We start from the raw sequence: 144,179 nt of genomic DNA, 5'->3' as shown, positions 1-144,179 counted from the left end.
GTGGTCAACAACAACATGCAATATACATTATTGTTACTAGGGGTGTGTCATATTGTATTGTGTCGTTATACAGCTATACTGTATTTAGTATTTTTTTTTGTAGTTCTGTGGTTTAAGGTTCAAGCGCTAAAAAGTAGAAGTAAACACTGTTTTCAAAGGTATTTGGATTTGATTTATGAACATTTTGCACCTAGTTTTCCATAATTTGAAGTTTACAATATAAGATAAGAGATAAGATAAGATAATCCTTTATTAATCCCGCAATGGGGAAATTTACAATGTTACAGCAGTACAGAGGAAAGGACAGAGAAACAGGCCAGGAAAAAAAGATATATAAAAACAAATAATGATAAATCTATATATACAAAAACAATTACAGGAAATATATAAAAGCTACTTTAAAAAAATTATATATAGTAAAGGAAATATATATATATATATACATCTAGTGCATAGAGATATAATTATGGTAGGGTGTGACCAGTATTATTGCACAAAGAGTAGCAGTAAATAAATATCAAATAAATAGTAGATAAAAAGGTGAGAGAAATATTGCACGTTAAACATATTGCACAGATGGTGAAGGTAGATAAGGTGACATGTAGTGAGGTAGATATTGCACACGGTAAGCATTACAGCTATACTGAGTAGTATGTAAGTTTGTATGAAGTACTGAGATAAAAAACTAGTGTTTAGTTTGAGTGTGGTGTGTTGTAAAGTCTGATGGCGTGTGAAAGTGTTTACCAATAAAGTTATTTTTTTCTAATCTAAAATGTCTTTAAACATACATACCACACATTAAGGATTTACAGTTAACAGTGTGGTTTTGTTTTTGTCCACAGGGCTGCCTGCTTAATTAATTAATTTATTAAATAAAAGTATCATATTTAATGATTAATATTAAAGGTATATTTATATCTTAAATGTTTAAATATGTATTTAAATCATTTCCACATTTAAAAATGTACTAATTGTGTTATTTTCTTTAAAAATATTTACATTTTATTAAATAAAAGTATAATATTTTATTATTATTAAAGGTCTATTTATATCTTAAAAGTTTGAATATGTATTTAAATCATTTCCACACTTAAAAATTATTAATTTTATTATTTTCTTTAAAAGCTAATAAGGAAATGAGATTATCCCATAAGTTAATCATCTCAGGTGAGAGTTCACACTTACAGGTAGTGTGATCTGGTCTGAACTGAATTATTATGATGTGTATTTTAGTGTGTTTTAGAGTGTTTAGTGTGTTTAACTGAAGCAATAGAGCGATGTGTGTATATTTCTATATTAGTATAGACGTCTCCAAACACCTGCGAGATGCAGGAGTGACCTTTCCTCCACTCTTCTATCACTCTTTCCCCTTTATTCTGTCTATCTTTACCTCTTCACTGCTATCTCCCCCCCCCCCCTCTCTCTGAAGTGCCCGGTTTCCTCTGAGGCCCATTTGTAAAGTCGTAAACCTGCACTTCCTCTGCAGTAAATCACCACACTAACCCAGCTCTCATCCCTCCATCCCTTCTTCTCTTCTCTTTTCTTTCCATATCATCTTCTATTCTCTTCTCTTTCCATATCATCTTCTCTTCTCTTTACTTATCTTCTCTTCTCTTTCCTTATCCTCTTCTTTTCTCTTCTCTTCTCTTCTCTGCTCTTCATCTTTTCTCATCTCAACTGTTCCATCATCTATTCTCATCCGTTCTCATGCCTTAATCTCTTCTCTTCTCTTTCCTTATCATCTTCTCTTCTCTTTACTTATCTTCTCTTCTCTTCTCTTTCCTTATCCTCTTCTTTTCTCTTATCTTCTCTTCTCTTTACTTCTCTTCTCTTCTCTTTCCTTATCCTCTTCTTTTCTCTTCTCTTCTCTTCTCTTTACTTCTCTTCTCTTCTCTTTCCTTATCCTCTTCTTTTCTCTTCTCTTCTCTTCTCTTCTCTTTACTTCTCTTCTCTTCTCTTTCCTTATCCTCTTCTTTTCTCTTCTCTTCTCTTTACTTCTCTTCTCTTCTCTTTCCTTATCCTCTTCTTTTCTCTTCTCTTCTCTTCTCTGCTCTTCATCTTTTCTCATCTCAACTGTTCCATCATCTATTCTCATCCGTTCTCATGCCTTAATCTCTTCTCTTCTCTTTCCTTATCATCTTCTCTTCTCTTCTCTTCTCTCTTATTTTATCTTATCTCATCTTCTACTCCCTTCTTTTCTGTTCTATTCTCTTCTCTCTTCCTCTCTTTTAATCTCTTCTCTCATCTTATTTTCTCTTTTCTCATCTTCTTTTTCTTCATTTTTCTCATTTTCTCTTCTCATCTCTTCTTCTTCATCTTCTATTGTCTTCTCTAAGCTTCTTTTCTTTTATCTTCTCATATCATCCTTCATCTCTTCTTTTCCCCTCTCATCTTCTCTTGCTCATCTCTCTCTCGCCTCTTCTCCTTTCTACTCTTCTCTATTCTCTTCCATTATCGTCATCTCGTCTCTTCTCTTTATCACTCGTCTCTTCATCTCTTCTCTCTTCATCTCTTATCTTCTTTTCCCTTGTCTTCTGTTCTTTACTCTTCCGTTCCATTCTCCTCCATTCAGTAGATGGTGGAGTGGGAGGATTCTGGTGTTTCAGGGAGCTTCTGTGTCTATGTTACCTTCTGGCTCTCTCCCTTTAGTTAAGCTGTTTTATATTCAGATCTGCTGCAGTCATTAGATAGATAATCACACTCTGATAATTTGATTATAATATCTATTTTTCATGAATCCAATCAAAATTAATTCTAAATTACCACTACTACTGCTACCTACCTCGGACTGGTTTCTCCCCCTCCACTACTCACTATTTTAAAGCTTACATCCCAGTTTTATATGTTGATCTGCTACCAGATTTGTGTAAACCTGATGGATTTGAATCTACTCTCTTTTTTTTTTTTATCAAGTATTGATTTATTCTCTTCTCTTCTCTTCTAAAACCAACATTACATTTGGCTAAAATCCCAGGATTCTCTGGTTTCTTGTATACAACATGCACTGAGAAATTTTAGTTAGAGAGTTGGACCTTGTAACAAGACAATGACCCAAACCTAAAGCTTTCTTTATCAAATGCAATAATCAGATTTTTATACATTAGTCTACTATAAGAAAATAATGTCTACAGTAATAATATAAGATAACTGCAGTGATCTGTTAAAGTTTTGAGTCCTGATTCTTCTCCTCTGTTTCTTCAGGAGGAGAAATTCCCGCTGGTGTATTTAGCCTACTGTAAGTCATTTTCACTTCCATCCTGTTGTTCTTCTTTTCGGGGATCCCCTGTTCCCCCTCTCCGTCCGCTGGGGGGGGGGGTGGATGTTCAGCGCGTGTCACTCTTGTTGACAGAGCGGTGGGGTTGGGGGTTATTAATAGCAGGCTGAGCGAATGGAAAGAGGAAGAGAGAGAGAAGCATGATCACACCATCTGGATAAAACAATACCTGCACGGCTTCAGGATGGAGCTACACAATGGAGGAGAGGGGGATGATCAGAGCGGAGGAGAAGGAGGAGGAAGGGGGAGAGGAAGATACAGAGAGAGAAGATGTGTTCGCTGTCAATCAACAAATGTTTATAAAATATATTTACTCACCATCACAGGAAAACTGTGACTTATCGTTTTTCCAACTCTCCAAGCTCTTTCATCAGGTATCAGAGGAAAAGCTCATCTGGAGAAACATCAGTTCTGCAGAACAATACATACTCTGATTTTTGCTATTTATAGGTTTATGTTTGAGTAAAATGAACATTGTTGTTTTATTCTATAAACTACAGACAACATTTCTCCCAAATTCCAAATAAAAATATTGTCATTTAGAGCATTTATTTACAGAAAATGAGAAATGGCTGAAACAACAAAAAAGATGCAGAGCTTTCAGACCTCAAATAATGCAAAGAAAACAACAAGTTCATATTCATAAAGTTTTAGAAGTTCAGAAATCAACATTTGGTGGAAAAACCCTTGTTTTTAATCACAGTTTTAATTTCATGCATCTTGGCATCATGTTCTCCTCCACCAGTCTTACACACTGCTTTTGGATAACTTTATGCTGCTTTACTCCTGGTGCAAAAATTCAAGCAGTTCAGTTTGGTGGTTTGATGGTTTGTGATCATCCATCTTCCTCTTGATTATATTCCAGAGGTTTTTAATTTGATAAAATCAAAGAAACTCATCATTTTTAAGAGCTCTCTTATTTTTTCCAGAGCTTTATATTAATATACAGTACAAGTTTAAAAATTTAAAGTGTTCAACCAGAATATGTTTTATAGTTTACATTGTTCAAATCTCTGCTGGATTTTCTCAGTCAGCTTTATGAGGTAGAGTCTCCTGGAATTCAGGCTTTCAGTTAACAGCTGTGCTGAACTCATCAAGAGTTAATTACTTGAATTTCTTGTCTCTTAATAAAGTGTTTGAGAGCATCAGTTAAAGTAAAGTAGTGAAGAGGTAGAGTTACAGGTATACAGTGAATAGTGAGTATTTGAGTAATGTTCGAATCCAGATTATGAGAAGCAACAACTACTCAACTAAATAAAGGAAAAGTAAATTCAAGAAATTCGAAAGTGTCCTCAAATGCAGTCACCGCAAAGACCATTAAAAACATTATGATGATAAAACTGGCTCTTTTCAGGACTGACCCAGGAAAGGAAGAGCAAGAGTTTCCTCTGTTGTACAGGATAAGTTCATCAGAGTTTCCACTTTAGAAACTGCAAGTTAACAGCTCCCCACATATGGCTACGGGTTCTGATCAGTCTTTAGTAGAGAATGTGTGGAAAATTTTACATACAGTAAGGCGCGTTTGCAGGATAAATGGGACTAAATAACACCTGAAACACTTTATTACCTGGTATCTTCAGTGCCTAAATGTATTTTAATTGTTGAATGTGAGGAGGAATGGCAGCATTATAAAGCGATAAATGCTTTATTTGTATGTGTTTTGGGTCTAAAATGCAGGAATGGATGTTTATTAATAAATGCAATGACGTTATGCAGATAAAACATGAAATATTTGTGGGTTTATACTGTCTGTAATCAAATAAAATCCAAAATGAATGGAACAAACCCTGTGTTTATCCCTGGTAAAACTCTGTTAATAGTCTCTAATAGTAATTCTGTATGTATTTCAGGCTGGACTCTGCTGTGTTTGTCTCTGTGCTCAAACCACATCCATTCATTTCACACCATCCACACACACACACACACTCACACACACACACACACTGGGACAGTGCCTGTTACTCATAAACAGGCCGTAAATGTGTGTGTGTGTGTGTGAGTGTGTGTGTGTGTGTGTGTGTGAAATTTAAGTTTTCAGCTGCAGAGTTTGTGTGAGTATAAAGTATAAACCTTTTTTTTGTTTTTAGAATGTTACACTTTACATTCTTAGAACGTTCAATCAAGTTTTCTTCATGTTCTAAGAATGTTTTTATTTAATGTTTTGAAACATTCTGGCAACATCGCTGCAACATCAATGTTTTAATTTTTAGCTGTGGGAATGTTACTTTTACAGTTTCCATATGTAAAAGTGTTAGTATGTGTCTAGCTGTGTTTGTCTGATGTGAGAAACATTCAGATAATGTTGTAATACAAAATCCTGAAACATTATTTCTTTCATTTTATAGGTTAACCTTCCTGGTACCTTTTCAAGATGTTGTTAAAGGTACTTACACTCTAAAAAACAGAGGTACGAAAGGAGTCAATTTTGGAACTCAAAGGTACACTCTTCATAATTGTACCCTCAAAGGTACAGTATTGGTCTTTACAGGGTCAGATTTGTTCCCTCTGAAGTACAAAGTCATTTCTAACAGCAATAAGTACAGATTTATACCATTTAACCTGCAGCCAAAGGGTACATTCAGTATTCTGCATCACTGTACTAATAAACTATATATATTTTTTATTTGCACATTTTTTTATCTGAAAGCCAGACAATTTTGCATCATCAAGTTCTCGACACATATTTAGTTGATGATAATGTTTATAATCTTTATAATCTTTACTGGCACAAAAACATGGGTACAAAAAAGGACTTTCACTGAAAGGTACTTTTTTGTACCTCAGTATAAGATACAGCCCCAGCGACAAGCTTTATACCCTTTTAGGTACAAATCTGTACTTACTTTTCGAAGTGTGTATAACGTTTACTGTTAGCTGGGAAATGTGTGTGTATGTGAATATTTATGCATTAAGGTTAAAATTTTCAGCTTTCAGAGTTTGTATTTTTCTTGATGTTAATTTTTATGATTTTAAACGTTCTGTTAACGTCGCTGCAACATCAGTTGTGTCAATGTTTTAAATTTTAGTTAGTGGGAATGCTACTTTTAATGTTAGCTGGGAAATAGGTGTGTGGTCATGTAAGAGTAGCAGGAAGTGTGTGTGTGTGTGTGTATGTGTGAGTGTGAATATTTCTGTGTAAAGGTAAGTTTTCAGCTGCAGAATTTGGGTGAGTGTAAAATAGGTGTGTGGCCGTGTGAGAGTAGCAGGAAGTGTGTGTGTGTGTGTGTGTGTGTGTGTGTGTGTGTGTGTGTGTGTGTGTGCATGCACATTCTGGTGTGGGTCCCTGAGGTTGTTAGTAGGCTCAGCTGTACCTGTGTGTGTGTGTGTGTGTGTGTGTGTGTGTGTGTGTGTGTGTGTGTGTGTGTGTGTGTCGGGGGTGTCTATGTTTCTGTCAGTGAGCTTGTTCAGAGTGCACTCTGTGGCCCTTGATTGAGGATATCCTCTAGATGATGAGTCCCTAAACACACACACACACACACACACACACACACACACACTCATTCAGAGGAACGCCCTGAACAGTTCCTTTAACACACACACACACACACACACACACACACACACACACACAGCCTCTGCACAGCTGGGAGACTTTCCCATGTGAAAACATAGTAACTAGAGTCAACACACACACACACACACACACACACACACACACTGCGCACACACACAATACATGTGATGTAACGCAGGAATAGCTGGTCCAGATTCATTCCACGTTTTAGTGAATATTAGCCTAATAAAAAAAGTGTGCGAATACTTCATAATTTTCTATATTTCTGCAAAAGTTTGTCCAAAAACCTCCTAAAAACCTCCTAAAAGTAGATAAAATATATCTGAAAACCAAATATATTTTATTTAAAGAACAGATATCTATCAAAGTCTGATCTTCACAAAAGAAGAAGCTTAGAAGAAGAGCGTTTGATGATCATCAGGCTGGAAAAAAATATAAAATCATTATAAAACTATCTCTACACAGTTTAAATTCCACCAATCCACAGTTAATACACAAATTGTGTAGAAATTAATAACATTCAGGACCCTCATTACCTAGCTCACAAGAGCCCACTAACAAAGATCACTACAAGAGCAATAATAATAGTGATAAGAGTCCATGAGCTCACAATTTGCAAAAGGTAACTTCTAAGCAACTGAAGGCCCCATTTCTCCAAATGGATAATGCTAATTTTCATGTGTCTGCAGTTTACAGTTTACTAAAGATCACATGGATAAACCTTAAGACTAATGGGACCATATTTAATCCAGAAAAAAGACTTTCTATGAACCCTGTATTCATAATGTATTATAAATGCATTAATAATACATAATATGACATGCGTAATACCTTATAATGACTGTAATAAGGCTGTATATTAACTCATAAGTACTTACAGCATAACTCAATAAAGTACATATAAACTACAAGTATAAGGGTTTATAAAGAAATGGCTTATAATGCCTTATAATATCTGTTCATAAGAACATTGTACAATGTAGTGTTGTAATGCACTATAACACATATTTGGTATATGTTGGTATAATGCATTATAATATGCAGCTATGATTTCTTAAATTAAGCTTTTATGTAAGTGCGTAACACATTATAAAGCCTTATATACAGTCATTACTGTCAAGACATTATAGTGAGGCATAATAAAATTTACTTCATGTTTAAAAAGCATATGGAAATTAACGTAATTTAAAGTCAGTAATGACTGTATATAAGGCTTTATAATGTGTTACGCACTTTTATAAAAGCTTAATATGTGTTATAGTGCATTGCAACACTACATTGTGTAATGTTCTTATGAACAGATATTATAAGGCATTACAAGCCCTTTATAAGCTCTTTATAAACCATTATACTTAGTATAGTTTTTTATGTGTTATGAATGTCGCTTTAAATACTTATGAGTTATTATACAAACATATTGCAGTCATTATATGGTATTATACATGTCATATAATGCATTATAAATGCATTTATAATACATTATGAATACTGGGGTGGTAGTATCAAGGTTTGGGTCTGATTTGCTGCATCTGGTTCAGGACAACTTATCATCACTGATGATGCAACAATGACTTCTTAAGGATATTTTGATGAAAATTGCAGGATCTGTGTGTGAGCTGAATCTCATAGAACATGGGTCATGCAACAAGACAATGACCCTAAGCACACAAGTAGTTCTATTCAAGAACAAAGTGTATAAACTTATCGTTTGGGCTGGACCTTATATTGAGGTACAATAGAGTACCTTTCAGTAAAGATTATAAACATTATAAACATTATCATCATTTACTGCATATGTGTCAAAACATGATGAACCAAAATTGTCTACCTTTCAAATGAAAAACGTGCAATTAAAATATGAATTTTGTACCTTTTGGATGGTTAAATAGTATAAATCTGTACTTCCTGCTTTAGGGAAAGACTTTGCTCTTCAGAGGGAACAACTGACCCTATAAATACCAATATTCAACCTTTAAGGGTACAATTATGAAAAGTCTACCTTTGAGTACTTCTATCGTACCATTTTTTAGTTTTTTTTGTGTGTATTGCTGCAATAGACATTGAAAACAAAAGTTCACATACCGTTTACAGATCTGTAATGTTGGATCATTTTCCTCGATAAATAAATGAGTAAGTCTAATATTTGTGTCTCATTTGTTTGATCTGGTTCTGTTGAAAGTTTAGGTCGAATTTAAGCAGAAATATTAAAAATACTTAAAGAATTACAAACATTCACACAGCTATACTCTTTAGGGAGAAAAAGTATGTGAACCCTTTGGGATTACTTGGAATTAATCATTAAATGTGTTCTGATCTTCATCTACGTCACAACAATAGACAAACACAGTCTGTTTAAACAAAAACCAGACAAAAAAAAAACAGACAAAAATATATATTTGCATGGATTTATTGAACACAACGTTAACATCCACAGAGAGGGTGGAAAAAGTACATGAACCCCTAGGCTTATGACTTTTCTAAGAGCTAATTGGAGGCAGGATGTGATGAGGTCGTAGAACCCATGTTCAAGAGTTGTTGACTTGCATGAAGCTGGAAAGGGTTAGAAAAGTATCTCTAAAAGCTTTGATGTTTATGTGTCCACGGTAAGACAGACGATCTACAAATGGAGAAAGTTCAGCACTGTTACTGTTGCTACTCTCCCTAGGCGTGGTAAAGTCCTGTAAAGGTGACTGCAAAAGCACAGCTCTAAATGATCAATGAGGTGAGGAAGAATCCTAGAGTGTCAGCTGAAGACTGAATACAGAAATCTCTGGCACATGCTAACATTTTTGTTGAGGAATCTACAATAAGGAAATTATTAAAGAAGAATGGAACTCATGGGAGGACTGTAAGTCTAATATTTGTGTCTTATATGTTTGATTTGCTTCTGATGAAATTTTAGGTCGAATTTTAAGCTTAAATACAGAAATTTCTAAAGGATTTACAAACTTTTACACAATATTCTATATGGTACTGTTGTTGTTGTTTGTATGTACTGTATGTGTGTGTGTGTTACTGCAGACCACTCCCAGTGACCTGGTTTGTGTGTATGTGTGTGTGTGTGTGTGTGTGTGTGTGTAGATGTACACTTTGAAGGAAGGCTCTCGCTGACTGTAGAAAGTTGATGATGATGATGAGGATGATGATGATGGCCGCTCGTCTTCCTCCCGCTGCGTGTCTCAATTGTTCGATTGTTTTGTTTCGGAAGCTTCGTCCGCACGATACTGTAAGTGACCCTTGACCCCGGGGATCGGACCGTGTGTGGTTAATGTGTGGGCGGGGCTCGTCTCCACGCCGACGGCTTTCTGAGCCGATCACATTGTCCCGCAATTCCCAACTCAGGGAATTCCTCTCCAGCATTCCCCACCCTCAACATACAGCCCAAAACAATGTGTGTGTGTGTGTGTGTATGTGTGTGTGTGTGTGTGAGAGAGAGCACAACTGCAGTAAAAGACTATCAGGGGTCCTTCCTTCAAATCAACCCCCCCTACTTCTCTCCACGTCTCAGAAGGGAAAAAAAGAAAAATGGATCCTGAAAAATCGGAAGCAGAATAACATCCAACCCCCAGACTATGGAGGAACACATAAGGAATTATGTAGTAACTTAAAAGTGTTAAACAAACCTAAATGGTGAGTGCCAGTTTCATCATCCTAACATTTTTAATGGTCTTTGCAGTGACCGCACTTTAGGATACTGTCAAAGTTCTTAAAATCCTTCTTTTTGAATTAATTGACCTTTATTTCATAAAGAAATAAATTCAGGACCCTTATTAACCTTTCCACCAACAAAGATCACTCCAAGAGCAATAATAATAGTGATAATAAATGAGCTCACAAACTGCCTAAAGTAACTTATAAGCAACTGAAGGCCCAATTTCTCCAATTGGCTAATGCTAATCAAATATTCACTATTCACTGTATACCTGTAACTCTACCTCTTCACTACTTTACTTTAACTGATGCTCTCAAACACTTTATTAAGAGACAAGAAATTCAAGTAATTAACTCTTGATGAGTTCAGCACAGCTGTTAACTGAAAGCCTGAATTCCAGGTGACTCTACCTCATAAAACTGACTGAGAAAATCCAGCAGAGATGTTCAAAACTGATCATCTAAACAAAAGGAGATACATAAAAACAATCTAAAATATAAAACATATTCTAAATAAGTCCATATGTTTTTCTTAATAGTTTGGATGAGTTTAGTATTAATCTACAATACGGAACATTTTAATATAATGAATAACAGTAAAATGAACAATACAACAAATGAGAGACCAGCAGAAGAGACATCATAGAACATTTTGTGACATCGCAGAAAATGTCATACACAACATTCCGTGACATCACAGAACATTTTCTGACATCACAGAACATGTCATACAGAACATACCATGACATCACAGAAGATTCTGTTATCCTGATGAGAGCCAGTTTCATCATCATAATGTTTTTGATGGTCGTTACTTAGTTGAGTAGTTGTTGCTTCTCATAATCTGGATTAGAACATTACTCAAATATTCACTATTCACTGTATACCTGTTACTCTACCTCTTCAATACTTTACTTTAACTGATGCTCTCAAACACTTTATTAAGAGACAAGAAATTTAAGTAATGTCTTGTAAAGTCTAGTAAAGTCTATGTTATTATCAGTACAGTGATGGTGGCGCTCGGAGCTGAAGCTAGTAGCATTGTAGGATGTAAGCAGTGGTTTTAAATAAGATTCTTCTGCACTTTTTTAAGTTATTAATGCCTCGTTTTAAATGTCAGGGCTCTCCAGATTCTAGTAAGGAGGTGTGTAGCTACTTTGAGCTGGATAACGGTGTAAAAAGTGATTTATCAGGGTAAATTATGTCCCGTGTCACCCAGTCTGAAGGGTATTTGGAGAAACTGTTCAAATTTCTGGATCTCTGAACGCTATGGGAGAACGGAGGTGTGCTATTTATCAAAGGTAAGAACTTTTTATCATGTTTTACTACAACAAAAGTACATTTTACACCAGAGTTCTCCTTTAAGGCAGTATGGAGAGGGAACATGTTCTGTAACTGGGATGAACAACAGTTTCCAGACACAGATCACGTTCAATCCCAGACTAACTAATGATCTTCTACAGGGAATCAACACACACTGATTCACTGAGTCACTGAGTTACTGATTCACTGACAAATGATTCAGTCTGAGAATCACCCATCAGTCTCCTAATGATAAACACCTCCATACACCTCTACACAATGCTATGATGAATTTAAAACAATAATAAAAGCTGAATGAATGTTTTGGTGTGGAGAATCAGCTCAACTAAAGAGCATTCTGTACGAATCAGAGCACGGGGAATAACACACCCCCCCACACACACACACACACACATGCATATTTCAGACGCCCATTGACTAGGGAGATGGCCGTTCAGTCAACCTGCTCGCCAAAGCCACTAATGACTTACAGACCTGCACTATACTCTACTGTACTCTCTCTCTCTCTCTCTCTCTCTCTCTCTCTCTCTCACACTTCCTTTTTTAGTACTTTTCTCTTTTTTTTGCATTTCCTCATATCACTCCTGCTGTTCTCTTATTCCTATTACTTTTCTCCAAAGGTGTAAAAGCAACTCAAGCTTTTTACTCTTTAAGTAAAACTATAAAATTACTGGTTTCAAAACTACTTAAAATAAAAAAAGTAAAAGTAACGTAAGGGGAAAATAGTCCTATAGTACCCCCTATGACTATTATAATGACTATAATGTTAAAATATTAAAATTTTAATGTTGATAATATAATTTGGGATGCACTAGGCTGTTTTTTAGTGTTTCAGCTGCATATATGCTTATTAAAAATTAATGTATAGAAGAATGTAAATATATTAAAGACGTTTAGTTGGACTGGAGTTTATCTGGAGTTCTCTTGAGTTTCTGCACGGATCATCTTCATACTAGACTACATACATCTGCTATGTTCTTGCTGGAGTGTGTGTGTGTGTGTGTGTGTGTTTGTGTGTGTGTGTGGGGGGGGGCGTGTGCAGGTGTGATGGATCACAGTATAAACCAATAGGGAGTCGGAATGGTATATGTTTATACTTCTCTACATCCAATCACAATCAGATTCACTCTATCTGGATGGAGAGATTTATCTGGATAGGGGTTTTATTGAACGATGAGAAGCTGGAATGAAAACCAGCTGAAATGAAATAGGAGTAACAAGGCTATTTTTATTAAAATGTAAGGAGTAGAAAGTTCAGATAACAATAATTACTCCAGTAAAGTAGATATAACCAACATTTCTACTTAAATAAGGTATTTGACACCTTTGTTTGACACTCTCAGAGGGAATTCTGGTGCTACAGAGGCACGTATGACAAATTTCCTGTCTTATCACAATAAAAGGACAGGAAGTAACCTACTGTAATGATATTTTAAAGACATCCCCAAACCCCCACTTCTGGTTACCATGGAGCGTTTAGTCCCAGCAAAACATTAAAGGTCTTTATCCATCGGTTTTTCATTCATTTTAAAATGTCTAGTTGTGTCTCTAGTATGAATGAATGACATGTGAGCTGTTTGGTTTTTGTAAAAAAAAAAAAAAAAAAAAAGGTGCTCTGTTGATCCAGTATAACCCTGCTTTAGTCTTGTGGAAGAGTGGTGCAGGGAGAAACAATAGGATTTCAGCTCTTGCTCATGAATATTTATGCATGCAAACATATCGCTTCTGATTGGCTAACAGGACTGTGAAGAAGAGAGACTAACAACGGTTAAAAATATTTGAAAATAAAGACATTTTTGCACTAATAACAGTCTTTGCAATGTCATATGTTACTTTACAACATGTGTAATAATGCCCTGCTAAGTGCAGTTCAGACACTGATCTAGTCTTAGAGTCTCTCAGAGTAAAACACCAAATTCACCGGAGATCCTATTTAAACCAACAGTTCCTCACACACACTGTTCTAAACATACACCTACCTATCTCAATTGCACTTGGCTGGTGGTGTTTTTCCTCCATAGACTAATTCTGACCATTTGTTTCTTAGCTCTGAATTACTGGGTAAAGCATATAAACACTGATGTGTTATTCACACAAATAACACAGGAATGAACTGCATGCTGTTCCTAGTGCTGTTAGTTTTCTCCTATCTGACGAGACGGCGTCGCCGCCCAGCTTCAGCTCTGCCAGTGGGCAGTCCTGAGCCGAGGTGGGCGGGGCCATGAATACTAATTCACGGGTTGATGTAGACACGGTGCTTTTCCTGATCGACTGTTTTTTTCTGAATATTTTCTTTTACTAGTTACTGCAGACAATGAGGAAGAGTTTCATCATGTGCAGCATCATAAACAACTCAGAGAGACCTACTGTATTTCACACACAACAAGAAAAAGAGGATTTTATCTGGACCTTTAAACAGTTTTCCCAATAAATGTTCAGTCTTATTATTTATTTAGATATTTTGGGCAGTGCATGTAGATGCACTTTTATTTAAAGGGTAAAACACACTTGTAGCTCCCCTGGCCATCAACCTGCCTGCTGAATTTGTTATTTAAAAAAAAGAAAGAAGTAAAAGCGGATGCTTGTCTTCCTTTTTTCCTCTTCTCGTTCAGCCCGGTTTGGCTTCTGGGAGCTATCCATCTGCCAGGTCCGCCGGATGATGTCAAGACTGGAGCTGACCCACAGCAAGGTGTGTGTGTGTGTGTGTGTGTGTAGTGCGAGGAGACGTCCGTGGTGGGGTCGGACATGCATGTTTTGCTTTCCTGTGTGTCTCAGACGTTTTCCTGCAGAACAGAAGCCTCAGGGAGCCATCTCAGATTGGATGCCTGGGCTAGCGGTACACACACACCCACGCACACACACACACACACACACACACACACACACACACACTTACCTACACACACCCACACACACAAGCGAGACAGCGAGAAGACCCTCGGTGTTCGTCTCCATTGAATAGTAATGGAGTTTCCATGCACACTTGAGCACCAGGGAGTCTTCCTCAGTTCTTCCTCAACCATTTACTGTAACGTCTGGTTAGAGTCCGACAGACGCAAAACAGGTCCAAACACTGTGTGTGTGTGTGTGTGTGTGTGTGTGTGTGTGTGTGTGTGGAAGGTGATGTGGGGATGTACCTGTTTTTTATACAAACCTGTCCTGACTTAGAGCTAATATACAGCTCTAAAAAAAATAAAACCACTTAAAAATGATGAGTTTCCTTGATTTTAACAAACTAAAAAACTTCTGGAATATAATCAAGAGGAAGATGGATGTAAAGCATAAAGTTGTCCAAAAGCAGTGTGTAAGACTGGTGGAAGAGAACATGCCAGCATGCATGAAAACTGTGCATCTTTTTTATTTCAGACATTTCTCATTTTCTGTAAATAAATGCTGTAAATGAGAATATTTTTGTTTGTAATTTGGGAGAAATGTTGTCTGTAGTTTATAGAATAAAACAACAATGTTCATTTTACTCAAACATAAACCTATAAATAGCAAAATCAGAGAAACTGATTCAAAACCTAAATCAGACTTTTTTTTTCACATGTTTATAGTATGTAGGCCCAACATCGATGGTTAGGATTTTATTAGATACTTTATTAACGTATTTTGAGCTTTTAGACTTTTTAAGATTTATAGGTTCTCTGATTCCTTCAAACCCTATACTAACACACATCCATTCGTAAGTTGTCAAAAGATCTCCAAAAAAAGGTAAAGAAGAAGCAGCTCAGGGGAAATGACCTCCTATTGACTTTTCACAACCGTTGTCCTGGAGTTCAAATGTCCTGTAGAAGAAAGTCATCACTGGTGTACTAAGTAACAGATGTTGATCAAGAACAGGTCAGTAAAGGAAAATATAGTACAAACCTCGATTGTATTACTGCTTAATAATATTACAGTTTCATTATCTTTGTTTATGGAAAGATTTTAATAGTTATAAAGGAGGAGAAAATAGGATCTGTTTGGTTATAAAAACTCCACCAGTAAAATAGTAAAATAGTAGAACTAAAATAGTTCCATTTCTGCTCTGTTTGTAGCTGCGCTGTTTGGTTTGTAAGCGCTGCATCGTTGCTAGGTTACCTGTATGTGGCGGAGTAATACATGGAGAGCTTCACACAGGGCATTACCGGCTGATAACGGTACTCATAGAACGCCTCTCAGCCAATCACATTGCAGGGTCAGAACTACAGTAACTGTGGTATAATCTGGATTAGAACATTACTTAAATATTTACTATTCACTGTATACCTGTAACTCTACCTCTTCACTACTTTACTTTAACTGATGCTCTCAAACACTTTATTAAGAGACAAGAAACTCAAGTAATGTCTTGTAAAGTCTAGTAAAGTCTATGTCGTTATCAGTACAGTGATACAGTACAGTACTCTGAAAAACTTAGCAAGAGGTGCTCATTTGAAAAATGTATGGTTTGGTTGGTACTGTAGCTGCTTACAAATATATATAAATGCATGTCCTTACAATTTGTAAGTGTGTGTGTGTGTGTGTTCAACCTGGCTGAACCCGTTTTCCTGTCCGAGCTCACACACACACACACTGTAGTTCTCCTCGGAGACGGGCGTAACTAGGCAACAGTTCGGTAGTTAATAAACAAATGGGAGTGTGTGAGAGCAGATAGTGCACTTCTAATAACATCACGGATACAATAAAATCAGTGAGGACATGGTGTGTTTTCACTGCGACTGTCAGAAACCGTGATTTAGCTTTTATTCAGAACAGACTGCTCTGTTTCTCGGGACATCATTCATAAAACTTTGGCCTCGCCATGTTACATATTTCTAAATGCAGCTATAAATCTGTAGTGAATCAGAGGAAGCAGGAGCCTCGCTCAAAAATATGAGGTTAAATTAGTGATCGCATCTGCAGGAGGAGCTGAACTCAGCTTTAATAAAACCGTTTCAGGCCAAGTTAAAGACGACTATAGGAAAAAATTAATGTTTTTATGTAAATAATCGTTGATTGGCCTTTTATTTCATGATTAATTCATTTTATTTCTTATGATTTTACTTATTATTATTATTATTATTATTTATTTTAGTTGCATCATTTACTTTTTTATAATTGTGGTTGTTTCATAATTGTCTTTATTTCTTAAATTGTGTTATATTATATTATATTATTCTATGTATTAATCACTTTGTTTTATTGCTCTACATTTTAGCCTGTCTGCAAATCCTTTTATTCTGAAATAGTTTTTTTTCTAATTAAATCTTACATTGTTTGCTTATTTTTTTATAATTTAAACTTTAATTACATAAACATAATTTTCAATCCCTTTAATTTTGTAAAAGCTCACCTGCATTGAAAATGAGGGTTACCCTCAATGTATTTACGAGTGGAAATAAAGGTTAATTGATTGATATATTTTTATTAATACAGAGTATTTGGTAGTGGGAACTATTGTCCCTGTCTCCTCTGTGCTTATCTGTTTATTTGTAGCTCCGCCCCCTTGTTACTTGATCCCAGGTGTTTCCTGTCAGTGTGTATTTATAGTCGTCCTTATTCCAGTGTTCCCTATCCATGATCCTACGTCCTACCATCAGTCAGGTTATACGTTTATTTGTTTCCATGTTATCCGTGTTTCTTTTTGTCTCAGTTTTTTGTTTTTTTGCTTGTTTATTTGTTGTTTAATAAATCACTTAAGAAGTGCGTCCGACCACCTGACAACAGTACTTATTCAAGACTTTACAAGGTAACCGCCCGTAATAATAAAAAAAATGGTTAAAGTGATAAACCCAAGATTTTAAGAATTTATATGCAGCAAACTGTTGAATTATATGTAAGATATAGTAAAGTAAAGGCATTTTGATCAGAGAAAAATTGTATTTATGTTAATATCCAGGTCTCCACAAGAAACACGGCAGTGATTGTCCACCACCTACACTGCACTGCACATGCAAGATGGCAGAGTGCAGAAAGAAACATTTATGTGAAACCGACCGTCTAAATACCACTGCATCAAAAAACTCCAATATTTTAAGCAGGTGAGCCACAATGCTAACAGTCAGGCTTTGCAGGGTTGGAGCTGAGGTGTTACCAGGAACAGAAGCCAGAAACTGCAGGATTGGAGTTGTTTTGTCCCTATGTTAAGAGCTAAAATGAACAGGATTGGAGCAGATTTGCTAAAATGCTAACAGACAGGTTTAGCAGGGTTGGACCAGGTTAGCCATGATGCCAAGAGCTGGGCTCAGCAGAGGAGGAGCTGAGATGCTACCAGAGACAGCAGCCAGGAATGTTTGGAGCCACAGTGTTGAGTTCACAGCTGGGCTCAGCAGTGTTTGAGAGGGTTAGCCACGATGCTAACAGACAGATTCTGCAGGGTTGGAGCCAAAATGCTAACAGACACAGCAGCTGGACTTGGCAAGGATGAAGGTGTTTAGCCTGTTATGCTAACAGCTGGACTTTAGCAGGATTTGAGTGATGTTGCATGGTGCCTGGTGTTCCTTTTAACATGAATAAACCTTATCTCGTACTGTAGATTCTTTATTTCAGGCTGTAATTTATTTTAATCAAAGTTAATTAGGATGAGCAGATGTTTTATTGAGTTTTATTTGAGCAGATAAAGAAACGATGGAGTTGTTCTTCACCAGCTGAGGTCATCTTGTTGATGAATGCATGGTGACGTCGTGTTTATTCTATAGAAAATCTGAAATTAAGGACACGGTAACTCCGGCCAATAAAATCTCATTAGTCTTCAACATCCTTTCATTACATCAAAGTCCCGCACTTAAGCCGATTCCGGCTCGCACGTCCTTCCTCTCATTCTGAAGCCTGTGGAATAAAACGCAGACAATGGACAAAGCGCCAAACACACATCACCTTCAATTGAGTTGAACTGAACTGACCCTTACGGCCAATCAGGAATCGCTGAAACCGTGCCATGAGTTCTGCAGGACATGTTTAATATGTAAGAGCAGAGAAAGTATTGGAACAGTGAGGCAAGTCCTTTTATTTCTGCTGTAGACGGAAAACACTTGGATTTAACGTTAAAACATGAATATTAGACAAAAAAATAGCATTTTAGCTTTTATTTCTTGATCTGATACACAATTCAGAGGATAGCACCTTCTGTCTAAAATCATCCATTTTTCTTATGATCAAAAGTATTGAAACATGTGACTGTCAGGTGTGTTTTGTTGCCGAGGTTTGGGGGGTGGGGGGGGTGTGTGCGTCCCACACAATATCAGGTGAATTCGTCCCTCCAAAAATTATACTGCAAAAAAATCAGAATTTTTTTTTGTTTGTTTTTAAAATAAACTTTTATTTTGAAAGCGTGCTGAAATCTGCACCCCCGCCAGGAAAAGCACCCCCTCTCAGGATAGGCTGCAAGTGACGTGGAGACGCCGAGAAGACGTGGGTGCGTGCTCTCTCGAGAGAGGGTGCTTTTCCTGACAGGGGTGCTGATTCTCAGCACAACACCAGTTTTACGCATCTTTATATAGAAATGAATCGCAACAATAACAATATACTACAGTAAAAACTCATTCTGGACAGTGTCTTGTTCTGTTAACAGACTAGGAGGGTTTGGGATATCTAACATTTATATTAACTGCTGCCAAAAGTCTGTATGAAACAAAAAAAAAATATTTTTTTTAAAATAAAAGAACATAATCATGAGAAGTGTGTTCAGTAGCTTAAATTAAAAATACAGGACAAAATGTGAGTATACAAGAGAATTGACATGCAAATACTAAATAATAATAATAATAATAATAATAATAATAATAATAATAATAATAATAATAATAATAATAATAATACCCAAATCTGTTGTTATATTATTTTAAATATTAGGTGATAACTGGTCAGTTTTTGTCACATGTGTTTTTGTCATATCTATATAATTTAGACATTGCATGCATAATTTTGTCTAATTACAGTAAGTGTAATGTGGAGTAACATGTTTAGGTTGTAAACTCACCTTTATTTGAATTTAACTAATAATAAACAGAAGTACAGAAAAAAAAAATATATATATATATATCCCCCAGGTCAAACCAGCTTTTTTGGACATATTAATTATTCAATCAATAAACAGCACTGAATATCTGAACGCTCAGTTTCAGATTTGGGTTTTATCTGTGCAGACTGTTTATGAGAGTCTATGGGTGAAACACAAGCAACTGTGAAGCTGAGAGAAGAAGGAAAATCAATCAGAGCCATTAGAGCTCAAAGCCAGCACAACAGTTTGGAATGTCTTGAAGAAGAAAGTCGTCACTGGTGTACTAAGTAACAGAAGTGGAACAGGTATACCAAGGAAAACCACAGCAGTTGATGACAAAAACATTGTGAACAAAACAACTGTTAGTGACATCAGCAACACTTTCCAGAGGGCGGGAGTGAAAATATCACAATCTACTCTTCACAGAAGATGTTATAAAGAAAAGTAAAGAGGCTTAACCAGAAGATGAAAACCTCTATTACTAAGGTAAACAGGAGGACCAGGCTGGATTTTAACAAGAAGACTAAAGAGACTAAAGCCTGTGCACTGATTCTAGTAATCTATCTGTTACTTACTTATGAGAAAAATGGGTGGGTTTAGACAAAAGGTGCTATTTTCTGAACTGTGTAAATACATGGAAATAAAAGCTGAAATGTCGACCATTTGTTTTATATTCATTTTTAATGTCAAACCCAAATGTTTTCTGTCTACAGCTAAAATAATGGGATTAATAGGGGACTCAATATTTATATCAGCTTATCCATCTTCCATCCATCACATGGACTACCCATCTGTGTGTGAGTAACTATAGGTTTAAATAGGATCTCCGGTGGATTTGGTGTTTTACTCTGAGAGACTCTAAGACTAGGTCAGTGGCTGAACTGCACTTAGCAGGGCATTATTACGCATACTGTAAAGTAAAATATGACATTGAAAAAAGACTGTTATTAGTGTAAAAATGTCTTTATTTTAAAATCGTCGCTGTCCAATGAAAAACACTTATCTTCAAAACAGCAACTTTACAAGAGAGAAAAAAACTTAGAATGGAAGTCAATGTAAAAAGAGGTTTTTCAGGTCATTTTGAAGAGTTTCTATTAGTCCTTTCTTTAAGAAATTTTGGCACAGTGTAAAGGACAGTTTGTCTGTTCAAATTATGTAGTAAACTAAAAATCGACAAAAATGAAGATGTGAATGAAGTGTTTTTAATAGGACAGCAGAGAAATGTTTCCAACTATTGTCCATCTCGCTGTGTTGCAGTGCTGTTAGCCAATCAGAGGCGATATGTTTGCATGTATGAATATTTATGAACAAGAGTCGAAATCCAATCATTCTTCCCCTCCCTCTCCACTCCTCCACTGGACTAAAGCAGTTTTATACCGGATCACCGGAGCACTTTTAGTTTTTTTACAAAAACCAAACAGCTCACATGTCATTTATTTATACTAGAGACACAACTAGACATTTTAAAATAAATAAAAAAATGATGGAATGAGATCTTTAAAGATTGGGAAGGTTATTCTAAAGCTTTTTAATTCTGGGAACTTTAGGAAGAATCATGGCGTGCAAAAAATAATAAAAGCTACTTCTTGTTTTGAACGGAAAGTGACAGTGCATAATGTGGTATAATAGTGACAAACACTGCAGGGAAATCCAGCCTGGCATTTTATACAGTAACTGTTATCCACACTGACCCTGTAACTCTACTGACGCAGAGAAAGCACTTTCAGTATCCTGTGACTCATAACACACTCATTCACCACAATACCCCAACAATATCACCACTGCCGAATACGCACACCAACAAATATTCCAGTATTTCAGTACATCACACAGCTGTACACTCTCAGTCCCACTGTCAGTACTACTACTTATCATTTAATGTTTTTTATTATTATTTCCTACATAATAAATGAATAGTGAAGTGATCTATCAGATTATGAAGGAACTCATAAGGAATCATGTAGTAACTTAAAAACAGTGTTAAACAAACCAAAATACTCTGTAAAGAAGCATTTAGTTGCTCTTACTATCTGGCTATCTGGTCCTGATGAGTGCCAGTTTCATCATCATTACACTTTTGATGTTCTTTATTTAGTTGAGTAGTTGTTGCTTCTCATAATCTGGATTCGAACATTACTCAAATATTCACTATTCACTGTATACCTGTAACTCTACCTCTTCACTACTTTACTTTAACTGATGCTCTCAAACACTTTATTAAGAGACAAGAAATTAAACTAATTAACTCTTGATGAGTTCAGCACAGCTGTTAACTGAAAGCCTGAATTCCAGGTGACTCTACCTCATAAAACTGACTGAGAAAATCCAGCAGAGATGTTCAAAACTTTTTGAAGAATGTAAAATATAAAACATATTCTGGTTTGTTTTTCTTAATAGTTTGGATAAATTTAGTAATAATTTACCATGAACAACATTTTGATAATGGTGGTAACTGTCGCATCCTGGTCCTGTCTCTTGTCAGATTTCATGTTTTTCCCCTCCTTTGTTTGTTGTCCGTGTCTCTCCATGTCTCCAGTGTTCCCACCTGTGTTCATTTGTAGCTCCGCCCACTCATTACCTGTCCCCAAGTGTTTCCTGTTTCCCGTTCCCTCCGTGTGTATTTAAAGCCCCTGTGTTTTCAGTATTAGGTTGTCTGGTCGTGTGCGTGCGCTACATCAGTCAGGTTACGGTTTCTTTGTTTTCTGTTTTAATAGTTTATTCTAGTTAATTCTAGTACTCCTGTCTGTTCTTGTATTTTGTTTTGAGTTTAGTTTTGGTTTATTGTTTGTTGTCTTGTAAATAAATGACCCTTCATTTACGTCCACCTTGCGTCCTTCCTGCTGCAATCCCTGAAAATAACTGATGGTGCCTGGCTAGAATTGTCCATGCACACAGACATTATTAGACATACAGACATATTAGTTTAGTTTTCATCTGGTCACAAAATTGTATTATAAAATGTGATGCAAAAAAATCAATAAAAACAAGCAAATAAAAAATAATCCTAAAAGTGAATATGAGTTCACTAGTCCCTGAAGTTTTGAATATGGGCTCAATCTATTTTTGATGGCACTATTTTTAAAAAGCCATCAAACCCTCTGGTTCACTGACCTTGTCATTCATCCAAAATCTTCCAGCCTCAGTCTGCTCTTATAGAACTCTTCCCCTTTAACTGCATAGAAAACTCACACACTATAAACCTACAATTAGTTTAAACTCAATACAATATACAATAAATTGAATCAGTTTTATGTAAAATTCAATACTTCCAAGCATTACTCAATTAATTTGTGGCCACTTAAACATCGACTACTTCTCTGTTCGCTCTTTTTGCACACTTTTATTGCACATTTGATGTGTCCCCCAGTTTCTGGCATTCACCGTCAGTGTGTAGTCATCCCCCCCAGGGTACTTTAGATTGGTGGTTACAATTTAAAAGCATGTTTAAAAGCTTTAAGTCCTCGTATTCCTTTGATCAAGAAAGTCTTTATTTTACAGAAATAATGATTGGTTGTATGTGCAAATAATGGATATATATGCCAAAAAAAATCTGTTACTGGAACTCACTCCTGTTACTTTTTATGTGTTGAGTAACAGGACTAAAAGTAACAGGAATACGCTTTTAGAATAGAATTAGCCAAAACATGAAAACTAGCTAAATGGTGGCTATGCTAATAGCATGAGGACACTGAGCACATTCTATAGATTTTCCCAAAATTTGTATTTTAAAAATAAACAAATAAGATGTAAGAATTAATGTAGGTAACAGGACTGAGTGTTGAGATTAAGCTCCTCAGTTACAGTTCCAATAAGATCAAATATACAGAAAAACTAATGAGGGAACTTCAAATTTTGCTCTTTCCATGATATTCAGAAGAATTAGCTGATGACATTGGCGTAGGAACCGGGGGGGATGGGTGGGACATGTCCCACCCAATATTAGAAACAGGTGGATTTGTCCCCCCCAAAAATGAAATAGTTTCGCTCAGCTCAGTCGTACTGTTAATGAAGAGACCGACCGCTAAGCGCTGGGAAACCAATCACGGTGCCGGTTCAGGGAGAAAGTCCCGCCTTTCAGGAGAAACAGCCAATCAGCTCGCTGGTCTTGCGAGAAGAGTTAGCGTGCTGGTGGAGGAGAAGCCCCTCCCCCTCGCTGTGAGATATAGAAGCGGTGTCCAGCATCAGCTGGTGTTGAAGTAAATCTGGATATACGGCGATTTTTCTAAGAGGTAACGGAGTTTACCATGTGGCCTGTGTTGAGATTATTTCTGATAGCTGGTTAAAAAGACTCTCCAAATCAAAACACACAGATTAAACCCACCGTGTGATAATAAACTGCAGCTGTGTTAGTCAGTTAGCTTAACTTTGGAATTAGCTAGACAGGGAGTCAAGGCTTAAAAAAAAACATATATGTTATGTTCAGCTTGCCCTGATATGCCTGATCAGCTAATCACTATTTCATTTTCAAATTGTGTTTATTAATTTAGGATTGCAGGACTTACTGTAAGCTATAGTAAACGAAAAAAAATAGTTAGCTAGAAGTCAGATGTAGTGGATAGTCAGAATTTAGTACAGTACTTTATGTTGGTAGTTTAAAGCAGTTTATTAACCCTGATCTCTGCCCTAAAATTGTGTGTTTTCTACCAGATCCAACTGATTAGCTAATAAACAGTCCTTTACTGAGTTTACCTGTTAACATCCTTTTCATTATGTATGTCAGCAGTGTATTAGACACATCATACCTCCACTTACTTTATTAAGTGACTTTAAAGCAGAGAAGGCAGTGGGGATATGCAGTAGAATGTGTAGGAACAGGGTTGAGAAACACTGCTCTAACCTGACTTCTGTTTATTTGTAGTTCACAGTAAGACTAAATCCTGAGTAAATAGAGGGATTCCAGGTGAATCCAAATGTTTTTTTCTTTAGTCTAATGTTTATATTAACTTCTGTCAAAAATCTCTATGAAACGTAAAGTTACATTCTTTTTTCAAAAAAGGACACCATCATAAGAAGTGCTTTCAGTAGAAACAATTAAAAGCGCAGATGATAACTGATCAGTTTTTGTCATATATGTATATAATTCAGACATTTCACGCATATTTGTTTAAATGTAATTTGGAGTAACATGGTGGTTGTAAAGTCACCTTTACTTGGATGTAACTAATAATAAACAGAGTACAGAAAAAAGGGATTATTTGTGATTAAAAGTAATTCCTTAAATGTTGTTCTAGGAAACTATATGGGCTTTGGTGCATTAGCAAAAGTGTCCCCCCCAATATCAAACCCGCTCCTACGCCCTTGGCTGATGATGTCACTTCCTGTTGTAGATGTGACTTAGATAGTTCTAGAATGTTCCAGATGTTCAGGGTAATGTGTTACGGTAACAGGACTGAGTTAAACTAAGGGACACAACTAAAATGTGTATTTTGACTTATATATTATGGATTTATTAAGAGAAATATATATTTTTAAAGCATACATGGGATTTGGAGTCACAACAATTTAAAATACATACATCTCTGAAGGATTTTAATAATTATGTTTCATGGTAAAGGTTATAGTTCTAAGTAGTTTTTATTAATGTTTTAACTACATATCTTACTTTTGCAATTAGGTCAATGTAGAAGACACTATGCTTACTAATAAAATGTATTTTAAAGTTGTTTTGTGTGTAAATTTATACATCTAATTTCCTGAGGACAAAAATTACACAGATTTGGCGCAATATGCAAAATCTGTTTTATTACTTGGCAATAAAATTCATAGTACAATACTTGTGCAAAGCAATTGATATAACAATTAAAATAAAATTTAAGTCTAATTAAATCAGGGTTTTTTTTCAGTTTTTTTATATAGCCTTTCAGTGCACTTTATCTCTCTCTCTCTCTTTCTGTAGGTGAAGGCACACACACACACATTTCTTCATCCCTCCATTTTTTACCCTCCTCCCTCCCTCCATCCCTCCCTCCTGCCGACCCGCTGGTGATTTATACAGCCCACAGACACACAGCTGTGTCAGGGTCCCCACACTGACCAAGGGGTACTATTTACCATGACTAATCCATCCCAGACTTCAAAAACCAGAGAGAGAGAGAGAGAGAGAGAGAGAGAGAGAGAGAAGAGAGAGAGAGAGAGAGAGAGAGAGAGAGAGAGAGAGAGAGAGAGAGAGAGAGAGAAAGAGAGAGGGGGTGGAATAAGAGTCAAAGCGTGAGATTTGCAAAAATACACCAGTCATTGACACTGGAGCTCTTGACCCCCCACTGCCTCAAATATACCCCAAAACAAGCTAAATGCAGTTTAAATTTGGTAAATTTTGGAAATGCACTTGGAATTTGGGAATAAAAATGAAGAATATCAGTGCAGAATATGAATATTATAAAGTCAGGGTGATTAAATGTAACGTTATCATGCAGCAGGAAGAGTCTCTCACACTGTCCACTGTTAAACGCCTTAGGGAATTTTCTCATATAACTCTTATTACAGTTTAATCTATCTCAATTTAGTTTTCATTTAATTCATTTTTATATGTGATTTATTCAGGCAGGTGTAAATACAGTAATCACACTCTACTTCAGATAGCTCTGACCAATAAGCTGTGTGTAGAATCAAGCCAAACTAAAGCAAACCAGACCAAACTAAACCAAATTAGGCCAAGTTAAAGTGAACAAGACCAGTTTAAACCAAATAAGACTAAGTTAAAGCAAACCAGACCAAACTGAAACCAAATTAGACCACGTTAAAGTGAACCAGACCAATTTAAACCAAATTAGGCAACATTAAAGCGAACCAGACCAATCTAAACTAAATAAGACAAAGCCAAACTAAACCAATCTAAACTAAACCAGATTAGACCAAGTTAAAGCAACCCAGATCAGTCTAAACCAAATTAGACCATGATAAAGTGAACCAGACCAAACTAAACCAAATTAGACCAAGTTAGGATGAACAAGACCCAAAATTAACCAAACCAACCTCAGACCAGACCAAATTAGACCTAGTTAAAGTGAACCAGACCAAACCAAACCAACCAAACTCAGACCAAACCAAACTAAATTTAACTAAACCATAATAAAAGCAACCCAAACTCAGACAAAACCAAACTAAATTCAGATCAGACCAAAGCAAACCAAACCAAACCAAACCAAATGTAACCAAACTAGTAAAGCAAACCAAACTCAGACCAAACCAGTTTAAACTAAACCAAATCAAACCAAAAAGAGCTAACAAAACCAAAATAGACCAAACTGAACAAAACCAACCAAAGTTTACCAACTCATTACCTGATTCCAACCAGAATTAGCAAAGTAATAGGTGTGAAAACACCATAAATGAACCAAACCCAGTGCTAAGAGTAGAATAGAGCCTGAAAGGAAACAGCTGTTAATGTGGTGAATTATGGGAGTTGGAGTGAGACCCCATAGTGAGGGCAAGACGGATGGGACGTCCCATTTCCGAAGTTGTGCAGGTATTTAACACCAGTGCAGTGGGTGGTAGTGATTGTGACTGGTGGCGTCTGGCTAGAAAAATGTCAAATATTAAAACTCACCAACTTAAAAATTCACTTTATGCTTTTAGTTTGACTCATTTCATTTCTATGAAGTGTGTATTATAAGTCCTGCTGACTGTTCCTAAGGATCAACTAAAAAATAAGTTCAAGTATCAATCACATGTTTTACATTCATCAAATTTATGTAGTGGACGAAACACTGTATTGTTTGCTAATTTAAGTTAATAACTGGGAATTTATGATTATTACATATCTGCCTTATTATCAATCATATAAGCAGCTTGTAGTAATGCAAATGTTACTTGCTGGACCCACCCAGCATATAGTCTTTATATACACTCAGCAACAGCCAAAAAAAAAAAAATATATATATATATATATATATAGCGACTTGCTCTTATAGCCTACAACACTGAGGCCAGGCAGTTATTAACTATTATATAATTTTATTATACTCTATATAGATCCCAGGAGGACAAAAAACAGCATCCTGTGGAGAATCAACTAAAATTTGTAGTTTATTTTCTTTAGTTAATCCAACTTTTAACAAGAAATTTTATAAAGTTAGTTTAATAAATTAAGTTAAACATAGTTATGTTTTTCTAAGCTTATTTAAAAATCACATTGAGAAGAACTATTTTAAGTCCTGTGTTTTACAGTGAACAGTCCCGCTGTATTATGCTGGAGCAGGGGGGCATTTTTAGAGCTGCCTGTCTTCGTGCCCCAATACACAGGAAGTCTAACTGTTCCTTTCCTGTTTTTCACCTTTGTACCCGCTACCACTCAGGAGATAAAAGTAGCGCCGGGTCTTCAGACTGAACCCACGCCGCTAAACACTCAGTTCCTGATCAGAACATCAGCATCAGTGCAGGAACGAGACGATTACAAAAATCCTGTAGATAAAATAATAGTATAAATATTTAATAACATATATAATATATATATATATTATAAACATCATGCACTGGATAATATCGTCTATTAATGCACATATCTCTAGGAAGATACTCGTTACTGTAATCAATATTGCATCAATATTACATTATCCCTCCAGCTTTTATAAATATCCACCATAATCTCAAACTGTTAATCAGAAACAATCAGTTCCCTATTCACTATCTAATGTATAATTATTAAAATCTTTAAATATTTTCTGTTTATTGGTCTGTATTCCTGTCTGTCCATATATTGGTCTGTTTTTCTTTGTTCGGAGTTATATTACCTACTGATACATACACACAAAAACACACGACACACATTATTAGTTGATTTAGTATTTTCCTCCTAAATTTCAAGGTATTTTTCTGTATTTTCAAAGTTATTGTTATTATTATTATTATTTGTTTTTTTTTGTAAAAAATATTTATTTGTCCTCTGAAGAGGGGGGATGGTGTTTGGACATAAAAAAAGAAAAATTATATATATATAAAATATATATATATATATATATATATCATTTTGGGTAAATATAGCTTGAGTAAAAATGGTTGTTTCAAACACAAGTAAAACACATTTAAAAAAAATACAAATAAAATGATTATCAAATATATATATATATATATATATATATATATATATATATATATATATATATATATATATATATATATATAGAAACAACACAAATTTATATGATCTAAATATTGCAAATGAGCAAAATGTGCAACATTAAAACATTTGTGAACAGCAAACAGTTGTAACATGTAAAATATCATATAGTTGCAAAGTAATATATTATGACTCTAATAAGTATTAGATTAGTATTTATTTGTATATATATATGTGTGTATATATATATATATATATATATATATATATATATATATATATATATATATATATATATATATATATATATGTACATATTTATAAGTGAATATACATAAGTGTATTAAAAGTATTTATTAAATAAATTATTTCCCATTTTGTGTGTGCAGCTTTATTATTTTGATGAAAAGTGGAATATTGACAACAGGAAAGTGTTCATCACTGTCATGCAAAAACCTTGTGTCTCACTTTTTTTTGATATAATGTAAATCTAACACCTGCAAACACTGCACAAAAACTTGCATAGCTTAAGGACTAATAGAAATACATTTTTCACATATTATTTTTAAAACGCAAATGCATTTAAAAGCTTTTAATTACGTTATGTTAAAAATAGGTTTTTAACATTTTTAATACTTTTAAATTGTATATCCTGTTACATTCTACCCATTCCTATATCTACCACTGTTATATTATTAATATTGTGTACATTTTGAATTTTTGCTTTAGCTCATATTTTATATAATCTTACATTTTATTCAATCTTATATCTTCCTAATCTTTTATTGTATTATTATCTTAGCATAATATATTACTGTATTGCATACATTGCAAATTTTAAGTACATAAGTCAGGAAACAATACAGATTAATAATATTTTATTAATCATATTTTCTTAGTTGATCAGTGGAAACTATATTCAGTGTTTATTAATAACAGTGAGAAATATAAGCTTATAATACAGTAGTAGATATCTTCACTTATCCTGGCATTGCATTGTGATGTAACTGACAGTTTTGTACATTATTTAGGTCCATACATATATATATATATATATATATATATATATATATATATATATATATATATATATATATATATATATTATATATATATTTGAATTATATATCATATATATTATCCATATAAATAACACAGTAACCTAACAACTAGCATGATTTTATCTATATTAATATATACATATATATCCCACAGATTGGGATCTGATCCTATAAAGGTGTTTAAGTTTGCATATTAATTTCTGCTTAAAACTGTAAATTAGATTTATGCTTTTAGAATATTTTATATTTAATATTTTTCATATTCCAATCTATAACCACTTTTATTTTTTGTGATCAACCTTTTATTAAATACTTTTATTTTAAAATGTAAAATTTGACTATACTATGGTACATAATAGTATATTTTTGGCACAATATATCGTCCAAAAAATAATCATAACAGGCCTAAATTTAGCATTAGACATTTTATGTAGTTATATAAATAGCATTATATATCTATTAACACTTTATTTAAAAGGCATTTAAATAGTGTGTTATTACACATTTGTAAGCATTGGATAATGTTTATAAAACGTTTATAAAACATGCGTAATTAATTAATATCAAGTTTCAAACTTCATCTATATGGTTTAAACTTTGTTATAATGCATGAACAAGTCTTAAAAATACATAACGTGCTGAATTTTGCTTAATAAAGGTGTTATTAATGAAATGTGTGTTACCAATTTAGTTTAAAGGCTTCAAAATCATTCATAGATCTGTTATCTATTATTTACTAATGAAGATCCTTTATACGGCCTTATAAACACTTTAATACAACATTATAAATGAAGCAAAGGTCCAACGCTTTAGTTTAAAAAGCATTAAATTCCTTCTTTAAGCTAGAAAAACACAGCATTTATAGTGTTAAAATGTAGATACATATGTTTAAATGATAATATAACATAATATAATATAATATAAATACAATGTTATGACATTACGGCGATTTATGTTGTTATGAGTACTGGCATAAGCTGCTCCTATATAAATAATATATAATAAACACTAATTATTAATGATTAAATGAAAAAATAAAGTGTCACCAAAAGTCTAACAAGGGCTAATAAGGCTATTAAACTATCAGAAGCAGAACTGATTATGTGATCTGTTCAGGTAAAATATAATAAAAACTATAATAAAAATAATCTGACAGGAAGTGAACTGGACAGATTAAAAGTCTTCCAGGCCAGCTGCTCTGGCTTCCCACAGTCACTCATATATAACAGCTGCAGCTAATTTCATATATATATAAATATATAAATATTAAATATTTTTTTAATGATTTTGAAGGTGTGAAAAAACTTTTGAATGGTACTGTATAGACATTATTCAATGGTTATAAATATGTTATAATAAGGCTATTAAAGAGCCAGAAGCAGAACCAATCAATCATGTTATTTTTCTGAAGCACTGTTCAGGTGAAATATAATAAAAACAGTAAATAATGTGACAGGAAGTGAACTGGACAGATTACAAGGTTATTATAAGGTTTACAGGCCAGTTGCCCTGGTTTCCCACAGTCACTCATCTAACAGCTGCGGCTCATTATATATATATATATATATATATATATATATATATATATATATATATATATATATATATATATATATATATTAAAAATACAAGTGAAAAAATATAGAAATTAAAAATAAAAAAACGGGGGTAAAACATCTGATAAAAATATACTTTATTTTATCACAGTGGGATACAAACCTCGTGATCACACACACTTTTGTACAAAAATTCATAAATTCTCTTTAGTAAAAAAAAAACTTTATGCACTGCATGTTTAAAAAGCAAAAACAAACAAACAAATAAACAAAAATGAAAAATCAACAGTCAGAGAGAATCCCCCTATAGAGGAGCAGTCCCATCACTCACGGTCTGTAAGTGTCAGTCTGTAATCAGTCTATTCTCTGCGCTCCTGCGCGCGCGCGCTCCCGCCCCTGCGCTCTCCCGCCTCGCGCGCGCATTCCCTGAGTTCGGCACGTTGCGGCTCGCGGGCGGCTACCGGCGGCTCACGCGCACTGAGGATAATCCGCGCATCCGGAGACAGTCTTTACCGTCCTTCACCTGCAACACACGGCATATATTAAATATATATCAATATATATATCATACACTATTGCACATAAAATTCTTAATTTTTATTTTTGAGCATATAAAAATATAATTAAATGAAGTAAATATTATAATATATCATAGTATCATCATTGAGAACATTTTATATATTGTTACGTATACTATTTTTATATGCTCAAAAAATAAATGTGCTGATTAAAATCATTAAGAACTTTTTTCTCAAATTGTTATTTTTGTTATTATTAAGGAATAGTGTTCCTCAAATATTATTAATAATCTCCAGGCTTCCTTAAATGCTAAGAGAGGATATATATTTATGCACAAGTCCTTCTTATAATACTGCATTTTTAGCTAATTTTTCCACCAAAAGTAGCAAGAAAACAATTTCGTTGTTTGATTTAGTGAAAAGTGAAAAGGCTCAGTTCAGTGTTCCAAAAACGCAATTCTCCTTCTTTAAAAAGGCTGAAATATATAGGCTTTTAATTATTTTTATGTGTGCAATGGTGGAAAAAAAAGTACAACATAATAAATCATTTAACTTACAATAATTCTTAGTTTTGGTGAACATTTACTATTTAAATACATTAGTCTATAGCATCCACATTAACTACACAACTCAATAAACAGACCTTTTGATTCTGACTCTTCTGGGTTTATAAATATTACAAAACTGGTTCTAGTCATTATTAACCACTGCAATAAAAAATCACCACCCGTAGTATATATAGTATGTAATGGAAATACAGTAAACACTAGAAAGTGTAATCTGTAAGTGGGGATAATTTCAGATTTGACCATTCTTAGAAAAGTTAAGTGTGTCACGCTGATCCAGCCATGTTTAGGCCTGTGCGGTAAGGTAGAGCACAGCGTTACACCAGAGGTTGCACTAGACGTTAGGTAGAAGTATAGATACTAGTGTTTAAAATACTTGTGTAGAAGTTGTAAAAGTATCACCTCAAGCTTTTTACTCTCTTTAGGTAAAAGTGTTTTAAAAAAGTACTGGTACTAAAAAGTACAAAAAATTACTTAAAAAAGTATAAAAGTAAAAGTAATGTAAGGCGAAAAAATAAAGCTATTAAGAACAAAAGCCATTTAGAGTCCTATTGTGCACTACCCCCCCTCCCCACCTTCCCAAAACACATTTTTCTAAAATAATATAACATAATCACTATAATGTTAAAATATTAAAATGTTATGGTTAAAATGTAATTTGTGATTTACTAGGCTCTCTACTGTTTTAGCTGCATATATGCTTATTAAAAATGAATGTATTTTACATACAGAACAATGTAAATATATTAAGGAAGCTTATAGTCTAGTCTACTAGGCTACTTACATCTGCTATGTTCTTGCTGGAGTGTGGGGGGGCGTAACGTCATGTGCAGGTATGATGGATCACAGTATAAACCAATAGGGAGTCGGAATGGTATATGTTTATACTTCTCTACATCCAATCACAATCAGATTCACTCTATCTGGTTGCAGAGATTTATCTGGATAGGGGTTTTATTTTGAACGATAAGAAGCCGGAATAAAAACGAGCTGAAATTAGTAAATATGAGTAACAAGGCTATTTTTATTCAAATTTAAGGAGTAGAAATTATAGAAATTTTAAAAATATATAAAAATATCGCGCGCGTGCTCACCCCTTTGCGCTGGTTGCTGAGGCAGAAGGTGCAGATGGTGCGCGGCTGTTTGCCGCCTCCGTCCCCGCGGCAGTGCGCGCTCAGGCAGGGCTGCGCGTGCTCGCCGGCGTCCCCGGTTAGCAGCACGTTCGCCAGGTGGGAGATGTAGCTGGACGCGAGCCGCAGCGTCTCGATCTTGGATAGTTTTCGGTCCACGGGCTCCGTGGGGATGAGCGTGCGCAGCGCCGTGAAGGCGGTGTTGACGCTCTGCGTCCGGTCCCGCTCGCGCGCGTTGGCTGCATTGCGCTGCTTCACGATGAGCACGCCGCCCGTGGTGGGTCTGTTGCGCCTCCGCTTTTCCGCGCTCGCGCAGCAGCCGTAGCTCTGGTCCGAGCTGCCGTCGCTCTCGCTGCGGTTCTCCTCGTCGTCGGAGAGCGCGCGGGGCTCCGGGTACAGCAGGTGCGGGGCCACGGGCCGCAGCATGGCGAAGGCCATCATCACCGGATCAACGCCTCAGGATTTCCAGCGCGCGGGATTTTACCGAGCATGCACCGGGAGAACGGAGCGCTGCTCCTCGCTGTAATGATGATGATGATGCTGCTGCTGCGCGCGCGCTCGGTAAAGTACGACTTATAACTAATAACGCATGCTCCTGCAGATCCCGCACACCGCGCGCCACTTCAGCTCCGCTTTAACATCATCAACAAGAATCACGGAACATCGCAGGCAAACACGCGCGCGCAGCTGCAGCCTCGCACGCTCTTATAGGCTGGGGGGCGGGGCAGAAAGTGTTCTATTGGGTTCAGTCCCAATAAATGTACTATAGAAAACAATGAAATTCTATTATTAATATTACTAATAATAGCCACTGATTGGCCTATTTGTTTTTTTTAAACAATAGTATATTTTATTGCTTAAATAAAAAAAAAATAAAAAAAAAAATATATATATATATATATATATATATATATTTTTTTTTTTTTTTTTATTTAAGCAATAAAATATACTATTGTTTAATATATATATATATATATATATATATATATATATATATATATATATATATATATATATATATATTCTGTTTACATTCCAAAGCCACTAACTTATATTGAGCATTTCAATACAATAACTTTTAAATATATAAACAACAAGAACTTATAAAACCTTTTCTCTACAGTTTAAAGAAATAAAAAAACAACACATATATTAACATTGTCTATATAGTTACATGTATACATACACTCATGCACATATACACACATGCACATTATATATATATATATATATATATATATATATATATATATATATATATATATATATATATATATATATATATGTATAGGCTATAATATCAGTTTCATATTAGTTTTTTTTAATAATTATATAATACTAATAAACAACAATAATAATAAGAATAGTAATTAGATATTAGTATATTTCCTACATGTGTCTAAAAACTATTGGATAAATGGTGCAAACCCAATATGATTGCACGGTCCATTATAGATAATAAGCATGTATAATAATAATAATAATAATAATACATTATTAACTATCATTCAAATAACATTAAACTAAATGTTTATTCGATTCAACTGAACTCTTGAATGTACTGAATGTAAATGATTTTCTGTAGATTCACTAAGTCTAATCTCAACCGTATATCAACTCTAAAACCTAAACCTAAACCTAAAATGTAAAAATTAGAGTTTATTAAAGTGTTCAATTCAATAGAGAATAATTTCAGTTGCATTTATTAGACACACATTTGCATCTTAGTTGAGTATCTATGAGGCATCTAGAATGAACTATTTTTGTACTGCAACTTCCACTATCCACAAAAAATAAAAACACCTACTTAAAATAAAAATGTTTTATTAAAAACAAGTAAATAGCTGCCACTCAAACGACAATTAAAATATAAAAAAAAAATAAAAAAAGATAAATAAATTCATTACTAATAAAGAACTACATATGATTGGGTTATTTTTATTAATAATTATAAGGCATTCTTGTTGTAGCCTAATGAAAATGAACACGAGGCTCAGGTGCACTTTAATGTGGGAGAATGAGTAGCACGTGCACCATAAGCTCGTGTTATTTACCCGTTTGGTGTCCGTTTGTAAACATACACCGGCCTGCCTCCGTTTGGTGTCGCGAGACCGTTTGAGGGGGGGTATAGGGTGTTGAACTACACACCTCCAAATGGGCTTTAAACCCCGCCCACTCCACATGTCCCAATCACACCAACACATCCGGGTACACTGATCACTTCTATCAATCAGACTGACTCAAAGCAATATAAACTAATTAGCTAATGAATAATTAATGAAACATGAGATTTTATATACAATACAAGGAATATATTTTATAATAGCCCTAAGCTGTGTCCCAATTGCATAATAAATTCTAATACTAGCAATTAGCAATGCATTATGAGGAATATAGTATATACTGATATAAGGCTGTGTCCCAATTGCATACTACATTCTAATATTAGCAGCAATGCCTATTGAGGAATATAGTATATACTAATATAAGGCTGTGTCCCAATTGCATGTAACACACCAATACTTGCTATAGGGAATATACTATAAATATAATAGCCCTAGGCTGTGTCTCAATAGAATACTACACCCTAATACTAGCAATTAATAATACATAATAGGGAATACACTAAATACTGATCTTAGGTTGTGTTCCAATAACCTACTACACCCTAATACTAGCAATAAGTAACACATGATAAAAAATAGACTATATACTGATATTAGGCTGTGTCCCAACAGCATACTACACCCTAATAATTGCAAGTAGCAAAAAATAATGAAGAATATATACATTGATGTTAGACTGTGTCCCAATTGCGTACTACACAACACCCAAATACTTACAGTTATTAATATATAATAAAGAATTTATTAAGATCTGAGGCTGTGTCCCAATATAATACTACACCCTAATACTATTACTTTGTAATACATATAAATACATAGTATATACTGATCTTAGGCTGTGTCCCAACAACATACTACATGCTAATATTTGCACCTCACAATAAATAGTAAGGAATATACTATATACTGATCTTAGGTTGTGTCCCAATAGCATACTACACACTAACAACTGTTATCAGGAATACACTATATATAATAACCTTAAGCTTAGTCACAGTATCAAACTACACCCTAATACTAACAGTTAGTATTATATAATAAGGAATTTGATTAGTAATGATCTAGGCTGCGTTCCAATAACCTACTACACCCCAATACTAGAAATAAGTAACACATGATAAAAAAATAGACTATATACTGATTGCATTTTAAATTGTAATATAAACCTTTCTTAGGCTGTGTCTCAAATGCATACTACACCCTGATGCCAGCAAGTAGTAATACATAATAATTAATGTATTATATATAATAGCCCTAGGCTGTGTCCCAATAGCATACTACATCATAATAAGGAATATACAACACAGATCTTAGGCTGTGTCTCATTTGCATACTGCACACCAATACTTGCTATAAGGAATACATTATATATAATAGCTCTAGGCTGTGTCCCAATAGAATACTACACCCTAACACTAGCAATTAGTAACACGTGATAAGAAATACACTACATACTGGTTTTGGGCTGTCCCAATTGCATACTACACACTAATACATGTTATAAGGAATACACTATAATTGCTATATATATATATATATATATATATATATATATATATATATATATATATATATATATATATTACATATACACCCTAACACCAGCTATTAATAATACATAATAAATAGTATACTATATATAATAGCCCTAGGCTGTGTCCCAATAGCAGACCTAATAAATTAGCAAAACCTAATAAGAACTGTACTATATACGGATCTTAGGCTGAGTTCTAATAGAATACTAATACTACTGTCTCTACTGTTCAGTAAAGACTTTCTACGAGATTTTGGAGCATTGCTGTGATTATTTGATTGTAGCCAGCGGCAAAAGTTTTAGTAAGATCAGGATGTTGGATGATGAACACCATCCCACCTCATCCCCAACTGATCCAAAAGTATTGGATGGAGATCCATCATTACAGATGTTTATCTATCTGCTCCAGAGACTCTTATTCTATTGGCAGTATTTTAGGGGAGTAGGCTATCTGTGGTGAGCTGAATCCTCAGTAAGGAATGGGAGCGTGGTTCAGGTCTGTAGGTCAGTTTCATGCTGACTGTAGACTCATGTAGAAAGGAATCCCTGACCTCTGCCTTTTCAACTCTAACCTCTCCCAGCTCTCAGTGTTCCTGAGCCATGAGGTCACTCATCCTGGTCCCGAGACCCACCACTCCTACACTTTAAACCTTAAATAAAGGAATTTAGAGGACTTTTATTATGTTATATAAAATACAGTACTAGTCAAATGTTAAAACACACTCTCCTATTCAATGTGTTTATTTGTTTATTTTTATTTTTTTTATTTATTTGTATTACATAGTAAATGAATAGTAATCATGTAGTCACTTAAAAGTGCTGTTAACTTGCAGTTTCTGAAGCTGGTAACTCTGATGAACCTATCCTGTACAACAGATATAACTCTTGCTCTTCCTTCCTGGGGTGGTCCTGATGAGTGCCAGTTTAATCAAACATTAAATGTTCTTGAAATGTTTCAGATTAACTTTCAAATTCTTTATTTAGTTGAGTAGTTTTTGCTTCTCATAATCTGGATTCGAACATTACTCAAATATTCACTATTCACTGTATACCTGTAACTCTACCTCTTCACTACTTTACTTTAACTGATGCTCTCAAACACATTAACCCCTTAACAGGCCAGGACCTTTGTCCATTTTCTGCCTGATGTTATAAAACTAAATCTTAAGGATTTCTATTCAAGCTTTACATAAAAAGTTTAATGTTTGATAAGGAACATTACTAAAAAATATTTGTAAAGTAAACAATTGTAATAGAATGTATAAATCTGCTAATTTCAAAATATAATAAATAAAATTATTAAATCATTAAATCATAAATCGTCTAATTCCTGAACTTCATTTTAAAATCAATATTTTTCTGAAAACACATCAAACATTTTATGTCCTCCAAACCTTTAGTTTCATTATGTTTGTCTATTTTTTACGTCTTTATTTTCAAACCTGCAGATTTTGGGTTTGATTTCTGATTGATTGTTACTGATCTGGAATTATTAAGTGGAGTTTTTACTGCAGAGAAGAAGGGTCTTGTATCACCTACACCTGTAGCCTGTATAGAAATTCACATGATTAACTCTTGGTGAGTTTAGCACAGCTGTTAACTGAAAGCCTGAATTCTAGGAGACTCTACATCATAAAACTGACTGAGAAAATCCAGCAGAAAAAAAAATTAAGGTCTGTCCATACAGTATATGGTGCTGTAGATAAAATTGTTATATACCAGGACTTAATAGTGTCATTCAAACAGTATAGAAACCCAAATTATAGATTTATTCACATTCACACTCTATAAACCAATTATTACACATTGGTAGATCAATAAAGAACAGCAGACATCAGTTCAGACACATGAATAATTAGATTTTTTTATAGTTTAACTGTAAAATATAATATAAACTCATAGTTAAGTGAATGCATCGCTGGTTCTGTTTATTAGCAGGTGTTAGCTGCTAAGTACACTGCAGGAGCAGGTAATGAACTTTTATGATTCCTTCAGGTTCATTTTTATTAATCTTAAATCTCCTGCATGCTGAAGCAGAGCTTCCTGAGTCTGCCAGCATCTATCAGAACTGTCCGAGTGTGAAATCCATCAGACGCTGGTTCTGTGCACTGGGGTCCGGCTGGGGACCGCCACAGCGCTACTGCAAATATCATTCACATCCTCCTCAGAAACATCAAGGGCCCGGTTCTGCAGAGCTAAAACACACACTCGTACCCTCACACTCGCTCCAGAACCTCCAGAACCGCCGCTCCGGGCCTTCAGCTCCCAGAACAGCCGTACTGTAGAGCCGTGAGCTCGTCTGGACTGCTGCGGAGAGACTGTTCAGAACCAGACTCTGCTGCTGCTGCTGGTCTTCTGGAATGATGGCTGTGGTCATTTCTGCTGGAAAACTTCAGACGTTCTGCATTCATCCGTTTTATGACTTTTTCCCTTCGTTTTAATGCATTTTCTTTATTTTTTTCAGTCCTGAGAAAAACTCTTCTAGACAGAGATGGTGATCTGTATTAAACTCTGTTCTTTAAACATTTAAAAAAAAAGTGAATAACATTCTTATAAATACATAAAATATTCTTAATTATAGATTAAGAATAAAAACTACTCCACCATACCATACCTTATTCTTGCATTACATGATATTCAAAATGATCAGTTTCTCTGATTTTGCTATTTATAGGTTTATGTTTGAGTAAAATGAACATTGTTGTTTTATTCTATAAACTACAGACAACATTTCTCCCAAATTCCAAGCAAAAATATCGTCATTTGGACAGATCAGTTAATTTTCATCAAGTTTAAAGCGATCACAGCTTGGTACCACTTTAAAATAAGACTACCTTTATAAAGGGTATATAAATGGTTTACAATTAGTTTATTAATGGTTACTAATTAGGTTGTAAATGCCGTAAATATCATTAATACAAAGTTATAATACATACATAGAAAGGGCAACAATGACCTGTTGTTTGCCAAATAGTGAACCAACAGCCATCTATGTTGTTGCCCTTTCTACGTATGTGTTATAACTGATAATTAATTATTTTTAAGTCATTTACAACCTAATTAGTAACCATTAATAAACTAATTGTAAACCATTTAAAAACCTTTTATAAAGGTAGTCTAATTTTAAAGTGGTACCCACAGCTTTTATCAGTGTTGGCTTCATGTTCTCCTCCACCAGTCTTACACACTGCTTTTGGATAACGTTATGCTGCTTTACTCCTGGTGCAAAAATTCAAGCAGTTCAGTTTGGTGGTTTGATGGATTGTGATCATCCATCTTCCTCTTGATTATATTCCAGAGGTTTTCAGTTGGGTTTATGCCCTGAAAATAAGCCTCCATGAGCTAAAAACTGTAAATAGCTCTGATACATAGCTTAGCCATATAACCAGCCATCAGAAGAAAAAGTTTTATGATTAAATGGGCGTTAATTTGTTATGTAGGTAGCTAAGCTAAGAAAACACCCACAAAACAAGCTGTTTTAATAAAAGTTCTCTATGTAATTTCTTTCTTTAGTGTGGGTGTTAATCTGTAAGCTAGGTAGATAGATAGTTCGGTCATTGACTCTATTTATTCTATATTTCACCAGAGAAAATATGAATCATCATTAAAAACACATTAAACTATTATTATTTTACTGCACTACTCGTGTAGTTCTTATTTTAAAGTAACAGTACTTTTACTTGAGTTGTTTTTTGGTTGGTTTTAGTGGAGGCTCTGCAGTAGCCAGACCAGGCCAACCACATGCAGGCCCCCTGTGGCGCGGGTTTGTTTGCGGTTCTGGGGAAAGTTAAGTGTTGGGTAAATAAACGCATGGCAGATGTTCAGCCCTGTGTGTGTGTGTGTGTCTGTGTGTGTGGATTCATTTAGAAACAGCAATACTAATGTTTTAAGATGTCATTAATCAATATTTGGTGGAATAAACCTGATTTTTCATCATAGCTTTCATGAGTGTTGGCACCATGCTCTCCTCCACCAGTCTTTCACACTGCTTTTGGGTGACCTTATGTCACTCCTGGAGCAGAATCTCAAGCAGTTCAGCTTGGTTTGATGGCTTGTGACTATCAATCTTCCTCTTGATCACATTCCAAAGGTATTTAATGGGGTTTATTATTTTAATTATAACCATTTGACCATTTGATTCAGTAAGAAACAGACAGAAAAAGAGAAAATTGGAGGAAAAATGAAAGAATTAATTGAAATTATCATCTATGCTGAATATAAGATGATATAAGATTGAGAGGGTTGGGTTTGGAGGTTCTACAGGTTCTGTATGGATCCTGCAGCACATTTACCCGCAGATGTTGCTACAGCTGGGCCTGTAGATCCTGTAGCTCTACACTCGTAGGTTGAAGCTGAAGCTGCAGAGTCTCAGCTGCTCCATAAATGCTGGATTGGTGATAAATCAATAATCTGGAGATCTGCAGGACGAGGAAGTGCTGTAATCTGGTGGAGACTGTGTTCCTGGGAAACCCTTGCTGTGTGTGGGTGAACATTATCCTGCTGAAAAATGAAAGTTCTGCATGAGAGGCAGCAACACATGTATCTGCAGGATGTTCTGCACACAGATCACTGAAAACACTAATAGTGTTCCTCCTATCACTACTAGGGGTGGCCGACTGTCACTGTATGAAATGGTTGGACATTCTTGGAATTGGGGCAGTGTTTCTCTTAACAGCAAAGGCACTCTTCCAGTGTTTAGCAGTCCATGTGCAGTTCAATGAAATTCCCCTTCTTAAACTCTGTCAACTTGGCAAAATGTCTTAAAATACGTCATAGAGGCATGTCTGGTAGTAACCAATCTCTCACCAGGAGGTACACTACCTAAAAGTAGCCTCAGAGTGCATTTTTATGTAAATGCATGCTATTTTTCCTTTTGTAAACCAGTTCAAATCAAATCTATCTATTTATTTAGCTTTTTAAATAACTGATATCCCAAAACTGTCCATGCTGTGATGAGAGGAAATTATTTTTCATTGTTTTTTGAAGTGTTGCTGGCTGACCCCACTATTTCATCTTTAAGAGTTTGTTTTTAACTGTTTCAGTGCTGTTTTACCTAAAACCAGTTTTTATCTTGGGTTTTAAAGGAGAACTCCCGTGTAAAGTTATGCCCCGAAGTGGCCGTTGTACAGAGTCTGGGCAAAAAGCACAAAAAAAGCTGTGGGAGAGTGGATGTAGGCAAAGATAAGTACTTTTTATCATGTTTTACTACACCAAAAGTCAATTTTACACTGGGGTTCTCCGTTAAATACTCTCAATCTCAAAAAACACAATGCCAACAGCTCGATTTTATTCTGAGGACTGGAAAAATGGCTGTGTGGGTGAGCAGGAAGGGCATTATTAAAGGGCTGTTTTAAAAAGACTGGTTTTAATTGATTTTAAGTACTACTCCACCAGTAGTTCATGAGAAACTTGGACAGTGTTTTGAATTTGTGGTGTTTTGTGGATATTTTATGCTCAGTGGATGATGGGGAACTGCAGTTTGCAGAATTTCTAACATGAGCAGTGTCTGTATTTTAATTTTCTCTTTTAACCCTTTCAGAACCTGCATCCATTACAATGGACGTCATGTATTTTTTTATAATTAAATGTTTCGTTGCACATAAAACACTATTTGAGAGCTGTTTGTTGTCAATCAGAATGGACCAGAATGAACCAGCCAATGAACCAGTTTATAAACCAATCAAACAGTAGCCTGGCCCCACCCACTGCAAAAACACTGTAAAAACAGTAGTACTACTAGAGCCACTGAGGCAAAATAAAAGCTAATTTTACTAATTTATTATGATTTAGTATCAAAAAAAATTTAATCATGTTTTTTTTACTGTTTTGAGACAGAAAATCAATATGATATATAAAACATTGGAAATAATAAACAATTAAATATTTTAGTTAATTGGATTTATTTGCTATATACAGTAGATTTTATATAGTAGAATATTAGAGTATAATATTGTACTATAAAATCTATATGGCAAATAAATGTGGAGATATCTCTGGAGATAATTCAGGTCTGAAAGGGTTAAGCCACATCCTGTCCTAGTTTCTTTGAGAGCCAGAAGGTAACATAGACATATAGGCACCCAGAAACACTGGGAGAAACCAAGGCTCACATGTAGCTTGTTCTATTAATATGTACTATCACAGCCAATATATAAGGGGGTCCCATCCTCCTTTGGTCAGACAACTTATAAACGAGTGTTTAAAGTCATTACACATTCACATATGTCTAATATTTTCAGGTGGAAGCAGTTTATATAAACTTTTATTGTTGTATAACCATTGTTGACCATAGTTGACGATAGTTATTATTACTTGTAAAGAAATTAGAAAGGCATGAGCTCAGTTGGAGCCATTGGGATTTACAGCCCTTGGGATTTAAGAGGTTAATACATACTTTAAGCTGGTGGTGGTGAAGATTATACTGATGATTTACAACCGTGATTCCTGAGAAATTTCACACCCATTACGAGAGGGAGCTTTCGTAAACAAATGGGAGGGATTAGCAACATGGGGGGCAAATGGCTTCCAGGCCTCTCTCTCTCTCGCTTTCTCACTTTCTCGCTCTCGCTCTCTCTCTCTCCATTTCTTGCTCTCTCGCTCCCTCTTTCTCTCTATCTTTCTCTCCGTTTCAGTCTTTTTTTTAGTTAAACAGAGCTTTATTAGGAAGATTGTAATATAAAACACTATTGCCAAAGCATTACTACAGAGCCCCTAAGCTGACATAGTGTAAAAAAACATTTTAAGGCGTGGGAACAAGATCCTAAGGTGTGGAAACGAGAATGAGTTAATTTGAGTTAATGGGAATGAGTTAATTCAATTGTAGCCATTAAATTGTGGCCACAAGGTGCTTTTGTTTCACAGCGAACAAAGCTCTCAGCTCTCAGAGGTTGTGCAGAATATGACTGTATAAGGAAGGTAAATGGATCTGCATAATGTCTGTGTCTGAGCCAATCAGCTTTTAGTATGAGAATTAAGAGTCTTTTAATTAAAATTATTCCATGTCTCACTGCAAGACTCTCCAAAATATCACCATAATTCATTCAGAGATTAAAATAAATATAAACCAGTTCAGTCTTCATTGTTTTACTAAAGATTATCTTGGAATAAAGGAGCTCTGTTGTAATGTTCAGTTTCTTCATAAAAGCAAGCTTTATTATTCTCCAGCTAGATTTAATTAACTCCTTCCCACGCCTTAATAAGTCGAGGCCACGCTTTAATTATTTCATTCCTTCACCTTAATTATCTAATTTCCATGCATTAGGATCTCGTTCCCACCCATTAGGATCTCATTCCCACAACTTAATAAGGCATGACCATGCTTTTTTTTCTTTTACATGATTTACATGATGTCACCTTAGGGGCTCCGTACATAACATAAAACATAAAACAATAAAAGAAAAATGACATAAAAAGGATTAACAATTACGTTTAATGATAATTCACAATAAAAGTAAAATAAGTCTGTGGAGACTTTAAAAATGTTTAATTATAAGAAATAAATCAGTAATTTCCCTGTACTTTCTCTGTCTTTCTCTCTCTCTCTCTCTCTCTCTCTCTCTCTCTCTCTCTCTTTTATCCTCCTTTTTTACTTGTTTTAATGAATGTTTTACACTGCCCCAGTTTTTATTTTGGGTTTTCTGTACCGTCAAAAGAGAAAAAAAGAAATGTCACCTGCTGAATTTTATTCTGGGGCAGGACAAGAGTGAAATTTATTTTAGCAGGAAGAAGAAAAAAAATTTAAATTTTACTTTTTTAAACTGTTATTGGAGGCTAGAGTTGGGGGACTATGGAGGGATTTTAGGTAAAATATTGAGTTGTGAACTAATTTTTAGTTCATAAAGCAACCTGCCTTTTTATGTAACTGATGTTCTGATTTCACTAATATTGTTAATAAAGTTTTGTTACAAATAAAACAAATAAAAGGTTTTATGTTTAGGTTTTCTATACTGTCAAAAGAGAAAAAGAAAAAAAATCATTTGCTAAATTTTATTCTGTGACAGGTCAAGAGTGCAGTTTATTTTAGGGTTGATTTTATGTTTAATGATGATACGAACAATCATGTTTGGGTTAAAAATGTGTGGCACTATGGAGGAATTTTCTGTATTTTTATGTAACTGATGTTCTGAACTAATATTGTTAATAAAGTTTGGTTAAAACAAACAAACAAAAAAAACTAGATCCTGTAGCACATTTACCAACAGATGTTGCTACAGCTGGGTCTGTAGATCCTGTAGCTCTACACTCGTAGGTTGAAGCTGAAGCTGCAGAGTCCCAGCTGCTCCATAAATGCTGGATTGGTGATAAATCAATAATCTGGAGATCTGCAGGACGAGGAAGTGCTGTAATCTGGTGGAGACTGTGTTCCTGGGAAACCCTTGCTGTGTGTGGGTGAACATTATCCTGCTGAAAAATGAAAGTTCTGCAGGAGAAGCAGCAACACATGTATCTGCAGGATGTTCTGCACACACTACTGATATACTTGCACTGTCAATACGCACTTTAATTCCCCAAAAACTGTGAACTTTAAGAACTTTACGCACTCATTCACTTTACCAGCCTTAAGCTATATAACATATACCATATTTGCACTACTGTTATACGGGTTCTATTTATACTGTCATTCCATCTCAATCACCATCAATATTGCACTATTGTCTTACGTATGTTTATTGTGTCTTGTTGTTTTGTACATATAGTGTCTCCCACTCTTTTAGATTATATATCTATTTCTTTTTACTTATATTCATATATCTATTTCTCCCCCACACTACTGCACCTTGTTTTTGTCTCATGGATGTCTATTTGTGTCCCTGCTGTATTGTACACATAGTGTCTCCCATTCTCTTTTATTATATCTATTATCTGTACTTGCTGTAAAATTGGGAAGGAGAGTAACGTAATTTCAGTTCTCTGTATGTCCTGTACATATGCAGTACTGACAATAAAACTACTTGACTTGAGATCACTGAAATCACTGTTAGTAATGTTCCTCCTATCACTACCAGGGGTTACTGACTGTCGTATGAGATGGCTAAACATGTTAATAAATATTGTTATTTGTGTATTGCTGAATGTTGTTAGTAAAGTTTGGTTAAAACAAAAAAAAAAATACTCTCGCTCTCTCTCTCTCTCTCTCTCTCTCTCTACCTCTCTCTCTCTCTCTCTCTCTCTCTCTCTCTCTCTCGTTTGTAAGACGTCACAGAGACCCTGCTTTTATAAACATGCCACAGTGTCACTTCAGACCGCGGCCTGTGGTCTCCTCAGCTGCACCAACACTACCCCCCTGTAAACACACCCTCCTCTACAGCGGGGTTTAGATGATCCTCAGGGGTGGCTTCCCTGCCGGGGGAACAGTGATCCCAGCAAACGTCAGCGCTGATCGTAAATACCTCACTGATCACAGAGCAACATCCAGGAGCTCTGCTCTGCTGTTCTGCTATTCTGCGCTGTGATTGGCTAACGGGTAACGAGAGCTGGAGATAAGCTTCTTGTAGCTACTGTATCTGTAATCATCTGCTCTGATCAGGACTGAGAGTATCAGGGGTGACCTGCCAATCATCAAAACGAAAATAAGGAAAGTAACTGAATTAATATTAATAATATAAATTTACTTATGTTTACTATATTTACAACAATTTACAATAATGTAACATTAATTAACAGTGCATACTACAAACTGTCTCAACTAGTTATTAACTGAAATTATTACAATTTACTCATGTTTAATGATGTGTCAACTAGTGTCAATTAATATTTAGTTAAGATATTACTACTATACCACTTAGCAATGTTTATTACTGGTAAGTGCTGTTAATTAATATAAAGGGCTTATAACCTATTTTAATTTCTTTTTTTTATTTATGTATGGCAAATAAAAATATTGTCATTTAGAGCATTTATTTGCAGAAAATAAGAAATGGCTGCAATAACAAAAAAAGATGCAAAGCTTTCAGACCTCCACCAGTCTTACACACTGCTTTTGGATAACTTTATGCTGCTTTACTCCTGGTGCTAAAATTCAAGCAGTTCAGTTTGGTGGTTTGATGGTTTGGGATCATCCATCTTCCTCTTGATTATTATATTCCAGAGGTTTTCAATTTGTTAAAATCAAATAAACGCACCATTTTTAAGTGCTCTCTTATTTTAATTAAATTTCTATTTTATATACATTGACTTGTTTTCACTGATTTATATGATCATCCTTTTATATTTTACTATTATTTATTAATATTATATTTTATATTTATACTATTGTTACCCTTTTTATCTGTTTTATTATGAAGTGGACTGTGCATTTTTGCGACAGTAGTAAGGCTCAAGTAAAATTCATTAGTGAGTGTGTGTGTGTGTGTGTGTGTGTGTGAGGTTAATAATGTGAGTAATGTTATTTATTGCTGCAGTGTGGAGGGAAAGGCAGGAAGAGAGTAAAGCTGTTTATTGGGAGTAAAAGGTGCTGCGTCTGAAAGTGTGAAGCTGAATAAACTGACTATCACTCAGACGCGTCACTGCAGCCGTCCTGCTGTTTACTGACCTCAACAAGAGACAAACTGACCACAGAGAGAGAGAGAGAGAGAGAGAGAGTGAGAGAGAGAGAGAGAGAGAGTGAGAAAGGGAGAAAGGGAGACTTGCACTGAAAAAAATGATGAGTAAAATTTACTTTAAAAAAGTTTTACAACTTTCTGCATTTGCTTTTTTTAAGTAAATTTAATTTCAGATAAATTTAAGTAACTTCCACTTATTTTTACTGAATCAATCCTTTCTTTTAGTAACCTTTACCTAAATCCTGCATACAATATTACCTAATTACAATTAATTAATTTATACCATATTACCATATTTATACCATATAATTTATGATACATAATATATTATAATTCCTGAAATATTTGCAGTTTTAAAAGCATAAATCGGATTCATAATCATCATAAAATTATTATAATAATAATGATTCCCTGGATTGTGATTGGAATGAAGCCTTCATAACTGCCATAAACACATAAACAAAGGACAAATTGATTATATATGATTTAAGTAGGAGAAGGACCGTATAAGTATTTTGTATTGGGAAAGTATAAGGTAAGTTTCAGTAAGTTACCTAGTTTTTTTATACTCTTATTCCTGGTTGTACTTTTTTTATATGTACAGTAAAAGTACCTGTAGGATCCGGTAAGTATTTTGAATGTACTGTATTGGTTCATCCAGAGAAGTTACACCATAAGTAAAGGGAACTTACCCTCTAAAACACGAGCTGCACTATAAAGCGTTAACAAATAGTCGTTGCTCACATTGTGCTTGGGGGGCAAAAACTAAATTTGGGGGGGCAATGGCCCCCCTATGTCATGATTATATTCACACAGATACAGATTGATCTTGGTGTTCTTGCATGCTATTGGTTAATGAGTGTGTTTAGTAGCTACTCTATATAAGTATGTAAGTTATGTGCACTATGCACGCTGTAATGAGTGTGAACCCCCTCGTAAAGTTTAACAGAAGTGTGAGGAATGTCAGCAACTGGCCAGCGTCCCTCAGCTTCCCGCAGCCGAAGCAGTGTGTGAGCAGTGTATGAGCAGTGTATGAGCAGTGTATGAGCAGTGTATGAGCAGTGTATAAGCAGTGTGTGAGCAGTGTGTGAGCAGTGTATGATCAGTGTGTGAGCAGTGTATGAGCAGTGTGTGAGCAGTGTGTGAGCAGTGTGTGAGCAGTTTATGAGCAGTGTGTGAGCAGTGTATAAGCAGTGTATAAGCAGTGTATGAGCAGTGTGTGAGCAGTGTATAAGCTGTGTGTGAGCAGTGTGTGAGCAGTGTGTGATCAGTGTATGAGCAGTGTGTGATCAGTGTATGATCAGTGTGTGAGCTGTGTATGAGCAGTGTGTGAGCAGTGTGTGAGCAGTATGTGATTAGTGTGTGATCAGTGTATGATCAGTGTGTGAGCAGTGTGTGAGCAGTGTATGAGCAGTGTATGAGCAGTGTATGAGCAGTGTATAAGCAGTGTGTGAGCAGTGTGTGAGCAGTGTATGATCAGTGTGTGAGCAGTGTATGAGCAGTGTGTGAGCAGTGTGTGAGCAGTGTGTGAGCAGTTTATGAGCAGTGTGTGAGCAGTGTATAAGCAGTGTATGAGCAGTGTATGAGCAGTGTATAAGCAGTGTATGAGCAGTGTGTGAGCAGTGTGTGAGCAGTGTATAAGCAGTGTATAAGCAGTGTATGAGCAGTGTGTGAGCAGTGTATAAGCAGTGTATAAGCAGGGTATGAGCAGTGTGTGAGCAGTGTATAAGCAGTGTATAAGCAGTGTATAAGCAGTGTATGAGCAGTGTGTGAGCAGTGTATAAGCAGTGTGTGAGCAGTGTATAAGCAGTGTATGAGCAGTGTGTGAGCAGTGTATAAGCAGTGTATAAGCAGTGTATAAGCAGTGTGTGAGCAGTGTGTGAGCAGTGTATAAGCAGTGTGTGAGCAGTGTATAAGCAGTGTGTGAGCAGTGTGTGAGCAGTGTATAAGCAGTGTATAAGCAGTGTATAATCAGTGTATGAGCAGTGTGTGAGCAGTGTATAAGCAGTGTGTGAGCAGTGTATAAGCAGTGTGTGAGCAGTGTGTGAGCAGTGTGTGAGCAGTGTATAAGCAGTGTATAAGCAGTGTATGAGCAGTGTGTGAGCAGTGTATAAGCAGTGTATAAGCAGTGTATGAGCAGTGTGTGAGCAGTGTATAAGCAGTGTATAAGCAGTGTATAAGCAGTGTATGAGCAGTGTGTGAGCAGTGTATAAGCAGTGTGTGAGCAGTGTATAAGCAGTGTATGAGCAGTGTGTGAGCAGTGTATAAGCAGTGTATAAGCAGTGTATAAGCAGTGTGTGAGCAGTGTGTGAGCAGTGTATAAGCAGTGTGTGAGCAGTGTATAAGCAGTGTATAAGCAGTGTATAATCAGTGTATGAGCAGTGTGTGAGCAGTGTGTGAGCAGTGTATAAGCAGTGTGTGAGCAGTGTATAAGCAGTGTATAAGCAGTGTGTGAGCAGTGAATAAGCAGTGTATAAGCAGTGTGTGAGCAGTGTATAAGCAGTGTATAAGCAGTGTGTGAGCAGTGTATAAGCAGTGTATAATCAGTGTATGAGCAGTGTGTGAGCAGTGTGTGAGCAGTGTGTGAGCAGTGTGTGAGCAGTGTATAAGCAGTGTATAAGCAGTGTATGAGCAGTGTGTGAGCAGTGTATAAGCAGTGTGTGAGCAGTGTATAAGCAGTGTGTGAGCAGTGTATAAGCAGTGTATAAGCAGTGTATAAGCAGTGTGTGAGCAGTGAATAAGCAGTGTGTGAGCAGTGTGTGAGCAGTGTATAAGCAGTGTATAAGCAGTGTATAAGCAGTGTATAAGCAGTGTATGAGCAGTGTGTGAGCAGTGTATAAGCAGTGTGTGAGCAGTGTATAAGCAGTGTGTGAGCAGTGTGTGAGGTGTCGGCTTTATGAGTCCAGACTGAGCTGGGTGTGTTTAGCGAGGTGTGTTAAAAGGTTGTGAATAAGGGGGTTTCCCGTACTCACACACACACTCACACACACACACACACACACACACACCTGCTCCCCTCACTCACACACATTGCACATACTTTATGCCTTCTAACATGATACCAGCATCTGGTCTATTCTTCCCTCACCTCTCTCTCTCTCTCTCTCTCTCCCTATCTCTCTTTCTCTCATTCTCTTGTTAAACAAACCAGAATATGATTTATATTTTAGATTCTTGAAAGTAGCTCCTCTTGTTTAGAGGATCAGTTTTATGAGGTAGAGTCACCTGGAATTCAGGCTTTCAGTTAACAGCTGTGCTGAACTCATCAAGAGTTAATTACTTGAGTTTCTTGTCTCTTAATAAAGTTAGTTTGAGAGCATCAGTTAAAGTAAAGTAGTGAAGAGGTAGAGTTACAGGTATACAGTGAATAGTGAATATTTGAGTAATGTTCTAATCCAGATTATGAGAATCAACAACTACTCAACTAAATAAAGAAGAACCCTCCCTGATGCCCTGAACAACTTTTATGCACGGTTTGAGGCACAAAACAACACGATGGCGAGAAAGACCATGCCCAAGCCGGACGAGCAGGTGTTGTGCCTGACTGCAGTGGATGTGAGGAACACTCTGCGCAGAGTCAACCCACGAAAAGCTGCAGGACCAGACAACATCCCCGGCAGAGTGCTCAGGGAGCGCGCAGACCAGCTGACAGATGTTCTCACGGACATCTTCAACATCTCCCTGTGCAGCGCCACTGTCCCAACGTGCCTCAAGTCCACCACCATCGTTCCCGTGCCGAAGAAGTCCACAGTGTCCTGCCTCAATGACTACCGTCCCGTTGCACTTACACCCATCATCATGAAGTGCTTAGAGAGGCTAGTCATGAGGAACATCAAGACATGACTGCCCTCTTCACTGGACCCCCTGCAGTTTGCGTATCGTCCCAATCGCTCCACGGACGATGCCATCACCACCACCCTTCATCTCTCCCTCACCCACCTGGAGAAGAAGGACACTTACGTCAGAATGCTGTTTATAGACTTCAGTTCAGCATTCAACACCATCATCCCACAGAACCTCATCAGGAAGCTAAGCTCGCTCGGCCTCAACACCCCCCTCTGCAACTGGATCCTGGACTTTCTGACGGGGAGACCCCAGTCAGTCCGGTTCGGGGGCAGCACCTCCAGCACCATCACACTGAACACTGGGGCCCCCCAGGGCAGTGTCCTGAGTCCTCTGCTGTTCACCCTGCTGACTCATGACTCTGCTGCAAAACACAGTTCTAACAGCTTTATCAAGTTCGCCGATGATACAACCGTGCTGGGTCTCATCACCAAAGGCGACGAGTTAGCATACAGAGAGGAGGTGCAGCGGCTGACAGACTGGTGTACAGTCAACAACCTTCACCTGAATGTGGACAAGACAAAGGAAATGGTTGTTGACTTCAGGAGAGCACAACACACCCACTCTCCACTCAACATCGACGGGTCCTCGGTGGAGATTGTTAAGAGCACCAAGTTCCTTGGTGTCCACTTAGCAGATAACCTCACCTGGACTGTGAACACCAGCTCTACAGCCAAGAAAGCCCAGCAGCGTCTCTACTTCCTCCGGAAGCTGAGAAAGGCCCGTCTCCCTCCACCCATCCTCACACTCTTCTATAGAGGGACCATTGAGAGCATCCTGAGCAGCTGCATCACTGCCTGTTTTGGGACCTGCACCGTCTCTGACCGCAAGACCCTCCAGCGTATTGTGAGGACAGCTGAGAGGATCATTGGCGTCTCTCTCCCCTCCATCACGGACATCTACACCACCCGCAGCATCCGCAAAGCAACCAGCATTGTGAATGACCCCACTCATCCCTCACACGAACTGTTCTCCCTCCTGCCTTCGGGAAGAAGGTACCGCAGCATCCGGTCCAGCACGACCAGATTCTGCAACAGCTTCTACCCCCAAGCCATCAGACTCCTCAACTGCAGAGACTGAACTGATGGTTTTTCTGTACATGCACACACACTCTTACCCCACTTTCCCCAGAAAATGGAAAGCACTAAAAACCCTACTACCTCACTGGACTCTATTGCACACTGTGTAATAGAGGTAATTATTACCTCACTGGTCTTTTTTGCACACTTTTTGCACACTCCATAAATTGCACACTGTCTTGTTATTTATTAGTCTTTGTCTGTATTGTGTTGTATTGTCTGTCTGCACTTTTGTACTGTTGCACTATTGTTCTGTCTACACTGTGTTTATGTGCACCATGGTCCCTGGAGGAACGTTGTTTCGTTTCACTGTGTACTCTGTATATAGCTGAAATGACAATAAAAACCACTTTGACTTTGACTTTGAAGTAGACGCTCCCGAGTCCAGCTCGTCTCAGCCTCCTGAGGAAGTAGAGCCGCTGATGTGCCTTCCTGACCAGAGTGGAAGTGTTGTTGCACCTGACCAGCAACCTCACCTGGAGCAACAACACTTCCACTCTGGTCAGGAAGGCACATCAGCGGCTCTACTTCCTCAGGAGGCTGAGACGAGCTGGACTCGGGAGCGTAGTCCTCACCTCCTTCTACAGATGTGTGGTGGAGAGCGTTGTGTGCTCCAGCATCAATGTGTGGCATGGAAGCTGCTCTGCTGCAGACAGGAAACTGCAGAGGGTGGTGAAGGCTGCACAGAGGATTGTTGGAGTTAGCTTCCCCAGCACCACAGACATTTACACCTCCAGGTGCAGGAAAAGGGCCACCTGCATCAGGAAGGATCCCACCCACCCAGCACACGCACTTTTTGTCCCACTCCCCTCAGGCCGGAGGCTGCGGAGCATCAAGTGCAAAACAACAAGACTCAGAAACAGCTTCATTCCGGAAGCTGTAAGACTCTTAAACTCCACTTAACAACACACTGCACTGACACCAAGGACAAATTACTGTTTACTGTTTACCAACATGGTCACTTTACTTGCACTGAGACACTTTATCTCCACTGCTCTAATTCACATTATCATGCTGCTATAGCACACTTGCACTCTGGACTTCATGTTGCTGAACCTTCTACTCTCTATTTGTTTTTTTTATTCTTGGGATATTTATCTATCTATTTTGTATATTCTATTTCTTTTATTGTATTCTTTTTTTTATCTATATATCTATTAATAACAGCTTTTTGGGTGTAAAACTGGATCGTGAGATCACAATTTCGTTCCACCTCATGTACCACATGTGATGCGAATGACAATAAAATCTCCTTGAATCCTTGGGTGAGTGCCATTTTGTTTTGCTATCTTTTTCTCCTGTTTTGGTGACAGGGATTCAGGGTAGTTTATGTATTTAGTTTTCTTTATTTTGCAGGTTCAGTTAGTTTTCTTTGTTTGTTAGTTGGTTTTATTTGTTATTTTGGCCTATGCTCACTCCTGAAGTCATATTCCCTTATTTTTATCAATAAATTCATCCTGTTTTAATTCATTTTTAGTGTCTGGTGTTTGGTCTGGCAGAGGGTCTGGGGAGAGAGCCCACTCTCATTTTCTGTTATGGCCTGACCCTAGACCGGGTCGTAACAATCAATAACAGTGATTGTATTTACAGCAGAATGAATGAAAGAAAAGGTGAATTGGAATAAATTGAAATTGAAATGTCGTTATGTGTGAATCGATGCCTTTATTAATGAAGTCGTATCTAATATCTGTGTATGAATGGGTGGTTTTGGGTTCAGACCTGCTTTAAGTCAGAACACGCTGTAGATGACCCGGGTCGAACACACTGTGATTAATCACCGGTGCGCTGCATGTTGAGGCCATGTGTGTGTGAGCACAGGCATAATGTGTTTTCAGGACAACTCATTTTTCACAGCGCTGAGGCCCTGCTTTACATTACTTTACTTTCTGAGCATCTTGAGAGGAAGTATAGCCAGTTAATCGCGTGTGTGTGTGTGTGTGTGTGTGTGTGTGGTTAGTGTCCTGTCTTCTGGACGGTACCACCAGCGCTGGGTCTGGTCAGTGTAGGAGTGTAAACAGAGCAGGTCTTCAGGACGCAGGTCAGCGACTCCCTCAGGTAGGGGTCAGTAGCAGGATCCGCCCGGAAGCGAGTCGGAAAAAGGAAGCCCATTCAGTTTCTGCTGCTCCGTAACTGTCTGACCCCATAACTGTCTGACCCCATAACTGTCTGTCCCCAGCGGAGGATGTCATAGATTCTACACAATTAGACTGGCATAAGCTGTGAGTTTTAACTCCCCACGTGGGGCCAATACTTCTTTCTCACCTAACACTGCATTTCAGTGCTGTCAGAAACGAGGAAATACTGGGAAATAACATATACTAGTGCATCTAGTGATTTCGTCAATTTTCTACCTGACATTACACCCCTAAATCTAAATCTTGAGAATTTCTACTTAAGCTTTACAGAAAAAGCTTTCGTGTTTGATAAGGAACATTACTGAAAATCATAATTGTAAATGTAATATGAAGTATAGAAATATAGTTAAGTAAATCTGCTACTGTCAAAATATAATGAATAAAAATAATAAAAATGGCTCTTTCCTGAACCTAATTTTAAAATCAATATTTAACCTTTAGTTTCATCATGTTTGTCTAGTTTTACATCTATTTTGTGTCTATTTTACGAGAAAACAGGCAGCTTTTCTGGTCCAGTGTCCTGAATGAATCTTTAAAGCCTTCAAAGAATGTAAAAAAGTTATTTTACTGCGTAGAAAAAGGGTTTTGTATGTAGGTCAAAGCATTTTAATAGGTTATTTATTTTATTGTTGATGATTATGAAGCTTACAGACAATGAAACCCCAAAAATCAGTGTCTCAGAAAATTTTAATATTATATAAGATCAATTGGTACTTTTGGCAGTGTGCCAAGTCCTGCTGGAAAATGAAATCCCAAATAATCTCCATAAAAGTTGTCAGTAGCAGGGGGAAGCTGTAAGATATGAAGTGCTGTAAGATTTTGTGGGAAAACAAAACTGCACTGACTTTAGACTTGATAATAAAACACAGTGGATCAACACCAGCAGATGATATACATTTTTTTCCGACCTATATATATATATATATATATAGGAAAACGTATTGATACATCCCTAGTCTTTAGCCAGTAGTATGCTGGTTAATTCTGTAACTAAAAAAATGTCTTAGAATTAGTTCTAATTTTATCCTAAATTTAAAAATAAGCTTTATGGGGTTAAATACATGCTACATCATGTTTCATCATGTTTTATCTTAACTCTTCTCTCTATCTCTCTCTTTCTGTATATGTAATGTATCATAAGTTTGCAAGGACATTAATTTAATCAGGTTTTCTCTAAACGCAGTGGAGATACAGGGTGAAGGGAAGTCTGGCACACATTACACGCCTACAGTAGGGGGCGGGGCTTAAACAGAGTTTTGGGAAAACAGCTCCCGAATAAAGCATTACTAAAGGGAACCAATGGATGAGCAGCAGAGGAGGAGGTCAGTCTTACTGTACAAGCTGTCTGAGTTTTATAGAGGAAATCCACAGCACTGTAAAACCACTGAGAGAGAGAGAGAGAGAGAGAGAGAGAGAGGGAGGAATAGAGAGAGAGAGGGATTTGTATGGTTATTAGTATTGCATTTACAGGTCTGACCCGGTCACTCTGCTGTGTAATCGTGTAAAGTAGTGAATCTGCTGGATCCTCTGATGCGTCGTTACAGTCCTTTACTCACACTGAACCCTGAACTGGGCTATAACTGGACCAGTGGGTTACAGACTGGCCTCTTATGTTTACCAGCCAATCAGGAGTGAGAACACAGGGAGAGCGAGAGGCAAACAGTGTAGATGTTCACAGATCTAGCATAACATTAGGACCACTACCTTCCTGTTTCTACACCCATTATCCATTGTAGATTAATACTAAAGTCGTCGAAACTATAAAGAAAAACACATATAATTATTTAATGAACAATAAAGTGTTAAACAAACCAGAATATGTTTTATATTTGCTTAGATGATCAGTTTTGAACATCTCTGCTGGATTTTCTCAGTCAGTTTTATGAGGTAGAGTCTCCTGGAATTCAGGCTTTCAGTTAACAGCTGTGCTGAACTCATCAAGAGTTAATTACTTGAATTTCTTGTCTCTTAATAAAGTGTTTGAGAGCATCAGTTAAAGTAAAGTAGTGAAGAGGTAGAGTTACAGGTATACAGTGAATAGTGAATATTTGAGTAATGTTCAAATCCAGGTTATGAGAAGCAACAACTACTCAACTAAGTACTAGGCACTCATCAGTGTACTGTCGACTGTGCTGAGTGATATACTCTTGAGAGCGCTATCTGGTTAGTATTCTGATATTCACAGTATTCTATGTACTGTGCTGAGTGATGGACTCTTAAGAGGTTTATCTGGTTAGTGTCCTGATACTCACTATACTATGCTAAATTATGTACTTGGCCTCCAGATTAGAGCATCTAAAAGCTTCTTCACAAAGTATTTTTGTTTGTTTAACACTGTTTTAAGTTACTACATGATTCCTTATGTGTTCCTTCATAATCTGATAGATCACTTCACTATTCATTTAATATGTAGATGCAGAAACGCATGAGGCTCTATGTATAGTGAACAGAAAGCACAGCAGCATGACGCTGGTGCATTTCTATAAAGATCAAAGTGGTAGAGTTACTCTGTTCACAGCCATGTTCACAGACAACGACAGGTGCTTCAGGGGCCCAGACACTAAATAACACACTCAGACCAGCATGCACTCACTGATTTCACCAGCAGAACATTTACAACCACAACCCAGACACTGTTAGGACTTTACTTTACTGTACACAACACAAGCCTTATGTTCACCATGACCAGAAGAAGCTCCGCCCACTTCTCTACTACAATACAGAGTTACTATATTCACTAATACCACTTTACTACAACTTTACTACTGTACACAACACAAGCCTTATGTTCACCATGACCAGAAGAAGCTCCGCCCACTTCTCTACTACAATACAGAGTTACTATATTCACTAACACATGACCAGAAGCTCCGCCCACTTCTCTACTACAATACCGAGTTACTATATTCACTAATACCACTTTACTACAACTTTACTACTGTACACAACACAAGCCTTATGTTCACCATGACCAGAAGAAGCGCCGCCCACTTCTCTACTACAATACAGAGTTACTATATTCACTAATACCACTTTACTACAGCTTTACTACTGTACACAACACAAGCCTTATGTTTACCATGTCCAGAAGCTCCGCCCACTTCTCTACTACAATACAATACTACTACTAAGACCAATTACAACTTTACTACTGTATACAACACAAGCCTTATGTTCACCATGATCAGAAGAAGCTCCACCCACTTCTCTAATACAGAGTTACTATATTCACTAATACCACTTTACTACAACTTTACTACTGTACACAACACAAGCCTTATATTCACTATGACCAGAAGAAGCTCCGCCCACTTCTGTACTACAATACAGAGCTACTATATTCACTAATACCACTTTACTACAACTTTACTACTGTACACAACACAAGCCTTATGTTCACCATGACCAGAAGAAGCTCCGCCCACTTCTGTACTACAATACAGAGCTACTATATTCACTAATACCACTTTACTACAACTTTACTACTGTACACAACACAAGCCTTATGTTCACCATGACCAGAAGAAGCTCCGCCCACTTCTCTACTACAATACACCCTTGATTAATTAGGAGAATTACTAAATGCCTTTTACGTGTTTTAAGTCAAACAAGGTGTACTTTTCCCATCATTACAATAGCAAAGACACACCGACACGCCCTAAATGAAGCTGCACTTGATGAACTGTAATACCTGCCTGCCTTTTCTTTCTTTGTTTCTTCTTTCTTTCTCTCTCTCTCTCTCTCTCTCTCTTTCTCTTCTTTCTCTTTGCCTGCACAGGAGAGGAATCGCCATAGATGAATGAACCAGACGCTTCCATTGAAGTTCATTTAATTTCTCCCAAAGTAGCAGGTGCAACTCAAAGCATGTCTGTCTCCATCTCTCTCTCTCTTTCTTTCTGTCTGGTTAGAAAAGGGGATTCGCGTGTCAAGAGTCCTTTGAGGATACTGTTACTTCCAGACAGTCAGGGAGCCACAGGAAGTCTTCTTACACGCGACGATTCTTTCGCCAGAAATTTACAGTCCAGCAGGGCCGGCCCACCGGGGGCCCCGGCCCCCCTCTCCACTTCCTGAAGGCCCCCACGGGGAGGCGGACAGCCAGGTCTGGACCCCAGGGGCTCGTCCATCCAGTGGAAATGCTTCGTTATCTTCCTGAGCCGACCTGCGAGGTAGCAATCACCCAGCAGCAGCTCCGCACCTTCCTTACCTTCCTGCAGAGCTGAGGCACTCGTGTGAGAACCTTATATATATATTGAATTTTTGCACCAGAAATGTAAAGCATAGTTGTCCAAAAGCAGTGTGTAAGACTGGTGAAGCAGAACATGATGCCAAAATGCATGTTTAAAACTGTGAATAGAAAAACAGGGCTATATCACCAAATATTGATTTCTGAACTCTTAAAACTTTATGAATATGAACTTGTTTTCTTTGCATTATTTGAGGTCTGAAAGCTCTGCTTCTTTTTTTGTTATTTCAGCCATTTCTCATTTTCTGTAAATAAATACTCTAAATGAGAATATTTTTATTTGGAATTTGGGAGAAATGTTGTCTGTAGTTTATAGAATAAAACAACAATGTTCATTTTACTCAAACATAAACCTAAAAATAGCAAAATCAGAGAAACTGATTCAGAAACTGAAGTGCTCTCTTAATTTTTTTTCAGAGCTGTACAGTTTTGCACATCTCAGCATTTTCTCAGTCAGCTTTATGAGGTAGATGTTGGTTGGTGTGGTACAGTGGATAACACCACCACCTGCCAGTGAGTTACCATGTGGGAGACTGGGGTTCAATTCCAGGTCTGGGTAAATGAATGCTGCGCTACACCACCTTGGGAAAGACTCCTAACACTACCCCAAACTCTTACTGTAAATGTACTGTAATGTAAGCGTCACCTGGAATTCAGGCTTTCAGTTAACAGCTGTGCTGAACTCATCAAGAGTTAATTACTTGAATTTCTTGTCTCTTAATAAAGTGTTTGAGAGCATCAGTTAAAGTAAAGTAGTGAAGAGGTAGAGTTACAGGTATACAGTGAATAGTGAATATTTGAGTAATGTTCTAATCCAGATTATGAGAAGCAACAAAAACTCAAATAAATAAAGAAGAAAAAATACTTTAAGAAAAAAGAAGAATTTCAGGAACTTTGAATGCTTAAGTGCAGTCATAAAAAAGACCATCACAAACATGATAATGATGAAACTGGCACTCATCAGGATAAGTTCATCAGAGTTCAGAGTCTCATAAACCACAAGTTAACAAACAGCTCCCCTGATAAGAGAATCTAAAAGCTTCTTCACAGAGTATTTATGTTTGTTTAACACTGTTTTTAAGTTACTACATGATTCATTATGTGTTCCTTCATAATCTGATAGAACTATTCACTATTCATTCGTGTAGGAAAATAAAAATAAAATAATTGAATTAGAAGGTGCATCCAAACTTTTTTTTCTAGTACTTTTGTTGTAATAACTACATCTATTAATATTGTTTACATGTCCATATCTTTACATACATAAAATGGAAAGGTTTTCATGAAGTCTCTTATTTTATCCACTCTACTTTGGTTTTTGGTCAATAATAATAATAATAATAATAATAATAATAATAATAATAAATAATAATAACTTTATTTATACACTATTTATACACTATTATTATTATATCTCTCCTGCTCTGATTTGGGGTCGGGTGTTTTGACTTTTGATTTGAAAAATGTCATGAAGTTAAATATTCCATAACTCTGCCAGAAACAACAGAGTGAAAGGCCAACATAAATCTGCCTGTACAAACACTCACAGTTATTTATTACCGCTGTGATGGTTCTGATGTGATTTATTCATATTCTTATACTACTGTCTAATCAACCAGCAGGGAATTTAGTGGAAAAAAGATCAGAGGCTCTTAATTTTGTTTTTTATAGATTAGAGTCATTAGTTAACTGTAGAGAAAGACGTATATATTACAAATAATCAGGCATGTAAAGACATATTATGTGGTACAAATCCCTAAAACAATCTTGGACCATACCAAAGTAAAATGTAATTAGTACTAAACTGAATACATAAGTAGTTTTTTGTGTATCTGTACTTTACTGAAGTAATTTCATTTTGGATTACATTTTACTTTAACCTTTATAGCTCTAGGCAATTTCTATACAATGTTTTAATAGTTTAGTGCACCTTTATTCCGAAAATAATTGCAAAGGATGTTTAGCAGACAGTCACACATGTCAGGCTTTCTGTTAAAAATTTTATCATAATGTAAAGCTCTGGAAAAAAATAAGAAACCACTTCAGTTTCTGAATCAGTTTCTCTGATTTTGCTATTTATAGGTTTATGTTTGAGTAAAATGAACATTGTTGTTTTATTCTATAAACTACAGACAACATTTCTCCCAAATTCCAAATAAAAATATTGTCATTTAGTGCATTTATTTACAGAAAATGAGAAATGACTGAAAGAGTTCAGAAATCAATATTTGGTGGAATAACCCTGGGGGGTTTTAATCACAGATTTTTTATGCATCTTGTCATCATGTTCTCCTCCACCAGTCTTACACACTGCTTTTGGATAACTTTATGCTGCTTTACTCCTGGTGCAAAACTTAAGCAGTTCAGTTTGGTTTGATGGCTTCTGATCATCCATTTTCCTTTTGATTATAGAGAAACTCATCATTTTTAACTGGTCTCTTATTTTTCTTCCCCAGAGCTGTATACACATGGAAAAACACCTGAAATGAATCAGAACTTCGGTGAGGCTTATCCAACAGTCTCAGTCACATGACTGAGAGGTGCATTCTGGGAGATTGGCACAGCTAACTAAAGTATATATATATATATATATATATATATATATATATATGTCATGTAGTAACTCAAAAGTGTTAAACAAACCAAAACACTCTCTTTTCTCTCTTACCTGAGAGAGAAGGCTGGTAACTCTTACTCTTCCTCTCCTAGGGCGTTCCTGATGAGTGCCAGTTTCATTATTATATCACATGTATTTGATGGTCTTTGTGGTGACTGCACTTGAGCATGCAATTACAAATCTATAATATAACAATATTTATAAAAAAAACATTCATAACATACTGAATGAGAATGTTACTATAAATCACATTTACTACGCTTATGTTATCATGCTGTTGTGATTGCATACAGGGGTTGAACAATGAAACTGAAACACCTGGTTTTAGAGCACAATAATTGATTGTGGTGGCGGACAGTTCTGGTGGAAACAGGAGAGTTGAGATGCACATTGAATTCTGCGTGATTTGACCAGCCGTGGTTTTATGTTTTTTGGATACAATCCGGGTTAGCACCTGAACATCCACAGCGTCCACAGTTAATCCTGTTGGATGTGGTTGGTCCTTCTTGGTGGTATGCTGAAATTTCCCTGGATACCGTGGCTCTTGATGCATCATAAAGACTTGCTGTCTTGGTCACAGATGCTCCAGCAAGACGTGCACCAACAATTTGTCCTCTTTTGAACTCTGGTATGTCACCCATAATGTTGTGTGCATTGTAATATTTAGAGCAGAACTGTGCTCTTACCCTGCTAATTGAACCTTCACACTCTGCTCTTACTGGTGCAATGTGCAATTAATGAAGATTGAACACCAGGCTGCTCCAATTTAGACATGAAACCTAAAATCCCACACTAAAATGATGACAGGTGTTTCAGTTTCATTGTCCAGCCCCTGTATATAATAATTAGGGATATCTCTTTATTCTTTCTGTTATTGGATTATAACTAAAGAGCTCTCTGACCAAAGGTTAAGAGGAAGAGTCTTCAGCTGTGGAAAAGATTCCTTCCGCATGTGCTCATCTTCAGCTCACCCGACATCAAACACACACTCACACACACACACACCTGAGAGTTTATTGGATACACCCGGTCTGTGTGTGTGTGTGTGTGTGTCATTAGAAACAGGTTTAAGTGTGAGGGTAAGGGGTCAGCAGTGGTTCAGACTGTGGGTGTGAGTGATTGGTTCACACTGCTTTAAAAACTTAAAGTTTTACTGCCACATGCCCACCCTAAACACACACACACACACACACACACACACACACACTCAGAGAACAGCTATACACCAGTCACAGATCAGCTGCTTCCACACATCAGCTCTTTCTTTACAGTTCAATCCGTTTCTCAATGATAAATTACATTTTTAACCCTTGTGTGGTGTTCGGGACCCGTTTTCATTTTTCATCAAATGATACTAAAAAAATATTTTTTCTAACTTAAACTCATTGCCATTGGCTTATTTCTTTGTGAGAAACATATATCAAAACACATTTTCGATAAACACACACTGTACAACCCCCCCCCCCCCCCCCCCCTTAACAAATTTTCTACTCATATCTTGAGTCAAAGTCAAAAGTCAAAGTGGTTTTTATTGTCATTTCAGCTATATACAGAGTACACAGTGAAACGAAAAAACGTTCCTCCAGGGACCATGGTGCACATAAACACAGTGTAGACAGAACAATAGTGCAACAGTACAAAAGTGCAGACAGACAATACAACACAATACAGACAAAGAATAATAAATAACAAGACAGTGTGCAAATTATGCAGTGTGCAAAAAGTGTGCAAAAAAGACCAGTGAGGTAGTAATTACTCTATTACACAGTGTGCAATAGAGTCCAGTGAGGTAGTAGGGTTTTAAGTGCTTTCCATTTTCTGGGGTAAGTGGGGTAAGAGTGTGTGTGCATGTACAAAAAAACCATCAGTTCAGTCTCTGCAGTTGAGGAGTCTGATGGCTTGGGGGTAGAAGCTGTTGCAGAATCTGGTCGTGCTGAGTTTAATTCATTTTCTTTTACATTTTATTAAAAAACTAATAAAAAAAGAGTAGCACTTTTTAAAAGAAATGTAACATAAGAAAGGTAAAGGGCAAATATTAACCATGTAAGCTGTTTATATTGCTTGCAATTTAGGTGAAGCAAGCATGTGTAAAGCATTTTAATGTAAAATTGCTTAATTTTGCTGAATTAAATACAAGTAACAAAGTAAACGAGTAACAAAAATATGAACACCACACAAGGGTTAAACAAATTTAAATGTATAAAATTACTGTAATTTTATTTACCAAAAACACTCACAGATATCATCACTCAGGTACCAGAGTGGACATGAATACACACACGCATACACACACACATATACGCTCACACAATTGCTGTATATACAGTGCTGTGAAAACATAATTATATAAATACACTCTACAAAAGTATTTTTATAGTTTCTGGTAAAGAGGAGAATGTAGCAAAACAGCCCCAGACCATCATACTACCACCAACATGTTTTACATTCCGTATATTATTTCTTTCTTTCAGAAATGATGTGCTAGTTTTACATCACACACTGTAACGGGACACCATCCGGGACACAAAAGTTCGACCTTTGTCTTTGTCATGATGTTTTTTGGCCAATTTGAATGGGCCTTTATGACCTCCTGGATGAGTTGTTCATGCCCTTTTGGAGTAATTTTGGTTAACTAGTCACTCCTAAGAAGGTTCACCAGTGTTCCATGTTTTCTCCATTAGTGAATAAAAGCTCTCACTGTGGACAGTAGACACAGTGCAGTAGGGGGTAATGATGGTGAGCGGCGGTGTCTGGCTAGAGTTGCCCATGTGAACAAAGCCTAGTGACTCTATATTATACAGAAATCTATATTCTACATCCACATTTAATGCAGGAGACCCCGCCCAAAACCCCAAAGATAAGAGCAGAGTTCTTTCATTAGCTTATAGTCACATGACTTATATTAGTGCATACCAAAAATTATAATATCATTGAAAAGTTACTTTATTTCAGTAATTCAGTTCAAAACTCATATATTATATAGATGTATTAAACACACAGAGTGATCTATTTTAAGAGTTTATTTCTTTTACTGTTGATTATGGCTTGCAGCTATCTTCCCTGTCCTATTAAAAACAAGTATCTCCAAAACAGCAACTTTACAGCAGAAAGAAAAAACAACAACTTTTAAACGTTCTATGGAAGTCAGTGTAAAAAGAGTTTATTTTTAGGTAATTTTTAAGTATTTCTATTGGTCCGTTCATCAAGAAATTTGATAAAATGTAAGGGACAATGTGTCTGTTCAAATTGTGTAGTAAACTTCAAATCAACAAAAATGGAGATACTTGTTTTTCATTGGACAACGATGAAATGGAAAAAAATGAAGAGAGCACTTCAGTTTCTGAATCAATTTCTCTGATTTTGTGGAATATCCCTGTTTTTTATTACAGTTTTTTATGCATCTTGCATCCATGCGTGTTCTCCTCCACCAGTCTTACACACTGCTTTTGGATAACTTTATGCTGCTTTACTCCTGGTGCAAAAATTCAAGCAGTTCAGTTTGGTGGTTTGATGGCTTGTGATCATCCATCTTCCTCTTGATTATATTCCAGAGGTTTTCAATTTGGTAAAATCAAAGAAACTCATCATTTTTAAGTGGTCTAATATTTTTTTTAGAGCTGTATATATGTAGGAGGGGTAGGCCTGTCACAATAATTGCAATAAATGCAATAAATGAATATGTATATTCAATATATATACCTCAATAATTTTTGATAATCGTGATATTTTGTCTGTTGTGTTTATTTGTATGTTTGTTCACATATATAGCAGTGAATAGCATTTTAGCCAGTCATGCGTTAATACCTGTGACTCCATAACATACACACAGTGTGAACTAAAGTAGGTGAATAAATAAGTATATAATTCCAAAACTAATCGTAATAATTTTTTTTTTTTTGCTTTTAAAAAATGTAATTTTAATTGCTTTTTTATGCTATTCTGTTCTCATTATGTCAGTGCCATTTAATAGTCTTAAAATGACAAAAATATCGTGTATTGCAATAATTTCTGGGACAATATATCATCCACAAAAAACATCTTATCGTGACAGGCCTAAGGAGGGGGGTTAAAAGATAAATATATGTTAAAAAAAATATGCATGCACCTTGTTAGTTCAAGTTCATAAGTTGCTGCAAGAATAACAAAATAAAGACCAGAGTCATAATGAACATAGTCCTGAAATATGCTGGAACACCAGAGTCACGACTTTTACATGGTCATGGACTAAGAGGCTATTTTACATAGAAAAAAATCCTAAAATGACTCAAATGAACATAGACTTCCAGGAAAAACACCAACAGCACTGTGTGTCCTGCAGATCTGAACAGCAACATCACAAACACCAGATAAACCACCACCAAATAAATCCATCTATAGCTCCTGTCATCTGCAGTCCAACAGCAGTCTGGGAATTTGAGGCCCGGTTTACAGACCTGCCTATATATAGTCTCCTCACATCATCAGAACTGCTACCACCATTTTTTTTGGTCCGGTCCACAATATGGTCTGGTTCTCATGACACATGACCCCAAACATATCCTGCTCTGATTAACAAGCATAGAGGAATAATACTGGCTGACTTTTACAGTCTCACAAGTATGCAGTGTTTCACCATTCCATGATTCCTAACTTTAATTCCAATACAGTTCAATAAAACCTTCAATACATACAGTATACCTATATAAATTATATTACATTATATTATTGTTATTTTATGTTTTTTACTTTTACATTTATTAATATACTGTTCAGCCATTCCTACAATTCTTCCTATCTTAAGGTGAACAAACACATTTTCCATTCTTTGGTGTCTTTAATATTTGCACTGGTTCCCAGAGAAGTGGGCGGAGCTTATGGAAGGACATGGTGAACATGAGGCTTGTGTTGTGTACAGTAGTAAAGTTGTAGTAAAGTGATATTAGTGAATATAGTAACTCTGTATTGTAGTAGAGAAGTGGGCGGAGCTTCTTCTGGTCATGGTGAACATAAGGCTTGTGTTGTGTACAGTAGTAAAGTTGTAGTAAAGTGGTATTAGTGAATATAGTAACTCTGTATTGTAGTAGAGAAGTGGGCGGAGCTTCTTCTGGTCATGGTGAACATAAGGCTTGTGTTGTGTACAGTAGTAAAGTTGTAGTAAAGTGGTATTAGTGAATATAGTAACTCTGTATTTTAGAGAATAGAGTTATCTCCCCAGACACGAAGCTCACACGATATATATTTCAATGTAGAATACCCTAGTGGTGGGGGTAAATTACCTAGCTATGGTTAGTAAACCTTGCTGAAGCTCAGTGATTACCTGTTCAGCAGAAAAATTGCCAGCTTGCCCTGTTTGCTCGCTGTTGTTTTCTATACCTGGCAACCTGGGATATGGAAATGGGACATCCTGATCATGTTATTAGTTACTAAAGAAAATATATTTCTTAATGATCCTTTAAATTTGTGGATCTAATGACAGAAAGACCTTTAACTGCAGAAGAGAACATGGGTCGTGTGATTATTATTGGGTGAAAACACCCTGAAATAAATGGAAGTCCCTGAACTGCATGGGCTCAGCAGGCTGTGAGGCATCAAGTCTGCCAGATTAACACGTGCTATTGGACAAACTGTGGTCTGAACAACCAGACTGTGGCCAGGGAATCTGGACAAGCATCAGACAGGAAGAAAAAATAATAATGTGTGGTTTTGGACATTAGAACCAGAACAACCCCCAGTCTGGGACATTCAGTACCCGGATCTGCTACTAAATGACTTTTCAATAATGCTGAATACAATTACTGTTAAAAGAAGAGCTTTATTTTGAAATAAAAAAAAAAATCATGTAAAAATATTACAATCAATGTGGTCTAAGGGCATATGAAACTTTATGAATTCAGCCTTAATAGAGCAACAATACCACCTTGTGGCGAATACTTGCAGTACACTAACATGTGGAAAGTCTAAAGCTCTGGAACAAAATAAGAAACCACTTAAAAATTATGAGTTTCTTTGATTTTACCAAATTCAAAACCTCTGGAATATAATCAAGAGAACTGCTTGAAGTGGCAAGGAGTTATCCAAAAGCAGTGTGTAAGACTGGTGGAGGAGAACATGCAAAGATGCATGAAAACTGGTTATTCCACCAAATATTGATTTCTGACTCTTAAACCTTAAAAATAATTGCTCTAAATGAGAATATTTTTATTTGAAATTTGGGAGAAATGTTGTCTGTAGTTTATAGAATAAAACAACAATGTTCATTTTACTCAAACATAAACCTATAAATAACAAAATCAGAGAAACTGATTCAGAAACTGAACTGCTCTCTTAATTTTAATTTAAATTTTGGTTTTATTTTAAAAGCTACAGACAATATTTCTCCCAAATTTCAAATAAAAATATTGTAATTTAGAGTATTAATTTACAGAAAATGAGATATAATGCAAAAAAAAAAAAATCCTGCATGCTTTTGGATATTTTTTTTTTTTAGAGCTGTACTCATACACAAAAAGGGAGCATGTACAGGAATTTAAAAGGCAACTCACATTAATTGGCCAGTGTCCTATTTATTGGTCCATAAATTAATTTTTTTCGGTCCCCATGGGTAGCAGTTTTTGGCACGCGGGCCAAATTTGGCACGACAACTATTATTTTTTATTATATATTATAATATAATAATATAAAATTATTCCTGTATTTTCTAAATATATATTAATATAGATGGTCCATTAAATTGTGAGGGTGGGTGGTGTAACCTTTCGAGCTGGGTTAAATCGGTCACAAGTTGCAAAAGTCTGTGAACCCCTGAGCTGAGTCCGTTCTCCATTTTTAAACTAAAATTTTGAGTCTGGAGTCCTCTGGTCACTGCAGGTCAGGTGTGGAAGCTCCCAGGTAGGTGCGCAGGTCTGAGATGCTGGATTTGATGATCTTGGCGGGGATGGTCTTCATCTGCAGCCTCTGATAAGCAGCGAATCTGTGGCAGCCACCGAACGAGTAGTAGTAGTTCCCTCCCTGCTCTCCTGTGATCCACAGCACGTCTATGGGAGGAACGATGCCGGTATCAGACGTCTTCTGTGGAAACGTGGATGTAAACGTGAGGTAAATCTACAAACCACAGTATAATAATATCAGCTTCCCTGTTAGAGAAATACAATGGTTCTCTTGTTCTGTGGGAGCTCACAGCACACCTGAAGAGCAGCCATCAGGAACACTGACTAGATACCTGCTACAGGTGTTTTAGCAGCTGAAATAGACCAGCATTATGACCTCATGGCTCAATAAAATCAAAAGCTTGCTGTTGATGGTCCTGCTGTTTAACTGCAGTGGTCTTATGGTCAAGCTTGGTCATACTTAGGAATACACTGAATATATATATAAATCAAAATGATAAATTATAGTTTTAAACTTTTCTTTTAGTTTTGTAATTGCTTTCATTTAACCCATACAAGTTTTTAAAAAGTGTTAAAAGGTGCTAAAAAATTCCGACCCAATTCCAAGTCAATGTTTTGAGATACTTAGTTGTTATTTTGTGACCGGAAGTTGTTATTTTTAGATACAAATAGCTAATTTGAGTTAAGAAGTTGTAATTTTAAGACACCAAGTCAATCTTTTTATATAGGAAGTTGTTATTTTGATTTAATAAGTTGTTATTTTGAGAAAGGAACTTGTTATTTTGAGACAATACATCAATAATTTGAAACAGGAAGTTGTTATTTTGAGATGCTAAGTTGTTATTTTGAGAAAGGAATTTGTTCATTTGAGATATTAAGTCAATATTAAGTTGATAATTTGGGATAGGAAGTCGTTATTTTGAGATAGGAAGTTGTTATATTGAGATGTGCATTTGTTATACCTCAAAATAATGACTTAGCATAGCAATTTACTTAATAATAATAACAGTAGAAAAACGTTTTAACATGTAACAACAGTTTTGATTGGTCTGAGATTGCTAAGGTGGGAGGGGCAGAGCGTTACAGGAAGTAAGTCAGAGAAGTCCGACGGTGAGTGAAAACAACAAGCAAATCTTCACTAAAAAAGCAATTAATCAATTAATCAATTAAGAAAGTAAGAAAGTGAGCAATTGGGCTTACTAACAAGACAACGTGCTCCCAAAAAAATATTTACCTGCTCTTATATATTAAACAGCCTGAATTTATGAATAAACTTTAGATACCGGCCCATAATTAGCTGAACTACAGTACTCAGTACAGTACTCTCCATTTCAAAACAGTTTATTTATATTAATATTTATTAGCTGCATTTTCTAAATAAATAATAATTTAAGCTCATTAGAGCTCATATAAAGCTTAACTGATTGTTCTGGATAAGTCATTTACTAAAAGTGTCCCTCTGAAACTGTTTAAAATGTTGAATTAAATAAGAGTTTAAAAGTTTACCTGTATGGTCTGCATGAGGCTCTGTACTTTATTCTGGTCCAGAACCGGAGGGATGGGTCTGATGAGCAGCTCTATGGGGATCAGATGAACCTCAGTGATGTTGTCGGAGTGAATAGAGCGGTTCTCCGGGGTTAAACTGCCCATAGCGCTGCTGAGAGTTCTGGTACCGGTCCGCTGTACAGAACTGACCCCAGACCTGCTGTTAACTCCGTAAAGAACCCTGTACAAAACTCGCAACATCACCCTGACCAGCAGAATCAGCCATAAACACGCGCTTGTGCGCATGCGCCCTCACTGCGGCTGCGCTCACACCCAACAAACAACAGGCAAAATAAAAGTCTTTTTCTGGTACAGTTGTAAATTATTGTTTTTTATTTAAATTTACATTTACAAGTATTGAAATTACACAAAAAATAAATTAGACATTATTTTAAAGATAATAAGTCATTATTTTTGAGATAATAAGTCATTAATTTGAGATAATAAGTTTTTGTATTTGAGATAAGTCATTGTTTTTTAAATAATAAATAATTTTCCTTGTAATAATAAGTAATAATTTTTGAGATACAAAGTCATTATTTTTGAAATAATAAGTCATTATGTTTTAGATAATAAGCCATTATGTTTGAGATACAAACTCACAATTTTGAGATAAAAAGTCATTCATTTGAGATAATAAGTTTTTATATTTGAGATAATAAGGTATTATATTTAAGATAAGTCATTGTTCTTTGAGATAATAAGTCGTTATTTTTTAGATAAATCATTATTTTGAGATACAAAGTCACCATTTTGAGATAATAAGTCATTATTTTTCAGGCACTAAGTCATTAATTTTAAGATAATAAGTCATTAATTTGAGATAATAAATTTTTATATTTGAGATAATAAGGTATTATATTTGAGATAACTCATTGTTTTTTACATAATAAGTCGTTATTTTTTAGAAAAATCATTATTTTGAGGTACTAAGTCATTATTTTAAGACATTAAGTCATTGTTTTTGAGATAATAAGTCGTTATTTTTTAGACAAATCATTATTTTGAGATATTAAGTCATTATTTTTGAGATGTTAAGTCATTATTTTGAGATACTAAATCATTATTTTGAGGTACTAAGTCATTATTTTAAGACACTTAGTCATTATTTTTGAGATAATAAGTTGTTATTTTAAGTCACTACAACCAACAAAGGGCAAGTTAAACGCCTTTTTCTTGTAAAATTATGAATCATTATTTTTTATTTAAATTGACACATAAGAAGTGAAACTACACCATATTTAATGCAAGTGACAATTGATGATATCGATTATTAAGATTTATCAGAAACTTATCAACCAACCCAGGCTGAGGATTACCACCAGAGGGAGGCACAGACTTACATTTTCATAAGAGCTCAATAAATATCATTTAACCAGTTTTAATCAGTGAAACAGGCATTCTGGATATACAGAATATTCTCTTATTAACAATAAGATAATGATAAAATCTGATTTCAGGTTAAGTCCACTATATTTTAAACATTATGTTACATGTATAGACCACAATTCAGGTCTTATTAAAGAAGAAAATTAAGGTGGTATTACAAAAAAAACATTAGTATCTTGAAAAACACTTAACATAGTATTAATCCTGTAAGTTCCAAGTAATATTAGTGTAGGAATTTGAATTTATGAGATCCGAGAATTAGACAAAATACCTGTTTTATAGTCCTATAAAACATAAAACTCAAACTTTCATCATATCGAACCACTACATTTGTAAATATCTCATTCTCATTTATTAAAGGTGAATGTTTAAAGTGATATTACTGTAGCAGTTTGAAGTAATGGGAAGAATAACCTAGGAAAAGTGTCCATTTGGTTTTGCTTAAACCAAAATTTGGAGTCCAATAAAACCAGCATATCGAACTGTTATCAAATGACACTATTCAATTCTTAGGATTTAATTGTGAACCACAAAATAATTGTGTTTAGTGCTCCCAAATAGCTAATGCCAGCCCTGAACACACCTAAACTTTCCAAAAAAGTTATAAAGTAGAACTTGCGTATACTTGATGAAAGTGATGATAGATGAATATAGATTCTCTGCTCAGACCTCTAATGACATCTTCACTATAAAACTTAACAGTGAGGATACGTCTTCATTCTGCTCTATAATAAATATATGCAGCCGATTCATTTACATATCAAACGTGCTTTCCAGATAATTGCAGAATCAGCTAATGAAACGGAGCACAGGGTCGCTGACGGTCATTATGTACAGCTATGTGTTTGAACTCACATGCTAACGAGCACCTCATTAAAATAATGGTCAGAAAACGACCCTTTACCCCCGATAACAGCATTGTTTAGCAGCGGGGACTGGAGGGACAGGGGGACAGGGCCTGCCGGTCCTCGTATAACCTAAAAAAATAGTCTACAGGTGTTAATAGATAATTACTGGCATGCTAATACATCTATAATCAATTACATATACATTTTGACAGTCTGTGCTATATATAAACAGCACTCTATATATATAAACAGAAAAACTAAGACCACTTCATTTGAGTAAAATGAACATTGTTGTTTTATTCTATAAACTACAGACAACATTTCTCCCAAATTCCAAATAAAAATATTCTCATTTAGAGCATTTATTTGCAGAAAATGAGAAATGTCTGAAATAACAAAAAAAGATGCAGAACTTTCAGACCTCAAATAATGCAAAGAAAAAAACAAGTTCATATTCACAAGTTTTAAGAGTTTAGAGATCAATATTTGGTGGAATAATCCTGGTTGGTTTTTAATCACAGTTTTTTTATGCATCTTGGCATCATGTTGTCCTCCACCAGTCTTACACACTGCTTTTGGATAACTTTATGCTGCTTTACTCCTGGTGCAAAAATTCAAGCAGTTCAGTTTGGTGGTTTGATGGCTTGTGATCATCCATCTTCCTCTTAATTTTATTCCAGAGGTTTTCAATTTGGTAAAACTCATGAGAAACTCATAATTGTAAGTTGTTTTATTTTTTTATATATACAGAGCTGTATATAATGTATGTAAAGTCTTATATACACATACATATAGCGTATTTTTCACACTATAATGCGCACCGGATTATAAGGTGCATTAAGTAACACTAGTAAGAAACAAGGGTGTCGCCATGTTTCTTTTCTAATTCAGCAGGTTTCGATGCTGAGGGCACCTAAGTAAACAAAACTGTAATTCTTAAAAAATCTTGAAAACTGTTTATTTAAACTGTTTTTTAAGCTTTCATTTCCAGATTTTCACTCATGGGCTGGGTGCAGCAGCATTAGCATTAGCCGCTAAATGCTGCTCTAGCAGTACTAAACAGGGTTAGCAGCAGGCTACTGGCTGATAATACTCGCCTCTGAACGTCAAAAAAGATGATAAGTGCTTAGCGCTGTTAGCGGCTAATGCTAACCTGACTGGTAGAATTCATACATTAGGCAAACTGGACTGTAAGGCGCACTGAATTTGGAACTTTTGGGAAAATTAAAGTGCGTCTTTTAGAGCGAAAATTATGCTCTAGATATAATTTTTAATTCAACGCTGTCCCATGAAAAACAAGTAACTTCAAAACATTAACCTTACAGGAGATAAAGGAGGATAAAACCTTCTTAACTTTCAATGGAAGTCAATGTAAAGAGAATCTATTTCAGGTCATTTTAGAGAATGTTTTATTTGTTTTTCATCAAGGAATTTTGACAGTGTAAAGGAGAGTTTGTGTGTTTAAATTGTGTAGTAAATTATATATGTATATATATATATATATATATATATGTGAGTGTGTGTGTGAGAAAGAGAGATGTAGAGTATTTTACAATAGGTCATAAAAGGGACATCTCACACATAGATAATTAGCTGTTAATATTAGATTTGACTCCCATGAGACTCCAATCACTGGAGCTGCTGTAGAAAATTACCTGCCAAGTGCCTGTCGACAGAGACACCAGCTATTTTTATTTATATCCCTTTCTCTTTTCTCTCTCTCTCTCTCTCTCTCTCTCTCTCCTGATGCCGTTCTGTGCATTGAAAGTGATAATGATAGCTGGGAGCTCTTGCCGTTGGATTATGCGCTGGCGTTTGGGGACGAAGTAATTGAAATGGATTTATATAGGCGCTGTGCTGACAGGTTGTTAGAGCTGATTTGTACTGCAGTTGGGCCGACTGCTCATTTTATATTATACTCCAGCCTGGCTCTGATCCCCGGACACAGATTCCAAGATTTAAATGAACCTTTAGTGGAGAATTCCCATTCACACTGTAATGCAGTCAAACACCAGATTTAATTTACATTTTAATAAATCAGTTCCAATCATTTCTGTGTTTGGATCTGATGCTTTGCTAATTTCTCACTGCTTTCATCGCATTTATTTTGATCTGTCATAATAATACTGTGGATTGTTAGAAGGATTGTGAGTTTGAATCCTGGGTCATGCTGCTTCTGCATCAGCAGCCGGAGTCTGAGAGAGAGTACAGTAGAGGACATGCTGCTTCTGCATCAGCAGCTGGAGTCTGAGAGAGAGAGTACAGTAGGTCATGCTGTTTCTCCATCAGCAGCCAGAATCTGAGAGAGAGTAAAAAGAGTACAGTAAGATATGCTGTTTCTCCATCAGCAACCGGAGTCCGAGAGAGAGTACAGTAGGTGATGCTTTTTCTCTATCAGCAGCCGGAGTCTGAGAGAGAGTAGAGAGAGTATAGTAAGATATGCTGTTTCTCAATCAGCAGCCAGAATCTGAGAGAGAGTAAAAAGAGTACAGTAAGATATGTTGTTTCTCCATCAGCAGCCGGAGTCCGAGAGAGAGTAGAGCGAGAACAGTAGGACATTCTGCATCTCCATCAGCAGCCGGAGTCTGAGAGAGAGTAGAGAGAGTACAGAAGAACATGCTGTTTCTCCATCAGCAGCCGGAGTCTGAGAGAGAGTAGAGAGAGTACAGAAGAACATGCTGTTCCTCCATCAGCAGCCGGAGTCTGAGAGAGAGTAGAGAGAGTAGAGTAGGTCGTTCTGTTTCTCCATCAGCAGCCGGAGTCCGAGAGAGAGTACAGTAGGTGATGCTTTTTCTCTATCAGCAGCCGGAGTCTGAGAGAGAGTAGAGAGAGTATAGTAAGATATGCTGTTTCTCAATCAGCAGCCAGAATCTGAGAGAGAGTAAAAAGAGTACAGTAAGATATGTTGTTTCTCCATCAGCAGCCGGAGTCCGAGAGAGAGTAGAGCGAGAACAGTAGGACATTCTGCATCTCCATCAGCAGCCGGAGTCTGAGAGAGAGTAGAGAGAGTACAGAAGAACATGCTGTTTCTCCATCAGCAGCCGGAGTCTGAGAGAGAGTAGAGAGAGTAGAGTAGGTCGTTCTGTTTCTCCATCAGCAGCCGGAGTCCGAAGACAGCCAGCAGTCAGTTTGTTCAGCAACTGTTTTACAAGCAGACTGGTGGACTATTTAGCGACGTCATGTTTCGGGCAGGTGGAGTGTGTGAGTGTGAGTGTGTGTGTGTGTGTGTGTGTGTGTTCTACAGTGAGGCAGGTGTTTTGTGAATGGAGCTGTGTTATGCACCTGTGTGTGGAGCTCTGTGGGATCTGTCAGATGATGATTACAGGGTCTTTATCAGTCGAAGATTCATGGACAGACAAAAACACAGCAAACCAGAGTTTGTAACAGTGCTAAAGTCACAAGTCAATGCTTAACTGGGATTTTTAATCAGGCATGGATCTGGAAATGCAGGTGGCCATGACATATCATCTGTCTTCAAAGCAAACTATTGAGGCAGCAGTATGCGGAGTAAAGTATTGTCCTGTTGAAATAGTGCACCAGAGTGTGCAGTGTTCAGAAGAGGATGCAATATCTCTTTAGCGTAAGGTTGGGCAGTTTGAAGAGCCACTAAACACTAAACCATATTTTGTCATTAATAGCTGAAACATGTTCTTCCTATGAAGTAATGAAACATACCAGTCTTGCTTTAAAAAAAAAAAAAAAAACATTTCCTAACCTTTAAAAACACTTTTCTTGTGGTAATTTCTGCCTTTGCAGCGCCCTCTCAGGTGTAACTGTGCTATAGGCGAGGATGATGCTTCCGTATAGGTTGGTATGCAGACACTCAATATTGCAAACATCCTTCACATCCAGCAATCTGTGTTCTCACTGCGATCATAAGCACACTGCTCAGACCAATCAGCTCTCCCTCCTGCCACACCCCTAAACCCATACATCACCCAGTGCCCCTCCCAAACTACCCCTTTTTTTTTTTTTAGCATTTTTCAAATTTGAGCTGAGGGTGAAGTCACAGCAAAATACACCCCACATAATGACACCAGACCTTCTGGATGTTGATCTTGGTGCTGACCACAGTGTCTCTTCACACATGGATTCGTTGATTGTCTCAACCAAGATAAAAGCAGGACTCATCACTAAAGAAGAGTCACTTCATGGCAGTCTGGCACGACTACCCACCAAGTTTCTTTCCTGTCCGTTCATTCCTTCCGAGTTTATCTACCCTAAGATGTCCCCCAGCGTGTCTTGTGGAAGTTAAGGAGGATACAGTCTGCTTTCAGAGGGAACAATACAAACTTCTCGCTTTTCTTACAAACTTTCTAAAAGACGCGCTGCGAGAATCACGTTATTCATCTTCGCCCACCAGCATAATAATTATATCTAATAAATAACAACACTGCGTTCAGTCCCGCTTCACCTCCCTGCACAGACTTCTATTCTCAAATATCCCCCCCTCTCCTTCCTCTCTTCTTGAAGACAGTTTCTTTGCGAGTCTTTTGCTTGGTTCTATTTCCAGCCGCTGTCTCAGAGTCGCTCTCAGTCGACGGCTGATGAAGAGCGTGTCGCGCAGATTTCTGAGCGGCCCGAGTTTCTTCTCCTGACAGCGCTTCAGAGGAGCGGCAGAAGGGGAACGAGGACCTCCTGCCAGCGGAGGGAGGACCAAGCAGATGGGCTTCAGCACAAACAACTCAAAACATCAAGCGCGGCCAGCTAAAGAGCCCGGCCGTCACCGGCGATGAAACGCGGCGTGGAAGAGAAGGCTTTTAATGAGGCTCCGGTCGGCCGGGATGCTTCGTACCCAACCAAGACAAATTGTCGAGTCTTAAAAGAAGCTCTTATATAATTGCAGCGCTGTTGCGTCCAGAAACTGCTGGAGAGAAGAAAACAGACGAAAACAGACAGAAACAGATGGAAACAGACAGAAACAGACAGCCTTAAAGGGGACAAATTATATCTCTTTCTACACAAGTTATAAAAGGTCTATGGGCTATACGAAACATGTTCATGAAGTTCTTTACACAAATCACTCTCTTGCTAGCTCTATTCTTAGTTAGTTTTAGTTTGTGTTATATAGCAAAACACGGACAAGCCTGTTTATAATTAACAGGCGATAGAAGCACAAAACTCATCATTTGACTTCCCACAGACAGTAGGTACAGATTCCTTCCTCAGATGAAGTCTTCCTCTAATAATTGATATACACTATATTGCCTATAAAAATATTCTGTGCTCGCCTGCATTGCGTTTAGTGATTTTAGATGGAGCTGCTCTGCCAAGGAAACTCACGAAAACTATTCCACAAATCTCTCTACACTCTGCTGTTGTGTCCAGAAACTGCTGCAGAGAAGAAAACAGACAAAATCAGACAGAAACAGACAGTCTTAAAGGGCACAAATTATATCTCTTCATGAAGTTCTTTCCACAAAATCGCTCTCTCGCTAGCTCTATTCTTCAGAATGGGCCATTTAAGGGCTCTGACACTTTTACGCAAATAAGCTGTAGCTGGCCACACCCCATGTTTACCCTGAGTGTTTACCACTCATTAGCATTAGCTTTTGCTATATGGCAAAACACGAACAAGCTAGTTCATGATTAACTGCGATAGAAGCACAAAACCCTTCATTTGACTTTCCACGGACAGTAGGTACAGATGCCACCCTCAGAGGAAGTCCTTCTCTAATTATTTGTATGCAGTATATTATCTATACAAGTATTCTGTGCTCGCCTGCATTGCGTTTAGTGATGTTGGATGGAGTTTGGATGGAGCTGCTTGGCCAAGGAAACTCACCAAAACCATTCCACGAATCTCTCTACTCTCACTCTACTGTTGCATCCAGAAACTGCTGGAGAGAAGAAACAGATGAAAACAGACAGAAACAGACGAAAACAGGCAGCCTAAATGGGACATATTATATCTCTTTCTACACAAGTTAGAATAGGTCTATGGGCTATACGAAACATGTTCATGATTTTTTTTTTTTTTACACAAAATCTCTCTCTTGCTAGCTCTATTCTTCAGAATGGGCCATTTAAGGGCTCTGACACCTTTACGCAAATAAGCTGTAGCTGGCCACACCCCATGTTTACCCTGAGTGTTTACCACTTGTTAGCATTAGCTTGTGCTACATGGCAAAACACGAACAAGCTAGTTTATAATTAACTGCGATAGAAGCACAAAACCCATCATTTGACTTTCTACGGACACTAGGTACAGATCCCACCCTCAGATGAAGTCCTTCTCTAATAATTTATTTACACAGTTTGGATGGAGCTGCTCGGCCAAGGAAACTCAGTAAGACAGATGGTCTACAAATGGAGAAAGGTTAGCACTGTTGCTGCTACTCTCCCTAGGCGTGATAAAGTCCTGTAAAGATGACTGCAAGAGCACAGCGCAGAATGAGGGCGTGAGACCAGTGCTGTATAATTACAACATTCTAACTTGTGCATTTTTTTTGTTATTTTGATATATTGTGATTATCACACCATATCTTTATATAGAATAGGTTAGCATTAAAAAACTTAGACCTGTGTTACAGACCATTTTCTTGAGCCTGGCCCAAGTTTGAGCATCTAAACTCTAATCAGGACCAGCAAGACCAGACTGGACATGGTCATGGTGCTCAACCAGCTCAGTTAAAGTGTTGAAAGCTTTTGTAAAAGCATTCAGCAGTACAGTTATTATAGTAGTGTATTATAAAATCATATTTAGCTGCGTGAGGAAGAGTCACGAACTGAACTATTTATAAAGACTAGTGCTTTGAAGGGTGAACTTCCCGTTCTCCAAGGATCCACCGCTGAGCGTCCTCCCTGACTCAATCTGCTCTATCTATTTTCAAACGTACTCACAACCTCTCATCCTGTCCTCTCTACACTGCCGTTTATAACCATTTATAATACTTAAAAAAGAAGTACTGATGGTGTTTATTTTAAACACTGTATGCTTTTCGTGTTTTTTAGTATTATTGTGAAGATATTACCCGAAAAAGTATGTTTTTCTACATTAACTTTGACTTTTATTTGATTTCAACTAATATAAACCCAAGATATTTCATGTTTTAGCTCCTCAACAACAAATCCATTCCTGCAGATAATTCCAAACACTGTTTGGAAAAAAACACTTAACATACAGCTCTGCATAAACATTTTTTATTATGAGTTTCTTTGATTTTATCAAATTAAAAACCTCTGGAATATAATCAAGAGGAAGATGGATGATCACAATCCATCAAACCACCAAACTGAACTGCTTGAATTTTTGCACCAGGAGTAAAGCAGCATAAAGTTATCCAAAAGCAGTGTGTAAGACTGGTGGAGGAGAACATGATGTCAAGATGCATGAAAAAAACTGTGATTAAAAACCAAGGATTATACCACCAAATTTTTTTTTTTTTTTTTTTTTTTTTTTGGCCCAACCACCACCCCCCCTCTTCGGAGGACAATTAATACTTTATTTTTATTTATTTATTTATTTATTTTTTATTATTATTATTATTTTTATATATATTTTTTTTTTGTGTGGATATAGTTGTGGGAGTTCAGGGTTGGAAGGATCGGAGTGTGAGGTACAGGAGGGGGGTACAAGAAGAAGAAAAAGAAAAGAAAAAAAAAAACTAAACAAAAAACAAACAAACAAACAAAAAAAATAATAATAATAATAAAATAAAATAAACATAAAATACACAAACATACATACATACACATACTCACATATCTAACTATACATATGCTTATACATATACACACGTACATAAATATACATACATATTAATACATACACATAAATACATACAAATACATACACACACGCACAGTTACTTCTATTCTATTGTTTTTTGCAAAAATATGTCATGTGTTACGGATTATGTCCACCAAATATTGATTTCTGAACTCTTAGAACTAAAAAAAAAATACAATGTTCATTTTACTCAAACATAAACCTATAAATAGCAAAATCAGAGAAACTGATTCAGAAACTGAAGTACTCTCTTCATTTTTTTCCAGAGCTGTATTTTTATATTTTACAATATTATTATATATTTTTTGTTGAGTATCTTGTTGCATTAGTCTCTCTCTCTCTATATGACACACTGTGTGTTATTGAAACAAACTTTGAGCCTCTTCTGATGGAGTGTGAGTTTGGCCAGTAGAGGACGCTCTATTGAAGCACAAAGCAGCCTGTTATAAAGAGCTGAGTAGTAGTGTTTAGAGGACAGTGTGAACATTGTTGTTTTATTCTATAAACTACAGACAACATTTCTCCCAAATTCCAAATAAAAAATTCTCATTTAGAGCATTTATTTACAGAAAATGAGAAATGTCTGAAATAACAAAAAAGATTCAGAGCTTTCAGACCTCTAATATAGCAGAGAGTTCAGAAATCAATATTTGGTGGAATAACCCTGGTTTTTCATGTTCTCCTCCACCAGTCTTACACACTGCTTTTGGATAACTTCAAGCAGTTCAGTTTGGTGGTTTGATGGTTTGTGATCATCCATCTTCCTCTTGATTATATTCCAGAGGTTTTCAATTTGGTAAAATCAAAGAAACTCATCATTTTTAAGTGATCTTATTTTTTCCCTAAAGCTGTATATATAATATTTTACATTTTGATACATTTTTTTTTATTCAAAGCAGTAGCATTCTTGAGTTTTATAGCAGTTTATTTACTATTAAAAGTATTAAAAGTGCTCTTTCACATATTCTGTGCGTTTACACATTCTCAGCAGAGAGGTCTCCAAATCCACAAATCCCTAAAATTTACAGACTATCACTTTAATATATAAAAATGTCTTTGTGTGTCTCTTATCGCTCAATATTAGATACATCATATTAAACAACTCATCTTGTTTTGTTCTGTTTTTGTTACAGCAGAGATGTTTTAGAGAAGATGAGGAGTAAAGCGCCAGCAAATATTTGGTAATCCTTTGGATTGAAGGAGACAGCTTGGATCCCAGAAGGACTACAAGACGGATGCTGAGCTGCTAATTTTCTCCTGGACTGGTAGGACTAACTATTCTTAACTAGGCAATTTAGCTAGATATGATTAGCAACTAGAAGGGAGTAGTAATTTTAACATTCAAGTAGTCATGCTCTGTGGTCTGTGTGCAGCAGGGTTATCATTTAGAGAGTATTTGAGGTAGGTAAAGTCATCCAGACTAATGAATCAATCAAACTACTTTTATAATAATACACTGCCACCGCGAAAATTCTCAAAGTCCTCCTGCATTTGTTTGGAGAGAAAGAATAAACAGCAGTAAATACTGGTAATCTTTTGGATTGATCGAGACAGCTTGGAGCCTAGAAGGACTACAAGACGGATGCTAAGATGCTTATTTTCTCCTGAAGGTAATAATATAATATAATATTTGTCCTGCATTCGTTATGTAGATTCAGTGTCCTCAACCTGGCAACCCATATGAGCTTCACATCTTGTTTTAAAGTTGGACTATAAAAGTTGTTATAGTATTTTTTTATTTTTCATACAGTATTGTTCCTTTAACCGTGTCCAGAAGAGGCGTCAACCTCTCTGGGCTCAGAGGAACCTGGTGGAACCTGTGATGGACCATCACACGATGTTCTTCCTCATATCTTGTCTTCTATAAATCATCCAGGGGCTTCAAATTAAACAACTCCACTTGTTTTGTTCTCAAAGTTCCACCAGGCTGAAGAGGGTTATGCTGGGTCAGCCTCCTCTCAGACAACTGAGCTTTTAACGCTTGTATATTCAATATTGCAGATGGTTATTAATTATTTATCCTTTATGCAATCTAATGGCTCCCTCACAAATGGGTTTTTTTGTAAGAACCCCACCCCATAGTTCGGCGTTCCAAGGAAAGGAACAGTGAAAAGCATTTACACACATCAGGATATTCTTTATATTATATTATATTATATTAAATTATATTATATTCCTTATACATGCTTTGTGTTTTGTGTTGAACCTTAACCCGAACTTTGGAATCAAACAAAGCAAACAGAACGTCTGACCATCATTGTTCTGAAAGTTTTAACGCTAATAGATTTAATTATCTAATATTTTAAATTATAAATAGGATTTTTTAAAGCTTATCTCTGGCAAAATAAAGGTACAGTAAACTCTTAAACTCTACAGGTTGTATAATATAAGATTAACCCCTTCCTATTAACCCTAATATTGGTCAATCCATTGATTTAAGGCCTTTTAATCATATTTAACATTTATTTTTCATATATTGAAGCTGGGTAATGCTAACATGTAGCTTCCACATCTTTACCAACCTGTTTTCCAGTTTAAAACAGGGAATTCTTTACTTTTTAATAAATCAAACACTGTTTAAGTACAGAATGATTAACATTTGACGTAAAAAAAAGAGAATTCTGGTAACCCTGCTTTTATAATCAAATTTATTTTTATTTTACAGTTTAAAAAGCTGTATAAAACAGATAGTTTATGTATTCATGCGTGGTAAATTAAAACAATGATTTTCTTAATGCTTCATTACATAAAAAACAAAATAATTGGGGATATGGACACTTATGATTATGTTACTTATGTTTCGAATGATTTATGATAAATTATTTTCATTATTATGAGCGATATATCAGAGATATAAAATAAATAGATTAATCTCATAACAGTAGGTCATGCTGCTTCTCCATCAGCAGCCGGAGTCAGAGAGAGAGAGAGAGAAAGAGAGTACAGTAGGTCATGCTGTTTCTCCATCAGCAGCCGGAGTCTGAGAGAGAGGGTACAGTAGGTCAGGGTGCTTCTCCATCAGCAGCCGGAGTCAGAGAGAGAGAGAGAGAGTACAGTAGGTCATGCTGTTTCTCCATCAGCAGCCGGAGTCTGAGAGAGAGGGTACAGTAGGTCATGCTGCTTCTTCTACATCAGCAGTCAGAGTCTGAGAGAGAGAGTACAGTAGGTCAGGATGCTTCTCCATCAGCAGCCGGAGTCTGAGAGAGAGAGGGTACAGTGGGTCATGCTGCTTCTACATCAGCAGCCAGAGTCAGAGAGAGAGAGAGAGTACAGTAGGTCAGGGTGCTTCTACATCAGCAGCCGGAGTCTGAGAGAGAGAGAGTACAGTGGGTCATGCTGCTTCTACATCAGCAGCCAGAGTCAGAGAGAGAGAGAGAGAGTACAGTAGGTAAATAAAAAAAAAATTACATAAAAGACAAGATAAATAGGGATATGGTATTTTTCCCAGTAATATATAATATATATTTTTTGTTTTAAGAGTTTTATCAGAGAAATAAGATAAATCATTTGCAACACTTCAAATGTTATGGCACATGTATTAATTATGTATAAAGTCTGTGTGTATGGAATAGAAATGTGATGAAATAGTACAGTATAGTGTGTGATGAAACAGGTGAAATAAATTGATGTAAATTTTGCTGACAGTAACTCAGATCTAATATTGAAGCCATTGCATGACATCTGTGAATTAAATGAGCGCAGAAGCAGATGTGTGTCGTTTTTTATAATCCGGATAATACAGTAATTGATTAACGAAGCGCTCAGACACAGATTTATCACCAGATGTTCCTGTTCTCACGTCATCACATCATTTATTAAAACTACACACATGCACATTCATGGCTTTTACTAACATTTAAAAACAGAAACCTCACTGATATAACAGAGCTCATTCTACATCAGCAGCCGGAGTCTGAGAGAGAGAGAGTACAGTAGATCATGCTACTTCTTCTCCATCAGCAGCCGGAGTCTGAGAGAGAGAGAGTACAGTAGATCATGCTACTTCTTCTCCATCAGCAGCCAGAGTCTGAGAGAGAGAGAGTACAGTAGATCATGCTACTTCTTCTCCATCAGCAGCCGGAGTCTGAGAGAGAGAGAGTACAGTAGATCATGCTACTTCTTCTCCATCAGCAGCCAGAGTCTGAGAGAGAGAGAGTACAGTAGATCATGCTGCTTCTCCATCAGCAGCCTTAGTCTGAGAGAGAGAGTACAGTAGGTCATTATCCTGTACAACAGAGGAAACTCTTGCTCTTCCTTTCCGGAGCCGGTCCTGATAAGTGCCAGTTTCAACATTGTAATGTTTTTGATGTTTTTTGTGGCGACTGCACTCTTCTTTTCAGATTCACTGACCTTTATTTTTTTCCTAAAGTCATTTTTTTCTATAAAAATATAAAAAAAACATATTCTGGTTTGTTTACACATTTTTTTTTGTTTGCTAAATAATATGTTTTTCTTCATAGTTGATAATAAATGACCACTAAATTTAAGGTGCGTCAAAAATGTACACTGGTACTGTATATATGTAGAGATCACTTCAGTTTCTGAATCAGTTTCTCTGATTTTGCTATTTATAGGTTTATGTTTGAGTAAAATGAACATTGTTGTTTTATTCTATAAACTACAGACAACATTTCTCCCAAATTCCAAATAAAAAAAGATTGTCATTTAGAACATAATGCGATATTTGGTGGAATAATCACAGTTTTTTATGCATTTTATGCATCTTATCTTTTTATGTATCAATAAACCAGATATATTTATATTCATAAAGTTTTAAGAGTTTATAAATCAATATTTGGTGGAATAACCCTGGTGGTTTTTAATCACTGTTTTCATGCATCTTGGCATCATGTTCTCCTCCTCCACCAGTCTTACACACTGCTTTTGGATAACTTTATGCTGCTTTACTCCTGGTGCAAAAATTCAAGCAGTTCAGTTTGGTGGTTTGATGGCTTGTGATCGTCCATCTTCCTCTTGATTATATTCCAGAGGATCTCGTCATTTTTAAGTGGTTTCTTATTTTTATTTTTCAGAGCTGTATATACTGTATGTTCTGCTTGTCTTTCTGTGTCTTTCTCCTGCTGTAACGCTCCACCTGACCTATAGCACTCTCTGCTTTAACCTCGCTATCAGAGCCCTGCTCTTACTCCCATAATTCAATTTAACTCCATTCTATATTTTTCTCGCCGTTCTTTAAGCCGTGCCGCTGGAAACGCTCTGGTCCAGCATAAAATCAATGTTCCATTAAATTTTAATCATTAAGAATGGCATAACGACACCAGAACAGATGCTTCTGCCTTCAGACTCCCCTCTCCCCATCTTCTCACCCACTGATCTGAGATCAGCTGTGTGTAAAGGATCTCAGCAGAGCCGAGCGGCGACGGCAGGTCCTGGATCAGTGCAGGAGACAGTAGATGTATTAGTAGTGTCAGTGGCAGGGCTGTCAGTGACGGCTGTCTGTCAGAGGCAGGGTGATTCCAGAGCAGCACCTTATTAAAGGTACGGAGAATTCAGGTTTAATGGGCTTTTAGCAGCCCTGACCCGCCAGTCGTACGCATTAAACTGGTATTTATGGTAAAGGGGGCTGAAGTCATTGAATGTAAACGGTTATGGGAGGTGCTTTAAAGCATGTGAATGCATGTGGATTATTGAGAACTGTTTTATTATTTAAGTATTTATGCTGGATGTTGGGCATCTATAGGACACCAAGCAGTATTTAGGAATATTGAGTATATGGTCACGATTACAGTGTTGTGGAAATAACAATTCTTAAAAATCTAACACTGTTACTTAGTGTAAGCATATCAAATTAAAATAAGAGAGGCCCCTGAATTAAGCCCTGGGGTACACCATGTGTAATCGTAACTGAAGCGAATGTTTTTTATACTTTAAGTAGTTTTGAAACCAGTACCTTTACACCTTTACTTAAAGGAGAACATAATAATGGACTTTTGTTGTAGTAAAACATGATAAAATGTTCTTATCTTTGATGAATAGCACACCTCCGCTCTCCCACAGCGTTCTGAGATCCAGAAATTTTAACAGTTTGTCCAACAAACACCCTTCAGACTGGGTGACACAGGGCATAATTTGCCCCGATAAATAAATCACTTTTTACACCGTTATCCAGCTTAAAGTAGCTCCACACCTCCTTGCTAGAATCTGGAGAGCCCTGACATTTAAAATGAGGCATTAATAACTTAAAAAGTGCAGAAGAAGCTCATTAAAAACACTGTTTACATCCTATAACACTAGCTTCAGCTCCGAGCGCCACCATTACTGTACTGATAATGAACAAGACATAAAGATACATAGACTCCACATAGTTCAACAGCCGGCACTAGAAGGCATATATGCAGCTGAAACAGGGAACAGCCTAGAGCATCCCAAATTATCAATTTTCAACTATAACATTTTAATATTTGAACATTTTTCTTTTTCTAAAAGCCATAATGACTATAAAAAGCCTTTTACTTTTATACTTTAAGTAGTTTCGAAACCAGTACTTTCAAAAAACACTTTTACTTAAAGAGTAAAAAGCTTGAGTTGATTCTTCAACTTCTACAGAAGTATTTTAAATCCTAGTTTCTAAAATATATTTCTACCAACAGAGTAATGAATGAAGATACTTTTCCCACCTCTGCAGCAGTAATTATGAATATCGTCAGCATTAAATGAATAGGAAATTAAAACATTCTATAGAGTTGAACCCAGTGGAAGCTTGAATAATGACAATAAGAGAGGTCCCAGAATGGAACCTTGGGTTACACCATGTGTAATGGGAGCTAAATATGTAGAATTTCCCATCTGAATGAGAGATGTTTGTCATTTTAGGTACGTGAAATGTACCTAAAAAGAATAATCTACCTTACCGTGCAATAGATTTGCTTTGTGGACACTTTATAAATACCTGTTTGTATATTAATTATTCCATACTATTAACATGTTTTGTTGTCCAAAACATGTTAATAGTTTAATAGTAGGTTTAATAGTAAAACAGTTATGTACTGTTGTCAGAAGTTCATTGCTATCTTGGCAACACCACCACAACGTGCACACTCAGCACACTCAGTACACCCCGATCAACAATAAACAGAACAGTAAATAAAATAACATTGTTGTTCCCATAAATGTGCTGCTGGAGCTCCTTCACAGCGTCAACCAGCAGCTCAGTTTCCTCTGCTTTAAGAGAAGCGTTTGTTGGACACGTCCAGGTAGCTGCACCGTTAAAATAGCAATCCCCTAGGTTCTCAAAGTCAGAGCTCTCCTGGTTCTTTAAGGGAATGATGAGCAAGAGACACTCTGATTTATTGGTCTATTTCACTGGTTTATTTAATATTACGCCCCAAATTAACCACACCTATGATTCATTTAGAGAATAAGCACAAACAAGGTGTACTTTTCCTGTCGTTATGATAGCAAAGACATACTTACACGCCCTAAATCAAGCTGCGCGGTGCACTGTGGTTGACGGCTCACCTGTAAATCGCTAAAATAGAGCCAGTTGGTTTTAAAGTTATGGTTGAATGGTGGATTTTTTATGAGTAAATTCATGCAAAATCACAAAATTACAGACACATTATAATGCTTGTGCTATTGGTTTTATTACTGTCATCATTATCATCATCATCATCATCATCATCATCAACAGTTTTATCCCCACTTTTATTAAGAATAGCAGGAAAAAATCAAAACCACTCGTTCTCAGTCATGGCTTAACATTTTTCACACATTTCAGAAAAAAAAGGAGAGAAAAGGGAGAGAGAGAGAGAGCGAGAGAGAGTGAGGGCGGGGAGGGTAAGAAAGAAAGTGAAAAATCTAAATTCTGTCGCTTGAGGACCATATGGAGGCTCTTGAGTGTGCCGCCATATGTTGAAGGCTTTTGTTATGGAAATTACACTTTATTTTTTTTTGGCACTTTTCGTAACTGCACAGCCAGGCTGGGCACTTAGACAAAAGACAGGAAAAAAAACGTAAAGAAAAAAAAAACGTAAAGAAAGAAAAGAGAAAAAGAGAGAGAGAACGTCGATAGATCTGCGAGAATACACACAGAACCATCCATCTATCTCTTCCAGACAGACAGACAGACAGATAGACGACACCCGGTCCACACAGCCCACAGCAGGTAATTAGCTAATTAAGTCATGTCCCTGATTTGGTGTATTCTGTGTATCCAGGCTTTTACTGGTACCAGTATATTTAATATACAAGAAAATATACTAAGGCTAAAATAAATGATAAATCAATAAATTAACAAACAGACAAATCGAGAGATAGTTAGATCCAATAGATAGAAAAAAGGAAAGAACGTGAATATGAAAAGAGGATCGAAAAAGCAAAAAAGATCAAAGGATTTGTCCACATGCAGTGTCATATTATTGCTGTGACATATATTTACACATATATTTACAGGTTTATCAAAGAGGAACAATGCTTTCCCGACGCGCTTCAGCTCCGGTTTATTCACCAGTCCGTGAAGTTTTCTGCAATTCCCAATTTCCTCAAAAAAACATTTCAGTATGGAATTGGATTGGCTTCTTTCGGACTGACATTGCTTAAGATACTTTAGAGTAAATAATAAATAATAGATAATAAATAAATATATAGAACAGATAAAATAGAGTGGTAAAGCTAGTCGTACATGTTGCGATGTCCTTTGTAGTTTCGGGGGATTTGCATAATAAATCATTGCTTCTTAAAATCGTAAAAAACAAGAAATTTGGAACATCAGTGCTTTTTCTTCTTTTATTGTTGAACAGGTGATGATAGAAAGTGTTTTTTTTTTAATCCTGCAAACAAACCAGCCCATGGTTCAGCTGATCTGGACCAAGACCACTTTCTAAAAGTGACCCAATAAGAAGTGTTTTTTGGGGGCTTGAGATTTAACTCAAAATGCAGAGGAAAAACTGAGTAAATCATAGAGAAAAAATAGATAAAATATGTAAAATAGATAGAATAGATAGAGTAGAAAGGTTATTAGTATTGGGGGCTTTGCATAATAAATCATTGCTTATAAATATCTTTAAAAAAAAAAAAACAGGAATTTGGAGCATCAGTGCTTTTTCTTCTTCTTTAATTATTTAACAGGTGATGATCGCCCGCCTCAGCTTCACTGTGATTGGGTCAAAAGTGTTTTTTTCTTAAATCAGGTAATTTGGACCAAGACCAGCTTCTAAAAGTGTTCCAAAAAGAAGGAACACAGAACAGAGGCTTTTTTTAGTTGGGGGTTGAGATTTAACTCAATTAGCAAAGGAAAAATAGAGTAAACGATAGAGATAAAATGGATAGAATAGATAAAGTGGAGACATAAAGCTAGTTGTACATTTTCTAATGTCCTTGTGAAGGCCATTAAATATCTACAGCTTCACTGTGATTGGGTCAAAAGTGTTTTTTCTTAGATCAGCTAATTTGGACCAAGACCACCTTCTAAAAGTGTTCCAAAAGAAGAACACAGAACAGAGGCTTTTTTTAGGGGATCGGCTAAGTAAATAATAGAGAAAAAATGATAAAATAGGTAAAATTGATAAAATAAAGGGGTATATTTTAGTCGTACATGTTGAGATGTCCTTGTGAAGGCCATTAAATATCTACCTTATTAGCATCGGGGAGTTTGCATAATAAATCATTGCTTCTAAAAATCTTAAAAACAGGAATTTGGAACATCAGTTCTTTTTCTTCTTTTATTTTTGGGCTTTTTTTAATCCTGAAAACGACCCGGACAATGGATGGCAAATTGCAAAAGAAAAAATAGAGTAAATAATAGAGATAAAATAGAGAGGTAAAGCTAGTCTTAATGTTGGGATCTCCTTGTAAAGGCCATTAAATATCTACATTATTAGTTTCGGGGGCTTTGCATAATAAATCATTGCTTCTAAAATAAATTGCTTCTTTTATTACTTTTTTTATTCTGAAAATGAACCAGACCATGGATCAGCTGATCTGGATCAACACCATCTTCTAAAAGTGGACCAAAAGGAAGAAACAAAAAACAGAGGCTTAAGATTTAACTCTAGGATTAAATTGCAAAGAAAAAATGGAGTAAATAATAGAAAAAATAGATAAAATTGATGAAATAAAAGGGTAAATCTAGTCGTAAATGTTCTGATGTCCTTGTGAAGGCCGTTTCCCATGTTATCAGAGTTTTGCATAATAAAACTGTTCATTATTCAGTGGGTTTATCATTGCTTCTAATCTTAGGCTTTAGGTTTGATGGTTTGAAGGTTTGAAGGCTCGTCGTATGTGAGGAGATGGGAACGAGGGAACAGGGGGAACGAGGGCAGAGTGGAAAAGGGGGAAGGAAAGACGGATGTCCAGGGAATGAGAAATAATGACTTCTGCTGATCTGTGATGAATTCTGGGTAATGAACTGGGCTGAAGCTGCAGGAAAAAGTGTCGGTTGAATGAGAAATAAGGATTGTTTCATTCAGACGTTCATTACTATCTTGGCAACACCCAACATTTACATCAACAATAAACAGAATACTAAATAAAATAACATTGCTGTTCCCATAAATGAGATGCTGGAGCACGTTCAGGTAGCTGCACTGTTAAAATAGCAATCCACTGGGTTATCAAAGTCAGAGCACACCTAACTCTTTAAAGGGAATGATGAGCAAGAGACGCTCTGATTGGATTATTTCATGTTACGCCCAAAATTAACCACACCCATGATTCATTAAGAGAATTAGCAAATTTCTTTGCTTTGCGTTTTGAGCTGCGCAAGGTGTACTTTCCTGTCGTTACGATAGCAAAGACACACTGACACGTCCTAAATCAAGCTCCACTGTGCACTGTGGTTAACAGCTCACCTATAGAAAGCTAAAATAGGACCCCTATACAGTATTATTAGCCAGCTGGTTTTAATGTTATGGCTGCATGGTGGATTTTATGAGTAATTTCATGGAAAATGAATAAAATTACAGAATTTCACACATTTTTGTGGTTAGAAAGTTTGATGGTTTGAAAGTTTGAAGACTAGTCGTACGTGAGGAGATGGGAATGAGGGAACGAGGGAAGAGTGGAATGGGGGAAAGGAAAGACGGATGTCCAGGGAATGAGAAATAATGACAGTTTCAGTCAGACGTTCATTACTATCTTGGCAACACCCAACTTTTACATCAACAATAAACAGAATACTAAATAAAATAACATTGCTGTTCCCATAAATGAGCTGCTGGAGCACGTTCAGGTAGCTGCGCTGTTAAAATAGCAATCCACTGGGTTCTCAAAGTCAGAGCGCACCTAAAATTAGCATTACGCCTAAAATTAACCACACCCATGATTAATTAAAAGAATTAGCAATTTGCGCAAGGTGTACTTTTCCTGTCGTTACAACAGCAAAGACACAGTATTATGAGCCAGCTGGTTTTAATGTTATGGCTGCATGGTGGATTTTATGAGTGAAATAATGCAAAATGACAAAATTTAAAATAATTTCACACATTTTTGTGGTTTGAAGGTTTGATGGTTTGAAGGTTTGAAGACTCGTCGGCTCGTCGTACGCGAGGAAATGAGAACGAGGGATGAGTTAAATGGGGGAAGGAAAGACGGATGTCCAGGGAATGAGAAATAATGACTTCTGCTGATGCGTGATGAATTCTGGGTAATGAACTGGGCTGAAGCTGCAGAAGAAGGTGTCGGTTCTGTTTCTGGACTCGTCAGAATGAACCTCGCGACTCTGAGACAATGAGGAGTCAGCGGTTAAGTGGGAGAGGTCAGGGATGCGTGGTCGGATGAATGGAGGGAGGGATGGACGGACAGATAAAGAGAGAGAGAGAGTGGAGGAAGAGGAGAGGCCGGGCGAGGGGGTGGGTGGGAGTAGAAGCTCATCACTGATTCCCTGTGGGTTTCGCACCATTACTGAGATTGTGTCGCCCGGCTGCAGAGCGAGAATATGCAAAGCGCTGACGGTGCATTCGCCTGCTGCTGCTGCGCTGCTGCTCCACGACCTTCAGCCACAAGGTCAAACTCAGCCGCAATTACTCTCCCAGCCAGCCTGTCTGACCAGTAACACCTGTTCACCCAGCAGCAACACAGCACTGGAGAGGGGGCGGGGCAGAGAAATGACAGAGCAAGCAAAATACAGAGAGAGAAAAAGAGAAACAAGGAGAGAAAGAGGAGAGGAGGAGACAGTAATAGATATCTATACATATATATGCAGCCTCAGCAATCTATATTGGTAATTTGATATGTGTTTAAAAGATGGCGACAGCTTAAGAACCCAGACGGACTACAAGACGAAAGCCGAGCTGCTAATTTTCAATCACGCTATTATCCTATTATAACATGTATCTCCAAACCATCACTCTGACCATCAGTAAATTTTTGAAATACGTTTAATTTGTAAATCAAGGGAGCAGAGTCTGGAGGAAGAGTGGAGAGACACACAGTCCAAACTGCTCGAGGTCTAGTGTGAAGTTTCCACCAATCAGTGATGGTTTGGAGAGTCATGTCTGTCATCCGCTGGTGTTGATCCACTGTGTTTTATTATCAAGTCTAAAGTCAGTGCAGTTTTGTTTTCCCACAAAATCTTACAGCACTTCATATCTTACAGCTTCCCCCTGCTACTGACAACTTTTATAGCGATGATTTGAGATTTCATTTTCCAGCAGGATCTGGCACACTGCCCACCATGCCAAAAGTATCAATGGGTCTTATGTAATAATCAAAATATCTGAGACACTGATTTTTGGGTTTTTATATTGGCTGTTAGCCATAATCAATAAGCAACAATAAAATAAATAAAAGCTTAAAATAGATCACTCTGTGTTTAATACATGTATGTTATATATGGGTTTCACCTTTTTCAACTGAATTACTGAAATAAAGTAACTTTTCAATGATGTTGTAATTTTCAGACCTCAAATAATGCAAGTTCATAAGAAACAAGTTCATATTTATAAAGTAGTTTTAAGAGTTCAGAAATAATAAATATTTGGTGGAATAACCCTGTTTTTTAATCACAGTTTTTTTCATGCATCTTGGCATCATGTTCTCCTCCACCAGTCTTACACACTGCTTTTGGATAACTTTATGCTGCTTTACTCCTGGTGCAAAAATTCAAGCAGTTCAGTTTGGTGGTTTGATGGTTTGTGATCATCCATCTTCCTCTTGATTATATTCCAGAGGTTTTTAATTTGGTAAAAATCAAAGAAACTGATTTTTAAGTGCTCTCTTATTTTTTTCCAGAGCTGTATATATATAAGAGTCATTAAAGAGAGAGAGAAAAGAAAAGTATAAAATAGAGGGAAAGAGAAAAACAAACAGGAAATGAAGGTCATAGTGGAGGAGGAGGGGCTGACTGGTTCTCTAGGCTGCAGCTCTTTTGTTTTGCTGTCGAACAACAAAAGCTGAAACTTCTAGAACGTGACTAACACACACACACACACACACTACCACACACACACATGAAGCAGGTGCCCCGTGCTTGGTGTTTGGTGGCGGCGGCGGTGTTTGAGCGTTGTTGTGCGAGTGTGCGGCGGCGGCGGCGCTCGGCTCGGTCTGTGCGTCATTAGCGCCGTGTTTACTTCACCCCGACTGTCAGTCGTGACAAATATTTACTTTGAAACTCGTTTCTGACCAAGTTCACGTCAGAGAGACGCCTCAGATCCTGCAGACGCTGATGTTGATGAGGAGGACATAATGAGAGTGTGTGTGTCTGTGTGTGTCGGTGTGTATTAGTGTCTGTGTGTGTGTACATACACTCCACTGATCACTAACGTCCTGTTTTGTTCGGCGGCAGAATCACTTTATTATTTTTAGCCAGGCGTACTTCAGGTATCCACCTTATTCTGCTGCACACACTTTAAAGAACGTGTTCGTTTTGCTTGCTTTGTGTTAGAATATAGAATATATACTCTCATTGACAAAAAATATATATAATACAAATATTAATGCAAGAAATGCTCATTGCTATCTTACACCCCGCCAACAGCCTATTTTTTTTACAGCTTCAGCCTGTATCATTTAAATAGAAACAGTGCTTCTGAATATAGGTACATTTCTGGAGTATTACTGGTGTATCTTTGCAACAGAAAACATTCCACAGGAGCTCCACTGACTGAATACAACCTAGACAGATGCCAGCAGTCAGACGTTCATTGCTATCTCGGCAACACAGGTGCATCAAGTATTTAAACACATGTTCACCTCCACTTGTTACACAAACATACAGTATGAACATGCAGCCGTGCACAAACCCAACTTTAACAATAAACATTCATCAACAAGCGTTGGACACGTCCAGGTAGCTACACCGTTAAAATAGCAATCTGCTATAAGGCAAAGAGCACCTGGCTCTTAAAGTAATTAAGGGGAGGGGCACTCTGATTGGTTTACTTTACCGTACACCCAAATTTAATCACACCCATGATTAATTAATGCATTGCTGAGGCGTACTTTATATATATGAACTAAGACTATATATATATTACAATAAGTATCCTAATATATAATGTTTAACACTATAACGTATAGTTGTACTAAATTCTGGCTATCCACAATATCCAGCTTTAGATTTTCGTTAATTATAGCTTACAGTAAGTCCTGCAATCCTACATTAATAAAACAATAAAAAAATTAAATAGTTATTGGCTGATCAGGTACATCAGGGCAAGTTAAATATATATATATATATATATATATTTTTTTTTATTTTTTTTCCTAAAAACCCTGACCATCTATCTAAGCTTGCTAATTCTAAAGTTAAGCTAACTGTAATTTATTAAGCACACAGTGGGTTTCCCTACTAGTCCACTGTGCTCCGCAAAACCAGCAAGCTGATTGGCTTTATCCTTGAACTGGCTCTGTGATTGGCTTTAATAATAAGATTTTTCATTCACACAGTGCTCAGTGTCCTGTCTCCTCATTAATAATACATCTGAGCTGAGCGAAACGATTCGGGGCTATTGGAAAATTATTCGGGGCTAAAGCTCCAGAAGTCCAGGCCAGGCGACGCCCCTGCTAAAGATACACCGACACGCACTACATGCTATAGATCTCTAAATTAGAGCCCTATATATATATATATATATATATATATATATATATATATATATATATATATATTATTTTTTTTTTATTATTAGTCAATGAGAGTCTGTAAGCAGATTTGCTCTCGCTCCATAAATTCTAACACATGGTAAACACAGACGCTGTTGGAGGACAGACAGGAATAAGGTGGATCTACTGCACTATAATGGTGGTTTATTAGCCTGCAGGTTTGTTTTGTTCTCAGCCTCTCGCTCTGTTATTCTCTCTCTCCTCAAGAGCGACCATTAAAGATGGCATCAGCGGCCCCAGCTGACTAATCTCCAGCCCCCCGGTTCTCTTCATCTGAAGAGAGCGCTCCCGATTCCCCCCGCCGCTCCAGATAAAAGCGTCGGAGCGCCGGGCCTGAATTTGCCGTGGATGATGGTAATCCTGATAATCCTTGTTGTTTTGTTGCTCATTTTCAGCACCCTGACTTCAAAGGGAGAGAGAGAGCGCGAGAGGACGCGCGAGAGACGGGGTGAATGATGATACAAATGATGATGATGATGATGATCATCATCATCATCATGCGCTGCCTATAGTCGAGCCTATTTATCCTTTAATCTTGTACACTGCGCTCGGGGCCATCCTGCATTATTAACTGAATTAAACGCATTTCCTTCACATTAGTGCGATTTTCTCACCATGTTCACAATATCCTCTGATAGGACGCGTTCTGATCCAAATAACAACGTTTTCACCAAACAACAACAAAAACACGTCCCTCAGCCTCAAAAATAGTGATGCGCCAAAAGTCACGGGACATAATAGAAGCTAGCGAACATAGCACTAGTCTGTGGGATGATCACACAATGCAATAACATCCTACAGACACATGTTGCGTTAAAATGCGTTAAAACTTTAGGAATATATCTACACTGATGGATGTGGTGGTCTGGTGTGGAAGTGAAGTGTTTTATCTTGGCAGCGGGAAAAAAAAACAGGTGCGCCACTGACTGATTAAAACACTGACAACAGTCAACAGTCAGCCACCCAATCATCGTATCTTATCCATGCAGGAGTGGATGTTCAGTGCACAAGGCTTGTTTTCCCAACAAATGAACACGCTGTAGCGCGTAAATGCAAAACCAGCAAGCTGAAAATAAGGGTCACAAATACTTACAATACTTACAACAGTAATAAATATTATTAGATTATTAAACAATTAATGGATCAACTCATTTTTAATTGACACTAGTTAAGTTTTACTTTAACTTTATTGAACTTAAAGTATTAAATTGTGAGATTGGCTAAAAAATGTTCATTAAAAAATAAAAAATAAATGAATGTCTTAAATAGTGGTTGGTGTGGCACAGAGGATAACACCACTACCTGCCAGAGAGCTAAACTACTACATCATGCGGTAGACTGGGGTTCAATTCCCTGTCTGGGTGACTGAATGCTGCTCTACACCAATGGAGTCCTTGGGCAAGACTCTAAACACTAACACTACATGTCAGCTAACTGCTATACATGTAAAAGTGAATGTAATGTAAATAAGTAATAATTACTTTTGAGACATTCTGTTATAAGCACTGTAGATTAATGTACCCTTATTATTGTATTGTAAGTGTTTCCGAATGTTTTACCGCTAAAGAAACGTCAATATCAGTGTTGAGTTTGAGCATAGGTGACAAGGTGATGAAACAATTCTTACAAAAACAACAAGATTCATACACATATGACAAAGAATTTACCCCAATAAATGTATAAATTTTGCACAATGTTTAAAAAACATTTTGTACTTATTATGCATAAATCACACTACAGCTCCCCTCCACTCGTTTCACTGTTCCTCAGCCAACCTAACTTTAAGACTTAACCTGTCTGCCATGTACTCAAAGAAGAATTGAGAAAACACTGGCGTTATAGCAATGAATAAATCAACTTTTTTAATTACTAAGGTTAATCGGATTAATGAACATTTTTGGGATTGGGATATAAAAATAGTTAAATATCTTTAATTCATTAAAAAGATGTCACATCATTATGTACAGCCTCTAAAAGAGGATCCAGCTCAGTTTTACTGAACCCGAGCGGCTGGTGGAGCAATGGAGACTTCAGAAGAGGAAACTCAGAGCTCAGTAGATCATTCACTCGCTCATAGTAAAAGGAGAGAAGATTCTGACTGAGTCTCTCTCTCTTTCTCTGACTGAACATAACCTGGAATCGGATTCATCCGCTCTGAAAGAAGACCGCATCACACCCACCCAGTTTAAAATTATTATTCCGCATGCTCGGTGCAATTACCCATTTTTACCAGAGGGGGCTAAATCCCCAAATCCTAAAACTTACGTACATCAGCTTTAGCAAATAACTTAAAGTAATATATATTGTGATTATTATTATGAGGGCTACACTGCAAAAACATCCATTGGTGAAAACTAGACAAAATATATGTAAATTTAGACATATATGCTTATATTAAGCAAAAAACTCTAATTTTTAGCAAATTTTTCTTTTAAAAAAGTCATCACAAAGTTTTAAAATAAGTAAAGTAAGACTTAAATCAAGCAAAAATCACAGATTTTTTTGCCTTAAATTTGGAAACAAGAAGTAGAGTAACTTGATTGATTACTTTTTGTGCTTATTTTTTTGTTCAAATTGCGTAAAATAAGATGACAATTCTAAGTTATACTGAATAAGATAATTATTCCAAAAATAAGCAAAATAATCTAAAACTTACAATGCTTAATAAGACAAAAAGTCTTATCAGAGAAGAAAATAAGACCTGTTGCCTTAAAACTCGAACATTTCACCTGCTAAGATTTAGTTTTTTGCAGTTTTTAGTCACACTGAATTAAATCAATTCTAAAAAAATATATATTTTTTGTTTTTTGTCATATATGTACGAATCCAGGCTGAGCTGAGCTGAACGATGGAGATGAAATGATGGAGAAATGTTTTATGGTTATAAGGCAAATAGAGTTCATTATGCGCTCTGCCTTCATTAAACTTTAAACTTTTTTAAACTCGTTTTCAGCCCCAAAACTCATATTTTTTCCCCAAAATAAAAAAGTAAAACACAACAACGAGATGGAGAATGATGACTTCTGTGTTTCGTGTTCAGGCGCTTTCATTTATTGCCGTTTATAAGTGTTCTGCAGACAGGACAGCTCTGATTATACAAGTCCGTTGCCATGCCAAGGGAGAATTATAATAATTATTATTACTGTTATTATTAATAATATTATTATTAATATTATTATTATTGCCTGTGAGGAAGAAAAAAAGTGTTCACCGGCATTCGGGCGTCTCAAACGCTGTACATTGTTCCTCTTCAAAAACGCTAGAAGTCCTACGGACTTTTTCTACAGTTTTGTTTTTTTATCATCATGCATATAAACATTTGTTCTTTCAAGAGCAGCATCTTACAAGGTCAATGGTGGCGGTATTCAGTATTACACGGAATACACAGATGAATAAGTTCAATCAATCAATCAATCAATCAATAAATTAAATCAATAAATTAGTAAATAAATAGAAAATCAAGAACACCAAGAAAATTATAAAATAATAAATACTCAAATAAAAAAAATAAAGGAATAAATAGTACATGAATAAATACATAAATGAAACAATACTGAGATGGCGAGAGATGAGGTTGTAGTTCTGGTGGTGAAGGAGGTGAAGGATGGACAGTGAGGGGACAAGAAGAGAGTCGTAGGGGTCAGAGGTCATACCTGCCTCTGGGTGAGGTAATCGTTAGACAGGAAGTAGGGGGAAGGGGGGATCTCCAGATGGACGAAACACTTGAAGAGTCTGCTTTGTCTGTTTTAAGCCAAACCGGCGGAGGAAGACCTGTATCGTGGGTTGAGATTGCTTCAGTTGAGTTGCATCACTCTTCTTTGATGTCTGCTAGTAAATGTCCTTGTTGGAGTCCTCATAAACGAATACTGCGAGCGAATACTGAGATATTGCATCCTGTCAGACAGGACCGAGACGAGAGCGACGAGAGGTTTTAAACCGCTTTCAGCGTCTTTTCGTCGAGTTTTTGTTGAGTTGCTTCCGTCTCTTTCGTTTGTCCTTCGGGTTGATTTTGGCGTAGCCCGCATTCTCCACCACAGTAGCTTAAGATTCCCGAAAGATTGCTTCCGATAAGTTATCAAGGGGCATCATCAAAGGGGGTGATTGGCACAAAAAAATCAATCAATCAATCAATAAATAAAAGACAATAAATAAACAGCTCGAATTTTGGACTCGCGATATAAAAATAACACTTATAATAATAATCATTAACATATTCTTAAAAAAAGAAAGAGCGATGAAAAACAACATTTTCACCTCTTCAGTGGCCATTACGATTTTTTTGCAAATACTGTCATCGTAGACATTAAAAGTCATAAAAGTTGAAATTGGCAGTTGCAAAAGAATTCAACTCTTAGCACAAAAAAGAAAAAAATAAAAGCAGCATAAAAATACATGAGGTCATTTTTTCGTTTGTTTGTTTCTAAAAAAGAAAACAGGAAAAAACAAAAAAAGGAAGGAACGCCGTCGTTGTCCTTTTTTGTTTGTTCTCTTTGTTTGTGTTTGTTTGTTTTTTTTTGTTTCTTTTTCGTTCGATTTGCTATAAAATATCAGAATATCAGGAATCTAAATATTATTACTATCGTTATTAATATTATTATAGTCATTGATAAAAATTCACATGCCAGGCCTCATAATAAGAGTGTGTGTGTGAGTAAGTGTGTGTGATAGATAGAGAGAGAGAGAGAAAGAGAAAGAGAGAGAGATAGAGGGAAAGAGAGAGTCTTAAAGTACGTTGCCGTGTATCTGTAGACAATTAGCAATCGCAAGAAATCGTGAAGAAAAAAATCCAGCATCTATTCATTATTGTCTGGTCATTATTGTTCTCAGGTTTTTCCCAAAGTTAATCTCAGCGAAAATATTGCTTTCTAAAAAAGAGGGGGGGAAAAGGGGGAAGGCGCATTTATTTGTGTGTGGGAGAAAGTGTGTGTGTGTATGTGTGTGTATGTTTGTATGAGTGTGTGTGTGTGTGTGTGTGTATATGAAGGATGCGATTATTGAATTTTTTGGAAGGATTGAATTTCTCTTCTTCGTTTATTTATTCCGTCGTGCCCAGAAAAAAAAGAAGAAACGCATTGAATTGTCCTGATTTTTAAATGTGAACATTATTTCCACATCAATACAATATATAACTAAATATATACATAACTGCAAATCACGTTTGGCAATAATAATACTTTTCTTTTGGCAACAATAAATATTAATATAATACAGTGATGCTCTAGGGATGGAGCCGATAATAGTAAGCTGATATTACCTGGAAAGTGTAATATAGTGTAATATAGGTGCTAAGGTGGTTGCTAAGGTGTTGCTATGTTTCTTTATGCTAATAGCTATGTCCATATATATATATATATATATATATATATATATATATATATATATATATATATATGTATTTGGCTACAGAACAGAACTGTGTCCATAAACTTACTTGCTAAAATATGGGTGCCCCAAGCTCCACCATGCACAGACTGCGCTGGAGAGCAAGAATGTGAAATATATACAATAATTATATGAATACTGTAAGTAATTTGATTTATATAAAGCATAAAAAAGCATTAAGTATAAAACTACAGTATTGTTTCTGTGATTCTGCCAAATTTGCTTGTTGTAGCTCAAAAAAATTGAGTTTATGGACACATTTCAGTGCATTTCTATAAGGGAAAACTATTGGACATGTGAGATGTTTCCTAAAGAAACTGTAGAATTAATAATAATAGAGATAAATAATAAATAAATAATTAAAGAGAATTTAAAGCTCTTAGAAGTTGAGCATCACTTCTGATCATATGTATTGATGTGGACGTCAGTGTGAATTACACATTTCTCAATCATCTCAATCATTTTGATTATTTCAATTCTATTTGTTTCAATGTGTTTCTTCCTTCTTCCAGTTTGAGTGTGTACGTGTGTGTGTGTGTATTTAAGTGTGTAGTTGTATTAATGTGTGTTTATTAGTGTAAATGTTTTAAAGGAAGTGAAGAAGTGAAGGGCGTTTTTGTTTCCGTTCGTTAATCGTACGGAGAGAAGACGTGCGCGAATGAACAAGATAAACAAGTCTCCTGACGCTTCCTGACGAAAATCCGAAGAAGAGGCGACAGACGAAGTTTCTCGAAGCTTCTGGAAGTTTCTGGTGGCGGTTCTCTCCGCTCCCTCCATCAGTTCTCGGAGCCGGACTCGTCCTCGTCGCCGGAGCCCTTGAAGCAGGCGGACTCGTAGTGCTTGTTCAGGTAGGACTTGAGGGCGAAGGTCTTGTCGCAGCGCTTGCAGCGGTAGTGCTTGAAGGCGGAGTGCGTCTGCATGTGGGCGCGCAGGTTGGAGCGGTCGGCGAAGGCTTTGCCGCAGTGGGCGCAGGCGAAGGGCTTCTCGCCGGTGTGCGAGCGCATGTGTCCCTGCAGGAGCCACGGCCGGCTGAAGGCCTTGCTGCACACGTCGCACTTGTGCTTGAGGTCGTGCGTCAGGATGTGCATGGCCAGCGCCGGCATGGACACGTACACCTTGTTGCAGGTGGGGCACTTGCGCGCCATCTTGCTGTCCAGGCTGCGGTGCGTCTGCTTGTGGCGGCTCAGGTTGGAGGACGTGGCGTAGGTCTTGCCGCACTCGTTGCACGTGTGCCGAGGGCCGCCGCCCACCACCTCCTTCACCTCCTCCGGGCTCTTCTTCGCCTCCTTGGCCTCGCCTTTCCTCCGCGAGCGCCCGTCCGAGATGAAGAAGGCGTCGGCGGTGGTGTAGCCGTCGCTCAGGCTCTCCGCCTCGCCGCTGTAGTATCCGCGGGCGGTCAGGCCGGACTGGGGGCTGTCGGGCTGCTCCAGGTCCGGCTCGCAGTACTCCTCCCCCCCGCTGCTGACCGGAGCGTACAGGGGGTCGGACACGGCCGAGGCCAGCTTAAGCTCCAGCTTCTTCTCGCCCTGAAATCCTGAAGGACTGATGTAGTCCTGGATGTAGCCTGGAGAGAGAGAGACAGAGAGGAGATGATGAGTGATGAGTAAAATTTACTTTAAGTTTCTCCTCTTTAAGTAAATTTAATTTCAGATAAATTTAAGTAACTTCAACTCAGTTTCAAGACTTGACAATGACAATGAAACTGAAACACCTGGTTTTAGAGCACAGTAATTGATTGTGGTGACGGACAGTTCTGGTGGAAACAGGAGAGTTGAGGTGCACATTGAATTCTGCGTGATTTGATCAGCCGTGGTTTTATTTTTTTTTTTAGATACAATCCGGGTAAGCACCCGAACATCCCTTTCAGACAGCTTCCTCTTACTGCGTCCACAGTTAATCCTGTTGGATGTGGTTGGTCCTTCTTGGTGGTATGCTGACATTACCCTGGATACCGTGGCTCTTGATGCATCACAAAGACTTGCTGTCTTGGTCACAGATGCTCCAGCAAGACGTGCACCAACAATTTGTCCTCTTTTGAACTCTGGTATGTCACTAATAATGTTGTGTGCATTGCAATATTTAGAGCAGAACTGTGCTCTTACCCTGCTAATTGAACCTTCACACTCTGCTCTTACTGGTGCAATGTGCAATTAATGAAGATTGAACACCAGGCTGCTCGAATTTATCTATGAAACCTCCCACACTAAAATGAGACAGGTGTTTCAGTTTCATTGTCCAACCCCTGTAGAGTAAATCAGTGAACTGAATTCTTGAAACTGAAATAAAATTTACTTAAAAAAAGCAAATGCAGAAAATTGCGAAACTTTTTTAAAGTAAATTTTACTTATCATTTTTTTCATTGTATAGATACTAGGGTTACAAATAAATACTTATTTTATCTAAAATAATATAACATTGACTATATTGTTAAAATATTAAAATGAGTTTATCTGGAGTTCTCTTGAGTCTCTGCACGGATCATCTTCAGACTAGACTACATACATCTGCTATGTTCTTACTCTAGTGTGTGTGGGGGGGAGGGGGGAGTGGGCAGGTGTGATGGATCACAGTATAAACCAATAGGGAGTCGGAATGGTATATGTTTATACTTCTCTACATCCAATCACAATCAGATTCACTCTATCTGGATGGAGAGATTTATCTGGATAGGGGTTTTATTGAACGATGAGAAGGCGGAATGAAAACCAGCTGAAATGAAATAGGAGTAACGAGGCTGATTTTATTAAAATGTAAGGAGTAGAAAGTTCAGATAATTGTGTGAAAATGAAAAATAATTACTGCAGTAAAATAAAGATAATGTACATTTATACTTAAGTAACAAAACAACACACACACTTGCTTGCCTACCTACAGACATGCTACAGTAATCTTATCAAAGGGAAGGATCTAATCGATCAGATTACTTCATCTTAGAGAGTGTGTGTATGTGTGTGTGTGTGTGTGTGTGTGTGTGTGTGTATGTGTGTGTGTGTGTGTGTGTGTGGATGGGGGGTTTAAGAGTGACAGCGGGGGTCTCTGTTCTCCCAATACAGTTACTCTACTTAATTAGCCATTATCTCTGTGTTAAAACCCTTTGGGTCACACACCCACTCTCTCTCTACATCACACACACACTCTCTCACACACAAACACACACACTGTACAGTCATTTTTATATTACACTGCTTTTAAAGTATCTGGATTCCAGTACATGTCTTTTAGACGGATCAGTTCATGTGTCGGTTCTTGCACTGATTGAATTATGGGAGTTGTAGTGAGGGTCTGATAATAGTGGGTGCAGGTGAATTATGGGAGTTGTAGTGAGGGATGATAATAGTGGGTGTAGGTGAATTATGGGAGTTGTAGTGAGGGCTGATAATAGTGGGTGCAGGTAAATTATGGGAGTTGTAGTGAGGGTCTTATAATAGTGGGTGCAGGTGGACTATGGGAATCGTAGTGAGGGTCTGATAATTGTGGGTGCAGGTGAATTATGGGAGTTGTAGTGAGGGCTGATAGTAGTGGGTGCAGGTGAATTATGGGAGTTGTAGTGAGGGCTGATAATAGTGGGTGCAGGTGAATTATGGGAGTTGTAGTGAGGGCTGATAGTAGTGGGTGCAGGTGAATTATGGGAGTTGTAGTGAGGGCTGATAATAGTGGGTGCAGGTGAATTATGGGAGTTGTAGTGAGGGCTGATAGTAGTGGGTGCAGGTGAATTATGGGAGTTGTAGTGAGGGCTGATAATAGTGGATGCAGGTGAATTATGGGAGTTGTAGTGAGGGCTGATAATAGTGGATGCAGGTGAATTATGGGAGTTGTAGTGAGGGCTGATAATAGTGGGTGCAGGTAAATTATGGGAGTTGTAGTGAGGGTCTGATAATAGTGGGTGCAGGTGAATTATGGGAGTTGTAGTGAGGGATGATAATAGTGGGTGCAGGTGAATTATGGGAGTTGTAGTGAGGGTCTGATAATAGTGGGTGCAGGTGGACTATGGGAATCGTAGTGAGGGTCTGATAATTGTGGGTGAAGGTGAATTATGGGAGTTGTAATGAGGGCTGATAGTAGTGGGTGCAGGTGAATTATGGGAGTTGTAGTGAGGGCTGATAGTAGTGGGTGCAGGTGAATTATGGGAGTTGTAGTGAGGGCTGATAATAGTGGGTGCAGGTGAATTATGGGAGTTGTAGTGAGGGCTGATAATAGTGGGTGCAGGTAAATTATGGGAGTTGTAGTGAGGGTCTTATAATAGTGGGTGCAGGTGAATTATGGGAGTTGTAGTGAGGGATGATAATAGTGGGTGTAGGTGAATTATGGGAGTTGTAGTGAGGGCTGATAATAGTGGGTGCAGGTGAATTATGGGAGTTGTAGTGAGGGATGATAATAGTGGGTGCAGGTGAATTATGGGAGTTGTAGTGAGGGCTGATAATAGTGGGTGCAGGTGAATTATGGGAGTTGTAGTGAGGGCTGATAATAGTGGATGCAGGTGAATTATGGGAGTTGTAGTGAGAGCTGATAATAGTGGGTGCACACATATTCCACAGGTCAGTGCAGCTGTCTTTAGGTTCTTTGACACATGACAAAAGTCATGGGACAGAAAACACAATAGTTTCTACCCAATGACATGTAAATAAAAAACTAAAGCATTGAGTCAATACACAGAAAAGGGAGCAGGAGAAAAGCAGTGATCCATCTGAAGCTTTTAAATGTAAAATGTAAAATCTGTGGCACTGTCACGTTAAAACCTTGAAAACGTGAGAAATGCACTATAAGACTGAACGTGATCGTTAGACATTCGCACAGGGAAAATCATCCCACAGCCCTGAATGCACCAAGCGTGGCAAATTAACTATTGACTGCCTTTTTAATGAGATTCAAAGTTTTTTGGGACACTGATCAATAGCCTATCTGCTGTAAAACAGTGCACCAGTAAACAAGACAGAAATGCTTCCTTTAAGCCCTGCCCCCTGAGCTGGGGTGGGTTTAGTGGCCTTTTTTCAATGCTATCATTGGCTAGCATTGGTTATTAGCATCTCACAAACATCTCATATGCAGCTATGACTCATAATCATGCTGCTGATAGGTGGGCGGGGCCTGTCTGAAAGTGGGCGGAGCTAAAACTCATTTGCTGTGCTAAGCTTTCTGAAGGGCCTTGGATGGTCTCGGGTCATTAGCCGAGCAGTTAAAGCTCTTAATGCTCTCCACTTCAGCAGCTCCTCACATGAAGAGCCATTTTCAGAGCGCTGTCCTCTCCACAAACCACAAACTGCTTTACTGCATCAGAATCCACCATATTTACACCTCTGCGCCTGTTCACACCTGTTCACACCTAGTCCTACACTATTAAAGAATAGTAAATGATCTATCAGACTATGAAGGAACACATAAGGAATCATGTAGTAACTTAAAAACAGTGTTAAACAAACCAAAATACTCTGTGAAGCATTTAGGTGGGTAACTCGGATAAACTAATCCTGTACAACAGAGGAAACTCTTGCTCCTTGTCTTATGGGAAAGTCCTGATGAGTGCCAGTTTCATAATTTTTCTTCATAGTCTGGATAGTCTAAGGATTTTAGTATTAATCTACAGTGCAGAACATTTTGAAATGATGAAAAAACACTGAATTTAAGTTGTGTCCAAACATTTTTCATGATTCTGTATACATTAATCAGTAGTATGGGTATGCATATATTGTCAAGAGTGATACATACAACAATACAGGGATTATGATTCATTATACCACATTTAGTTCCGACCCTGCAGTGTGATTGGCTGAAAGGCATTCTATGAGTGCCGTTATCAGCTGGTAATGCACTGTAACCGAAGCTCTCCATGTATTACTACAACACATACAGGTAACCTAGAAACAATGCAGCGCTTACAAACCAAATACAAACCAAAAAGCGCAGCTACAAACAGAGCAGCAATGGAGTGTTTATAATTAAATTAAAACTCCTCCTATTTAACTCTAAATCTATAAAGTAGATCTATCTATCTATCTATCTATCTATCTATCTATCAAGTATATCTATCTATCTATCTATCTATCTATCTATCTAATAAAGATGACTATTGAAGTTTTATGAAGTTATGCATTTTTATAAATATTTATAGCTATGTTTGTAATGCCTAATTATGCGTTATAATATGTTATGAATGTGGTTCTTCTCTATTAGAAGTTTTTCCCAATAATTTTACAGGAATAGAAAATAAGGAAAACAAAAATAGTAATAAAAAATGTAAATACAAGCCCAACAAAAGCCTAAAAATAAAAAAAAACACATATTTATTCAGGATCTCAGTGGGTTTTAGTGGAGCATTCCACAAGTCCCTGTTGCTCTCTGGAGCACAACACATACAGGAGGGCGGGAGGGGGGTTGGGGGGGGGGATCAGAACAGCCAAACTCGCCACCCTGCTGCTGAACACCACCCTCACTTTACACAGATATATTCTGAATTCTGAATATAAAAAATGTGATTTTAAGGTTTAGGCTAAATCCAGATTTACAAAAATACAACTATGTACACGTTATATAATAATAAACAATTCTGATCAGCGTATGGAGGTGGAAAGGCCATCACAAATGTTAAAATGATGATGAAACTGGCCCTCATTAGGACCACAGTCAATATCGATTGTCTGCCTGATATTACACAACTAAAGCTTGAGGATTTCTATTTAAGCATTACATAAAAAATCTTTCATGTTGGATAAGGAACATTACTGCTGAAAACATAACTGTAATTGTAATAGAAAATATTTTAAAAAGATTTAAATACAAGTACATACATTTAAATACATCAACAAATCAACCAGAAATCGTCCTCCAAACCTTTAGTTTCGTTATGTTTGTCGAGTGTTTTTATGTCTATTTTCAAACAGAATTGCAGAATTTGGGTTGATTCCTGTTACGGATCTGAAATTATTAAACAGGCAGCTTCCTTAAATGTCCTCAAATTTAGTGTAAATAACTTATTTTACTGAGAAAAATAAAGGGTTTTGTATCACCTACACCTGTAGCCTGTATACTACATGATTCCTTATGTGTTCCTTCATAGTCTGATAGATCACTTTTCTATTCATTTATTATGTAGAAAAACATAAATAAATAAAATATTGAATGAAAGGTTCTTTTGACTGGTACTGTATTTTAAAATTAAAGAGAAAAAAATTATATATATATATATATATAAGTGTGTGTGTGTGTGTGTGTGTGTGTGTGTGTGTGTTTGTGTGTGTGTGTGTGTGTGTCTCAGTCACAGTATTGCAATGTGAGACAAAGGCTGAGACTAATCCTGACCGTTTGACTCCCTGACTCTCTGTCTGACTTCTCTAATTTCCTTTAATGCTCTCTGTGCCCCCTGTCTTTCCTACAGCACCTCCTCAGGGTTAGGAGGTGTTTAGGTGGTGTTTAGATTTCGTTTAGGAGGTATTTAGGTGGTGTTTAGATGGTGTTTAGATTTTGTTTAGATTTTGTTTAGATGGTGTTTAGGAGGTGTTTAGGTGGTGTTTAGGTGGTGTTTAGATGGTGTTTAGGTGGTGTTTAGATGGTATTTAGATGGTGTTTAGGAGGTGTTTAGGTGGTATTTAGATGGTTTTTAGGAGGTGTTTAGGTGGTGTTTAAGTGGTGTTTAGGTGGTGTTTAGGTGGTGTTTAGATGGTGTTTAGGAGGTGTTTAGGTGGTATTTAGATGGTTTTTAGGAGGTGTTTAGGTGGTGTTTAAGTGGTGTTTAGGTGGTGTTTAGATGGTGTTTAGGAGGTGTTTAGGTGGTGTTTAGATTTCGTTTAGGAGGTATTTAGGTGGTGTTTAGATGGTGTTTAGATTTTGTTTAGATTTTGTTTAGATGGTGTTTAGGAGGTGTTTAGGTGGTGTTTAGGTGGTGTTTAGATGGTGTTTAGGTGGTGTTTAGATGGTGTTTAGGAGGTGTTTAGGTGGTATTTAGATGGTTTTTAGGAGGTGTTTAGGTGGTGTTTAAGTGGTGTTTAGGTGGTGTTTAGGTGGTGTTTAGATGGTGTTTAGGTGGTGTTTAGATGGTGTTTAGATGGTGTTTAGGTGGTGTTTAGGAGGTGTTTAGGAGGTGTTTAGGTGGTGTTTAAGTGGTGTTTAGGTGGTGTTTAGATGGTGTTTAGATGGTATTTAGATGGTGTTTTAGGAGGTGTTTAGGTGGTGTTTAGATGGTGTTTAGGTGGTGTTTAGGTGGTGTTTAAGTTGTGTTTAGGTGGTGTTTAGATGGTGTTTAGATGGTGTTTAGGTGGTGTTTAGGAGGTGTTTAGGTGGTGTTTAGATGGTGTTTAGGTGGTATTTAGATGGTGTTAAGGTGGTGTTTAGGTGGTGTTTAGATTTTGTTTAGGTGGTGTTTAGGAGGTGTTTAGGTGGTGTTTAGATGGTGTTTAGGTGGTGTTTAGATGGTGTTTAGGAGGTGTTTAGGTGGTGTTTAAGTGGTGTTTAGGTGGTGTTTAGGTGGTGTTTAGATGGTATTTAGATGGTGTTTAGGAGGTGTTTAGGTGGTATTTAGATGGTTTTTAGGAGGTGTTTAGGTGGTGTTTAAGTGGTGTTTAGGTGGTGTTTAGATGGTGTTTAGGAGGTGTTTAGGTGGTGTTTAGATGGTGTTTAGATGGTGTTTAGATGGTGTTTAGGTGGTGTTTAGATGGTGTTTAGATGGTGTTTAGGAGGTGTTTAGGTGGTGTTTAGGAGGTGTTTAGATGGTGTTTAGGTGGTGTTTAGATGGTATTTAGATGGTGTTTAGGTGGTGTTTTGATGGTGTTTAGATGGTGTTTAGGAGGTGTTTAGGTGGTGTTTAGATGGTGTTTAGATGGTGTTTAGGTGGTGTTTTGATGGTGTTTAGATTTTGTTTAGATGGTGTTTAGGTGGTGTTTAGATGGTGTTTAGATGGTGTTTAGGAGGTGTTTAGGTGGTGTTTAGATGGTGTTTAGATGGTAGAGGTGAAAGCAGGAGGTGATGGTTGTGCTGCTGCTCCATTGTTTGCGCTGGGGTAACAGTGCTGGAGACAGTGCTGACACAGCACACATTACTGATACACTGAACATAGACAGCGTATATCCAGACTTAAAATAATATTAATAATAATAATAATAAGAAGAAGAAGATGAAGAATGATAGCACTTTCCATCAATGTTATGTCTATATATTAATTATGCCTTTGTTTATGTTTGTTATGTTTCTAATATTAGAATTAGGCCTGTTACAATAACAATATTATGTGGACTATATATAGTTACAGAAGTTATTGTGATTTTTCTTAATGTTTTTAAGAAACTGGTTTGAAGTAAACCCACACTGATCCATAATATCATTTGTTATCAATAATATCAATTTTATTTTTCCTATAATCTCATTCATTTCTATTCTATTCTATTATAAAAGCACATCATCATTTATAATGCATTGTAATATGTTTCTGTACAAAGAAGAGTGACAGTTATTTAATATTATTTTATTTATATATATACAGTATTGTACCTTGTATAACATTCTATAATAAACACAGCTTGAGATACTGAGATTCATTTTGATCACATTTTATAATATAGCTATGAATAAACATGTGTTGTGTATTTTTTTGAGCACATTTTTGTAGCCTTGTTTATATTTCTGTGTAAATTCATTCTAATGAATTTACACTCTATAAAAATGTAATTAGAGTCTTACAGAGATTTTACATTCATATCATGTTTTACCATAAATAAATGCTATCCACACAAACCATAATAATATTAGTAATAATAACCCAACAAAATTAATATTATAATACTGAGTTTTTTCTAATGAAATGTACAATACATCAACACACTATTTATAATCTATAAAGACTGTGTGTACTGTATTTACTGTATTAGTCATCTGTTATTGTTATTTAGATTCTCCAACCTGCCGAACTTCTTTATTCTGTAACCCATAAATTCAGATAAAAATCACTGAGTCCTATAAATACCAGCAGTTTCTCAACAGGTGGGCATGCTTTACCTTCTTTAGCTCATATCTCTCTCTCTCTTTCTCTCTCTCTCTCTCTCTCTCTCTCTTTCTCTCTCTCTCTCTTTCTCATGCTTTGCCTAAATCTCTCAGCTATCAGCTTATCTCTGAAAACATCATCACACAACAGAAGGGGAGTGGACATCTGCTGCCCAAATCTGCCCACAGAGAAAATGGGCGAGCGAAAGAGTGTGTGTGTGTGTGTGTGTGTGTACTGTGTGTGTGTGTGTTTGGGGCTCAGGGACCACTGGAAGCCTCCTGTTGCTTAGCATGTCTGGCTGTGGATGGATGGGCCCAGCCTACTCAGTCATCTGTGATGCTGTTCGTCCTTTGGCGTGACGGTCTTTGTCCTTTTGTGTGACGGAAGTGCACTTTGTCTTAACACTGTGATAACAGTGGTACCCAATATTTTTGCAACAACAGTCCAGTCAAAATTTCTAAATTGCTTGTGCCAAACATATGGTTGAATTGTCCTGTGGTGTGACAGTCGTGATTTACATGTTTAAACTGTACTCAGTGGGAATTTCTACTATAAACTACTAACTGTCCAGTCAGTACTGGCTTAGCCAAACATGCTACACGTTATTTTTACTTATTCATCTGTGATGCTATGTGTTCTTGCATGTGTCAGCATATGTCCTCTGGTGTGACAGTGTTGCGCAGCATTTTTACACTGTACCCTTGGCCTGTTTCAAGCATTCGTCAAACTATTTCTCCTACATATCCTTTGGTGTGACAGTGATTGTCCTGTGGTGTGACAGTCATGATTTAGATATTTACACTGTACCCTGTGCTTTCTATATATGTATATATCTATTCTACATATCAATTCATCCTTTGGTGTGACAGTATTTGTCCTTTTGTGCGACTGCATGCTGACACCCACTGGACCCAGTGCTATGCTGTACTACTGACCCAATCAATACTGCCTTTGCCAAACATTCTACAAGTTGCAGCATCTGTGATGCTCTTTGTCATTTCATGTCGCAGCATTTGTCCTTGGTGTGACAGTGTTTGTCCTCTTGTGTGAGAGTGATGCACAGCATTTTTTAAAACTTATTCATCTGTGATGCTCTTTGTCATTTAATGTCGCAAAACTTGTCCTTTGGTGTGACAGTGTTTGTCCTTTTCGTTGCACATCATTTTTACCCTGTACCAGTTATTCCCTGTACTACATATTGTTCCTGTCAATACTGCCTGTTTCTCAACATATTCATCCTTTAGTGTGACAGTATTTGTCCTTTTGTGTGACAGCATGCACTGCATGTTTACACTGTACCCTGTGCTTTTCTTGTTCTACATGTTGGTCCAGTCAATACTGTCTGTGCCAAGCATTCATCAACCTACTTCTTGATCTATTCATCTTTTGGCATGACTGTATTTGTCCTTTGTGTGACTAAGGGTGCACTGCATGTTTACACTGTACCCAGTGCTATGCTGTACTATACTATGGCCAAGTCAATACTGCCTTTGCCAAGCATTCTAAAGGTTGTTTTTTTTACTTATTTATCTGTGATGCTCTTTGTCTTTTTATGTTGCAGCATCTGTTCTTTGGTGTGACAGTGTTTGTCCTTGTCGATGCATATCATTTTTACTTTGTACCAGTGCTTCTCTGTACTACATGTCGCTTCAGTCAATACTGCCTATGTCTCAAACTATTTATCCTTTGGTGTGACAGTATTTGTCCTTTGGTGTGACGGCATGCACTGTGATTTCCTGTACTACATGTTGGTCCATTAAATACAGCTTGTGCAAAGTATTCTACTAATTATTTTTCCTTACTCATTTATAGGCTTTTGACTACAGCTATTTTTTTATTGGCCAGCATATAATACAATAATTCAGTAATAAAATAACATTAAAATGAAATTATACTATTTTAAAGCACAATGGACTTTTATTTATATTATTATTATTAAAAGTTATATCACAGTCCACTCTGTCTGTATATATATATTGCAAGACTGGTTAAAAAATTAGCTGAACTTCATGGAAAAAAATATGACTGAGGCCAGCAAAAATGATAAGGTCATGTCCTCAAATGGTAGGATAAGTTCATAGTGTAATTATTTTTACTCATAAAAACTGATGAAGCTTTGATGCTTTTTTTTGTCCTTGCACGTCACAGTACTTGTCCTTTGGTGTGACAGTACTTGTCCTATTGTACTGTAAACACTGCTTGTGCCAACCTACAGTATTTCTCCTTCGCTTTCACATCTTTCATCCCCCCCTCCCCCCCATCCCCGCTCTCGGCCGTTCTGTACTGTACTTGAATGTGTCCTGTGGTGTCGCTGACTGAAATCCTGCCCCCCTGCTTGGTTTCATATGTTGCAACGTAGGAGATAAAGAGAGAAAGAGAGAGAGAGCGAGAGAACGGGAGAATGGGAGAATGAGCGACAGACAGAGACGGAAAGGAGAAAGATGAGGAGACTGATAGATAGAAAGAGAAAGAAAGAGAAAGAGAGAGAGAAAGAGTGGCTTTGTGGTGGGGGGTTGGAGTGGACGGTGGCAAAAATTCAAGGGCATTACGATCTAAGGACAAACGCATCATCCAATCACGCCTCAGGACAGGAGTCTTGCCTTCCACACGGCGTCCGGCGGCGAGATCTCCTGCCCGTCCACAAAGGGAGGCAGGGAGACGGGCTGCTGCGTTAGCAGTTAGCGGTTAGTGCTTAGCATTAGCGCTTAGCATGCCAAACAAGCCCACTGTCAGCCCTGTCGCATGGCCTTATTTACATAAGCCGACGCTTCTCAGTGACCTGGATTGTGTGCGAACATCACCCAGTCAAAAACACACAAAAGTCTGAGGGCACGGGGCAAATCGGGAGGGCAGGAGGTGGAGAAAGGGGGCGAAACGGGGGAAAAAGGGGGATAAAGGGGGTATCAAGCGAAGGGGGGAGGTTTAGGAGGATTATTTGGGATCCTAAAACAACAACAAAACACCAGGTTTTGCGGAACATCTGGTGATAATTCTTAGCTATTGAGCGAAAGAGAGAAAGAAAGAAAGAAAGAGAGAAATAAAGAAAGCATGGTTTAGCCTCTAAAACCAACGAGCTGAAAGTCTTTACCAACCCTGGGATTGCTGGGTTTGTTATGGTGGAGATATCTGAGATATTTCCAGGTTCTGGTCCAATTGGGTTGAGCCTATCTGAGATTAGCTGACACTAGCTGAGATTAGCTGAGACTAGCTGAATAGTAATAATTGCAAATAGCAATAATTTGTTGTTGCGTATCATGGTAGATTTGTCCTTTGGTGTGACACTATGTTAGTATTTTGGTGCAACACTATTTTAGTCTTTAGGTGTAACAGAATTTTAGTCAAATTCAGTGTGACACTATTATAGTCCTGTGGTGTGACATAATCTAGGTCAAATTCAGTGTGCAAATTCAGTTTGTCCTGTGGTGTGACGGCGATAGTGCTCTACATGTTTACAAAGCATAAATCGTAGACATAACATAGTCATGGAAGTCAGCACACACATACACTTCCCACACACACACACACACACACACACACACTTACCATTCTCGCTGAGTCGGACGCCCAGGCTGGTTACGCTGGAGTCTGTGATGGAGCGGGTGAAGGCGAAGGCGTCGTCCAGGTGGTGATGGTGGTGGTTGTGGTGATGGTGGTGGTGGTGGTGGTGATGGTTGGACGCCACCACGGGAGACGAGGAGAAATCATCCAACTTGATCTTCTTCACCAGAAAGGAGCGTGGCATGATGCTGCTGCTGCTTCCTCCTCTTCTTCTTCTTCTCTTTCTGCTTCGCGCACGGTCAGCACACACACGCGAGAAGCCGTACGCATGGGCGTCGCACGGGAAACACGGAAAATTCACAGGAAAAAATTAAAAAATAGAGAAAAAATCCTTGAGTTGCGTCGCCTTTCTTAAATCCGTGCGTTCAACTTATTTACAAAATAAAAGGCCCGAGCTCCTTGCAAAAATGCAAAAAAATGTACATTAAAAAAAAGGAGGTGAAAAAGAGAAAGCAGCACGATGGATCCAAAAAAAAAGATGACAAGATGAAACAAAAGATGAGGATGCAGATCAAAAAGAAGGAAAGAAAGAAAGGAAGAGATAATATAAAAAGAGAAGAGAAGAGAAGAGAGAGAGCAAGGCGACGGAGGAGGAAGAGGAGGATGAATGAGGATGCGATGCGATACAATGCGATGCGATGCTGTGTGTGCAGTGTGTGCTGTGCTATGCTATGCTGTCTCTGTCTGTGTGTGTGTGTGTGTGTGTGTGTGTGTAAGCGAGCGGTGGAGTGCACCGCCACTACTGATGAGTGCTACTGTACTGTACAATGCTCACACACACACACACATATAAAAATACATAAATACATATACACACACAGCTACACACACTCTGTATAGACTCTCTGTCTAATCTTCTTCTTCTTTTTGGTGGTGGAGAACTAAATAAAATAAAAAATAAATAAATACTTTAAAAATACTTTTAAAAAATACTAAAAAATATACTTAAAAATACTCTAAAATATTTGTTAATTTTTTTTTTTTAAGTGCACACGTTCAGCACTGGATAGCTCCCGACTCTGAGAAAAAATGAAGAAATAAATAAATAAAGAAAGAAAGAAAGAAAGAAAGGAAGAAAGGAAGGAAGGTCGAGAGCCACTCACAGATAGATAAAGGAGAGAGGAAGAGAGAGAGAGAGAGTGAGGAGAAAGAGAGAAGGAGAGAGAAAGACTAGCTGAGATCAGCAGTCAGCCGGGTTTATATGGGGCGGCGGTGGGAGAGAGATCAGGTGGTACACAGCAATGGAGCTGCTTAGCTTTAATCCATCAAACGTCCCCCGGGACACACATCAAATTACTACTGAACCGTCTGTGCGTTCACACACACACACACACACACACACACACTTTTACACACACACTTACACATACAGACACATGCATGCAGACTGGGGTGGCTGGGGGGTAGAGAGGGGGGTTGGTAGGGGGGGCAGGAGACCCCCCTCCAACTCCCTCCATCCCACCCGACCCCTTCTCCCCATTCTCCTCCTCCTTCTCCTGCTTTCACAACCTTTCACAATAACAACACCAACCACTCATTCACTTGTCTCGGAGAGAGAGAAACAGAAAAGAGAGAGAGAGGGCGAGAGACACTGAGAAAGAGCAAGAGAGAGAGAGAGTAAGAGGAGGTAGCAGACAATACATCTACAGCTAAAGCTAAAGCCATGTGGTGGCTCGGGGGAGTGGGATGCTGGGGGGCGGGGTTAAGAGTAAGATGGGAAGGGGGGGTTGTAAAGTGAGAGAGGGGGAAGGGGGGTGGTAAAGGATGGGTAAAGGGGGTGGTCCCTGTCCTGTCCTCTATTGTTTTCCAATGAAGTGACACAGTTTATGTCGGCCACTTCTTACAAGAGCTGCTCATCCTCCTCCTCTCGCCGCCTCACCGCCTCCTCCTCCTCCTCCTCATCCTCAGCATCCTCAGCACCGCCGTATCCTCAGAATACCCCGATATCTCTCCCAGCGAGAGCCCAGACTGCCCACGCCATCTCTACACACACTCAGAGAGACAGAGAGAAAGAGAGAGAGCATAACATTATGACTACCTCCCAGTTTTCTACATCCATTATACTTCAGTATATTGTAGTGTAGATACTTTGTAGTAGAGCTTAGATCTGGCCCAGAAAAACCCGATCCCGAGCCTAATTTAAACCAGACATTATTTTAGTAAGTGGAGCGTTAAAACTGAGCTTTAAAAAAAAAAACATTGGTAACACTTTCTATGAATGTCATCTCTATAAGACTCTATAAACATACTCATAACACATTATAATGCATTCATAAAGCATTATAAACATGGGTATAAATATTTATAAAACTCTATAATTCATCATAGCCATGTTTATTATGCATCATGAACTGTGATTATAATGCATTAATAGCTGTTTTTATAACATGTTATACATCAATACCAAGAAACTCAGTCCCTGCTTGTAGACTGTATCATGACTAAAAAAGCTTCCAACTTATAAACACACCCTCAGTAATCCTCTAAATATATTTTAACCCCTCATAAATTATTCTTGTCTTAAATATAATATTAGTTATTGTCAGTTATAATGTATTATAACAGGTCTTTATGCGCTCTAAGTAAAGTGACATACTTTCATTTTGGGACTAGATTATTAACGATAGCTATATACTATTTTAACATATATATTATAAGCACAGCTTATAATGTATTATGATCACAAGTTATAATGCTTAATAAAGATGGCTATAATGGGTTATGCATTTTTATAAATATTTATTGCCATGTTTATAATGTCTTATGAATGCATTATAATATGTTATGAATGTGGTTATAGAGTCTAATAGAGATGACATTCATAGAAAGTGTTACCAAAACATTTTCATGCTTTTAATGAACATTGCAACACTAAAGAAGCACAGACCTGTTATTATTTAACAACTACACACTGTTCTTAATAAAGAGTCAAATGTGGACAAGTTAAGGAGCTCACGTGTGTGTGTGATACCCAGAGCTGCGTGATTATAACATTCTAACTATTATTTAACTTTTATTTAAAAAAAAGTAAATTAATTATTTGTTGCTTTGCTATATTGTGATTATCACAGCATAGCTTAATATAACATGAATATAGCATTAATAAACAGACGTCTATGTCACAGACCATTTTCTTGACCTCCTTATGACCATTTCATTGTTTTTACACAGGCGATATAGGCGAGCTGTCAGCGGGGCACCGTGCAGCTTGATTTAGGCAGTGTCAGTGTGTCTTTGCTATCGTAACATCGAGAAAAGTACGGCTTGCGCAGCTCGAAATGCTATGCTATTATTCATGGGTGTGGTTCATTTTGACCAGAATGTGAAAAAAAACAATCAGGTGAGCTCTGACTTGGTGGATTGCTATTGTAACGGTGCAGCTACCTGGACGTGTCCAACAAACTCTTCTCAGCAGAGGAAACTGAGCTGCTGGTTCATTTACGGAAACAGCAATGTTATTTTATTTAGTGAAATACTTAATTAGTGTCACTGCAGTGAAAAAATGGATAACGGGTGTGGAAATAAGGTGGTGGATATTCTTTTTTACTGTTATTATTACCAATGTTTCAACACTTCTTTCATGGCTTTGGCAAATTCATCAAATTAAGAGAGAGAGACGTAGAGAGAGAAAGAGAGAATTAGTGGTGATGTACATAATGATTTCAACATTTTAACAGTCCCCATTGCTTACACTACACCAGGGGTGTCCAAACTACGGCCCGCGGGCCATTTGCAGCCCGTTTCCTTTTTCGGAGGAGGTATTTTAGAACTAGAATGAAAGTTGGCCCGCTGTTAAGCAGGTTTTTATAATGTGAGATTCAAAGTTTGAACGCTAGGTGTCAGAAAAACGAGCCAAAGAGGCTAAAAGCGGAGAGAGTGCGCATTTCTAGCGCAGAAAAACGGGTCAAAGAGTCTTAAAGCAGAAAGTGTTCATTTCTAGCGCAGAAAAACGGGCCAAAGAGTCTAAAAGCGGAGAGAGTGCGCATTTCTAGCGCAGAAAAACGGGCCAAAGAGTCTAAAAGCAGAGAGAGTGCGCATTTCTAGCGCAGAAAAACGGGCCAAAGAGTCTAAAAGCGGAGAGAGTGCGCATTTCTAGCGCAGAAAAACGGGCCAAAGAGTCTAAAAGCAGAGAGAGTGCGCATTTCTAGCGCAGAAAAACGGGTCAAAGAGTCTTAAAGCAGAAAGTGTTCATTTCTAGCGCAGAAAAACGGGCCAAAGAGTCTAAAAGCGGAGAGAGTGCGCATTTCTAGCGCAGAAAAACGGGCCAAAGAGTCTAAAAGCAGAGAGAGTGCGCATTTCTAGCGCAGAAAAACGGGCCAAAGAGTCTAAAAGCGGAGAGAGTGCACATTTCTAGCGCAGAAAAACGGGCCAAAGAGTCTAAAAGCGGAGAGAGTGCGCATTTCTAGCGCAGAAAAACGGGCCAAAGAGTCTAAAAGCAGAGAGAGTGCGCATTTCTAGCGCAGAAAAACGGGCCAAAGAGTCTAAAAGCGGAGAGAGTGCGCATTTCTAGCGCAGAAAAACGGGCCAAAGAGTCTAAAAGCGGAGAGAGTGCGCATTTCTAGCGCAGAAAAACGGTCCAAAGAGTCTAAAAGCGAAGAGAGTGTGCATTTCTAGCGCAGAAAAACGGGGCAAAGAGTCTAAAAGCGGAGAGAGTGTGCATTTCTAGTGCAGAAAAACGGGCCAAAGAGTCTAAAAGCGGAGAGAGTGCGCATTTCTAGCTCAGAAAAACGGGCCAAAGAGTCTAAAAGCGGAGAGAGTGTGCATTTCTAGCGCAGAAAAACGGGGCAAAGAGTCTAAAAGCGGAGAGAGTGTGCATTTCTAGTGCAGAAAAACAGGGCAAAGAGTCTAAAAGCGGAGAGAGTGCGCATTTCTAGCTCAGAAAAACGGGCCAAAGAGTCTAAAAGCGGAGAGAGTGCGCATTTCTAGCGCAGAAAAACGGTCCAAAGAGTCTAAAAGCGGAGAGAGTGCACATTTCTAGTTTATACTAGAAATTAGTTTACACAGCACTGTCAAAGATAAAGATAGTAAGTCAAGTAAAATGGTGTGCAAATGAAAGTAATCAGGAAACATGTATTATATAAAGTGGTATATTTCATTATTTGTTTTATTACAGAGTCTGTGGCCCGTGACTTCAAATATATTTCTCCTTCTGGCCCCCAACAAAAAAAAGTTTGGACACCCCTGCTCTACACTATACACACACACTACACTCTCACACACACTCAGTGTAATTTCGCTAAGACATGCCGCTGCTAAGAAAACCCTCCACGTCCCCTCTCCACTCTACCCTACCGTGCCCTCAAGATGTCTGCCCTACTATGCGTAGCCAATTAATTACCGAATTAATTAATTTTAATCTTTATCGTCCTGACAGCATGTAAAATTAGACCCTACATATGCTAATTGGAGAGGAATTTGCCATAGGATTTGAAGCTGTGGAGGATGTGAGCTCCGATTACATTCACATGGAAATGTTGCTCGTGTTTTACGAGCGCGCGTCGCCTCTGTATTACGATAACGAGCCCAAAGGACAAATCCGTAAAATTCTCAATCCGTAAAAGCTGCGCAGTTTATTTTTTATGCAGGAAATAGATCATTTTTGGGACATTTGTGATGGTGCTCATTGCTATCTTACACCCCATCAGCAGTAGAGGTGGGCGGATCGATATTGAGCAATACTCATGTAAAAAGATCGATACTCGAGATGCTCATTTACTCAACTATTTACTATAAATTAAATGACTACGTTGAATTAAATGACTAAGCAACAACAGATCACTGTTGCCTTTTTAATTTAATAATGTGTTGTAACTGTGTCAGCCCTGAGGCTCCACCCATACCCTTAACAAACTGCTTATCAATGCTTTTTAAATCATTTACAATCTAATCAATAATAATCAATAATCTAATCTAATCTAATTTCTTAAACCACTCATAAACACTTTATAAGGTTAGTCTCATTTTCAAATGTGGGACTGAAATATTGTCAGTAGTTTATAGAATAAAACAGCAATGTTCATTTTACTCATATTCAGAGAAACTGATTCAGTGGTGCTCATTGCTATCTTACACCCCATCAGCAGTGCAATAGAGGTGGGCGGATCGATTCAAATATCGATAATATCGATACCAACGCTGGTATTGATATTGGACAATACTCATGTAAAAAGATTGATACTCAAGATGTCTAGTGAGTGGAAAAAATACATTTTATTTTTGTATTGTGTTGTGTTTTTCATTTTCTATCTCAAAAAAGATATATATTTTTTAATGTTAAGGCAAACTTTGTTTTGTTACTGTTCCTGTTGTTTCTAAACAAAAATGTTGATTGTGATAATAAAGTATTTTGTTGTCACGTAGGGATGTTTGGCAAAAGTCTTTTGGATCCTTTGGATCTATGAAGCTTAAATATTAAAAACTATCGGTATCAATATCGGCAATTGGATTGGATCGATACCAAAATTACTCGTATCGCCCACCTCTAATCAGCTATTTTCTATATTCACTCCTTCCTCTTGTCTGGTTTAAACAGCAGCAGTGCTTCTGAATATATCTACACTGATGGGCGTGGTGTTCTGGAAATGAGGTGTGTTCAGGTACATTTCGAAAACACAGGAGCCTCACTGACTGAATACAACCTAGACAGACGCCAACAGTCAGACGTTCATCGCTATCTTGGCAATGGACTAATTGTTACACACCAATGAACATACAGCAGTGCACAAACCCAACTTTGACATCAACAATAAACAGAATACAAAATATAATAAGGTTGCTGTTCCTTTAAATGAGTTTCCTCAGAGCAGAAGCGCTGCACCGTTAAAATAGCAATCTGCCAGAGCCAGACTGACCAGTGCACCTGACTCTTAAAAGGAATTAAAGGCGAGTGACACTCTGATTTGTTAATTGCACGTTAAACCCAAAACACACCCATGATTAATTAAAAGAATTAGTACATGCGTTTTGTGCATTTCAATCAGTGCAAGGTGTACTTTTCCCGTTGTTATGATAGCAAAGACAAAAAGACACACCCTAAATCAAGCTGCGAGGTACATGTTTAATGGGTTACCTAAAGTTTTAAATGCTTTACTGTCCCAACTTCAGTCTGAAGTGTATAGCAGGGCAGAAATGCAGGAATTAATGTACAGCTCTAGAAAAAAAAATGAGTTTCTTTGATTTTACCAAATTTAAAACCTCTGGAATATAATCAAGAGGAAGATGGATGATCACAAACCATCAAACCACCAAACTGAACTGCTTGAATTTTTGCACCAGGAGTAAAGCAGCATAAAGTTATCCAAAAGCAGTGTGTAAGACTGGTGGAGGAGAACATGATGCCAAGATGCATTAATTTAAAACTGTGATTAAAAACCACCAGGGTTATTCCACCAAATACTGATTTCTGAACTCTTAAAACTTTATGAATATGAACTTTTCTGTTTTCTTTGCATTATTTGAGGTCTGAAAGCTCTGCATCTTTTTTCATATTTCAACAATGTTAATTTTATTCAAACATAAACCTATAAATAGCAAAATCAGAGAAACTGATTCAGAAACTGAAAAGCTCTCTTCATTTCTGATTTGAGGTTGTACAGTAAACACCCTACCTACCTATCATACGTCTCCGCCAGTGCATGTATTCAGAGAGAGAGAGAGAGAGAGTCTGCAAAATAGAGAGTGAATGAAATAAAAGAGAGGGGGAAGCAATAGAGGAGGAGAAAGGAAAAGAAGTGCTGAAATCACTTAATTAAGTGCAGAATCTCCTGATAAAAGGCGAGTGAATTCAGGGCTGTGTGTGTGTGTGTGTGTGTGTGTGTGTGTGTGTGTGTGTGTGTGTGTGTATGTGTGGGTGGGTGTGTGTGTGTGTGTGTGTGTGGGTGGGTGTGTGTGTGTGTGTGTGCTTTGCGTGTGAAACACAAAGAGCCGGCGGCCGTCCGGCACAAAGGAGGCAGTGATGGAGCAGATGCCGACATCATCCCATTAAACCAATCCAGCCATTCAGAGGATCACACACACACACACACTCTCACACACACACACACTCTCACACACACACACTTACTCTCACACACACACACACACACTCTCACACACACACACACTCTCTCACACACACACACACACACACACACACTCACACACACACTCACACACACACACACACACTCTCACACACACACACACTTAAGAGTAAGAGCCTCCTCATTAGCCCTGTTGCTGCTGTTGAAGATCTGTGTGTTAAATCAGCCCTGTGTGTAAATCTGTGTTACAGGTTTTTATAATGAACAGTGGATTAAATCTCATAACTAACTATCGTTATCTCACTCCTCCATTATTTCTCTCTCTTTCTCCTCTCTCTCTGTCTCTTCAATCTGTCTTTTTCATTCTTCTCACTCCTTCTCCCTCTTTCTCTCTTATATCTTCTATTTCTTTTACTCCTTTTTCCGCTCTCACACATAATCTCTCCCCTTTCTCTCTTTCTCTCCTTTCTCTGTCTCTCTTTATTCTTTCTCTATTCTCTCTCTTTTTCTTTTTTCTCCTTTTTTTCTCTCTGTCTCTCTCTTTCTTTATTCTCTCTCCTCTACACTCTCTCTTCTCTCTTTCTCTCATTCTCCATCTGACTGATTCTCTTTCTTCTCTCTCTCCTGTCTCTTTTTCTATCTCTCTTTCTTCTTATTCCCTCATCCTCTCTCTCTGTCTCTCTTTATCTCATTCCTCCATTATTTCTCTCTCTCTTACTCCCCTCTCTCTGTCTCTCTCTTTCTTGTTTCTCTCTCTGTTCTCACTCTTCAATCTGTCTTTTCATTCTTCTATCTTCTATTTCTTTTAGTCCTTTTTCCTCTCTCACACATAATCTCTCCCCTTTCTCTCTTTCTCTCCTCTCTCTGTCTCTCTCTCTCTCTCGTTATTCTTACTCTATACTCTCTCTTTTTCTTTTTTCTCCTCCTTTTTTCTTTCTGTCTCTCTCACTCTCTCTTTCTTTATTCTCTCTCTGCTACACTCTCTCTTTCTCTGTTCTCTCTTTCTCCATCTCACTGATTCTCTTTCTTCTCACGGACACTTTCTCTCTTTCTTCTTATTCCCTCATCCTCTCTCTCTCTCTATTCTCACTCTTCTTTTCTATCTCTCTTTCTTCTTATTCCCTCATCCTCTCTCTTTCTCGCTTTATTCTCTCTCTCTTTATCTCACTCCTCCATTATTTCTCTCTCTCTCTCTTCTGCACTCTCTCACTCTCCATCTCTCTCTTTTTCATCTTTCTCTCTCGCTCATTCTTTCTCTCTCTCACACACACTCTCTTTCTCCCCTCTCTCTCTTTGTCTCTTTCTTTCTTTTTACTCCTTTTTCCTCTCTCACACACAATCTCTCCCCTCTCTCTCTTTCTCTCCTCTCTCTGTCTCTCTCTTTCTTCTCACTCTTTACTCTCTTTTTTTCTCTCTGTCCCTCTTTTTTTAATTTCCACTTTCTGTCTCTCCCTCTCTCTCTCTCTTTCTCTGTCCTCTCTTTCTCCTCCTTCTTTCTTTCTTTCTTTCTTTCTTTCTTTCTCTCTGTCTTTTTATTCTTACTCCTCTACACTCTCTCTTCCTCTGTTCTCTCTTTTTCTCATTCTCCATCTCACTGTTTCTCTTTTTCTATCTCTCTTTCTTCTTATTCCCTCGTCCTCTCTCTCTCTGTCTCTCTCTCACTTTATTCTCTCTCTCTGTACTCTCTCTTTCTCTGTCCCCTCATTCTCTCACCCTGCATCTCTTTTTTCTCTTTTTCACACTCATTCTCTCTCTTTTTCTTCTTAATTTCTCTTCCTCTGTCTCTCTCTGTTTTGTCCTCTCTTTCTTGCACACTCCATCACTCTCTCTTCCTCTCTCTTTCTTTCTTCTTGCTTTCTCTTCCTTTGTCTCTCTCTCTCTGTTTCTTTCTCTCCTTTTCCCTCTCTCTCAATTCAATGTCAATTTAAAGTAGCTTTATTGGCATGAATTGCAATTAATTTGATTTCTTTCTTTCTCTCTCTCTCTCTCTCTCTCTCTCTCACACACACACACAAACACACACACACACACATACTTAAGAGTAAGTGCTCTTAAGTGCTGGTGGAGATCTGTGTGCTCATCACAGTTTACAGCTTATTTATATTGAAAATGGATTAAATCACTTAACTAACTATCGTTATCTTACTCCTCCATTATCTCTCTCTCTCTCTCTCTCTCTCTCTCTCTCTCTCTCTCAGTGCTGGTGTAGATCAGTGTGTTAATCACAGTTTACAGGTTTAGTTGGGTTCAGTGAGGGTTGAGACGGTTAAAGCTGTAAAGATTAGCTCCTCTCAGACCTGAGTTCACTTTGCTGATGGGATAAATGCAGTAAATCATCTGTTGCTGCTCAGTTGAGCCGGTGGAGATCAGCTCAGCTCAGCAGGAGCCCAGTGGGTTTTCTCTGATGGACATGAATTGGCACAGATGCTGCATCAGCCTCATTTTTATATGTATCTTTCCAATGTTCCTCATTGTAGATTTATACTATATTAATCAACTATGAAGACAAACATACAATTATTTAGTGAACAAAAAGTGTTAAACAAATCAGAATATGTTTTATATTTTACTTTTTTTTTTGGTTTTACAGTTTTGAACATCTCTGCTGGATTTTCTCAGTCAGCTTTATGAAGTAGAGTCTCCTGGAATTCAGGCTTTCAGTTAACAGCTGTGCTGAACTCATCAAGAGTTAATTACTTGGATTTCTTGTCTCTTAATAAAGTGTTTGAGAGCATCAGTTAAAGTAAAGTAGTGAAGAGGTAGAGTTACAGGTATACAGTGAATAGTGAATATTTGAGTAATGTTCGAATCCAGATTATGAGAAGAAAGAACTACTCAACTAAATAAAGAAACAAATTACTTAAAGGAAAAGTGAAGGTCTGTCAATCTGAAAAGAAGAATTTCAAGAACTTTAAAAGTATCCTCAAGTGCAGTAACTGCAAAGACCATCAGAAACATTATTATGATGGAACTGGCTCTGGTTCCAGAGGGCTTCGTCTGTTGTACAGGAGGTTAATCATAAGAGTTACCAGCCTCAGAAACTGCAAGTTAACACACAGCTCCCCAGAGTATTTGGGGTGGAGTTTGGGGCAGCTTCGCTGTAAAGCATGAAGCCGAAGCCCCCCCTCTCATGAAGAAAAACATGAGGAAAAGGAATAAACCTAAAGAAGGAGGAAGATGACCCCACCCATCCCTCACACGGACTCTTCGCTCTGATGCCGTCCGGCAGAAGATACAGGAGCATCCGAGCCTCCACTACTAGACTCTGCAACAGATTCATCCACCAGGCAGTCAGTCTCCTCAACACACAGAGCCTTCACTACCAGACTCTGCAACAGCTTCTTCCACCAGGCAGTCAGACTCCTCAACATACAGAGCCTCCACTACCAGACTCTGCAACAGCTTCTTCCACCAGGCAGTCAGACTCCTCAACATACAGAGCCTCCACTACCAGACTCTGCAACAGCTTCATCCACCAGGCAGTCAGACTTCTCAACACACAGAGCCTCCACTACTAGACTCTGCAACAGCTTCATCCACCAGGCAGTCAGACTCCTCAACGCACAGAGACAGAGCTGAACCCCACCCACCACTCACCCAACACACTTACACAAAACTGAACTGAACACCCCACCCCCCCTTTTAGGTTCGAGGTGGGTTCGAGGTTGTTCAACAAGCAGGAAGAGAGGAAGTGACGGTTTAAATAGGGAAGAAAGTGGGAGGAGTGAGGGCGTGGATCAACTCCCAAAACTAAGCTATAATACATAGCTCCACTTACAGGTTTAGGAGTGCTTATCTTGTACTATTAAAGTAGGGGTAAGGCTGGAACGATTACCACCACTGAGTTTAATCATCTGTTGATGCTCAGTTGTGTTTTAGACCCACCAGTGGAGATCAGCTCAGCTCAGCAGAAGGTTTGTGGACTCGAGTGCTCCACAAACACTGCAGACTGCTCAAATGGACGGTAACTAATGGAAGAACAGAGTAACAGAGAGAAAGAAAGAGATCTGCAGCTTTTCTGTTGGTTATTTGCTGTATCGTTCTGTCTCCGTTCAAGCAGAGAGAAGTGCGGTGCATCATCGCTTTACGCTGTCACAGTCTTTTTAAAGCGAGGGAAGCTCTGAAGAAGAGTCAGGTAGGCGTGAGGGGGCTGGAATGTGACGATATTGTTGTTTGGGTTGGTGACAGGTTTATTATTGAGGCTCTATGCTGTGAGTTTGTGAGTTTTATTGAGACGGTTCTCTCGTAACTGGCGGAGTGCGTCCAAACGGAGCTGAAATTCTGCATCCAGCGCCCTGAATCAGCTCGACTCGGGTTCAGCATTAACTCTCAATCTTCCATCCCTTCATTTCTGAATCTGAAGTGGCACCACTCCTCCTCCTTCTCTCTCTCTCTCTCGCTCTGAATGCTGCGTTCCCAGTATCTTTATCATATCCGTCACTCTTGATTTTCCCGGCGTCTCCGCCGCTCTCTCCTCGCGCCTCTGTTTTGCGTTACGCGTGAACGCAGCCGTCTGATTGGCAGATTGATGAGCCGCCGGCTGCGTCGGAGCGAGCCGCTTCGGCAGATTGACGTCAGCCGGGTCTCGCTCTTCTAAGGAGCCAATCGGAGCTTGTTAGGGGCCATTAGGTGGAGCCGGGTCTGAACCCACTCTTACGTACAGTGTAGGTCAGGAAGCTCCTGCTGTAACAGTCATTAGTTATGGGTATGAAGGTGTGCTGGAGAATACAGCTCAGTGATTGGACGGTGAGGACACCTGTTGGGTTCTGGACGTGTCCGTGTCTTCGGCGAGGTCTTAAGACTGAGCTGAGGAGAGAAGCTCAGGTGTGGGAGTCTGATGAGATCATTAGGAGCTCTGCGGTGGCAGATCCGGGTCGGCCCTCGTTTTCCGCGGGTTCTGTGACGTTAGATAGCGCGTGGTTTCTCTATGATAGCAGTGCTCTAATGTAAATGATGTGAGGCTACATTCACACAGCAGGTAAAAGAGGCTCAAATCTGATTTCCTCAACAAGTCTGATATTTATTTTAGTCTAATCTCTTTTAACTTCTTAAAGTGATCAATATCCAACATTGGTCTAAATAGACACTTATGCACTAAAGAGAAAAACGCTTCACATGAAGTTTCAGTTTCATCCTCGACAGAATCACAGAGCTATATTCATAGAGTTCCAGCTCACTGTAAGCATTTTGCCATTTTTTGACTCCCTGGGTGTTATCCTAACTACACACAGTGTTACAATTTACATAAAGTTGGAATTAATTATTTGCCAGAGTTAACAAATTTCAACTCCTCCCAGTGTATTCTGTCTCACAAGCTCCTCCTCCAAAGTTCGTCAGCTGCCATTTTCTTCGTGATTCATTAGTAGCAGCAGGTGTGTGTTTTTCCCCTCAAACTCTCCAATTTGATAAGTAGTGATATTAAATATATTTTGTATTGTTTTCTTTTGTATTTTGCATATTTCTCACAATAAACTGGCTAGCCAAGTTAGCTGAGGAGAAGAATTAACCTATGTTCTCTTAAGCAACTAAACATGCTCAGCTAGCTGATGTGAAATAGGGACTTCTTAAAAAAAAACAGCTAACCTAGCTGGTTAGCTAGCTGACGTGAGGTGGAAGACTTTTCATAGGTTAAACAAAAAGCGTAGCGTTAGCTAGCTTTAACTTGGGTTAAATTAGGAACCTCTTGCCAGAAAAAGCTAGGTTAGCTTTTGTGAAACGGGCACCTTATCGCAAAAAACACCCTAAAGTTAAGCAGCTAGCTAGCTGACTGAGTGTTCTTTCAGGAATCCAGCGCTTGCTATCCAGCTAAATGGCACGGTCTTTAAATTCTGGTGTTTGAAGTCCCAGATAGATTCTGTAGCTACCATTTCAGGTGGATTTTTTCTGGTCCACCTTAAATTACGCAATAGGAAAGTTTTGCGCTGTGTTTGAAATTTCTCCTGTTGTACCCTATACTGCAACCTGATTCATATTTATGAATGTGTTTAAATGAGAGGCATTTTTAATAAAACTACCAATAACCTGAACAATAAAAAATGATGTTTTTGTCTTTATTTTATTTCATTTTCACTATTCAATGTCATTAATTAAAGTTTAATACTTTTAATACTGTGATATTTACTTTTTGTGGTACCATATATACTCGAAACGGTGTAAAATGAATATATATATATATGGGACCATATATGCTCCGAAGAAGTGTTAAAGAAGTTAACTCTTTAGGTGTTGATCAAGCACTGCTAATTTTACTGTGCATGTATTATTCTTTAATTGGTCACTGATCAGATCATTTTGCATTTTTATTTTATGTCTATGGCGTGGTGTTGCCCTTGGGGAACAAACAATTTTTGGTAATTACAGAATTATAGAAACCTTCAATTTTTATGTTTTTTATATATATATATATATATATATATCGTCACAAGACGTGGAGAGAGAATTAGTTTTAACAAAACAAGTAATTGATAAGATGAATATAACGTTATAGCATGTTTTAATATAAATACCTTTAGTAGAATATTGAAATATGAGTTTCTTCTGTACCAGGAGTGACGGAAAGTTATCCAAAAGCAGTGTGTAAGACTGGTGGAGGAGAACATGATGCCAACATGCATGAAAAAAACTGTGATTAAAAACCACCAGGGTTATTCCACCAAATATTGATTTCTGAACTCTTGAAACTTTATTAATATGAACTTTTTTCTTTACATTGTTATTTCAGGCATTTAAATGCTATAAATAACAATATTTTTATTTGTAATTTGGGAGAAATGTTGTCTGTAGTTTATAGAATAAAACAACAATGTTCATTTTACTCAAACATAAACCTATAAATAGCTAAATCAGAGAAACTGATTCAGAAATAACAGTACCCCCCTGTATTTCCACCTGTAGCAGTATGCAGACAGTTTGGGCAGATTTTGTTCCAGTTTAATAAAGTATAATATTCAGCACAGCAGCTTTGGTTTTCTGTGTATCACATCACAGCCCTGACCCTGCGATTATAAAGCATCCGGGAGGACGTGATGGAGCGCCGGCGCCCTATAGAATCGCTTTTCAGCTTTTGTGCGGTTTGTGTGGTTTGGGTGATAAAGGTCAGTGTGTTGAATTCCAGGGTGATTCTGCACTAGAGCCGAGATGTAATCTGCACCTGCTGTCCCTGATATAAAAACCCAGCAGCAGAAACAGCCTTTTCAGCTCTGCTGAACTCAGGTACTGTTCTCACCTGAATCTCACCCCACAGTGAACCCACGCTTCTGAAGATCCGGCTCTGAATAAGATGTACACACACACACACACACACATCCAGACTGTGCAGAAACACAAAGAATAATGCAGTAACTTAAAAGTATTAAACAATCCAAAATTACTTTGTGAAGAAGCTACTTTGTTTAGATGCCAAGGGCTGAGGTAGTCTTCCTATCCTGGTGTGGTCCTGATGAGTGCCAGTTTCTTCATGAAGTTTTTATGAAGTTTGGTCTTTTGCTAATTACAGAATCCCTTTACTTTTTTATGTTGAGTTTTTTAACATAATGTCACAAGACAAGCCTTCATTAAATTAAATGAGAGGGGGGAGGATTTGGTTTAACAATATCTGTAATTGATAAGATGATTAAAATGTTTTAACATGTTTTAAAAAATACCTATAATTGACAAATCAGTTAATGAAATATAGTAAGGTTTTAAACAACATGTTTTGTTTTTATTTTCTCATTTAAACCGTTTGTTTCACTTTGAACAACGTCTTTTCAGCGTTTTTAGCAGTGCTTGTTTTTTTCCTCCAAATAAAATTAAATTCATTTCACATTTTTTCTTTACTTAGTCGAGTAGTTCTATATATATATATATATATATATATATATATATATATATATATATATATATATATATATATATATATATGATTTATTCTTTTCTGTATCACTGCTAATAATCACCACTACAGCTGATCACACCATGTTTTCTGATATAAATCAAAGCGAAACTAATGCACTTATTAATTACAGTATTATTAAAGGTTAAGGAATAAATTCTGTGGTTTGTTATCAACAAGTTAGATGTTCATGTTTATTATAATTTTTAAGCCATATTTCTTTTTTTCCTCAGGTCTCACCTCCTAACAAGTATTTATATTTGGACCACTTAAAAATATGACTACCTTTATAAAGGGTTTATAAATGTTTTACAATTAGTTTATTAATGGTCACTAATTAGGTTGTAAATGCCTTAAAAATAATTAATAATCAGTTATAACACATATACGTAGAAAGGGCAACAATATAGATGGCTGTGGGTTCACTATTTGGCAAACAACAGGTCATTGGTGCTCTTTCTACGTATGTGTTATAACTGATTATTAATTATTTTTAAGGCATTTACAACCTAATTAGTAACCATTAATAATAATACTAATTGTAGATCATTTATAAACCCTTTATAAAGTTATAAATATGTAAATCAAAGCGATGCTAATGCACTAATTAATTACAGTTAATGAAGCTTAAGGATAAATTCCGTGGTCAGTTATCAACAAGTGAAATGTTACAGGTTGTGTTTGCTAAGCCCCCCCTCACCCCCGTCCCCGTCCTCCCGCCCCGCCGCCGGACCCTTTCACAAATAAAAGGGAGAAATCCTTGTCTTTCACTCAAGCATCTGGTTACTGCCCCGGGACAGGAGTTACCATGGCAACCCCCCACGTCCCCCTGCGTCCCCCGTCTCCTCGGGCCGAGGACGGGCCTGCTGTTTGGTCTTTAGGAGCTTGGGTTGCATCCACAGATTGATGGGGGGGGGGGGGGGGGGGGGTTGAGTGATCAGTGATCAGGACTCTATCTCAGGATCTCACTGCTGCTCTCCACAGATGGGCTCAGCTCACTTTAACCAGGGCTTCTTATTTTTACGAGGTGGGGGGGGGGTTTAAGGGGGGTCATGCCTTTGCTCTTCTTCCTCTCTCCATCTCTCCTTCCCTCTCTCTATCTCTCCAGGTGCTGGTTCAGTTTACTCCTCTTCTGCCGCTGCTGTGGTTTCACTCTTCCGGAAGATTCTCCTCATCCGGCTCGGAGGGGAAACTCTAAACCCGCTCGGGGAGATGGCTTTTCCTCTCTCTCTCTCTCTCTCTCTCTCTCTCTCTCTCTCTCTCTCTCTTTCTCTCTCTCTTTTTATCTTTCTCTCTCTGTATCTGTCTATCTCACTGTCCTGCTCCATATCTGCCACAATTTCTCCTTAAAACAATATGTTTTTCATCATATAGAAAAGACTGGATGCACTGTAAGAAAAAAAAAAAGAAAATTTAAGCACAGTACCACTTTAAAACAAGGCTTATTTATAGATACTGTATATATATATATATATATATATATATATATACATAATTATGTCATAAATTACATTATTAATGGTTACTAATTTTATGTAGCTAATAAAATAATTATTATTTTATTAGATGCACTGAAAAAAGATACTTTGGACCAACCTAAAAAAAAATGCTCTAATTTGTTACAGCTAAATATCTATATATTTTTTCAACTTATATTTATTATATTTATATAGTTACCAGTATTAAGAAAAATGTAATTTAACAGCAAATAATGTATTGGCTCTGTAGTCATTACTGAACACTGGGAAACTGGTACTTGTGAAATGTGAAATCAAAAACACAAGGGAAATCTAATAGGAAAAAATGGGTATTCAGGGAAATGAGAGGAATTAAAAAAAAATTCTGTTTACTTTTTAATTTCTTTTAAAAAAGTTGACTTATTTTACAATATCTGTCCTACTTTCAATCAAATGTTTGTCATGAGCTCTTTAGTGAGTTAGTTTAGCTCCTTTGTGGCACTTGCTTTGTATTTACTGTGTACTTTTTAATATATAAAATATTAACAGTTATATTTTGCAGTTGGATCATGCATTTACAAAGAAACAGTATAATATCAGTATATTTATTTTCACACCAGTAGAATACAGTTCATTTAACCCTGTAAAAAATGCTGTAAACTTTACATTTATACTGCAGTAGAATACCTTTAAGTACAGATCTGGAAAAAAAGAGAGCACTTAAAAATGATGAATTTCTTTGATTTTATCAAATTGAAAACCTCTGAAATATAATCAAGAGAAGGATGGATGATCACAAGCCATCAAACTGAACTGAACTGCTTGAATTTTTGCACCAGGAGTAAAGCAGCATAAAGTTATCCAAAAGCAGTGTGTAAGACTGGTGGAGGAGAAGATGAGAACTGTGATTAAAAACCAGGGTTATGCCACCAAATATTGATTTAAAACTTTAAAACTTCATGAATATGAACTTTGCTCTGCATCTTTTATTTTTTTTTTTTTTGTCATTTCAGCCATTTCTCACTAAATTATTTAATTTAGAATTTGGGAGAAATGTTGTCTGTAGTTTATAGAATAAACCAACAATGTATATTTTACTGTATTATTTACAGTAGTAACCCTGTTTAAAACCACTGCTGCCCGTATTTTACAGTGTTTATTTAGTATGTATTTTTTTCTGCACTCTCATACATAAAGATGCCAACGCCTAAATTTACTCTAATATGTCAGAAAGGCGTGAAGCTCTGAGAAATGTAATGCTCCTCGAGAGCTGTTGAATTTATGGATGTGTGTGTGTGTGTGTGTGTGTGTGTGTGTGTGTGTGTGTGTGTAGAGCGTCGGAGGCTCTGCAGGACGAAGATGAAAGGTTTGTTGTATTGTGTCGGTAAAGCTGCATCCTTTAATTACCGGCCTGGTTAGCGAGCGCTCGCAGGTCTCTGAAGTCCACCGGAACTTTCCTACTTATATTTAATAATCTCCTGTTAGTGTGTAAACATTCGCTTATCGCTATCTCCCACCGACGTCCCCGGCTTGTGAAAGGAAGATGCGCATTTTATTCTCAGCTTCTCTCGTAACCTCCTCGTCTCGGCCTCGCTTTACCCCGTCTGCTGTCTCTCTCGCGCGCACACACACTCACACACACTCACAAAAACACTCACACACACATTAAGAGGTACTTCTTGCCTCTCGCCGTTTACAGAGACATAATTGATTTCCATTTGCATAAGAAACCAGATCCGTCCTCAGCACAGGTCACGGGGTTTCAGTCGATTGAAGCAGAGAGCAAACAAATTATTGCGAGCCCTGCTCAATCCCTGCCTCGTTCGCCCGCTCTCTCTCTCTCTTTCTCTCTCTCTTTCTCTCTCTCTTTCTCTCTCTTCTTGTTTTTGTGCTAAGGAACGTCAGGTATCGGCGTCTCGCTGAAGCACTTAGGACGAGACGTCTGAGAGAAAGCTGATTATATACGTCAATTCAGCATTAACTGTCTGCATAATGTTACACAGGATCATGGGATTGACTTTATAAAAAAAGTGTACCTGAAGAAAAAGCACAATGTCCAAGAATATTAATGTGGACAAATCGTTTGGGTTTTGTATGGCATCCTAGGAAACCCCTTGTTGTGTGTTTGGGTGAGCATTATCCTGCTGAAAAATGGCAGCTGAAGTACGATACTGTTTCAGACTGTAATTGTCCAGATTTCTAGTTAAAGAAACCAATGCAAAAATAAGCAACAGTGGCTAGCTAACAGATAGTCAAGAAAATAGGCAATTAAAAAAGAAAGTACTGTAGGCGGTAGTTCCCCTCCGGGAAGCAGCAAGCCTCAGAGTTGCATTGTGCCTTTGTGAGGATATGATCTGTTCTAAAGCATCCAGTTAAATATATTTGTTTTTAATAAAACCGTCCACGGTTATATTGTGCTTTAATAGAGTAATAATAGAGTAAAAGGTTCTGGGACACTATACGAACGAGTATTTAGTTCATATATTAAGATGTTTTATATATTATTTTTTTATATGGAGAGAACCGCATGGCTTTAGTTGAGTTCATATATTCATGTTTTAAGGGTAAAATATGGCTCTGTTAGTTGTTTTTTCCTCAAATTCATATTTTTGTGAAGTGTTTCAGTATGTTAATATGCAGGAAGTGACAGTGAACGTTTGTATTTAAAAGAAGCTACCCCGGGTTATGGTACCATCCTGCTTCTCTCAGTCCAATGATATGAGCCCTTTCAAAGTCTGCCAACTAGAGGAAATTATTTTTTTATTCCTCTCACCAAGAGGTACACTTCCCTAAAGTAGCCAATAAAAGACTCTCTTGTAGTTTTTTTGTGCTACAGAAATTCAGGTACTGGCATCTCCCTGAAGCACTTATTCATATGTCATATTTTCAGCATTACAGGTTCCGTATGGATCCTGCAGCACATTTACCCACAGATGTTGCTACAGCTGGGCCTGTAGATCCTGTAGCTCTACACTCGTAGGTTGAAGCTGAAGCTGCAGAGTCTCAGCTGCTTCATAAATGCTGGATTGGTGATAAATCAATAATCTGGAGATCTGCAGGACGAGGAAGTGCTGCAATCTGGTGAAGACGTTCCTGGGAAACAGATATTCCTTGCTGTGTGTGGGTGCCTTTGTGAAAAACAGCATTAAGAGTATAATCAAATTAGGTCAAGAATACTAAAAGTGCATTTTCAATTTAGTATACTTTATGCAAATACACATTAAATATACTTTCTCTGTATTTCCATACAATTTATTTTTAAGCAATGCTTTACATTTTACGATGTGTATTTTTTTTCCAGAAGCATTAAGGTGTACACAATATGTGCATCAAAATGCAAAGTAGTACATTTACAATATATATATATATATATATATATATATATATACTTCAAGTGTATTTACATAAATCTACTTAAGTCTGCAGAAGTTGTAAGAAAAAAAAGCTCTCAAACGCACAATTTAATACGTTTTAATGTGTATTTATGTTTATTGTATTTAAATATAGCTTGATTACAGTTGAAATACACTTAGACACTAAGAAAAGTAAGTACAGATTTGTACTTAAAAGAGTATAAAGCTTGTCACTGGGGCTGTAGCTTATATTGAGGTACAACAAAGTGACTTTCAGTGAAATATTTTTTTTTGTACCAGTAAAGATTATAAAGATTATCATCAACTGAATATATGTGTCAAGAACTTGATGACCAAAATTGCCTGGCTTTCAAATGAAAAACATGCAATTATATATATATATATAGTTTATTAGTACAGTGATACAGAATACTGAATGTACCTTTTATTGCAGGTTAAATGGTACAAATCTGTACTTTTTGCTTTTAGGAATGACTTTGTATTTCAGAGGGAACAGCTGACCCTGTAAAAACCAATATTGTACCTCTAAGGGTACAATTATAAAGAGTAAAAAAAAACGAGTACTTATATCGTACCTCTGTTTTTTAGAGTGTAAGTTGCAAAATAGTAGATTTAGCATGTATTTAAGTGTCACGTCCTGGCCCTGTCTCATGTCTCTGTGTGTTTTCCCCACGTGACCTGTGCTCCTCTGTGTCTCTTGTCAGTAGTTTTCCACCACGTGTCTCATTTGTAGCTCCGCCCTTCCCCAGATGTTTCCACTTCTAGTGTGTTTCATGTTAGTATAAATAGCCCTCCTCTGCCACTTGTCCTTTGTTGGTCTTTGCACCTTCCCCTGTCGTTCGTCTCTCTCTGTGTTTCAAAGCTTCTCTCAGTGTTTCCTTGTCTCCTAAAGCCTTAGTCCCTTGTTTCTCGTTTATTTCTTGTTTTCTCGTTTATAGTTTATTTCCTTGTTTATTTCTAGTTTATTCCCTTGTATATATTCCCTGTTTATTTATTATCATTATCTCTAGCTGGTTTAGTTTATGTTCTCTGGATTGTTTAGGTTTATGTTCTTTTGTTTCACTGTTTATTTTGGTTATTGGTTTTTGGTTTATCTTTATTTCTTGTTTACTTGTTCCTTGTTTCTTTATTTGTTATTTATATATTAAATATTTCTTTCTTACCTGCGTTTACATCCGCCTCCACGTCTTCCCAGCACCACACCATGACATTAAGTACATATTTGAATTTTAAAAAGTAAGTACTTTTCCACGTAGTTAAGTATACTTTTAAAAAAGATATACTTAATACGTTTTTCTTTTACAAGGGTGAGCATTATCCTGCTGAAAAATGCTGCTGCTATCAGTTGAAATATGATATTGTTCAGTCCAGGTTTCTCACTGCTTCACCTCTGTAAACGAAGCGACAGTGGCGTTTAGGACGAGACGTCTGGGAGAAAGCTGATTACACTTGTCAATTCAGCATTAACTCTCTGCATAATGTTACACAGGATCATGGGATTAATGCTGAACATTGAATTTACAAAAAAAAGACTAGCTTTGGAAAAAACACGCCGCCGTCCAGGAATATTAATGTGGTGGCTTTCTCTCTCTCTCTCTCTCTTTCGCATGCTCTCTCTCTCTCTCTCCTTGAGTTGTGCAGATAAAGGTAAGCTTAGCTTGTTGCTTCTTCTTCTCTTCATCCATATTGATGAAGTCAGGCCACAGAGCTGCAGCTGGCCTAGTTTCCAGAGCGCAGACTCTGCAGCAGCTTCAACTGCATGTGCTGATGCTGCTTTGGGCCGCGGGGGGCAACTGAGGACGCGGCTCGTGCCACTTTCACTTCCTGCACATAAAAAAACGTGCTGTGTTTGTGGGAGATGACAGAAGTAACCGGTTTAATTTACAGAATTTTATTTTTTATATTTCTTTGGTCGACATCAAGCGAATTATACGAGTGTTCATATCGTTTCAGACAGACTCGTTTACCCAAAGCAGCAGCAAGCGTCGTGAGATGCTTAATAAGCAAGATTTCGCTCAATAAGCACTCCATCACTGTCATAAAAACTAAACTTCCATCCCTGGAACTGCGGATTTATGGAAAAAAGGAAAATATAGAGCATCTGTTCTCAATGCGACATCTGTTAAAGAAGCTGTAGGATCCTCTGTTAATGAAAAAATACTGACTGTCAAATAATAAATAACATTGGTTGATTCCAATCACTGTAGGAAACCATGGTTGCCTTAGTACCATTCTTACACAGTGTGCAGCTTGTTTTACGGGATGTTAGTGTGTCTTTGCTATCATAACGACAGGAAAAGTACACCTTGTGCATCTTTAAACACGCAAAAGGCATTTACCTTATTTTGAAAACCTCTGGAATATAATCAAGAGGATTTTTTGCACCAGGAGTGAAAGCATAAAGTTATCCAAAAGCAGTGTGTAAGACTGGTGGAGGAGAACATGACGCCAAGATGCATGAAAAAACTGTGATTAAAAAACAAGGTTATTCCACCAAATATTGATTATTTCTGAACTCTTAAAACTTTATGAATATGAACTTGTTTTCTTTGCATTATTTGAGGTCTGAAAGTTCTGCATCTTTTTTTGTTATTTCAGCCATTTCTTATTTTGTGTAAATAATGGAATTTGGGAGAAATGTTGTCTGTAGTTTATAGAATAAAACAACAATGTACATTTTACTCAAACATAAACCTTTAAATAGTAAGTGCTCTCCTTATTTTGTTGTCTAGCAGCTCTAGGTTAGCAGCAGCGCTAGCCGTGGTTAGCAGCAGCGCTAGCCGTGGTTAGCAGCGCTTAGCACTAGTAAATGTCACGTAATAGCGCTAGACCGAGGAACCCTGAGAGTCAGGTGAGCTCTGACTTTGGTGGATTGCTATGTTAACGGTGCAGCTACCTGGACGTGTCCAACAAACTCTTCTCAGCACTTCAGAAAACTGTTGCTATTTTTAAATGATGCAGGCAGGAGGTGTGAAAATAGAGTGGTGGCAAGGTGTGAGATAGCAATGAGCAAAGGTTTATGTTAAAGGTTTCTGATAGAATTCAGTGAGAGCCAATGAGAATCTGACATTAAGTGAAGTTTAAGGGTTAACTATATCTAGTATATCTATAAAAAACCTTTTGTCCTTTGAGTTTTAGAGCTGTAAAATTGACTGTGGGAGGAAGGCAGGAGGTAGGCAGTGTTCTCTGCTGCAAAGCTGTTAGCCAATCAGAGGCGATATGTTTGCATGTATGAATATTCATGAGCAAGAGCTGAAATCCTGTCTTTCTTCAGAGAGCACTTATTCAGTGAACTAAAGCAGGGCTAAACAGAAACACCAGAGCAAAGAAACAGCCTATGGGGTATTCATTCATACCAGAGACACAACTAGACATTTTAAAATTAAATTTAAAATGATGGAATGAGACCTTTAATTTTCATTAAAAAAATATCTTTAATTATCTTTAAAATATATTTAAACAGCACCACAGCGTTTACCGTGCTGCATTACCTGAATAGCTCTCAACATCCTGAAACTGTATGTTGACACAGAGCTCATTCCATCCGTAAATTTCTCTCGTCCTCGTCCGTTCCCTCGCTCTCTCAGAGGAAGATGGATGATCACGAGCCATCAAACCAAGATGAACTGCTTGAATTTTTGCACCAGGATTAAAAGCAGCATAAAGTTATCCAAAAGCAGTGTGTAAGACTGGTGGAGGAGAACATGATGCAAAGATGCATGATTAAAAATTATTCCATCAAATATTGATTTCTGAAAACTTTATGAAAATTAAATTAAATTAAAAATGATGGAATGAGACCTTTAATTTTCATTAAAAAAATATCTTTAATATATTTAAACAGCACCACAGCATTTACCGTGCTGCATTACCTGAATCGCTCTCAACATCCTGAAACTGTATGTTGACACAGAGCTCATTCCATCCGTAAATTTCTCTCGTCCTCGTCCGTTCCCTCGCTCTCTCTCAGAGCAGAGCTGCTGGATGGGAGGACGGCGGCGTTAAGGGCTGCTGCGGTTGCCAGATCAGCACGTGAGCGTGTTAGCGTGCGCCGGATCACTCATGCCCTATTTGTCTGGGCACAGCTTGGCGCTCGGCGAGCGAGAGCAGGGCTTTTGTTACCCGCTCAGGCAGCCCAGCTCTGAGAGGACCAATTAAGTGTGAAAGGCTGCGAGGAGCTGATGGTGGAGGACTGATAATTTATGCTAATAAGGTCTCCGCTATAGCTCTCTCGCCCACTTTCCAATAACACTCGCGCTTAAAACCTCCTCTCACCCCTCAAATAACACCAGCCGCCCTCCAAACCCCCTCAATACGGCACCTCGTAAGCAGGAGCGCTCCTTAAATACCTTAATTACACTCTTCCGGCATGTTCTCTCGCTCCTTCTGCCGTTCTCTTCAACTGAAAGGAGGGATAAATGTGTTAATATGTTAATCTGTGGTGCTTCTATCATTTTCACATCCATCCATTCCTGCATTTCAGGCCTGGAACACATTTTAAACTGAGTTGAGCAAGATTTTAACACTTTTTATGAATCAGGTATCTATAATGTATTATAAATGCATTCATAAAGCTTCATAAACCATGCATAATGCTTTAAAACACTTGAAATAAGACTTTCCAACTACAGATGATTGTTTATAATGTCAAACTTACGTTATGTCAAACGTTCTAACACCACAGCATAAAGCTTTTTATCACAAAGTGATATAATGCATTATGATATATTCGTGTTTGCTGTTCGTAACGTTATTGGTCAGACCTGTTTCATAAAGCTTAATAGATGTTGAGTTGAGTTCACTCACATAATGCTTCATTAAGATCCACAGCGATTGCGTTCCCCTTAACTGCGATATATGTTATATTGAAAAATTGTTCTGTAAATGCACATAACATCTAATGAACACTTATAAGCACTTTAAGTAACAGACTTAAAGTAAAGTGATGAGTTATTCCACATTACCACAGGCATGAAACAAATGGCAGACCTTTTATAATTTGTTATATGCCTGTCTGTGAAAAAAAGCTTATGAAGCTTTATAATTTGTTATATGCCAATGGTAATAACATCCCTTTTTCACAAGTCTTTGAAAAGCACTTATAAGTGTTCATTATATGTTATGTGCATTTACAGAACATTTTTTCAATATAACTTATAGCAGTTAGAGGGAAGGCATCTTGATAAAGCATTATGTGAGTGAACTCAACATCTATTAAGCTTTATGAAACAGGTCTCACCAATAATGTTAAGAACAGCAACTACACACATGTTATAATGCATTATATCGCTTTGTGATATAAGGCTTTATACTGTGGTGTTTTAATGTTTTATGTTTGAGATTATAAACATTTATGTATAGTTAGAAATGCTTATGTCATGTGCTTTAGTGTTATAAAGCATTATGAATGGTTTATGAAGCTTTATAGATACCTCATTCATAGAAAGTGTTACCATGTTTTGTATTGTACATTAAAACTGAAGTCATCCAAACTATAAGGAGAAAAAACATATGGAGTTATTTAGCAAACAAATAAAACAGAATACTGTATTTTTCGCGCTATAATATCCACTCAAAATTCTTTAATTTTCCCAAAAATCAACAGTGCGCCTTATAATGTAGTGTAAATTCTACCAGTCAGGTATTAAGGAGCAGTAAAGCCACTCCACTGAAGTACAGAGTTATACAGAAGTTTCAACGTGAAGCTGGAGCAGTATTAGCATTAGCCGCTAACCACTGACCGCGCTAAGCGCTATTGTTCTCTTTCACCATTCAGAGGTGAGTTTTATCAGCGCTCGATTGACTTTAATATAATATGTTTTTTTTAAGAATTACAGATTTGTTTACTTAGCTTAGCTTTACCTTAGAAACATGGCGACGCCCCTTTTCCTTGCTAGTGTAGGAATGCCCCAGTAAAGGAAGAACAAGAGTTTCCTCTGTTGTACAGGATGCGTTTATCAGAGTTATCAGCCTCAGAAATCACAAGTTAACAGCTCCCCAGATAAGAGCACCTAAAAGCTTCTTCACAGAGTATTTAGGTTTGTTTAACACTGTTTTTAAGTTACTACATGATTCCTTATGTGTTCCTTCATAATCTGATAGATCAATTCACTATTCATTTACTATGAAGGAAAGAAACTAAGAGACTATTTAATTTTCTGAATCAGTTTCTCTGATTTTGCTATTTATAGGTTTATGTTTGAGTAAAATGAACATTGTTGTTTTATTCTATAAACTACAGACAACATTTCTCCCAAATTCCAAATAAAAATATTCTCATTTAGAGCATTTATTTACAGAAAATGAGAAATGCCTGAAATAACAAAAAAGATGCAGAGCTTTCAGACCTCAAATAATACAAAGAAAACTATTTTATATTCATAAAGTTTTGTTCAGTTCAGAAATCAATATTTGGTGGAATAACCCTGGTTTTGTTCTCCTCCACCAGTCTTACACACTGCTTTTGGATAAATTTATGCTGCTTTACTCCTGGTGCAAAAATTCAAGTAGTTCAGTTTGGTGGTTTGATGGCTTGTGATCATCCATCTTCCTCTTGATTATATTCCAGAGTTTTTTTTTATTTGGTAAAATCAAAGAAACTCATCATTTTTAAGTGCTTTCTTATTTTTTCAGACCTGTGTATTAATGAATAAATGCATTTTCTCAGTATAGAGAAAAGTCAGCCTCCCGGACAGATGCTACACCGCTGCAGGAATTGATTTTGTGTTGTAAAGATTTGAAGGATTGAGCGAGGTTTTATACGAGTTGCTGTAGAGCAGCGGTAACGAGACGAGCGTGAGCTGAAATTGCATAATTTTCTGCAGGATATTACTGGAGAGAAGCTGGAAACAGGAGAACACATCAGCAGTACTGCAGATTTACTGATTTATCAGACACCATCACACATCACACACCATCACACACTGATAGACCTCATATTCTTACACAGTGCTCACTACAGCACAGCCAATTAACCCTGATATTCACATTTATCCTGCTTTTAACTGCAGTAAATGTCTCTAGTAATAACTGTTCAGGGAAATTCTTCTACTTTTCAGTTTACTACTTTTAGATTTTAAAGCATTGCTGTGAGGATTTGATTGTATTCAGCATCAAACATTAAATATTATGCCAGGTTCACACTACATGATTTTAGCATTAGTTTTTCATTGATCTTCAACAACGAAAAACTGAACAGCGACCAGTTGCAGAAGCCTGACAAATATTTGGCATGCTAGATATCTGACCCAGTCTGCGACTGGGAGTCAGGAGCCAGCAGCTACGTACAGCCAATAGAAACACAGATAGAGAGAGAGAACCACAGGTCTAAAACACGCCCCCTGCATTATCAGAGCTGTTTATAGAGAGTCTGAGCCTTTTTTTACCCCTACCGCTCCATCTGCATGAACTGTGTATTGAGAATATTGTAGTTATTATGGGATGGATTATCACAGGAGGAACATTAAGAACCTCTACGTTACACAAACTTATGGTCATTTATTTTTAACTTTTACCTTCTCAATAGCAGCATCACAATCCCACACTTCCGCCTGGGTGCAGCTATATAGTTCTGATGATATATTCTGAGTGTATTTTATAAACGTATTTGCCGGTACACAAATCCATCCCTCTATATTAACATTTTTATACGGGCAGACCTCTTCCCAGCAAGGCCGTCCTCCAGCACAGACCCCATTAGTTAGTCCTCTTTAAAATGGTAATTTAATGATAATTACACTGGTCATCTTCGTACCTTGTCTCCGGTTATCTCTAAACGATGCTGTCGCAGGTCCTTTTCTTTATTAATTGGGTTAATTAATCATCAGACGAGCCGTGTTTCTACAGCCAGAGTGGTAGGGGAGGCTGGGTTTTTTTTTGGGGGGGAGGGGGCGGAGTTAAACGCGGGATAATAAAGGCAGTATATTTCTGTGTTATATATTTCATGCGTGAATCAACAGCTACGCCGAGAAAGATCAGCCTCGAGGGCAGCAGGCAGGGTTCAACACACCTCCGCTCACATATATATACACCCACACACACACACACACACACACACACAATATATACACACACACATGCAAATACACACACACACACACACACACAGCGAGTATCAGGTACAGAAAGTGTTTGGAACAGAGTGTGCTCGTCGATTCAGAGCTGAAACCGAGACGCAGTGTGTAAAAATTACATCAGAACAGAAAAAAATATATAATTTAATTCAAAAACAGAACAGATAAAGATCATACAAGGACACACATGCCAAAAGTCATGGGATAGCAGGATGTAAACTGCTCATTATGATCATTATGATGTGTTACTCACGTGCTTTCCTTACAAAGGAAAAGCTCGGCGTTGAAAATGTGGCCAATTAACACTTTGGGCCTTATTTTAGCGATCTATAGCAAACTGGTTAGTTGCGCTTTGTGCAGATTGATTTAGGGGCGTGTCTTGTGTCTTTGGTATCATGATGGTGCAAAAAATACGCCTTGCATGGCTCAAAACATGCAAAAGACGTGCACTAATTATCTAAATTAATCATGTGAAACGTGAAATAAGCCAATCATTGTGTCCGTTGTCATTTCCTTTAAGAGTCAGGTGAGCTCTGTCTTTGGCGCTTTCATATCTTAACAGTGCGGCACTTTTTTTGCGTCTCAGCAGAGGAAACTGATCTGCTCGTTCAGGCTGAAGATACACCAGCAGCTCAGGGAACACAGAGCGCCGCCATCACTGTACTGATCATGAGCATAGACATATATACATAGACTCCGCAGAGCCTGTCTCCTGAAGTAGCAGCCGCCGCCCAGTGCATTTATTTAAACAGAGGAATGTGCTCTGTGATAAGCTAGCATTATGGGATGTAAACAGTGGTTTTAATGAGCTTCTTGTGCACTTTTTAAGTTATTAATGCCTCGTTTTAAATGTCAGGGCTCCCCAGATTCTAGCAAGGAGGTGTGGAGCTACTTTGAGCTGGATAACGGTGGGAAATGCAATTTATCAGGGCAAGTGGATGCCCCAAAGCGGCCGTTATACAGAGTTCAGTATCAGATTATTGTGGTTGTTATTGTTTATTACATGAATAAAACACATCCTGGCTGAGCCCGATGTGTAACCCCAAAAGTTTTGTGCAGGATTTATATTCTTCTTCTATTATGTTACTTAAGTATGAAGTTTAGAAGCACTTTTGAGCAGAATTTTACTTTTGTGAATGTGGCTCCAGGTCGTGTGAGTTAAACAAAATGGATATAAAGTTTGTGTGTGTGTGTGTGTGTGTGTGTTCTCTCTACAGACCTAAACTCGTTCTCTGAAGTGAAGAAATAGCGCTCTGAAATCGGTGTATCTGCATATCAGCGTGTTTTATTATGAAATTTTAATTCTCAC

At 37.4% G+C, this 144,179-nt stretch overlaps 3 protein-coding genes and 2 long non-coding RNA genes across 7 annotated transcripts; 2 read left to right on the top strand and 3 right to left on the bottom strand.

Annotated features, from left to right (window-relative positions):
• Positions 1–31,517: 31,517 nt before the first annotated feature.
• Positions 31,518–34,288, bottom strand: tcf15 (transcription factor 15). Its single transcript, XM_007231136.4, has 2 exons — positions 33,576–34,288; positions 31,518–31,920 (listed from the first exon to the last, which is right to left on the bottom strand). Exons 1-2 carry the CDS (start codon positions 34,050–34,052, stop codon positions 31,855–31,857), a joined length of 543 nt encoding a protein of 180 aa, XP_007231198.2. The 5' UTR covers positions 34,053–34,288; the 3' UTR covers positions 31,518–31,854.
• A 34,000-nt stretch (positions 34,289–68,288) lies between these two features.
• Positions 68,289–70,392, bottom strand: srxn1 (sulfiredoxin 1 homolog (S. cerevisiae)). Of its 2 annotated transcripts, none has more exons than XM_007231684.4 (2): positions 70,102–70,392; positions 68,289–68,776 (listed from the first exon to the last, which is right to left on the bottom strand). In XM_007231684.4, the coding sequence occupies exons 1-2, from the start codon at positions 70,384–70,386 to the stop codon at positions 68,567–68,569; spliced, it is 495 nt and encodes a 164-aa protein (XP_007231746.3). In that variant the 5' UTR covers positions 70,387–70,392; the 3' UTR covers positions 68,289–68,566. The 2 variants fall into 2 exon arrangements, with proteins under 2 accessions (XP_007231746.3, XP_007231747.3); XM_007231685.4 differs by having other exon boundaries at positions 68,289–68,773.
• A 27,805-nt stretch (positions 70,393–98,197) lies between these two features.
• On the bottom strand, positions 98,198–115,250 carry scrt2 (scratch family zinc finger 2). Its single transcript, XM_007231683.4, has 2 exons — positions 114,059–115,250; positions 98,198–102,115 (listed from the first exon to the last, which is right to left on the bottom strand). Exons 1-2 carry the CDS (start codon positions 114,255–114,257, stop codon positions 101,328–101,330), a joined length of 987 nt encoding a protein of 328 aa, XP_007231745.2. The 5' UTR covers positions 114,258–115,250; the 3' UTR covers positions 98,198–101,327.
• Positions 104,158–105,029, top strand: LOC125806152 (uncharacterized). 2 transcript variants are annotated; one of them, XR_007441451.1, is made up of 4 exons: positions 104,158–104,214; positions 104,441–104,485; positions 104,668–104,757; positions 104,894–105,029. It is a non-coding gene; the product is annotated as an uncharacterized LOC125806152 (long non-coding RNA). The 2 variants fall into 2 exon arrangements; XR_007441450.1 differs by lacking the exon at positions 104,158–104,214 and having other exon boundaries at positions 104,429–104,485.
• Positions 108,771–109,192, top strand: LOC125806159 (uncharacterized). Its single transcript, XR_007441461.1, has 3 exons — positions 108,771–108,840; positions 109,006–109,049; positions 109,138–109,192. It is a non-coding gene; the product is annotated as an uncharacterized LOC125806159 (long non-coding RNA).
• Positions 115,251–144,179: the final 28,929 nt, after the last annotated feature.

Source organism: Astyanax mexicanus, chromosome 12 (genome assembly GCF_023375975.1).
Source record: "Astyanax mexicanus isolate ESR-SI-001 chromosome 12, AstMex3_surface, whole genome shotgun sequence".
NCBI classification, from domain to species: Eukaryota; Metazoa; Chordata; class Actinopteri; order Characiformes; family Acestrorhamphidae; genus Astyanax; species Astyanax mexicanus.
This window is presented reverse-complemented; position numbering and strand designations above follow the sequence as displayed.

What these genes read in the sequence shown, in the direction of transcription:
- scrt2 (XM_007231683.4), bottom strand. Translation starts at nt 114,257, where the DNA reads ATGCCACGCTCCTTTCTGGTGAAGAAGATCAAGTTGGATGATTTCTCC. An exon ending in CGTCCGACTCAGCGAGAATG is followed by an intron (nt 102,116 to 114,058) that starts GTAAGTGTGTGT and finishes CTCTCTCTCCAG; the next exon opens with GCTACATCCAGGACTACATC.
- tcf15 (XM_007231136.4), bottom strand. Translation starts at nt 34,052, where the DNA reads ATGATGGCCTTCGCCATGCTGCGGCCCGTGGCCCCGCACCTGCTGTAC. An exon ending in TCAGCAACCAGCGCAAAGGG is followed by an intron (nt 31,921 to 33,575) that starts GTGAGCACGCGC and finishes CGTGTGTTGCAG; the next exon opens with GTGAAGGACGGTAAAGACTG.
- srxn1 (XM_007231684.4), bottom strand. Translation starts at nt 70,386, where the DNA reads ATGCGCACAAGCGCGTGTTTATGGCTGATTCTGCTGGTCAGGGTGATG. An exon ending in GCCTCATGCAGACCATACAG is followed by an intron (nt 68,777 to 70,101) that starts GTAAACTTTTAA and finishes ACGTTTCCACAG; the next exon opens with AAGACGTCTGATACCGGCAT.